Genomic DNA, 133,179 nt, shown 5'->3' with positions numbered 1-133,179 from the left:
GGAAAGACAGATATATCGAAGTGAGAGAAACACATCAATTGGTTGCCTCCTGCACATGCCCCGACTAAGGCCCAGGCCAGGGAGGAGCCTGCAACCAAGATACGTGCCCTTGTCAGGAATCAAACCTGGGACCCTTTGGTCCGGTCCTTAGTCCGACGTCCTATCCACGGAGCCAAGCCGGGTAGGGCTCATTCGTACTGTTCTAAATGAAAAATCTAAAGCTGCTTGCTGGTTAATCTTAAAACTTGAAGATCCTTTGTTTGGGAAGTAAATATTATTTAAACGTGCACTGTTGTTAACAGTTACTGGTTAGCACCTGTTTTTAAAAATAGCCCAGCCCTAGCCGGTTTGGCTCAGTGGATAGAGCCTGTGGACTGAAGGGTCCCGGGTTCGATTCCAGTCAAGGATGCGTACCTTGGTTGCAGGCTCCATCCCGGACCCCTGAGTCAGGGTGCATGTGGGAGGCAACCAACCAATGTGTTTCTCTCACATCGATGTTTCTCTCTCTCTCTCTCACCCCCTCCCTTCCACTCTCTCTAAAAAAGAAAAAAAAAGAAAGAAAGAAAGCAATGGAAAAATACCCTCCAGTGAGGATTAACTAAAAAATAAAAATAGCCCACCCTGTGTTTGGGCGAGTTGGGAGTCCTAACATACCCACAGGGAAAATGTCACCTCTGTGGCATGACATGCAGGAAAAACACTTGCCCTCTCGGATCTCTGCCAGGCTGAGCTCTCTCGGTTCCTTTTCATATTTATCTTTCCTTTCCCACCCACTTCACCCTCCAGGGCCCCAGCATCCCTGATGCTTCTCGCTCTCTCAGACCACGGGGAGGGGCGGTTAGGTTTTTTTTAGCACAATCCAGCGCAGTGTTTAAAACATCAAATTGCATCCTTGTCAACACTCTCTGGCTGTTCCATTCTGGTGACAGGATCACCTTTGGGGGGATGTTTCCAAAGGTCTGCGGTTTTGCCCCTGCGGGGGCCGGGGCACTTCCTGTGGAGGACAGAGCGCACGGCCGACCGGGGTGACTTTGACACATCAGCCCCCTCTCTGAGAAGCTTCCTGGTTTTCACGTTGCAGCACAAACCCCGACCGCAGAGGTTAGGCCTTGGCTGTGAACCCCGGGCCCGTGCAGCAAGCTCTGCCCACTTCCTGCTCACGTGTGCAGCCCCAGAGGACTCTCACTCCAGGAAGTGAAGTCAAAGGCACCCCTTGAACAATAGCGAGGCCACCAGCCCCGACTCCCTATTCAGGACGCCCTGCCTTCAGGACTGTCCCGACTTGTGTAGCAAGCCCTTGCCGACCTCACCCACGCCAGGCCTCTGGGATTCGACGTGGGTTAACTCTCCATTTATGCAAGAAGTGGGGATGGTGATCTGTGGGTTAACTCAGTGGTGGGCAAACTCATTCGTCAACAGAGCCAAATATCAACAGTACAACGATTGAAATTTCTTTTGAGAGCCAAATGTTTTAAACTTAAACTATACAGGTAGGTACATTGTTATTAACTTAATGAGGGTACTCCTAAGCTGGCCTTTGCTAAAAACGTCCTCAATCTGAGGGGTCGACCTCAGCGAACGTACCCCCACTTCTTCTAACGCCACTTCTTCAAAATAGACTCGCCCAGGCTGAAAACCGACTTCTGCGCATGGGCCACGAAGTTTCAATCGCACTGTACATGCGTGCCTGCACGTGGTATTTTGTGGAAGAGCCACACTCAAGGGGCCAAAGAGCCGCATGTGGCTCGAGAGCTGCAGTTTGCCGACCACTGTCCTAGAGCACAGCTAGGCCAACGGTTCATCAGGCCGCAGTCCACGGACTGGGTGTGCTGAGCCCACCTGCGTGCAGCCCCGGTGGCCCTGTGGGGGACATAGAGAGGGATCACATGACAAGACCTGGCACCCACTGGGAATTTAATAACTGGTCCTGAAGGGAGGGAGCGGACTCTTCCCACCACAGAGACATCAGTGGGTCCCTCCCCAACTCTTTGCGAACCAGCTGGGGTTTCAGCTGTGCTCACCTGCTCCAGGGGACCAGCTGGGCTCAGGTGGCGGAAAGAGCAGCCACTCTGGAATCCTCAGACCCGGCTTGGGTTTTCTGTGCCAGCACTTGTTTGCTGGGTGTGACCTGGTGCAAGTATGTTGACCTCTCTGAGTCTCAGGGCATTTCCGTGGGGAGAGCCAACCTGTCTGTCTATGTCTGTGGGTCTGCCTGGTCTCGAAAACCTGTTGGGCAGTCAGGGAATCTCACTGATGATGGTTGAGAATTGCTGCCTGCATCAGGGCCAACAAAAACTCTTCTAGAGCGTGCTACTGCCAGGTTGGCCAGGAAAATGTTTCTTACCAGAAAACTGCTTGAGATGCGAGGCCAGAGTCTGAGTTGGGCTTTGCCAGTCAAGGATAGAAATTCTGAGCCGGTGAAACGGAGAACCTGATGGAACCACAAGGAGATGAACCCTCTGACAGCCACCGGGGAAGGCGTCCTGGGCAGAGGCAGGGGAATCAATCTCACTGGCAGCTCTGCCACCTGTTCCAGCTTCTCCAGCTTCTCCTGCTGCTCCAGCTTCTCCAGCTTCTCCACCTGCTCCAGCTGCTCCTCCACCTGCTCAGCAGGTAAATCTGCCTGGAAAGGCAAGACTGGGAGTGACCTGCACACTCATCTCAGGAAGTGTCTGAGTGTTACCTGTGGACATGTCCTCATCCTCCTTGGAGATTAGACACCATTCGCTATGCTTCCAAGCACACTCCCCAGGTGGACTATTATGATAATGGTTCCCTGGGAACCCCTGGGGGGAGGGGGAAGGGCTGGCAAAGGTTGTGCTACAGGACCTGGTGCCTTTGATCTCCATCGGGTTTTGGGTATTGAAATAAACACCAGGCTCTCGGAGCAGGAAGGTCGCCTTGGAAAGTCCCGGGAGGCTGGGGCCGGGCCGGGCTGGCCAGGGTCACAGCTCACCTCTGCCAGCCACTCCAGATGCTTCCCGCAAGCCCCCTCCGGCCTTGGCAGGCCTGGCTGTGTTTGGTTTCTGAGAACAAAGAGAAAACCTGGGGGGGGGGGGGGGGGGGAAGGGGGCGGAGCCTGAGACACATGGGAAAGCCATCGCTGTTGAATATAAACGGCTGGTGCTGAAGTTCCCAGAGGAGCCCATGGCGTGTTGCATGGGGTGGAGGGAATATTTCCACAGGAGGGGAGGGTAATCGGTCTGCAGAGGCCCAGAAGTCACCACCCAGGGCCATGGCAGAAGGGACACGGGTGGCGGGGGGGGGGGAGCTCTGGGTGCTGGAGAGCTGGTGAGGGTGTCCCCAGGCAGCCCCAAGAGGCACGGTTCCGCGGTAGGCCCCTGCTCTTCTCCTCGGACCCAGAGCGCCCCCTGGCCAGATTTTAAAGTTTCACTATCTGACTACAAAACAGTATGTACATAATCCAGTTTTTTGAAGCTGTGAAAAACCTGTGTGTATTTTATCCAGAAAAAAAAAAGGTGTCATTAAGTGAAAAGAAGGTTTAAAAGACCTTATTCAAGTCTTTTTACTTAAAAATCGTTTCTATTTGGTCTTCTATCTAAAATATCCAGTGTGGAGCCCTAGATGGTTTGGCTCAGTGGATAGAGCGTCGGCCTGCGGACTGAAGGGTCCCGGGTTCGATTCTGGTCAAGGGCACATGCCAGGGTTGTGGGCTCAATTCCCAGTGGGGGATGTGCAGGAGGCAGCAGATCCATGATTCTCTTTCATCACTGATGTTTCTATCTCTCTCTCTCCCTCTCCCTTCCTCTCTGAAATCAATAAAAACATATTTAAAAATAAATAAATACAAATAAATAACATATTCACCGTGGAGGTCCCAGGGCTGTGCACAGGTGTCCGATGGCGGCGTGTGATGCCAGGGGTCCCTGCATCTTTGAGGAAAGGCCCTTCCTAGGGGCGGTGTTTGCCCTGTGATTAAAAGGTTGCATTTCAAAGACACTTTTAATGATCCAAATGCTGTTGCCAGGAAGAAAATAATATCGTTGGCATCTGTTGCGGGGGGGGGGGAGCTTCCCCAAGCCCCCTGCATGGTGGGTGCCTGAGTGGTGGCCACAGTCATGGTGGTACCCCAACTTGGGACGCTGAGAAGGGATAGTGGACAGACGGTCCCTCACCCTAGACAACAGCAGCTACGTGGACAGGCGCTGTGCTGGGGCCTGGCCTCAGCCCAGGGGGAGACAGCGTGGCCCTGCTCTGATGTAAGCGAGGGGCCCAAGCAGGGGCCCCAAATCTAACCCAGTGGTCGGCAAACTGCGGCTCGCGAGCCACGTGCGGCTCTTTGGCCCCTTGAGTGTGGCTCTTCCACAAAATACCGACTTCTGCGCATGGGCCACGAAGTTTCAATCGCACTGTCCGTGCGCGCCCGCACGTGGTATTTTGTGGAAGAGCCACACTCAAGGGGCCAAAGAGCCGCGTGTGGCCCGCGAGCCGCAGTTTGCCGACCACTGATGTAACCTAATGTAAAAGCAGCAGGCCCGGCCACAGCAGTGAGTCAGCCTCCACTGGGGGACCCCCCCAACTTGTCCTTAACTTCTTCCAGCTCCATCCCTCCCAGCCACTCCACACACCCCAAATTCCATGCTGCCCAACCTGCAGGCCCTGGTGTGTACCCTCCTCTAGATAAGGATTTGCTGCCTGAAAGGATGGATGGAAGAATGAATGACCCACCAACCTGTGCGCAGCGCTCTCACGTGGAAATGAAGGCTCAAGCACCCCACCTCACCTCCCCCTCTTCTCACTGTGACCCCAACACGGACCCTGCCCAGGGTTTAGTTCAAAAGCACAACCTACCAGCACCGCATTGTTAACCCAAACCTACTGGGAGGAAGTGGCAGAAAGGATACGTCTCCCCAAATTTCTTCTTTGCTAAAAGATGCTTAAAAATTAAAAAAAAAAAAAACTCCTCTAGGGCAGTGGTTCTCAACCTTCCTAATGCCTCGACCCTTTAATACAGTTCCACATGTTGTGGGGACCCCCAACCATAAAATTGTTTTCGTGGCTACTTCATCACTGTAATGTTGCTACTGTTATGAATCATCATGTAAATATCTGATATGCAGGATGGTCTTAGGCGACCCACAGGTTGAGAACCGCTGCTCTAGGGCTTTGCTCACATCTGGAACCTCTGACTAATTCCCTCTTTCCTCCCTCTGCATGGCAGGCCGTGGGGGGCAGTCTGGGCACTGACAGGACCGGGGTTCCCTCGGGGGAGCCCACACTGGCTCCTGGAGGAGGAAACGATCAGAGGTGGGGGGCTGGGGGGACCTGGGCCACAGACCCCAGGAGCCACTCTGGGCTTTGACCAGCAGAGGCCCTGGAGCTGGCAGAGGCCAGGACGTGGGCAACAGGGAAGGCAGGCCTGGCCTGGTGCATCAGCCGGGCACCTGCCCAGCACTCCAGTCACCCGAGAGCGATGGGGGAGGCGAGAAGGTGATGCAGGTGGCGGGGTGGGGGGTGTTCAGGGAGCACAGGGGCCTGGGTGGGGGCGGCCCTCAGGGACAGGAGGGGCTGCAGGGACCCCAGGACTATGGCCAGGCCTCCTCCTGGTCCCTGCTCCCCGGGAGCCTCAGGGCCTGGGTGGGACAGGAAGTGGGATCTGAGAACCCGGCTGGGTCAGCCCAGGCCCGGGGAGGGAACTGCGAAGCCTCATTTGGTTCTGGGGGAGCAGAGCCGGCAGGGCGGGGCCTCCTCCGACCCTGGGTCAGCGCAGAGGGGCGGGCGGGGCTTGTGGTCTGGCCCGACCCAGAGTCCCGTATCACTTCCCTTGGCCATGCCGTCCCCTTTGAGACACGTCGGCTGGAGTGTGCAGGTGGCTGTGAGTTTAACATCTGCACTGGAGGGGATGTCCCCGCCCCCGGCCCAGGACAGTCAGGCCTTTGTGTTCCCAGCCAGGCTCTCGGAGGAGGAAGGGGGAGGGGGGGAAGGGGAGAGGAGGGAGTAAGGGGGAGAGATGGGGTGGGATGTGCACTGACCGGGCCCAGCACGGTGGGGTGGGGGGAGCAGGCCTGGGGCTCCCCCAGTGGGAAAGGCCAGACCGCCCAGGAGACGTGGCCTGGCCCTTGGCTGAGTCCACAGGCTCCCCAGCCTCAGAGCAGTGTGAGGGGACCCCCTGTGTGTGCTGGGGCCCCCCAGGAAGACTGTGAGGACATCCGGAGCCCCCGGAGGTGGGGGCAGTGCTCAGGGACCCCAGGACTAGGGTCCAGGCCTCCTCCCTGTCCCTGCTCCCCGAGAGCCTCAGGATCCCCCATGAGCCCTTGGGGGGGGGGTCCCCAGAATCTGAAAGTGGACGATGCCCCCAGCCAGATCAATTACCTTTGGGAAATGTGGTGGTTTCTCTTTGGCTTTTAGATTCTAGTGTCATGGAACGGTCACGAGCTTACCTGAGCCACAGAGACCCTAACTGGCAATTCGCTGGAGAGAGGACGAGGCGCAGATGCGGGGCAAGTGCGGGACCCCTTGCCCGGCATCCACCCTCCCCTCCCCCCCAGTCTCTGCTTTGTCCCCCCAGGCGAGGGCTGGCGTCAGAGCTGCCTGCGCCCTTTAACCCTCATGGCAACCCCTGAGGTAGGTATTCTTCTCACTCCCACTTCGGCACAGAGAGGCGCAGTAACTTGCTGAAGGTCACACAGCCAATACACGAGGGAGAGCCAGGATTCTCTCTCCCCCTCTCTGCTGTGCTGCCTCCAGAGAAACGGTGGGTCACCATAAGCTGGGCAGATACCCCAAATGTGCCTTGGACCCTTGGCAAGTCCCCTGCCAATAACCTGACAAGTCCCCGGGGAGGACAGACGGCGGGGAGAAGGCAGGTGGGTTGCTACGCTATGCGACTGCGTGGCTTCCAGTTTGCATAACGAGTTCACACACGTGTCAACCTCCCCACAACCCCTAGAGGAAACAGACCCAGCCAGTGGCCTGTGGCCTGGAGCCATTGTGGCTGCTGAGAGCTGGCGGCCCAGGGGCTTGGGGCTGTCTCTCCCGACTTGGCGTTGACCTTGGCCGGTGCAGGGGAGCTGCTGGCCCCGTTGGTGCAGCAAAGACCGTGGGTGCCTGCAGCCGCCCCCGGCCGTGGCTGCACCAATGCCAGATCAGCAGTGCCTCCATGCGAGGCTTGCTGACCGAGGCCTGGGTTCCAGTTCCCCAAGTCCTGACACCGTGGAAGCTTCTGGAAGGGGAGCGTGGAGCTGGGAGCGAGGCCTCCTGCTGTGGGACTCAGACCCACCTGCAGAACCTGGGGGAGCCGCCCTCTCTCTGCGGGCGAGGCCACTGCGCTCACTTCCTGTCTCAGTTCTCTGGGTGGCGGCACACCCATCCCTCAGGAGACAAAGGGCTGGGCCGGCGGGCAGGAGAGCAGTGCGGGCAGCTGGGCACCTCCCGTCCACCCTGTGGGAGGCCCAGGCACCGCTGGGGCTGGAGAGCGAGGCTCCTGGGGCGGTAAGAGGAGGCAGAAGTAGGATGGACTGTCCCCCTTGGAGATGAAAGACAAGGAGCCTACAGGCCGTAGCTCCAAAGGCTGCTCTATTCTTTCAAAAAAGGAGAAACGAACTTGAGTTCTAGCCAGGGACTCGGGTTAGCTCAGGGGGCTGAGAGCTAGAAGGTGGAGATACCTGGTGGGCCCCGGGCCCCGACATGGCCGAGCGGGGAGTCCGGGGGGCGTGGGAGGGGAGCTCTCCAAAGCCACACACCTGCTGTCAGGCTCCTCCCAGAAACACACTAGAGCCGAGACCCCGGGACTGTGGAGGGTCGGCACGTTCGCGTAGAAAACAGTACAATCTCTCTATATAAAAGCCTAAGCAACTGTTATGGCCTGTCGACCGGTCGCTATGACACGCACTGACCCCCAGGGGGCAGACATTCAATGCAGGAGTTGCTTCCTAGGGGTCAGTGCGCTCCCACAGCCAACCTCCTGCCACTGGCCAACCTCCCGCAGTCCCTCTCCCCCCCCTCCCCGGCCAGCTGGCCCCAATCAGGCCTCGATCGATCGCCTGCCAGGCCAAGGAACCCCACCGGTGCATGAATTCGTGCACCGGGCCTCTAGTCATTAATAAGTACTGATACAAGAATGAACTCTGTATTTCACATACACATGACTGTAGACCTACTTTCATCCACCCTCTCTTTCTACCAGGTAAGCCCCAGGTGTGAGGACTAGGTTACTGCTGCCCCCACAGGGCGCCGGCCTCAGCCCAGGGCTGCCCGCCCGCAGGGCATCTCCACGAGGACACGTTAGTGATGAAGCCACAGGCCACCCTGGGCCTCTCGGAACCCTTTCCTCTCGTCTGAGCGACGGGCGTGGCTCAGGAGAGCTGCTCGGTGCCACCCAGGCCGGGGCCCCGCTCTGGTGGCCAAGGTGGACTGTACCCCAGCCTCGCTGGGGAAATGTGGGCACTGCCTACAGAAAGCTCGCGGGAGCCAAACACGAACATGGTCCGGTCTTGTCGCTGGAGGAAAGAAATTCAGACCAGCCAGGTTCGAGACGGGCTCGTGGGCGCATAAATAAAACAACACGGAGATCGCCTTTCCTGTTCCCAGACCTGCCCTCGGACAACCCCGGTGAGCCGGTGCGTTCGCCAGTGGCAAAGACGGCATCTTATTCCTCTTTGTGTTCCAGCACCCGCACAGCATCTGGCACACAGTAGGTGCTTAGTAAGCGCTAAGTGCCTCCTAAAATAAGACAAAAGCACCCTTCTCCATGCGGCAGAGAAAGAGATGAAAGGCCAACCAGGAAACAGTCCGAGTGGAGGTGGGGGATTGGAGCTGCTGTTCGAAACACCCAGCCTGGTCAGCCTGCGGACTGAAGGGTCCCGGGTTCGATTCCGGCCAAGGGCACATGCCTGGGTTTCAGGCTCCATCCCCAATAGGGGACGTGCAGGAGGCAGCTGATCCATGATTCTCTCGCATCATTGATGTATCTCTCTCTCTCTCCCTCTCCCTTCCTCTCTGAAATCAATAATATATATATATATTTTAAAAGAAACACCTAGGCGGGTGTCAGGGACTCCTGATTCCTGAGCAGTCGCTGCTGGAGGACCTTAGACAGCTCTCACCCTCATGCCCTGGGTTCCCCTAAAATGGAAGAGCCCATCCCTGGAGGGGCAGCCTCCAGCCCCAGGCATCCTTCCTGGCTACGGGGGAGGTGCATGCTGCCTGCTCCTGAGGGACTGCTCTGGGAAGGACACCAGGCTGCACTCACCCACCCAGGGCCCCCCATCCCAGCACCCCAAAGCCAGGCGGTCACTTTCTAGCAGTCTGGGTTGCTCCAAAGGCCGACCCTCAGAGGTCACAGCTTTCAGAGGCTGAAGGATCAGAAGACACCCCCTCATACCAACAACCTTGTCAGTGTTTTTGGGGGGGACTCTAGGGAGCTGCTAAGATTGAATATTTGTGACCCCCCCAAAATTCAGAAGCTGAAACCTAACCCCCAATGTGATGGTATTAGGAGGTGGGGCCTTTGGGAGGTAATTGGGTCAGGAGGGTGGGGCCCTCGTGAGGGGATTAGTGCCCTTATAGAAGAGACCCCAGAAAGATCCTTCACCCCTTCCAGTTGTCTATGAACCAAGAAACGGGTTCTCGCCAGAATCTGCCTGGGCCTTGATCTAACTTCCAGCCTCCAGAACTGCGAGGAGGAAATATCTGTTGTTCGAGCCCCTCAGTCCGTGGCATTTTGCTGTAATGGCCTGTATGGGGCAAGGCAGGAGCAGGTGTGACTTATATTGTTAGTGTCGTAGGAAGACGAATGCCAGTTTGAGTGACTGTCGCCTTGCACCTGCCTCAGGACCCCTGGGCCGGAGGAAATGGGGGTGAGAGCAGAGGGGGTGGGGTCTGGAGCTTCATACCTGGGGGGAGGGGCTGGGCATCCTGAGGGGAGGTCCCAGTGCCCCGAGCCTGTGTGATTGGCCGTTACTGCTGGGGTAACAGGAAAGAGTGGGCAGACACCAGCTGTGGCCTGTCCCCCAACTCAGAGATGGCTCTCAGAGGAAGGCTCGCTTCCCAGCGGAGAGGAGGGAGGCCGGCTGATGGCTAACCCAAGGACAGGGTCTGCCATTCTGGCCACTCAGTCTGGACATCTTGCGATTTGCTGATGATCTTCCAGAAGTGGGGGACCCGGGGCTCCAGGCACCGTGGAGAGGTCGGATCAGCCCCACCCGGGGAAGGCTCCGCGGACACATTTTTGTTGTCATAACTGGAGGTCACATTCGCTCTCTTGGGCTGAATGCATCGTGTGCAGTCAAAATGCCCGGATTCAGATCTCTCCTCAGCCAGGCTCACCTGGGATAAGGGACACCCTTTCTGTGCCTTAGGTTTCTTGAAAAATAAGGATCAGAACAGCACCCCCAATTCAAAACCCCAATTCCAAGCCAAGACACTGGGGAAAAGAAGCGAACGGCCATCGACCACCAGAGGGCAGTATACACCCGCGTTGGATGGAGTGCGCTGCCGAGTGTGACCACCAGAGGTCGCCCGAGCTCCGTGGCCCCAGAGACACCCCCATCTACCCAAATTAGAGCATTTGGGGAATGACAAGTGGGGTGCAGTAGCCCCCCTTATACCCAGGGGACAGGTTCCAAGACCACCCAGTCAGTGCCTGAAACCACAGACAGTGCCAAACCCTGAATATGCTATATTTTTCCTACACATAATACCTATGCTACATTTAATTTATAAATCAGTAAGAGTAACAATAACACAATAAAATAGAACAATTTCAGCAATATACTGTAATAAGTTATGAGAACACAGTCTCTTTCTCAGAACATCTTACCGTCCTGTACTCACCTTCTTCTTCTTCTTCTTGTGATGATGAGAGACGATAGAAGGACCCTGTGAGGAGATGGAGTGAGGCAGATACGCTGGACAAAGGGACGATTCTTCCCGGGGGGGATGGAGCTGGACAGCACAGACCAGGAGAGAGCTCATGGGCCTACACTCAGAAGGGCATGCAATTTCAAAGCTATGAATTGTTTACTTTTTTAAAAATATAATTTTATTGATTTCAGAAAGGAAGAGAGAGAGAGAGATAGAAACATCAATGATGAGTGAGACTCATTGATCGGCTTCTTCCTGCACGCCCCCTACTTGGGATCAAGCCCGCAACCCGGGCATGTGCCCTTGGCCGGAATCGAACCCGGGTCCCTTCAGTCCGCAGGCTGATGCTCTATCCACTGAGCCAAACCGGCTAGGGCCGTTTACTTTTTCATGTCATATATCTTTGGTAAGTTAAGAGCAATGGGTAAAATAAAAACGAGTCTCCTTGAAGTTTTTTCATCTTTTTTATTTCAAAAGAAGGAAGGATACCAAGTAGCAGAAGAGGGAAGCAGTTAAACCCAGCAAAGCTGCCAAGTAGGAAAGAAACAGGAAGGGAGCAGTGGATCAGATGTCAATGATATGGTAGCTTCACGCAAACACAGGGCCCGATGCTACAAGCCTCCGTCCCCTTAAGGCCAAGGACTCCAGCGAGCTCGCCGATCCGTCCACGCGAGGGAGGCCCTTTTCCTAGGGAACCTTAACACCACACATCCTAGACAGGCCGTGCGCACACGGGTTACACTTCATGGGTATGTGAGATTGCACGCGATTCACACAGACAATCATTTTGAAGGCACTGTATTGGGCAGCCCCGGCTGCTACTTCCTGGTAAGTCCTTCCTACGTGGTCTTGCGTGTGGTCCTCTATTTATTCCTCTTTGAAACTTGGGGTGCAAAACCCAGGTTGCCTCTCACCCGACCCACCCTGCCAAGCATTCCGGGTCCACGCCTCACCCTCTCTGCCATGTCCCCTTCTTCCAGGTGGATGCCGAGCCTGGAAGATAAGGCTTCCTGACAATAAGGATCCATTTCCCTTTGGGCGGACAGAGGGTCTGAGTCAAGCCGCAGTTTACAATGTGTGGCTTTAAAACAAGTTGCAGAGTCGACAAGAAAGAGAGAGGGCTCGACGGGTCAGACCTCAGGGATCCCATAAGGTACGCGAGGCTCTGTGTGCACATGACATCATTCCTGGCGACCCCAGGGCCTTGGGTACGTCTCCAGCAACCTTAACCTTAACTCTGAAAGCGTGACGTCGGTCCACGTTGCTTCAAAAGGCTCACTCCCAGGTTTGAAGGCCTTGGACTCCCAGGCTGCACACATTTGCAACTTTTTATTTTTTTATTGATTAAGCTCCTTATCCCCACATTACTCCCCCATCCCCCCCCTCATGCCCTCACCCCCCTGTTGTCTGTGTCCATTGGTTAGGCCTATATGCTTGCATATGAGTCCTTTGGTTGATCTCTCCCCTCACATTTGCATCTTTGGCAAAGAAAAGATGCGTCATCTTTTAAGCACATGAACGCACACTCCCAATCTGCAGCAAAGGAAGGTGACATTTGGACCATAAGTTCACCTGGCATTTGCATCTCTCGTGCTGGTCTATGCATGCTTTGGGCCTAGCCACGGGGTAGGTCTGTGAAGGAAAACATATTTCGCATTCTCATCTCATCGTGGAAACCGGGCATGTTGTTCTCTAACCAGAAACGTTCGTCGCTGACTCCCTCGCCCCCCAAAACAAAAACAAACATCGCCAAAGCCTTCCAGTCCTCACTCATTCCCAGGCTCGCGCCGACTCCCCAGAGGGTCAGCAGAGAGCGCAACGGACTGGGTTTCTGCTCAGGTCAAGTCAGAGGTCTGGAAAACTCACCCCAGAGCCAAGGTAACAGAAAGCTCAGACTTGGACTTGCCAGGGGCCCCCCTCCGCTCACAGCACAGACAGGGCCGGCCCGACGCGCCCCCCCCCCTCCCTTGCCCTCCCCGCCCCGTCTTAGCAAGCAACCCGAACAGAGAATTTCTATGAAAATATGTCAATGCTGTCATCAAAGAGCATAGACCAGCGGTTCTCAACCTGTGGGTTGCGACCCCTTTGGGGGTCGAACGACCCTTTCACAGGGGTCGCCTAGGACCATTGGAAAACACATCTATAATGACATATTGTTTTTGTGATGAATCACTATGCTTTCATGATGTTCAATTTGTAACAATGAAATCGGGGGTCACAACACGAGGAACTGTGTTAAAGGGCCTCGGTGTGAGGAAGGCTGAGAACCACTGTCACAGACTATTTTTGCATCGACTACCGACGTCCCAAGATGGAATTCGTTGTAGCTCACTCGCTTTTGTTTTTAGAATCAGGTCGTTTTCCCCCCAAAAAGAAAAGTCACACACACACACACACACACACACACACACACGAAAGGCATGTCTCGGCGCTAACAGCAGCAGCAGATCATACACGCGCCCCTAAGGGGGAGGGCAGAGAGCGGCGGGTCCTCGGCCCTTTTTCCTCTCGGGATGGAGGGGTCAGGCTGAGGGCCTGGGGACACGCACCTCCCTTCCTGCCCAGGACAGACTCGCTTCCCTCCATCCCGCTGGCGGGGGGGGGGGGGGGTGTCTCTGTCTGCTGGGACCAGAGAGAGTCTGAAGGACTTCCTGCCGAAGCCCGGGAGGAGGGGGAGGAGCACCGGCCTCATGTCCCAGCTGAGCTTTCTGAATGGCTCCAGGTGAGGACCACAGACCCACGGGGGGGGGGGGGGGGGGGGGGGCGGTGATACCATGGACCCCACCACCCCATCTGGGAGAGCCCACGGGATGCAGGGGAGATGGGCCTACCGGCACCGCACCCCGCGCACCCCTTCTCCGGTCATTCGTGGCTTGTTCCTTTGACGTTCACATACATTTTTTTTTTCAGCAAATGGGGTTCCAAGATGCCAAAAGCATTAAGATCAGAGAGCAAAACTCGGGCCTTTTCTTCCTCCTCCCGGATCCAAAAAGAATAAACCAACCGGTAGTCGCGCTGAAGGAAGGGCCCAGAGCCAAGTGTTAGAGGCAGAAGGAACCTTCGAGACCAGGCCGGGAGGACAGCCGCCTAGCCCTGCAGCCTGACACCTGGGCAGCCTTTGGGGCCCAGGCCAACAGCCGGCCCACAACCCCGCACACACCAATGGGGACAGCGAAGCAGGAGAAAGGACAGGGTGGCCGAGGCTTAGAAAGGGCAAAGGGCACATCACACAGGCCTCGTTGAACAATGTCTGTTTCCAGAAACAGGCTCTTCTGGGCGAAACCAAACACGGCCCCCCGAAACTCAATTTCCGCAATGGACACCCAAAATGAGGAGGTGTCCATGGAGGCCAAACTGCAAATCCCTGGCTCAGGCCTGCAACGCCCACCCCCTCGCTAAGGAATGAAAAAAGAATCTAGACTTTCGTATGGATTTCTTCTGAGGATCCAAACCCACCCCCACCCCCACCCCCCAGCTCCCCGGTAGGAACTAGCCGAGGTCTGCGTTGCTTGTACCTGCCCGCCTCCAGCGGCCACTGATCGGCTGTCAGATGGGGTTTGCGGCGAATGACATGCGGAGTTAGTCCACCAGCAAGAAAGGGCGGGCGAACCTCACACGAGTTCAGTCCGAGGGGCCAGGGGAACTCGGAAACACTCAGCACACCCAATGGCCCGGCAGCAGGCAGAGCCAACCCCGTTCCGACCCAAGTTCAACCTGGTGGTGACAATGAACAGCCCAAGTTGATGTTTCTCACCTGAAATTTTAATTAAGCCAATTCAAAAACATTTTTTAAAAATGCCTTTAATCTTTTAAAAAAAAAAAACGGGGGTGGGGGGGCGATGACTCTGAGGTCCCATGGATGGAAGGACATGGGACATCTGACGCTGTAAGAACCACATTTTTGCCGAAACCGGTTTGGCTCAGTGGATAGAGCGTCGGCCTGCGGACTGAAAGGTCCCAGGTGAGACTCCGGTCAAGGGCATGTACCTGGGTTGCGGGCACATCCCCAGTGGGAGGTGTGCAGGAGGCAGCTGATCGACGTTTCTCTCTCATCGATGTTTCTAACTCTCTATATCTCTCCCTTCCTCTCTGTAAAAAATCAATAAAATATATTAAAAAAGAAAAAAGAACCACATTTTTTGAAAGCCTGCGGCACGTTTTTTTGGTGTGGCTACAACAGTGTGTATTTAAAATGTTTGTGCAGACTTGAACGGAAGCTTTTGGGCCTGATGGAGTAAATGAATAACTATATTTAGATGCTTAAATGAGACGGTCATTCTTTTAACACCCGAATCATTATGAACAAGTCATGTATTGACCTTCTCACAAGGATTCCTACTTTATAGAGAAAAACTGCCTAGGAAGAGATAAAGGACAGACTTTATACTCAGGCAGTCCTCAAATGTTATCTTCTTACTCAAAAGACTCGATTTGCCTCTTTGGTGAATTCACCACTGGCGTTCTGCAAAGGAGTTATCCTAAATGCCACGAATGTCCAAGCTGATTGGCCCTAAACACCCTAAATTTACTGTTAATATTTTTTATTGATTTCAGAGAGGAAGGGAGAGCGAGAGACAGAAACATCCATGATGAGAGAGAATCATGGATCGGCTGCCTCCTGCATGCCCCACACTGGGGATGGAGCCCGCAACCTGGGCACGTGCCCTGACCGGGAATCGAACTGGGACCTCCTGGTTCCTAGGTCGATAGCTCAACCACAGAGCTGCACAGGCCTGGCAATATTTTTTTTTTTTTCTAATCCATTTTAGACTTTTAAATGTGAAGGTCTCCTGTTCCCAGTATTATTAACATACTAGAGGCCTGGTGCATGGATTCGTGCACCGGGTGGGGGGTCCCTCAGCCAGGCCTGCGGGGATCAGTGGACCTCCACGCTGCCACAGCCTGGCCTTACCTGCCAGCTCAACGGGCTCTGGCCCGCTTGCCCGTGTTGATCCTACACAGCACGGAGTAGTGTGTGAAGCGGCAGGCGGCCAGGGAGGAGCCCGAGCCCGGGCCTGGGTGCTGTGCTGCTCCCGCTCAGGGGGAGTGTCCGCAGGAGAGGCTCAATCCGCTGCAGCTGTGCTCTTGCCAGCTGTGAGCCCAACATCTGGCGCCCATCTGTCAGCTGAGCAGCGCTCCTGCCGTGGAAGCACACTGACCACCAGGGAGCAGCTCCTGCATTGAGCATCTGCCCCCTGGTGGTCAGTGCGCGTCATAGCTACCGGCCGGTCACCTGGCCGCTTAGGCTTTTATATATAGAGATATAAGAATCTCGATTCTTGCCCTGGCCAGTTTGGCTCAGTGGACAGAGCGTCGGCCTGCAGACTGAAGGGTCCTGGGTTCAGTTCCGGTCATGGGCACATGCCCGGGTTGCAGGCTCGATCCCCAGTGTGGGGCTGCAGCCGATCCATGATTCTCTCTCATCATTGATGCTTCTCTCTCTCCCTTCCCCTTCCTCTCTGATATCAATAAAAATCTATTTTTTTTTAAAAAAAGGAATCTCAATTCTTAAAATTATCTGGAGTCAACATGGGGAGAACCAAATCGCAGCCTGGTGGGTGCTGGGAACACCGAGACTGGCCCAGGCGACCTCAGTGTACCTGCCCCCCAGAAATGGCCTTTCCCGAGGGATCCCCAGCTCTAGGTTCTTCGTCAAATGTGCTCGCACTCAAGAGAAAAACGACTCTTCAAAGTTCTCCGCTGGATCGTTATGCAGCCAACAGATCTACCACAATTCTGTTCACTGATTCACCCAGGTCCCTTACACACCCTTCACGCTGTGACTTCAAACGCATCTAAAGAGGATGATTCAACGGCTTTTCAGCGAAAAGCCGGAGGTATTGAACATCACTAACCTTGGGATACCTGTTGCACTCCTTAGCGCAGTGGTTCTCAACCTTCTGGCCCTTTACACACAGTTCCTCATGTTGTGACCCAACCATCAAATTGTTTTCGTTGCTACTTCATCACTGTCATGTTGCTACTGTGATGAATCGTCACGTAAATATCTGATCTGCAGGATGGTCTGAGGCGACCCCTGTGAAAGGGTCGTTCGACCGCCAAAGGGGTCGCGACCCACAGGTTGAGAACCGCCGCCTTAGCACTTTCAAGAGATGTCCAGACACCACCTTCATCGACTAAAAACAAGGACGGTAGGCCAGGATCCCGTCTGACGCTTTGAAGTGGACGTTAGAGAAATGTCCTCGGGAAAGTGGATTTTATCACGGCCCCATAGAGGAATGGGCGCGCCCGGCGAGTTCCTGCACGCAGCATGCCCCGTAGGATGTCATTCTTCACGCTTTCCATCGACGGGAGGTCAAGGCTAAGTTATGACGGCTACAAGGAGCAACTACAGGTCCTGCAGCACATCTGTGTAAGCTGTGCTGCCCAGGTAACGCTGCTTGGAATTCAAAGGCCAAGGCCTCACAACGGAGCCGGAAATATATACACAGTTAGCAGACACAGAAGTTGTTGGGAGGCAAATGGAAAAGGTTACCATTTGTTACTTAATTCATTCTTCTTTTTTACTTATTTATTTTTTTAAAATATATTTTATTGATTTTTCACAGAGAGGAAGGGAGAGAGAGAGTTAGAAACATCGATGAGAGAGAAACATCAATCAGCTGCCTCCTGCACACCTCCTACTGGGGATGTGCCCGCAACCAAGGTACATGCCCTTGACCGGAATCGAACCCGGGACCTTTCAGTCCGCAGGCCGACGCTCTATCCACTGAGCCAAACCGGTTTCAGCCATTCTTCTTTTTTTTTAAAAAAAATACATTTTTATTGATTTTTTACAGAGAGAAAGGGAGAGGGAGAGAGAGAAACATCAGTGTTGAGAAACACCAACCAGCTGCCTCCTGCACACCTCCTACTGGGGATGTGCCCGCAACCAAGGTACATGCCCTTGACCGGAATCGAACCTGGGACCCTTCAGTCCTCGGGCCAATGCTCTATCCACCGAGCCAAACCGGCTAGGGCACTGAATTCATTCCTGAATCGAAGTGACTTTCCGCCTGCAGACAAACATTCTGATTTGTTTATATAGGAAGGGAGCAAGAACCTGGGAGGGGATAGAAAAAACCCTCGGTTGCTATTTCTAGAACTGTGGACTGGGTCGCCGCGGCAACGGCCCGGAAGGATGGGGACGCGGGAAGGACGGCGAGGGGCAACGGGTCTGCCGCAGGAAGAAGGCTGTACTTCTAAGGAAGACGATGGGGTTTAAAATGGAGCTCAAAACGCAGACTTTGTAGGAGTCAGACAAAAAGTACTGCCGCTTCGGGGCTTCAAGAAGCTGGCATCAGGTATAATCACACACTACACATACACAGATCCCACTGTATTTAAAAAATATATATATATTTCTATTGATTTCAGAGAGGAAGGGAGAGGGAGAGAGAATAGAAACATCCATGATGAGAGACATTCGTGGATCAGCTGCCTCCTGGACACCCCTCACCACCCCCCCTCCCTGGGGACCGAGCCCACAACCCGCCCAAGTGCCCTTGACCGGAATCAAACCCGGGACCCTTCAGTCTGCAGGCTGACACTCTATCCACTGAGTCAAACCGGCCAGGGCGATCCCACGGTATTTAACTCAGTCCTTGGTGAAGGCCCTTGACCACACCATGCCCTCTGCCCTGCAAACTATGTGGGGAACAACTTGAACCGCCTAAGTGAGTTTAAGTATCTGACTATTGTGGTCGGACAACAACGGAGTAAAATTACACATAGTCATTCTCTTGACGGGAAGAGGAATAAGGACACTGTTCAGCGGGGCCGTGAGAAAATAAGAACAAACAGGGAACAGCCAACCGTTAATCATTCTAAACAAAAAGGAGATACACGACCCACATTCCCTCCGCACACATTCCTTCGTATCGGTGACTTTTACGAACTCTTTCAAGAACAGGGACGCGACGTGTAAAACCTTACGTGGCCCGGGACTTTAAAAAAAAAAAGCGATTTTCCACATTCGAGGAGACGTGTTTGAGAACCAACCGCTCCCCCTTCCCTTCGGTGATCTAAGGGCCACACACGGAGCAACACGTACAGACTGCAACTTTATTTCAATCGCACAATCGAAGTTAGCGTGTAGGAAAACGTAAATGGAAACAGCAACGATCAAAAAGACGGCGGAGAACCGGACGGGCGGCAGGAAGGACGCCGGAAAGCGGGGGGACGTCGACATCCGTCCGCGTGTCGCCTTCCGTTCCGACGGACGCGGGAGGCTGGCGAAATTTTTCAAAACGCACTTGGAAACCAGGATGATGGTTCTGCGGAGAGTTCAGCACCAGCGCTAAGGGGTGTACATTCAGTGGGTGTGCAGCTGACGTGGCCGCCGTCCACGGGGTGTGGAGTACACGTGTGCACAGATCGGGTCACAGTGTTGAGGAGAGGAGGCGCCCTCCTGCCGTGAGAAAGGAACCCCCTAAACTGCTTAAGACATCCAACGTACGGGAGCACGGAGAGCCTTCGGGGTAGCGTGGTTCCCACGGCGTGCGGGGCCGGCGCAGAACCCCAGCTGCTGCTTCCCCCATCATCGCTGACAGCTGCTGCTTCCCCCGTCATCGCTGACATCCCTCGCACACGTGCTCACACGCGTGACAGCAGACGGGGCCAGGGATGCCACCGCGCTCCTTGGAGAGGACACGCGTAGCCGCCTGGGAGGAGGCGGCGCGACGGGAAGCAGAACGTGGTGGTTGGACACTGGCTCTTTCTGTCGCCTGACACGGACATCGTGTTAACGTGAGACCAAGGCACAAAACGTTTAGTGCGTCAACCAGTTCCCTTGTCGGATCTAGCATTTTATTGTCGTCTTTCATCTTCCTCTGGGACCACACTCGTACCCCACAGTCCTCTACCCTCGCGTCGGCTATGTAACTTCAACCAACAAAACCCAAAGTTACTTGCGACCAGGTTTCCAGGGGACATAAACGTTCAGATCACGGGTGTTTACATAACCGAAAAGTACAATAATAAAGATGAAAAAGCCTCCTATTCCTTTAAGAAAACAGTACTGGGTGAGCTTGTGGCATCCTGAATGTTTTTACTACGAACGCATGACAACGAAGGGCGGACAGAGTAAGAGAACTGTGCGCGTGACCTATGGTAGCTCGTCTAACACAGATCCACCTACGAAGGAAGTTTGTACAGAAACAGAACTACTTTAATAAGGAAAAAAAAAAAAAAATCCCTCATTCAAGCCGTGACAGCGCTGCAAGCCGGCAGCATCCAGCCAGCTACGCTACGGACACGCCCCGTCTTACGGACTGAGATGCACGAAGTCTAGAAAGCGGGTGGGTCATTCCTTCAACATTTTAGTGATCACCAAAGACGTCAAAGCAAATATGGCACATAACAACTCAAGCATGAATCAAGGTGGAGAGCCTAGAGGATTTTTGATTTCCTAAATGTAAAAAAAAAAAAATAATAATCTATCATTGCAACAGATAGGATTTCTGCCCTATTTTAATCTTACAAAATGTCAAAAAAAAAAAAAGGGGGGGGGGAGTGGGTTACATCCACACGCGTGTGCCCGCACTCACACACACGCGCACGCACAGTTGGGAGGCAGAGGAACGAATTCCTCGTTCCCGCCACCCGAGTCTCACTTGATGTATTAAAAGAAAATTATGCCCAACTCCTAGGGGGCTGCCCCTCACCCAACGCTTTCCTCGACCTTAACTGCTGCCGCCATCATCAGCGCTCGTCATTCAACATCACACAATCCCCACAGCAGCTCTGCGGTCGGGAGCGTGTGGTACCTGCAGAATCGTGTGTCAGACCCTGGAAACGCCCGGAGCCCAGAGACAAATCGCTGAAGACGTGACGGAGAGGATTGCGTACTTGGCTCTGGTACATATTAACCAAGGAAAGTCATGAGAGAGTCCTCACCGTTTTTTTGTGTTTTTTTTTTTCATGCAGGTAATCGAGAAAAAAAAGATAGCGCAGAGATGGAACTTGAAATAAAAAAATTATTCCTTCCCTCCCTCCCACTCCCCTCGATGCTACAAAATGTTTTTTTTTTTTTTCTCTCCCTGGGACCAGGCCTTGAAAAGGCCTCTACGTAGGTAACGGTGACATGCATGACTGTCTGGCGATTTTAAAAAAGCGCGCTTTGTGGTGGTTGTGTAATTACATTATAAAAATGTCCACATGCAATAAGTCTACAAAAGGTCGAAAACCTACAGGAAAATCTACAATATTATCGTCTTACATTTGACCACTGCTTTGTGTGATGCCGGAGTCATCGATTTGGTAAAGCATTGTAACAATTTAGGAAGGCATGTAAATCTCTTAAATTCTGGACGGATCTTACGTTTTAAATCTCAAAATTGCGTGAAGGCTAACTCGAGAGACTGACTTCCCATCATCCTGAAACTCCTCCAGCCGGACACAGTCGCTTTTTGGGGACGCTTTCTTGAGAAATATCACCCTTCGAAAGCACACAGCCATTCCGTTCTGTCCCACCTTGGACGATGGAAACCTACGAGGGGCTCACCTCGATATTCATGGACTAAGTATGATAGGAAGACGAACCTGAGAGAAACATGTACAATACAATAGCATGACCTGCTGAAGTCTTCATCAGCGCTCTCTGCAAAAAAAAACCCTCTGTAAGCCTCGCTCCTCTTTATTTTTAAGCCATGGGTTGTGGAAATGTGAGATCCGATCTTGACCGGAAAAATATTTCGATGCGCGGCGGGCGATCTTGCCTGGCGGGCTTAATTTAGCGTTTTCTGGAACGTTCCACGGCTCTTCCATCCCGTTGAAAAGGTCAGAGTAAAGCAGCAAACTGGGAGAGAAATAGCTGGCCACCGGAGTAACGGTGTCTGGAGGCTTTCAAAGTAGGTTGGTGCCCCCCTCGCCGCCCCCCCGCCTTCCGACCGTCTCCATCACCTTCTCACGGCTCACAAACGGAGGAGGGTCCGCTGTTCGCCGTTGCTGTTGGCCGGCGTGTCTTTCCTCCTCCGGGTTTAAGTCCTCTCTCCCCGCAGTTTGCTTCTCTACGCGGTGTTGGCCTTGCTCAGTTCCTGCCTGATTGCTGAGTGGGAACAGGGAAAGGATTCAAAATAAATGAAACAGTCAGGTACAAACAGACGAGTGCCTCGGTCTTAAGAAGTGTTAACGGTTGTAATGAAATAAACACACGGACCTTGCATGCTTCATTGAATAGGTCTTTTCGCCTTCTCGTCACAAAGACGATACCCATTTCCACATGCATATATTTATTTATTCTCTCCCTTTCGGAGGCCAGGTGAAGGCACGTATTCTGAGGGCTCAAAACCAAGGGGGCAGGATGGGTGAGTAGGGGAACCCAGAGAAAGACTCATTACCCCGTTTCCCAGCCATTACTTCTCAACCCCTGAAACATGGGGATCTTGCTTATCCTTATTTTTTTTACCTCCGTTATAAGAAGGAGAGAGCATCGCCCACAAGCCAAGCGGAAGGGCAGGATACGATGGAAAAGGAATCGTGTTACGCCCTCAAGTAACGAACAGCCCGTTTCTTTATTTGCATTTCCTTAAAACTCGCTATTCTTATTAAACAGGACTCGGTGTCGCCTACCAACGAAGGACTTGTATGCATGCATATAAGCATAACTAATGGACATAAGACACTGGGGGGTAAGGGAGGCCAGGGGACTGTCAAGGGCGGGGGGGGGGGGGACGACGACACATATGTAATACCCTTTGTAATACTTTTAGCAATAAAAAATAAATAAAATAAAAATAAAATAAATAAATTTAAGTACCAAACTTGTTTACACACTCACCATCAATGAGCTCCTCTTTTAGCTTGGTTAACTCTTTTCTCATTTCATCTAAGATGTCCTGAAACAGCAGAGAAACACACCAGGGAGACAGAGAGTAAGTTACTGCCGAAACGATTCTTGCTATTATATAAAGTCTGGAGAACATACGGCACGGGACGCCTGGTTCGTGTCTCTAGGGTCACGGTGTCTGTGCTGGGAGACTAGCCTCGGTGCGTTTCATTTCAACGGTCTCCCTTTCCCAACCTCTTGGCTTCCCCGCAAGGTACGAAAACAGAATGCTTTCTAGAACCGAAATAATCCATCCCTCTGTCTTCCCGAGACGGGTCTGACTCAGATCGTCTCCACAAAGGACAGGAGCTTTCAGTCTAGCCTCCGGGGAGGGTGTGCGGGGCGGGGTACCCCGGGGTGCGGAGGAGGAGACACGTGAAGGGGACAGCCAGCTCCTAGCACACCTGTCACCAGGTCTGACGTATGGGGCTGGCTTAGGACTCAGCACAGCTGCCAACTGCATGGCCAGGACCCCCGGGGGCCCCCCCGGAGGGCCCCCAGGGGCTGCCCTCACAGGAGACACAGGTGGACGGGGCCCTGCTGGCCCTGCCCGGTCCAAGACCGAAGGTACCAGCCACACGGAGCTATTGAGCCCCTGGAAGGGGCTGGGCTGAAACGAGATGCTTTCTCGATGTAAAACAGACACTCGGCTTCAGAAATGTAGTGGGAAGAAAATCATGTCCAGTAAACTCAGTAGTAGTTTTATTTTATTTGTTTTAAATATTATTGTTATTGATTTCAGAGAGGAAGGGGGAGAGACGAAGAGAGGGAGAGAGGGAGAGAGAAACGGAGGGAGAGAGAGAGAAACATCAATGATGAGAGAGAATCATTGATTGGCTGCCTCCTGCACGCCCCCCTGGGGATCAAACCCACAACCCAGGCATGTGCCCTTGACCAGAATCGAACCCGGGACCCTCCAGGCCACAGACCGACGTTCTATCCACTGAACCAAACCGGCGAGGGCAGTAATTTTAAAATACTGATCACACACTGAAATGTGACTTTGAAATGTCCTCTGTTTCTCTGTACTGATTTAACGTGGCTACTACACACGTGAAGGTGTGTATGTGGCCCCCGTTCCCTTTCCATCTCATAGCGGAGGGGTGCCCACCCCCCGACCGCTGCGGCCACTTTACGCAAACCCCCGGCACCAACACACAAGGATCCGAGAAGCGCAAAGCGTGCCAAGGCCGCTGCTTCATGTGCAGAAAACACCTGAGCTCCGCCTGCTTTTTGGGCACAATCACCGTTGTCACACGCACGCACACTAGGAGTTTTAAAAAGCAGCGAGCGCCATGAGACGCCGGCTGCCGGGCCCCACCTGCTTCAGCCGGTCGTAGTCTAGTCCCTCGGCCTGGACTCCGTTGGCACTGGGCTGCGATGAGGGCGCGGATTTGGGTCTGTACAAACAAGAGTTCAGGGCAGGTCAGCAGCGCGTCGGCGAGCCCCCGAGCTCACACATCCCTGCACAGGGCCCGGCCCGACACCGGAGCTCAGGGCACGTCTTAAAACGCATCGTGTTAAGAAGAAGTTAATGGTCAAAGCCGTAGGGCTGATCAGGACAGAAAACAGAACATCTTTTGCAACTTTTCTCCGCATTCTCGGTTATTTGTCAAGAAGTTGGGGGAAGGTGCTAAGACAGTGATGGCCAACCTTTTGAGCCCGGCGTGTCAGCATTTTGAAAAACCCTAACTTCACTCTGGTGCCGTGTCACATATAGAAATTTTTTGATCTTTACAACCATAGTAAAACAAAGGCTTATATTTTTGATATTTATTTTATATATTTAAATGCCATTTAACAAAGAAAAATCAACCAAAAAAATGAGTTCCTGTGTCACCTCTGACAGGCGTGTCATAGGTTCGCCATCACTGGGCTAAGATGAGGCGACTGCAGTGAAGAGGAGGGGGGACCAAGGTTCTCTGGGCACCAGGCAGGTCACCCGGTGACATGTGACGTGTCCATCAAGACAGAGACAAGGGCCTGGCGGCCCCACCGGGGCCCATGTGACGCCACCCTGCCCGCTCCTTCTCTTGAAAGTGTACGGGACCTCCCAGAGGGCTGACGAGCCAGTGGGAGGGAAAGCATAAAAACAAATGATTTACTCTCGTGTGAATCAATTAAACAAATTCTACACCTTGGTTTGGGGGCAAAAACATTTGACTGAGCATGATTTCTTTGTCTGTTTTTTTTTTTTTTAATTCCATTTCAAGCACCAAAATAAATAAAAAATATTGGGGAAGTGATTACGTTAAAATGATTGTTACGTATAGTCATAGCCAATGACTATTTCCGATAAAGTGTTTATGGAGATGGCGTCCGAATGGTGGTGTTGTGGCTAACTACTTCCGTACAGTTATTTTATGGTGTGTGTGTGTGTGTGTGTGTGTTTTAAGGAAATGCCACACAAAAAGCTGACGGTCAATTGCTGCACTTTCAGAAGTTTAGCTTCTATTAAAATTTTCACACGAAGAAATAAAGTCTTTGGGATGAGGCATAGTGTATGCAAAGGTTTCAAAGTCACATTAAGTCAGCCACAGCTTCCTCTCCAATTCTGGCCATCAGCCAAAATCCTGCGTGGAAAAGCCAGCCAGGTAACTGGCCCCTCCTCTATTTTCTGGGTTCGTGTCGTAGGCGGCCACTCTCTAAGGGCCGCAAATCAATGCAGAGTAAAACCGTCAGGCAAGTCATGTATTTCCAACTTTGCGGAGTACCAATGTTAAGCAATCTGAACCAAGACTCAACAGACATAATGACTTTTATAAGGGCGTCCCAAAACTCACGAAGATTTGAATTTTGCGTGAGCATTAACAACAATAAAAAGTAAAAGCCTAATTTTACTTGGTTTACTGAATCAGATGCTAATATCTGTTGCCCTTGGATTTCAATCCCTTCCATTTGTTAAGCATGACCAAGTACCAGTGATGGCCCAGGAGCAGGGACAGTGAAGACCAATGAAGACCACGGCTTTGCCTATGTGCCAGCAAAGCCGTGGAGGCCATTGACCCGATGTGCTATTATTCCACACATAACCCTATACTGTATACTTTATGGATCAATAAAAAAATTACAATTTTTAATTATAAACCTGTGTTTTCTATCAAAATTACTTCTTGCGTGAATTTTGGGACACCCTCTACAAGGTAATAACTGTATAGCTCTTACAAGGCACATTCTACCGGCTTGCGAAGATGCAAGACCGAGTTAATTTGCTTTGACATCAAACATATGACTGTTTAAAAGGGTGCTGTGAGCAAGTCAACCCATTTTATTTTACTAGATCTCTTCCTACATGTGTCTGAACAAGGGACGTAACGTTCAGAAAACGTCACCATGAGCACCGAGACGGGCACTGTGGGGGGAAGGAGGTTTCTATGACCTGTTCTCCTTCCTCTTGTGAGAAGACACTTTTTGACTTGGCTGAGCAGACCACTTTAGTGGCATAGTCACCTGCGATGCATGAGGTCCACCGTATGCAAGTCCCAGCGCTCCACGTAGCGTCCGGCCCAGTGACACACTCTTGAAGGTTGACCCTGAACATGTCACTTACCCACGTCCATTGATTCCTGCCCTCCAGCGTTAAATCCTTAACGGCCCTGCTTCTCTCTTACTTTCCACAGTTCATGGGACAACTGCCCAAACACTCTGTCCCAAGTTATACCACGCATACCTTTCAGGGCACGTGACTGACCGCAGTCTGCTACTGAACCGAGCGGTATGCTATCAATATCCTCAACGGTGCAATCAATGATTGTTATGTAATAAACACTCGTGGGAACATGCAATTTTTAAAAAAAACGGAGTTCATGCTAACATGCAACCCTCCACCATCACCATCACCACCACCACCACCACCACCACCACCACCACCACCACCACCACCACCGTAATAATGAACTAAGGGAGGGAACTTTTCATACAGAAGGAATGAAGTAATCACCACTTTTTAAAAAACAGGTTTATCAACAACAGTGTCCCAGCAGGCACTCCGTGGAAAAGCAACAAGTTCACTGAGACGCCTGATGACAACAGAACACCTCGTTGTTATGTGCTATTTTTCTATCTACCAGCAAATTTCCGGAATGAATCTTTTGGTCTCAAAAACTAAATGACCTCAAAAAAAAAAAAAAAAAAAAAAAAAAAGAAGCAGAAAAAACCATTTTACTATGGTCATATAAACATTTTAGGCCAATGTCACTGGCTGGCAAAATAAACTTGTCGAATAGTTGAATCGCCAATGGCATGGGAATAATTTTAACTGGTTCACAAGGTGGCCAAATAGGGTCTGGTTACAGAACTCCTCACTCATGCTATGAACACGCCTCCTTATCCTACTCAGCTCATGTTCCCAGGCAGCTGGACATGCACTTTTAAACATAGATGCATATCGTAACATGGGTAGATCTCTGTTATTTCTAGTCTATGAGTTTTCACCAGAACTGATAACAAAAACATGAGGGTTTCTAAGCGGTTTTTGTTACTTTATAATGAGGGTGCTGCCTCTACAATATTTCAGTCCCTGCTCTGCCAAATTAAGTCTCAATATAGCTTATGCATTTGAGGATTTTTTCAAACTGCCTGTTTTGTGTTTTTTTTTAATGAAGAAAGAAATACACGAATCACATCTTAAATTTTCTTCATTTAAAAAAAGGGATCCTAGGACTCATCCTGGAAAACAAACAATCCGTTCAGGATGCGAGACGGTAGGTTGTTAAAGATACTCAATTCCCCACCATGTACCTAGAGATCTTCCTCCAAGAATAACTTATCCACAATTGTGGTTCGACGACTGTCCTGGGTCCCAGTATCAAACTTTCTAAAAGCCCTCGTCCCGTATTTAAAAAGAGAAAAATCTTTGAAAGAAAACAAAAAAGCTACAAACAGCCTGGATATACTGTGCGGCCTCAGATTCCCATTCTAGTGTTTCTGATAGGTTTACCCTTTATACTGATACTGATATAACAATAAAGTGATGGCAAAGAAATGAACACGATTAATTTTACTAATTGAAATTCTCTTCGATTTTTTTTTTTTTTAAAAAGTGTTCTATACATTAAGCTAAACCTGAAAGATGCGATCATCCGAAACATCTCCCTCGTGGTGATTACCGATCCATGTAGAAAAAGCTCGGCCCTGCCCTGAACACGTCATTTCAAAGTCTCAAATCACAGCCAACATCAGGGCGATACCTGTGTAATGAGTCACAGGACCTGCTGTCAAAAACAATCTGATTTTTCCTTGAAGAATCCCGTCTATGGAGGGGAAAAACCATGTAAAGGGGTAGGTAGACAATAGAACTTTAAAAAAGTAATTCTCATCATGCTATTTTATAGCTTTTTTTAGTCTTAGCAAACTCCAAGAACTAAAATAAGAACTTAGCAAAATAAGAACTAAAGGAGCCCACTGACCTTAAAATGAGGTTTCCAAACCAAAAAAGTAGATCTTTGGAAACTAATTCTAATTATGTGAGGCTACTGTTTACTTAATCAGAAATTAAAAAAAAAAAAAAATCATTCTGTTTACAGACGGCAGACACGGGAAAATCTGCAACACAGAGATTCAGCAAGTATCAAAACACAGAAGGCATCTCTATTGGAGTGGACATAAAGCTATCCAGCCTCAAATAAAATCGCAGTCAAAACCACTGTGGCTTGAAGGGTACGGAACAAACTCTTATCGGGAGGCAGGCCAAGGCCATTTTCCCCGTCCTGAATACAAGATCTGTAAGCTCCTGATGAAAGCCTGTAAGCTCTTAAAGAAAACACACACTTTCCAACATTATATTCCTGGCAGAGTCCAGAGCATTTTGACGACGACATTTTTGCTTTTAACGCCGCTACCTGACATCTTAACAAACACAGCATCATGCAGTATTCCATCAACCCTATAAATGAATGGCTAATATAGGATATTCACCCACGTTACCACGCACGTAATGACAACATGGATATCCACCAGAGAAAGGGGTATCTTCACTACCGTGCGAGGATCAGGCGCACGTCAACAAAAACCTAAAGCAGCTGATGGACGTGCTTTTCAGAAGGAACAGGGGAGACCACTTAGGGAGAAAAGCAATACCGTTCTTCGTCTCTCTCTCTTTTTTTTTTAAATATACTTTATTGATTTTTTACAGACAGGAAGGGAGAGGGATGGAGAGTTAGAAACATCGATCAGCTGCCTCCTGCATACCCCCCACTGGGGATGTGCCCGCAACCAAGGTACATGCCCTTGACCGGAATCGAACCCGGGACCCTTGAGTCTGCAGGCCGACGCTCTATCCACTGAGCCAAACCGGCCAGGGCATACCGTTCTTCGTCTCAGGCTGGACCGACTCTATGGAAAGGTGTACAACTGGGCAGGGAGTAACCGGGCCTTTCGGAATTCCTAGTTCAGAACAGGAACGGAACACCACCTCCCGGGGTCCTGGATAGTAAGAGCCAATATTCCACTAATCCAGTGGTTCTCAACCTTCCTCATGCCGCGACCCTTTAATCCAGTTCCTCATGTTGTGCTGACCCCCAACCATAAAATTATTTTCGCTGCTACTTCATAAAACTGTCATTTTGCCACTGTTATGAATCATCATGTAAATATCTGATATGCAGGATGTATTTAGGCGACCCCAGTGAAAGGACAGTTCGACCCCCAAAGGGGTCGCGACCCACAGGTTGAGAACCGCTGCACTCATCTATGGGAAGATGCTTTTTCAATGGTGGCCTTCAGGACACATTAAAATGCCTTTAGAAGTCTCAAAAAATCTTTCCAGAAGTAATTTTTCGTTCACTAAATCAGGGGTGGGGAACCTTTTCTTTCTGCCAAGGTCCACTGGGATATCGATCACATCATCCACGGCGGCCACACAGAATGATCAACTTGAGAATCAGTCCGCTCCATCCGGTCAGACGTCTCATGAACTCACCCACCCCTCAGGCCTGGGCAGGGCCAGACCACATGACTTTGCGGCCTCGTGCGGCCTGCGGGCCGGACGGACCCCACTCCTGCGCTCAACGAACCCAACCACATCGAGAAACACATTCCCTGGGGAGACCCTCTTCTGTGACCCCTCTGAGATACTTCTGCGTGAATTCAGGGGTAGCTGTAGGCAAGCCCGCCATGGGATTCCTATCGACGAGAGAGGGATGAAGAGGGAGGGGCAGAGGAGAAAGAATGGCTCCCCGCCCCAAGCATGTCAAACTCGCAGCCGGCGGGCCACATACCTGGTTTACTTACCGGCCGCGAGTTTGACACGCGTGATCTACACCCTCTGAGGACAAAGGGCACATCACGGTTCTGTTCTCTGATGTGTACGTGACACAGCAGGCTTCCTACCGCGCTACTGAAGCAAGGCGGTAACAGCTACCGGACATGCATTCAGAGACTCCATCACTAGGCATCTGGGAACTTAACCGGGCCATTTCTCCACTCTCCTGAGAAAACAGGCCCACCCAGAGCAAGTTCCACATCTTCCTCTAAAATCAAATCGATTCCTCTCTCAGTCCCTTCAGAAACACAAAGCATCTTTCTGTTCAAAAGGGCCCGGTTCCTTTGCGGTGCTTAAAGCATCGTGTCCCCGGCAAACCTGCTCTGTCATCGGAAGGGCCACTGGGAAAACAGATGGAAATTCAGATTCAGGCTCACACAGAACGGACCTGTGACACTCTGAGGTCCACCCTGTGTGTTTTTCTTTATTAGATTCCCGTGAGTAGAGTCAATTTTGCTTTTTCTGAGGCAGAAACAAGGCAACTAGCTCAAAAAGAAAAGGCAAAAATAAAACCACACACAAATCCAAAACTCTTTAGTCTCTAGGAAAATAGCTTTTGTTCCTGGGAGTCCTTTAAATTGTCTCATAAACAAACAAAAAAGTTTCGTTTCTGTTCGAGACCTGAGATATGAATTCAGTTATGATGATAAAGCACGCCTCGCTAAGAAACGGCGACTTTCCTTGAACACACACACACACACACACACACACACACACACACGGCCACTTGTAGGAACATGCATTAATTCACCTTGTTTCTGGGCACTCTCTTTTCTAACTTGACTATAATTAGAAGTTTCAACAGAGAGAACCCTAAGTCTTCCTACTTTGCAAATTCAAAATTTTAGGCTTCATTTCGCTCTCTCCTAAACATCATGGTCTTTTCCCTCCAGCCACTTTTCAGTGTTAAAACATAAGCTTCGTTCAAAAACTTCATTTACAAAATACAGGATGCCACTGAGGCTAGCGGGAAGAGGCGAATGTATTCTGTAAATTATGGTTCAGTGCTAAATTTCTTGAGAGCGAGAACAGTATCGGGGCTCACAGAAGAATGTTCCGGTGCTCAGGAAAAATGCAGAAGTATTCAGGGGAAAGCAGCCAATGTTTGCAAACTGCCTCCTAACTATTCAGAGGGAAAATTGTGTGGATGGGCGGGCAGATACGAGCTCAAGCACATGTGGCAACATGTTGATAATTATAATTGGCATATTGAGGCGATGGGAAGATGGGGGTTCACGGTACTGTTCTTTCAGCTTTTCTGTCATTTTGAATCTTTCAAAATAAAAAATTTAAAAAAACTGGGAGAAATAAAAGCTCTCTTATAGTTCAGGCAGCCTGGCCGGGAACAAGCAGCGGGCAGAATTTAGACAATTTAAATCACCGGTGACATACAAAGGGGCACGGTGCCTGTCCGACAGCCACAGGAACACGGGTGTTTCACGGGCTCCGCCGTACAGTGTCAAACCCACCATCCCATTTTCTCTCTGCGGTCAAGATGCAGACGACAATTTCTTCTCAGATAAAAATGCACCAGAAACACGCTCATACCTGGATATCACAGGAGACTTGCTGCCGTTCATGGTGTTCGTTCTTTCCCACGGTTTTCTTGTTGGTTCTTTAAAAATAAAGAAGAGAAATTATTCAATACCCGACATGCTCCCAGAGTTATTGTAAAGCAAGTCATAAAACACTAAATACCATTACACAGGGGAGGGCAGTAATCGAGGTAAGTAAGAAACTTTTTCAATTTCAGTTCTGAACTGCAGGTAAAATCTGTAAGGGTTCCGACTGGAACAGTTTCAGACCTTAAAATGAGGAGAATGAGCAAGGATGACACGTTTCTCGGGGATATGCTTAGATGGTTACATCTAAAATACTATTCATTCTATGCACCGGATGGGAAGAAGTTTCTCTGATGAAGACAGGATCATCAGAGTAAGAGCAGGATATTTTTAAGTAAGTTAGAAAGAAGTAGTATAAAGTATTTTAAATTAAGAAAGAGTGTAAGGCCCTAGCTGGTTTGGCTCAGTGGACAGAGCGTCAGCCTGCAGACTGAAAGGTCCCGGGTTCGATTTCAGTCAAGGGCACATGCCCGGGTTGCGGGCTCGATCCCTTGTGGGGGGCCTGCAGGAGGCGGCCGATCCATGATTCTCTCTCATCATTGATGTTTCTCTCTCTCTCCCCCTCTTCCTTCCTCTCTGAAATCAATAAAAATATTTTTTTTAAAAAAAGAACCAATGATTAAAAAACACTTCCCTTTCATCTACGAATGCATTTTCTTTGTGTTAGTGAATAACCCTGAGTCGTTACCAAGGAAACCCACAAAATGTGTAAACATCATGATTTTCCAAAGAAAGAACCATCCGAGGAAAACCTGGGGTCTCAACAGGTCCCCCCAACAGCAAAAAGAAATGAACAGCTGCTTCTGGCATCATCGCAGAGGGCGGAGGGAAAAAACAGGCCGTGATCTCAAGGGTGAACAGAAATTCTCACATGTTTATGTGACCCCACCCTGGGGAAATGGAGCGTGTGACCAGAGAGAGGACGCTGGGATAGGGTGAGCCAGGTCTCGGGCCCTTACCAGGGGTACTTGTGGAAGAGGCCTTAGAAACGACAGGCTCCGGGTCCTCCTAAACACACAGAAATACGTGTTAATAGCATCCACACCGGCCGGACAGAGTCGGTGCTAGCCCTTCCGTTCCCAGTACCCTTCCCGCCACTTCCCACTTCTCCCTTCGCCCATCTTCTCCCTTCTCCTGTCTCTCACTCTCCTCGCAGTGTGCCCTCCGGTGCCCCCGGAACTCCTTCCCTCGCGCTCTCACTGAGAACTGCACTAGCCAACGCCATCCCGCCAGACGGGGGGTGGCAGCCCAGAAGGCCCAGTGTATCGGGAAAAACCATTCTATCGTGTGTTCAACATCCATCCACGGAACAGATAAAGCAGAGTTTGCCCGCTGAACAGGCAGGGGAGCCCAGCTAATAACCAGCTGCAGGCTCCCAGGGGAAACATCTATATAAACGCTGCTGCTGTAGTCGTATTCCTTCATTTTAAATGCAAGGAAACGGGCACCCTAAGAGGAAAAAGCAAAACCAAAACCAAACCACCACCACCACCACCATCTAGTACAGTGGTTCTCAACCTCCTGGCCCTTTACACACAGTTCCTCATGTGGTGACCCAACCATAACATTATTTTCATTGCTACTTCATCACTGTCATGTTGCTACTGTGATGAATCGTCATGTAGATATCTGATATGCAGGATGGTCTTAGGCGACCCCTGTGAAAGGGTCGTTCCGACTGCCAAAGGCATCTCGACCCACAGGTTGAGAACCGCTGATCTAGTAGAAGATCATTCGCTCATCCTATATAATAAAAGCCCAATATGCAAATCGACCGAATGGCGGGACAACCGGTCGCTATGATGCGCACTGACCACCAGGGGGCAGACGCTCCATGCAGGAGCTGCCCCTTGGTGGTCAGTGTGCTCCCACAGGGGGAGTCCTGCTCAGCCAGACGCGGGGCTCACAGCTGGCGAGCGCAGCGGAGGTGGCGGGAGAGGCTCCGTAAGGTTATCTGACTGAGCCCACTCCCGCTCCTTTAATGATAAACTTAGGTACAGAATTAAATTCTACAGACTTGAACCTCGGGCTTCCCCCTCCACCCCAGGTAGTCAACCCATCTTACTAGGAATGTCATTAAAAATGCATAAGCACCGCTCAGCACGAGCTATCTTACTGCCTGAAGACTCAAAAAAGAAGCAATCTGAAGTTTACGTGAAGTTCGCACCCATCGTTGCCAGGATTTCCTGAATGAGCTGTGCCCCAGCCTCACACTCCCAGGTCTTTAGTAACTTACACTTTTGTCCTCTTTTTGTTCCGCTTCTGTTGTTGACCCCTTTTCGGCAATTCTCCTCCTAAAACGGAAGGTAAATTGGATTCTTTTTAAAAAAAAAAAAAAATCATCTCTTAGTATAAAAACGACTCCAAGAGGGAAGAACTGCATCCAGATAAATTATATTTGAGAGGAGATGAAGAAAACACTCCCGATTCTGGACACGCCCACACGATTGCTCACTTACCTCCTGGCCAGCAGGGCACTCATTTCTTCCATTAAACCACTGCCCCCGAGAGGAAGGGGTCCGTTTCCACGACCCGTGTCTGCTTTGGACGAGGCCGAATTCACACCAACGGTACCGCCCCCGCCTGGGAAAGAGGCGTCCTCCATCTTAACGAAACACACAGAGATGGTAAACTCCTAGGGTAAGCAATACTAGGCTTTCCCGTTATATGACCCTCAAACCAGAATAATACAGCAGCAACCATTTCTATAAGACATCTATTTTGCAATGTCCTTAAGAACCAATGGGAGTGAATAGCATGGATCTTACAGAGCAAGGGAAGTTTTCTCCAAGTTAGCACCAGTAAACATGGGGAGAAGATATCACATGTCCCTGTGTGGGATACACTGAAAAGGACATATTGGGGGTGAAGAAATACCTGCCCCCAAACACATCACCTGAATCTCGTCTTGAGAAAACATCAGATGAACCCAACTGCAGGATGAGCTACAAAATAATGGTTTTCTAGCTGTCAAAATGCCAGTATCGCCCGGCCGGCGTGGCTCAGTGGTTGAGGGTTGACCTATGAACCAGGAGGTCACGGTTCGATTCCCGGTCAGGGCACAGGCCTGGGTTGCGGGCTCGGTCCCCAGTGTGGGGGGCGTGCAGGAGGCAGCCGATCCATGATTCTCATCATTGATGTTTCTATCTCTCTCTCCCTCTCCCTTCCTCTCTGAAATCAATAAAAATATATTTTAAAAGAAATATATACTTTTTTTTTTTAAAGTCAATATCATGAAAGTTTGAGGAAGTGCTACAGATTAAAGCAAAATAAAGAGACACAACAACTACAAAGAATGGGTGGTGGTCTTGGGCTAGAAAAAAACTGTCGTAGAAGACATTACTGGACAATAGATAATGGATCTGTAGGTGATAGCATTCCAGCGACAACAGGCCCTGATTTAGATAATTACACTGTGGTCATGCAGGTGAATGTCCTTGCTCAGTGAGGCGTTTAGGGAAAGATGGGCCTGGTATCCCTGACTTCCTCGCAATTCAGACAAAAAAAAGTGCGCGTGCGTGTGTGCATGTGTATGTAAAAGAAACATACTCAGAGAGAAAAAGAATAAACGAAATAAGAGTCAGATTTTAACTGGCAAGTATGGGTAGTGGGTTTTCAGAAGCTGTATTATTCTTGCAACTTTCCCGTAAACTTAAATTCTTTCCATTTTTTTTTAAATGAATGAAGTCATTAACCTAAGATTCATAAAATTAGAGAACAAGCAAGTCAGTCTTTCAAACACTGAGAAACAATGAGACAGACATTGAGAAAGAAGATAGACATTGAGAAAGAACAAGATAGACATTGAGAGAGAACGAGATAGACATTGAGAGAGAACGAGATAGACATTGAGAAAGAACGAGATAGACACTGAGAATGAGATAGACATTGAGAGAGAACGAGACAGACATTGAGAAAGAACGAGATGTTAGATATTGAGGAAGAACGAGATAGACACTGAGAAAGAACGAGACAGACATTGAGGAAGAACGAGACAGACATAAAAAACACACAATAATTTGGAATCGCACTTACCCGTGACACCTTCCTAAGTTTTGCTCCAGCAATTGCGGCCGCCAGTCCAGTTAGCGGGCGATTGTCTTCGGACCCGGATCCCATAGAAAATCCAGAGGCAGGGAGAGGAGGAGCGGGGGGCGGGGGGAGGCGGGGGCACCTGGTTCGGAAGAGGGGGCGGAGGAGGGGGAGGCGGAGGCCCTGAGGCTGGAAGTGGAGGAGGAGGGGGCGGTCCTGGGGGAGGAGGGAGCGCCCCTGGAGCCTGGGCAGGACCTGGTGGGAGCGGAGGAGGGGGTGGAGGTGCAGGTGGTCCCAAGACAATGCCTGAGAGAAAGAAACGCACAATGAGACCGGCAACAGTAGACGACCAATGACAGTACCTACGTGGGCCCGTAGGCAGAACGTCATGCCAAACCGAACGGGCGCCTCAGCCTGTTGCTACATTATTAACGAGTTCCATTTACCATCATGTTGTATTAAAAACGATACTAACATGTGAAGCCACAGTGCGTAACTACTGGCTGCAGTATTAGAGCTTTACTGATAGATCTATGCCACAGATCACCTAATTGGAATTTCTTTTTTTGTTCGTGGGGATTTAGTAAACAAAACAAATGCTTATAAAATTTGGAAGGGAGGCAGCACCCCGGGGGAGTGGGGGTGAGGGGGCGGGGAGGGGGCAATGTATATGATGGCAGTCGGTACTATTTGAAATAACAGACCCCCAAAAATCTGTGTAAATTGTAAATTCAATCAATTCTACAAGAGCAAAGACATATATGGACTTGTATATAGACAGCCAGAGTGGCTAGCCTGAGAACAGAAAGGTCAGTGGGTCCCAGGCATCAACATTTCCAATTATTCCCCATCGAATTCCAATGTGTAGCGAGAATACGGAGAATCACTGAAGTTAAGGACTGGACTAGGACATAGTAAAACCGCCAAATAACTATCAGAAATCATTCAGTGACACGGACAAAGTACAGATGGTTTTTTTAGCCTAGAAGATGGGGGGGGGGGGGGGGGGGTGATATGAGAAAAATGTCCAGCTCTCCTCAAATCACAAAGAGAGCGGACAAGATCTTAATATCAGAAAACGGCACTAGTGGGTACCCCCTTCCCTTCAGGCTTCAAAGGGGTGTTTTGGGGCAAATAAAATGCTATTTGCACACTGGGAGGTACATCTTCTGAAACTGCTGCCTTTGGGCAGTTACACAAGCTGAAAACATAAAGTGTTTCAAGGAGAGCCCATTGGGCTGTCACTCTCCCAGGGGCTGTCAATCTCCCAGGAGCTGTCAATCTCCCAGGAGCTGTCAATCTCCCAGGGGTTACTGCTAAGGCTGCTGCAGGTAGGCTGTCTGATCCATCGAGCTATAATTGTGCCTCTCTGTCCGGCATTACTGTCACAGTGATACTAAACTAGAATTCTGGCTCAACATGTTTATGCAAATCCAAGAAGTCCACAAGAAAAAATATATATGCAGCAATAATGAGACTTATTACTTCATCTTGAGAACGAAGATTTTAAAAAAACACACAACAAAAATGGTGTGTTTAAATCCAGACTTATAACACTGTTGGTAAGCACCAATTTGTCGCCCTACTCCTTTCTGTAATTCTTGCTAAATCCTATTTTTAAAGGGGCAGGAGGTTTGCGAAACCCCTTCTTATTTACTTACAGAGCCAGGTCCTCCTCTAGATAGAAATAATCCATACTTAGCCCTGGCTGGTGCTGCTCGGTGGTTAGAGCATCGGTCGGAGGTTCGATTCCTAGTCAAGGGCACGTACCCGGGTTACAGGTTCGCTCCCCACCCCGGGTTGGGGTACATGTGGAAGGCAACCAGCAGGCAACCAATTGATGTGTCTCTCTCACATCGATGTTTCTCTCTCTCTCTTTCTCTTCTCTCCCTCCCTCCCACTCTCTCTGAAAAGCAATGGGAAAAATATCCATGGGAGAGGATTAACGAGAGAGAGAGAGAGAGAGAGAGAGAGAGAGAGAGAACCCATACTTTGAAGATTACATCCTCCCTTCCCTGTTACCATGACAGCAATGGTCAGGCATGGGGTGGGATGGGTGAGGGATAACGGTGGCAGATGCTAATCTCTCTCAACTACCCCTGTAGCCGGCCGCTTCTTGTAATTCGGGACCATGGAACTCTCCGGGGCAGACAGCTAACCTGCCATGCTCTCTTCCCCTCCTGCAAAGCCAGGCTGCTCGGCGGGGGTGAGGGGAGCACCGCCCCTGGAAGTCCAGTACGGGAACCCCAACTCAGGAAAGGAAGACTGAGGTGAAACAGGGTCCAAGGCCGGAACTGCTGCAGAGGAGACCCTAGGCCGGTGATGGCAAACCTGTGGCACGCGTGTCAGAGGGGACACGCGAACTCATTTTCTTGGTTGATTTTTCTTTGTTCAATGCCATTTAAGTATATAAAATAAATATCAAAAATAGAAGTCTTTGTTTTACCATGGTTGCAAAGATCAAAAAATTTCTCTATGTGACACGGCACCAGAGTTCAGTTAGGGTTTTTCAAAATGCTGACATGCCGAGCTCAAAAGGTTCGCCGTCACTGCCCTAGGATGGCATATGTAATAACTACAGCCGGGCACTAAACATTAAACATCTCTCTCTAAATTTTCCAGACACGAAAGGAGGACCACGCTGATCACATAGTTACTATGCGCCTCGAGTGTGGCCTGTACCGCTTTCTCGGTGAAAATTGAGAAGGAATGCATCCAGGAGGCCCTTAAGCACTGGTCAATTCCGATCCTGCTAAAGATGCCAACATCTAGCTCAGTGATTCCCAAAGTGGGCGCTACCGCCCCCTGGTGGGCGCTGCAGCCATCCAGGGGGGCGGTGATGGCCACAGGTGCATTTGTTTTAACTTTTTTTGTCTTACCTTTCTATTCTGAGTTCAATAAACAGTTTCATAATTTCAAACTTCAATGTTTCTAATGTACACCTTTCTTTACTATATTTTACGAAAAAGGTAGAAACATTAATACATATATCTTTCTGTTTAATTGCTATTAAAATTTTTTTTAAAAAAATTAATTTCCAGGGGGCGCTGAGTAATATTTTTTCTGGAAAGGGGGGCGGTAGGCCAAGTAAGTTTGGGAACCACTGATCTAGCTCCACGTGGCCATTCCTCACCTGGACCCTCCACGTGCAGTTCACCCAGCAGAAAACAAAGCCCCTATCACGTTTCCTTCGTTAGGAAGGAGATGGTGCTCTGGCCTATAGGGTCCACACCGCCCTCCCCGCTCTGCTGGGCGGGTGCCAGCTGTTGGCAGCGATCGCGGGGGGCCTTACCCGGTGGGGCTGGCGTCTCGGCCGGCTGAGGGGCTGCCTGCAAGCCTGGCTCAGAAGCAGAGGAGTCTCCCAGCACAGAGTTTAGAGGAGTCTCCACAGAGGCAGGGGCAGCTGCAGAGGGAGAAGGGAGAACACTAGGCTTGGAGGAGGGAGTTGAGGCAACAGGGGTGCCTGGAGGCGGCGAAGCTGGCGGGCCACAGTGTGACAGGGGTGCGAGGGGGGGCGGCGCTGGCCCTGAGGTAGGCGGTGGAGACACGGGGCAGGGGACCGCGTCCAGCAGCCTGCTGGGTGCTGCCGGCGAGGGAGGCCTCGGGGGCAGAGGAGAGGACACGCAAGCAGCAGGGAGGACAGGCCGGGGCCCCGTCGCTTTGCCGGGGGGGCTGCTGATCATGATCGGAGGGGATGGGGGCAGGGGCGAGAAGTGGGAAGCGGACCAGGCACCGGGCTTCGCAGCGGGAGGCTGAGAAGGGGGGGCGGCGTTCACGGGGGAAGAAGGCCGAGAGTTTTTGCTGGGGGGCCGAGGCGCGGTGGCATGATGGGGGAGGACCGGGTGGAAGGCGGACCCCAGGGAGGTGGCGAAACGGGTGGCGGGGTGCCGCAGAGGGGGGGTCGGGGGGGTGGGGGCAGGTGGCAGGGCGGTCACTCCAGCGTAATCAGGAGTGGCCTCTGGCACTGGAGCTGAGATGCCTGTGGCGTGGGATGGAGGCGGTGCCGGAGGAGGCTGGCCACTGGCCCCGGCGGGAGGTGGCGCTGGACAGAGGTGGAAAGCAGCGGCGAAAGACAGGATAAAAAAAGGAGAGAGAAAAAGGGAGGTAGTAAAGCCACAACACCAGCACTCAGACACAGCGTATCAAAGTCGACTACAGTTAGTACAGAGCATCGGGGGGCCGCGTGCGACTCCCGCCCCATAATGCTTGCGCTCGTGGGCGCATCCTGACACCCAGAAGAGGTTGAATCACGTGTCCTTTCCATCGAATGAGTAGACCGATGAACGGGCTAGCCCACCCTTTACAAGGGAAAACACAGCACCTGCCTTCTTCATTTTCCTTCCTTGGTCCCCCAAAAGCACATTAAGATTATACGATGAAGGACCACAAACAGATCAATAAGTTCAACTGTGTTTTTTTGGTTTTGTTTCTTTTTAAACACCAAACAGCCAAACTGGCCAATGTTTATTGTAAAGGGCTGGGAACCCCCCTGATCAATGCTGATTTGTGGGAAAGTTTTGTTCCATCGGCTATCGCCCCGGAAAATAATTTGGGCAGGTGAAGGCAGATAATGAACTCAAACAACAAACCCATATTTTATCCAACCCACCCCGAGACTTCCCCTAGGGGCCATGCGGAATAAAAGCGATTTATTAAATCCCACAATAAATGTTCGTTTTCATGAATGGAACCAGGCCTCGACCTTTCAGTCCTATCCTCACCGGTGGGTCTTACAATGAATGCCATCCTTTAGTCATTTCCACAGCATTAAAAAAAAAAATATTCTGAAATAACTAGCCCATTTGAGAGAGGACCGTTTTTCGCCTACCGCTTTTAAATTCCTCTTCCAGAGCCCTCAGGAATCCAATCTTGCCGAACGGCACTATCGTCCTAAGGCCATTTAAAGCAACCTCGAGAGGGAACCCCCACTATCAAAAAAAGTTCATAAAAAACACTTCTACTTTAGAGCCAACGTAGAGGGCGTTGGAAGAAGAAGAAAGCCAGAGTACAAACTCCCAAGAGCTTTCTTTACGGCTCCAAGCAAAAAAGCAACAGAGAGGAATAACAAGAAAATGTGCAAGTAGCAACTCTGCGTGTTTCCTCATTCCCCGTCATACGGCTTCATCCCGGGCATCTCAAGTGTCAAATACTCCAACATCTGACTGCCCCAAAGATCGCCCATCGTCCCAGCTCGGGTACCAAGAGCACGGAGCGGCGTGTCCGCGTCTTACCAGTGGATGGTATTCTCCGCTCGCGCTCCCATTCCAGCTGTTCCCTTTCCAGCTGCTCCTGGCGCTCCCGCTCCTGCTCCCGCTCTTGTCTCTCGCGCTCCTGCCTCTCCCGCTCCAGGCGGTCCTGTCTCTCTCTCTCCAGCTGCTCCTGCTCCTGGCGCTCTCTCTCCAGCCTCTCCCTCTCGGACCTCTCCCTCTCCAGCCGCTCCCTCTCCATCCTTTCTCTCTCCAGCCTCTCCCGCTCCAGCTCCTTCTGCCGCTGCTGCTCTTGAAGTTGCCTGAAATGAAAAAAAAAAAAAAAAAAAGAAGAAGAAGTTTATAACAGGCAGCAACGGCGACGACTCATGAAAAACCTGTTTCTTGCCCTGACCGGTTTGGCTCAGCGGATAGAGCGCCGGCCTGCGGACTGAAAGGTCCCGGGTTCGATTCCGGTCAAGGGCATGTACCTTGGTTGCGGGCACAGCCCCAGTAGGGGGTGTGCAGGAAGCAGCTGATCGATGTTTCTCTCTCATCGATGTTTCTAACTCTCTATCCCTCTCCCTTCCTCTCTGTAAAAAAAAAAAATCAACAAAATATATTTTTAAAAAAACACACAAAACCTGTTTCTTTTGCAATGAACCTGTGTGCACCTCATTTCTGATTCAAATATAAAGTGATGGATTGCGTGTAATCAACATTTCCCCCCCCCACCTGATAAGGGCCCCTTTGGATAGAGGTGACCTATCAGTCTCATATAAATGAAAACAATTTCTCTTGGTAGGGTCACTTCTGGCTGACCGCTTCAGCACGTCGCACCAATATCTCACTTTGTTCTGTACTTGTCATGAACAAAGTGTTGGAGATCAATGGATTTTCCAAATAACGCACCCACTTTCATCACCAAGGAGTTATTTTAATCCCTCAAAGAGAAAAAAAAATTTCTGGATTTTAATTTCCTTCCCTAAAGCATGACACAAAATCTTCACTGCACAAGTAAAACAAAATTTCAGAAAATGCAATGGCCGGTCTTAAGGATAGCTCGATGAAAGTTTCCTCAGTGAAAAAAAAAAAAAAAAGAAGGGGGAAGCCCCATAGTTGAGTAAGAAGAAAAAAAGTTTAAGTTATCTAAAGTCTCAGATCCAGAGGGCACTATAATTAGCATTTTGGCATTCATCCTTCCAGGGACAAGGGACCATACTCACAAGAGCAGGCGGTCAACTTTCGGTCCATCCTGCCTCTGGAGGCTGAACTGGGACCTGTACACTTTCATGGCTCCGACTCCCTGCATGTGTGTGAGTTACTGCTCCCCCTTTTATAACGTTCAGGTAGTCGGGGTGACTGGGGAGCTATTTATAGGCATGAACTCAATGAAGTTCTACGTGGAGACAGACATAGGACTGACTCACGTTTCTCAGAATACGACTTTTCATCACACTCAGCCGAGGACGCCAAATATTAATGAGTAGGAATCAAAAACGGATATTCAAAATCAGGGGTGGGCAACCCCTGGCACGCCAGTGACTTTTGCTGGCACGCGAAACCCTCTCTTATAATCTTCCATTTACAATGGTGAATCTTTGTTCTCAGTGATGAATTTTGTTAAGTCTCGTCATAGGAGTAGCCTGACGGATGAAAGGAGTAGCTCGTGCATATCTCTGAAGGTCACGAAATAGAAACCTGATGGAAAATCTCTGTCATCAGTGATGCGGCAGCAAAAGTCCCACTGATAATATCAAACGGAGTCATCAAATTTTCTGTCGGACCATCAGTGGACATGTATACATTAAAAAATAAATGTATTTTTCATCATCATATACTGTGTTTTTGTTGCTCGAATGGATTTTATTACTTCTTCAAGGTTCTTCACATACGTACACCTTAAGAGATATCAAGTAGGCGTAACATGTTCTCAAAAAATCAGGGTTGGCACGCAGAAGAATTCTGAGTCAGAGATTTCGCTGGTTTTGGCACGCACTCACAAAAAGGTTGCCCACCCCTGTTCGAAATCATACGCATAGGAATAGAAACTAAACTACTTGATGGTAGTGTTACGATTATAAAGGTATTTATTAGACTAGTAAGATTTACCATCCATAGTAAACATTCACTTTGTCAACTCAGTGTCACGCTTATTCAGAAAAAAAAAATTAAAGTTATAAAATGCACACACAGCTTATAAAGCCAAATCATACTATAAAACAGGAATCCTGCTCCCCACCTTCACTTTGGATTTTGCTCCCAGAAGCAATTGCTTTCAACACTTTGGTATTCATCTCGTGCTTCTAAGTACAGTAACTTGTTTAACAACTAATATTTCTTCGTTTTTCAGACTTAGGTGTTACGTACTGACTTTCTCCTGCACAAATGGTGTAATTCCTACAGCCATGAACCCCCCCTCCCCCCCCCCACCGCTCCTTCCTCACTCTCCCCATCGAATCCTAACACCACTTTGAATACATCCGCAAGATCCACTTACATGACTCCCGGCTGACCACACAGGCCTGTAGAACAACGCTTTCTTACTCTGGTGTTAAAAATTACTCATTTTTTTTTTTACATCTGCTTCTTTTACTATATCTCTATCCCGATGTCACCCCAAACCCTCCATCTGAACTGTAAATGCTCTCAGCACGGTCAACCACATCAGGTGACCTATGTTCTGTTTGCTTGTTTTATTTTTCCTTCCCGCCCCCCCCAGAAACACCCCTATCAGAAGCCTCCAGGCCTCCGGGCCCCTCTGCCCACTTCCAGGCCTCCCTCTCAGGGAAGAATGCTACCGACAGACGAGGAAACCCAAAGCAAGTAGTCACAGCATTCAAACTAACTTTTTTTTTTTAAATAAATGAACCACTGAAGATTACCAGATATTTCAGTAAAACGATAAATAATACAGCCCCATAAGGAGATAATTCAGGCAAAAGCAGACAAACAAGAGAGACGCGTCATACAATTACGAATCCAGAATAAGCTATGATGAAAAAGGGATAATTACCCCCAAAAAGGCTGTTAGAGATTAAAATTAAATTTTCAATAGATGTGCTACGGTGCTGTCCAATTCGGGAGCCATGCGTGGCGAAGACTGGCTCTTGAGCACTTGTAACAGGGCTAGCCTCAACAGAAACGTACTGTAAGTGTAAAAACGTATTAAATTTTGAAGACTCGCTATGAAAAACAGAATGTGAAAGATCTTAACAATCTGTATACTTATTTCAGGCTGAAATGACAATATTTTGTATAGGCTGGGTCAAATAAAATATGTTGTTAAAATTAACTTCACCTATTTCTTTTGACTGTGGCTAATATGACTATTGGAAAACTTTCAATTACATATGTGGCTCAGATTATATTTCTATTGGATGGTACTGCTCTAAAATATATAGTTAAAAATATCACCAAGAATACAGGCACAAAAAAAAAGGCACAAAAGAGAAAAGTATCATTGGGAAAAACACAGGAGGTCCAGCATCTGACCAGTACAAGACCCCCATCCTGCCCCCAAAAAAGACCAGAGAAATCAGAGAGAACGAAATGGTTAAAGAAATAAATTTTTTAAAAATTCAAGAAATGGACATAAGACACTGTGGGGTAGGGAAGGCCGGGGGATTGTCAAGGGCGGGGGGGAAAAGGAGACATACGTAATACTCTTTGTAAGACTTTAAGCAATAAAAAAAAAAAATTCCTAAAAAAAAAAAAAAAAAAACTAAGAGTTTTGGATAAGTCTTGGAAAAGGTTTACTAAGTACTGAGCTAAATAAAATGGGATAAAAACCCAAAACACTAAAAATCATATCCAGTCACATATCTTTATGAAAACAGACCACCGATGGTTCATACGGAGGTTTAAAAGAATTCAAGGGCAAGGGGTGAGGTCATCTACAAAGAGAAAGGCAAAGGCTGATGCCAGTTTGTAAAGTACCGCACGGGAAATATAGTCATTAATACTGTAACAGCGACGTATGGAGCCCCGTGGGAAATGGAAGTATGAGGAAGAACACTGTGTACAGTGTATGTTTGGATAATCACTATGCTATACAACGGAAATGAATAAAAAATAATACTGAGTATAAACTGTCATTTAGAATTTTTAATTAAAAAAAATTTTCAGTATAATGACCTTTCTAGAAAGACTGCAAATGCCAATGTACAACACACTGAAAATAGAGAAGCGATTCATCTGCCAAATCCAGGTGGTAGGACGGCAGAAAAGGGGGAGGAAAGTGTGCAAAACAACTGTATTCCTCTTAAAAAGTGGAGAGTTCGAGAGACTAAGGCAGATTCGATTTGAAAAAGAAACCAACAGCGGAACTAACCACTGGCAAGGGAAGGGAAGACATCTTCATTTTTTCACCGTGGAGAGTTAACAGCTACTATCTATAACAGTGATGGCGAACCTATGACACGCGAACTCATTTTTTTTTTTTTTTGGTTGATTTTTCTTTGCTAAATGGCATTTAAACATATAAAATAAATATCAAAAAAAGAAGTCTTTGTTTTACTGTGGTTGCAAGTATTCAAAAAATTTCTCTATGTGACACGGCACCAGAGTTCAGTTAGGGTTTTTCAAAATGCTGACACGCCGAGCTCCAAAGGTTCGCCATCACTGGCCTATAAGCTGATCAATAAAGAAATAGAAAAACATAAGCATATGTACTTCATGTTATTAGGAAATCACGAAAAGTAAAAATGCTTCAAAGGGACTCATTCATCCTGGGGATTAACATGAGGGAAGGAGCCCAGCCCCGTAGCAGAGTACCCGTCCCTGTTTTAGACCCTCCTGGACTGGGCGAGATTTTCTTTGCTGTGTGAAAAAAAAAAAAAAATTTTTTTAAAATTAACCTCCCAGTAGTAAAGTAGGACTAACAGAAAGGAATCTTGGTGCAAGACAGAAAAATCACCTAGAAACTATACCAGTACAGAAGAGAATAAATACTGGAGACAGCTATGAGTAATGAGAATCCCAATGGCTATTCAGGGGAAAAAATAATAAGCTATAGAGAGAGACTGTGAATGAGGATACTAACAGACTTTCTAAGCTGAAACATGAAAGAGGAGAAATCTGCATGAAGAATGAAATCATGCCCTGACCGGTTTGGCTCAGTGGATAGAGCGTCGGCCTGCGGACTGAAGGGTCCCAGGTTTGATTCCGGTCAAGGGCATGTACCTGGGTTGCGGGCACATCCCCAGTAGGAGATGTGCAGGAGGCAGCTGATCGATGTTTCTCGCTCATCAATGTTTCTAACTCTCTATCCCTCTCCCTTCCTCTCTGTAAAAAATCAATAAAGTATTTAAAAAAAAAAAAAAAAGGACGAAATCATAAGGGTTAAACGGAGGTGTCAGTAGGACACCCAAATGTAGGAATTCTCGCTGTTGGAAGTCAGGGGGTCTGTGACCGTCTGAAACCGTATGCAGGTTTGCATGTAAATGCACACACACACACACACACAGACACAGACACACACACACAGACACACAGACACACACACAGACAGACACAGACACACGCGCACACAGACACAGACACAGACACACACAGACACAGACACACACACACACACACACACACACACACGGGAAGGGTTGGGGTCCGGACAGAAGAGGGCAGTAGTCTACTGGCTTTCACCAAATTCTCAAAAGGATCCACGACTATTGACCGCATTTAGCTGGAAGCCTGGGTCTGGACCTCACGCGCACTGGACCACAGTGGGAGCTAGCTACAGCTCTGGAAGCCATCAGCCTCAAGGAGTTACGAGAAGACTACAACATCCACCCAAATCATTAATTTTTCAAAGGGTATACTGTGTACAGAAAGAAAAGGGAGAGCCGAGTGCAATGCCTCATATCTACCTATAAAAAAAGAGGTAAAAAAATTAAATAAAATAACAATCTTGTACAAGTTAAAAAAAAAAAAAGAGGCTCAGAAAAAAATAGAAAGGGAGAAGAATTAGCAAAAGAGAAGAGACACCGTCGTATTATTGAAAGGAAGGTAGGAAATTTAACCTGGAAGTGAGGCAGCATGTGCAGTAGGTTTGTGGGAGACACGAAGCAAATTTCGTTGAGATTAAAAAGGAAATGGGTGGAGAGTGAAGGCATCGAGAAGAAATTAATATGGAGAGGGAAAGAAATTGGTTCCGAAGGGTTACCTAAAAGGAGGAAGCGTCTGTGCATGGCTGTGGACAGGAAATAACTTAAAAAAAAAAAACCACCTCATACCATTTTTTCAGAAATGGGGATTTCACCCTTCAAAAATGACCACGCTACAGTCTTCAACGCAACAAGCAGGCAACATAAACCACAGCTCCCATGTTCAAACCCTCAGGGATCCACTTACACACAGACAGAAAAACCCCAAGTCCAGATGAGCACTGCTAGGGCTGGCCCTGGGTCTGGAGAAAAGACATCGAAGAGGCACGGAGTTTGCATAACAACTAAAAATCCACCGATGCTCACTGCCAGTTACACTCGCACGCCGCAGGTTCCTGGCAGCCCTCTGTGCCCGGGATCACCCACCTGTGACCCGCAGAGCAGCCGTCGCCTGGACGGTGTCTGTTTCTATCCCTCAGTGCCCTGGCCCGCAGCCACGGTCTCGGATTACTTGCTTGCCCACTGCGTATTCACCGAAATTATGGATTTGATGTTTTGGGTTTTCTCCCGGCTCTTCCTAGTTCTACACATGGTTAAGTCCCAATAAGACTATAATCATTTTTTATTCATTACTTTCCTGGTGTGTGTGTGTGTGTGTGTGTGTGTGTGTGTGGTTATGTATCTGTGTGTTTCTAACTCTTTTTTTAAAATATATTTTATTGATTTTTTTACAGAGAGGAAGGGAGAGAGAGAGTTAGAGAGAGAGACATCGATCAGCTGCCTCCTGCACACACCCCACTGGGGATGTGCCCGCAACCCAGGCACATGCCCTTGACCGGAATCGAACCCGGGACCCTTCAGTCCGCAGGCCGGCGCTCTATCCACTGAGCCAAACCGGTTTCGGCTGTTTCTAACTCTTGGAATTATTCAGGCATGTTTAAAACTCTCAATATGGGCCCTAGCCGGTTTGGCTCAGTGGATAGAGCATCAGCCTGCAGACTGAAGGGACTTGGGTTTGATTCTGATCAAGGACACATGCCCTGGTTGCAGGCTCGATCCCCAGTAACAGTCGTGCAGGAGGCAGCCAATTCATGATTCTCTCTCATCATTCATGTTTCTAACTCTCCCTCTCCCTTCCTCTCTGAAATAAAAAAAAAATATTTTTTCAAAAAAAAAAATCTTTAAAACTCTCAATACGGAACTGAAATGATTATATCTTTTGAGCTTTCCTATTTCTATAGAAACTTAATTCTATTTATAAAATCTGTTCATTGCAGCATCACTCCAAAGAGTTAGATAAGATTTTCACCAAATTTGGAGGCTATTTCAGGAGTAATTTACCTGAATAATTAGGCTTTGGCAAAAAAAAAATCATTCTGGGAGAGCCTAGAGAGCCTTCCTCAGAGATAAGTAGGTTTACACCAACGCAGCGGACACGTAACATGGCAAGAGATTCCTTGGTTTGTCAGGGAAACATGTATGAAGACAACACAGAGAATACGAGGAATGTTTCACATCTAAGAGCCAAATCGAAGGTCATGAGAAGAAATGCTCGCTTGTCCTGGAGCAAATGCTTTCCAGTTGGAAAAACCCATCCACACAACGATTCTCAACTCCCCAGAACAGGGTGACTGACCCCCCAGTGACCGGCCTCATCCAACTCCGTTTTCATTTGTTTAAAATGAGATATGGCTTGACTAGCTCAATTTTAGTTACCGACCATACCTGAATTCTAGAAAACTATTTGGTTACAAAGCAGCTTACCGTTCCGAGGTTCTGCTCATGATTCCTAGCATCTTTATAAACTGCATTGAAATAATGAAGATATGCCGAAACTGGTTTGGCTCAGTGGATAGAGCATCGGCCTGCGGACTGAAAGGTCCCAGGTTCGATTCCGGTCAAGGGCATGTACCTGGGTTGTGGGCACATCCCCAGTAGGGGGTGTGCAGGAGGCAGCTGATCGGTGTTTCTCTCTCATCGATGTTCTGACTCTCTATCTCTCTCCCTTCCTCTCTGTAAAAAATCAATAAAATATATATATAAAAAAAAGAAATAATGAAGATAGTGTTATTGACCTCACTCCACCAGCCGTCTCGTCATCAACAGAACGGTACTGTCTTCCACTGCTACACCCAATGGTAGCCTCTCAAGTTCAATGCCTTCTACACATGGCCAGCACTAGTTCAACTTTCTAGTTAAGTTAGTCCCGTGAAAGCCTCAAGGATCACAGATTAATTTATGACTCCTTTAAAAATAAGACTCTCGGAGGTACAAAGACATGTCCATGCTGTTTAAAAGATTTAAACCTACACGAATACGATTTTTACAATTAAGCAGATAGGAAATTATCATTCTCTTAACATCTGTTGTGCAGGATAGCAGGGATCTTCTCGTTGATTATTGGTGATTACAGCACTTAATGGTGTAACAATAACATTTTTGACTTTCCAGTGACTAATGAGATATCATCTGTTTTCAATATGAGGATGTTTGGAGTTTGACCTCCCACAGCAGAATGAAAAAGTATAAACAAGAACTGATAACTTTACCTCCGCTGAATTTCCAATTCTTCTTGTGATGGGCCATTCTGAACTTGGGCAGGAAGTTGTGAATTTTGTCTAGGCAATGTTGGCCCTAAAAAAGGGAGGGAGAACATTATAGGTAAACATGATCTGGATAGTTAGCTGGCTAGAGAGAAGACCATGAGAATAACATAAAAACCATCACACAGCTACAAATGTGTCTTCTTTTTGCTTAGCAAAATAAAACGTAAGCTTTCCGTGACAACAGCAAATGAGAGACTGCAACCGTCGTACTGGCATCATATCCAAAGGCTTACTTGAAACAAATGGGAAACGTCCACAATGAAGGGGAAATGAACATTTATATATGAAGAGCTGGAGGCAAACAAGTATTCAACGAGCAGCTGGGGAGGCACCTAAGCTGGACATTTCTAAGACAATGAGACATTCTCCCGGGAGGACTGGCTCATGAAGTGGAGAACTTAAAAAAAAAAAAATGATAAAAAAAATCGGAATTCAAAACTCACCTAAATAGAACACTGGAAATGAAAAACAGGAGAGAGAGAGAGCATGAGAACCTTCTTATTAGATTGGTAGATGCTAGTGCAGCGGTTCTCAACCTGTGGGTCCGCGACCCCTTTGGCGGTCGAACGACCCTTTCACAGGGGTCGCCTCAGACCATCCTGCCTATCAGATATTTACATGACGATTCATAACGGTAGCAACATGACAGTCATGAAGTAGCAACGAAAATAATTTGATGGTTGGTCACCACAGGAGGAACTGTATTGAAAGGGCCAGAAGGTTGAGAACCACTGTGCTAGTACATTTGTCCAATTTGCTCAATTAAAGCTTCCCTTCTCATGTTAATGGCCTGGCATTGAGCACTGGTAAAATAAATAAATAAATAAAATAAAAACAAAACATTGGCTAAGCTTAATATATAATTAACCTATTTGTCTGAATTTTTAAGATAACAGAGGTAATGTTACTTTTCATCTGGGGTATTAAAAAAAAAAAAAAAAGACAGACCCTGCACTCAAATTTGCATGGTTCCGCCATGAGAAACCTTAATGACCATCCATCCTGTCGTGTATAAGGCAGACCTATTTTTAGCATCTGGTGAAGAATGCCACTAAATTATGGGACATTTTAATGTCTCTGGATAGAAAAACTAAATGTGTCATAAAATGAAGTAAATGCTGGACCTAACAGACCGACGGTTACAAAAGACCAGTTTTGAAATATAATCCATTAAACAAGGGAATAAAGAAATAGCCATCTTCCCCTCTTGGAGAGAAATATATGAGTAATGACATGCTATACATGTCTATGAATTCCAGTGTGCCAGCAAGTGCCTCTTAGCAGATATTTTAAAAGTGTTTCGTAAACCACTAGTATAAAAAAAAAAAACAACAGTTAACAAACGCTTCTAAAGTAAATCCTTATCATCTACGAAGTCACAGCACAAAGTATTTTATACTAGTGGAGTGAACGTCATCACCAGAAGAATAAGGCTCATTCAAATGTCATACAGAACTGTTTTATCCCGTGTAAAAAAAAAAAAAAATACAATAATTCGATCTGAACTTACCTACTAATTTTTTCCTCATCTCTTTACACATATTTTTTACGTTCATCATTTAATTTGTCCTCTAAAGACAAACTAGATGGCAACTTATAGTGATATATTTCATTAGGTTTCCTAAGACTCTGCTATTTTGATTAACCACATGAAGGAAATATAAAAATATATTAATCCCATGTCATCAGTAACAACAACAACAAAATTTAAAAAAGCATTTTAAGTTAAAATAGACACTTAACTGTTTGCATAAATGAGAATATAGAACTTGGCTGGCGAACAGCTTGGAATTCTTTCCTTCTTTAGGAAAATTAACATAATAACGTAAAAATCCTGCCATAGTAAGCCATACGCTAATGTTTAACACTTTACAGGGCAAAGACTTCTCGTCTTTTTTGGGGCAGAAGAAGGTGGGAGGGCAACTTTGAGAAAATATAAGTAATTTGGGGGAAGAATTTTATAGATCTGAAGTTATATTTATCCAAAAATGCTACATGGGCAACGCACAAAGCTACTGTGGTTTAACTAGTTTTATAAAATACTGTTTGTGTATTTAAGTGAAAACCTCAGGCTGCTCGAATAATTAAACAGCTGGACATCAGAAGGTTACACTTCCTTGGCTTCCATCTCAAAGAAGAATGCAATGATTACTACATCTAGGGCAGGCGTATGTCGCAACGATAACACTAATAATATATTAAAATCTATCCATGTAAATTTTAACTCAAATATATAAATTCAAGAAGATACGTGAAACCTTCAACTCAATTCCATTGGTTTCATTAAACAGGTTTTTTAAAAAAAACAACAAAAAATCAACAGCCCTGGCTGGTTGCTCAGTGGTTAGAGCGTCGGCCCATGGACTGAAGGGTCGAAGGTTGGACTCTGATCAAGGGCACGCGCCTCCTCTGCAGGCTCAAAGCTCGGCCCCAGATGGGAGCAACCAGTTGATGCGTCTCTCTCACATCAAAGTTTCTCTCTCTCTGTCTCTCACCCCCTCCTACTCTCGCTAAAAATCAATGAAAAATATCCTCAGGCCCTAAGCTGTTTGGCTCAGTGGATAGAGCGTCGGCCTGTGGACTGAAGGGTCCCAGGTTCGATTCCAGTCAAGGGCATGTACCTCGGTTTCGGGCACATCCCCAGTGCGGGGTGTACAGGAGGCAGCTGATTGATGTTTCTCTCTCATCAACGTTTCTAGCTCTCTATCCCTCTCCCTTCCTCTCTGTAAAAAAAAAAAAAATCAATAAAATATATATTTTTTTTAAAAAAAGAGGGCCACAATAACATGCCAGACAGGTGGGCCTCTGACATCTCCTCTTAAAAAAAAAAAAATCCCCAAGTGAGTAAATAAATAAATAAACTAACAAACTAACAAAAGCTGACATAACTCACAAAAGACTCTGAAGGACAAAAAGTTTTTTGTTTTTTTTGTTTTTTTAGCAATTCACAGACTTGGACTCTGCTTTGAGTTAAAAGTTTATGCAGCAAATTCGTTTCAAAAGAAGTTCCTCTTCTGGCTGATATCACTCATGATAAGAACATTTTACTACAGTTTATTCGTGCAGCTGAGGAGCAAGGGGAAAACTTCATGGAAGATCCTTTTTAGGTGGAGTTCGATCCAAGAACAAGTGAAAATTCTCCCTACGTGGCTCTTTGTGGTGATGGGATCTGTGTCTTTCCATAGACAGTCTTTAACTGGGGGGCGGGGGAGGGGGAGGGTTCTATATTGAACCGGGGGTTGTGTTTGCTTCTTCTTCATCAATATTGTCAAGTCACAATCGCAAGCACAGTGAAAGTCATGTGCATGTAAAAAGGATATCAATATATCATCAGCATTAAATAAGAGTTCCAGGTAAATTACCAACTTCAGGTGCACGATTACATTTCGCCTTCTTGTCAAGCCTTCTGCTGGTTTAGACAATTCCTAAGTTCTACCAAAGGCACCAACACTCAACAGGAAGCAGCGACTAGGTCCAGATCAGGCAAGGCTTGTCTGCTGGCACTGTATTTTCTGGAACATAACTATCGCTTACTTCACAATATTCCTACAGGAGTGCCTGTGTCCCCACAGACTGCAGATAAGGTCCTTCCCTAACCAGTGGGCAAATGACAATATTTTATAAGCATCATGTGCGGCTTAACAGTTCTCTTTTGGAAAAAAAAAAAAAAAGAAACAGGTCATTGCTTGTCCCTACTATATTATCATAAAAGAATAGCTATTTGAGGGTTAGTTTTCTCTCTCTTATTACCACCGTCAAAACCAATGGTTGATCTTCATTTTTTCCTGGCTAGAATTCATATAGCAAAGTGTGTGAATTATAATTTCTAATAAAGGAAATGTGTCCATGTCGCCGAAATGGTATTCTATGATTGATGGAAGTCAGAGTAGAATTTCTCTCTGAGCCAGGAATGAATGGCTAAAACACATTTCATTACGACAACATTTTAATTTTCACAAATATAATTTCACACTTAGCCACAGATTACTTAAAAACATAGGACCAGAAGACAAATAGGTGTTATTATACACAATACAATCAAGTTTAAGCTTAGCCATGTGGTAATTATATTGTTCGTACAATTCAAGATGCTAATGGGGGAAATCTGCCTTTTAACACATAATTTTACAACTTAAAGAATTCACGTCTATTAAGGCTCGATCAATCCTTTCTCTGCAATTGGGTAAACTGTGTAATTGTTCTGCAGGTGGAACTCAAGATATTCAGTAGCACATATAGAACATCAAGTAGGTTTTCAAAAAAGACTAGAGTCCTAAGAACACAAATACGAATCATCATCCATGGCTAGTTCAAAAGAGGGCCTGGAAGAAACCCCAAGAGGAGGCAGAAAATTCAGAATTAAAAGTTACTGATGAAACGCTTAATCTGCAATAACTGTGGGATTCTGGGGAGAAGTGGGGGGATTTATAAAGAGCCAAACAAGAGGCTCACTCGGTAGCTGTGTCACCTGGAGCAGTCACTAAATATAACAAGAAACACACTAGAATTTTCATTCGTGGAAATGTATAACACACGTTTCTCTGCCTACACCAGCAAATACGTAAATTTTAAAATAATTCTCTTCATAGGTAAAAGAAACAATGCCAGGAATACTGAAGAATCACAGCAAAAGCTTTGAGTGACATGCATCAAGTACATTATGTACACAGTGAAACTGTTTATATAAAATTCTAGCAGTGTATCATTTTATAATTTTATCTCTCATTTAAAAATCTGGCCAGGTATATGGGAGTCAAAAAAAAAAAAAAGTATACATGAGTTTAAAAAAAAAAAAAAAAAAGCTCTGATTTGAAAGTTACCTTCTGAACTTGGTTTTTCAAAACAGAAAGTTTTAGAATCAAATGAAGATAAAAAGAAATCAGGTGTGTGTGTGTGTAGATACAGCCTGTGTAAGGATAAGGCTATGCGTATATCTGATTAACTGGAATTTGGGGTGACTAAGTGACATATCTGGTTTGTCTATACAAACAATACATATATGTACACACTTGTGAATAGGAGAGTGAGAGAAAACACTCCATAAAGCCTAAATTCACGCCTGAGCCACAAATACCTACACTACTGAACAAAAGGAGGCCGTTGGGTCAGAAATCAACCTACGAAAGCAAGGAAGAGCTTCCATCTGCCTGGTGACGCGCACACCTACAAACCCAAGTTCAGCAAAAGCTCCCTCCCCATAGGGCACATCCCCCAAATCAGAGGAACATGGACCTAATTTCCCCCCTAAATTCCAAATTAAAAGATCGCTCTCAAACAAAATAGTTAAAAATGAAAATGAACAAACAAACAAACAAAAAAAACACCCCACTCTCGTTTGTAGTGAAAGAAGGGAACCAGGAGGCAAGTTTTAAGATCCTAATTCTAAATAAATCCTCGCTCAAGGACGCCAAACTCAAAAACTCAAATCGCCTACGTGAACCACAACGAATATCACAACATAAAAAAAATAATCAATCAGGAGCTAGCTGCGTTATCCCAAATACCACAAAACCAGACCATGGCCCTGAGGGAACGAAAGGGATTGGCAATGCGAGATTAGTATGTAGCACAGCTTGAAAACGGAAGGTAAACGTAAGTAACGTTGCTTACCACAGAAAATACATCGCAAATTAGCGCTGTCCTGGGTAGCAGCAACCTTGCTCTGGGCTGCAACAGACACCTGGGTGTTAGAAGCTCCAACGGACCACGGGGCCATCTGAAGAACTTGACATACACTAGAAGGCGCTTGGAAAGGTTCAACATATTTTTCATAGCATACTTCCTATCTAGACCCTCCTCCTGGAAGCACCATCATTTCATCAACGTAACCTCTCGAACATCCGCTTTCTAAAAAAGTGGTGGGTAATCTTATTTGGGGAGAAAGCCTGCGAGCCACAGTTGGAATGAGGCACTTACAGCTTCATTATTTCCCGAGTTATACAATCAGAGAGTGCTATCGATTTATGCAGGACAATTATGTTTTTAAAAGTAAATACAGCTGCGCTACCGGAAGTCCAGATCTCTGGCCATTAGAGGGAATGGCATGATATCTACCCTCTCTTTTAGTCTTGCTCATGTAGGAGAATTGGCAGCTGAAAAAAAATTTTTTTTTTTAAGGGGAAATGCTTCAACTTAACACAAGAAATACTCATGTCTGTCTACTAGTGGAAAAAGACCAAAGCCATTTTTAAACAGCCTACAGCAAGTAAAGTGTTCTCTCTTCATGGATATAAAATAAGAATATCTTCGTCTGCTTTCCACTTTGGAAAACATCAAAACTATTCATTGTTTTGCCAAACAATGTTTTATTGTTCCTTTTTTTTTCCTCAATAGTATATATGTACACATATTTGACAATGTATCATTAAAATGAGTGGCCACAGCAAATAGCCTTTTACTATTTAGGCTAATCTACATTAAAATTTTCCTTAAGCATTAATGAAGTAAATCCTCTTTATGAGACAAAACTCAATGAGAAGAGGTGATAATTTATGAAAAGGGGAAGAAGGGCTTATATAAAATCAAGGTGACATTCAAAATTGAGGTGGAAAAAAACAAGATCAGATTTTCTTTTTTTTAGTATTATAATTAGCGACATTCGATAAAATCCTATAGAAATTCTTTTCGGCATGGGAAAGACTTTTTTCCATTATTATTAACCAGAAACAATAAACCGGGTAGAAATATACCGACTTTAAAAAGTCTACATAAAGGCAAACAAGACAAGTATTTTAGATTTCCTCTAAAACTGTATTCTTCAAATAATATAATTTATACTAACTAAAGTCTGCAGAGAATCAGAATCAAACCAGTTTATATTTAAAGAATGCACATCTGACAATGGTAATAAATCTTAAAATTCAAGATGCTTTAATCACATTTAAAAATTAGATTTAATATAGTCCAATTAAGTATAAATCTTGTCTTAAAACTATTTTTCGGCAGATGTTCTCAAACACAAAGATTCAGAAATGTCCCCTTTGCTAAGTCGTTTCAACCACCCAATCTATTATTTAAGCCTCATGCACAATATTTACAGTAATGACCCAAAAAGACCACAGGCATACATATAAAACAGCTACCAAGCTAATTCGATCATCCCAAAGGAGATGAACAATTTAGACATTTTTCAATAATTACATTTTAAATGTAAACCTTGAAAAACTTCTGCCTTACCCATGTTTGTAAGTGGCTACCCCTACAGAGCCTTTATGAAATAAACGTGCCTAGTCTTCAAGGATTACCCCTCCGGTCCCTTGAATTCACATTTAATGGGGAGCGGGGAACAGAAGGCAAATAGAAAAACTTACAAGAAAAACCCGAGACATTATCTCGTCTCTGACAGCAGAGAAATGACCACGGTCCATCACCGATCATTCTGGCAAAAAAGTCATCTGCCACGTGTGCAGGGAAACCATTGTTATGGCGCGAGACAAAACATTTTAAACCCAAGAACTCCCAGTCTGGTCACCGATTAAACTCTTATGCACCATCTCTAAGCGCCATCTTCCCACCGACTTTCACTTCCTACCATCGCGTCAGAAAAATACTGATCTCATCTCTGAGTCGGCTGCTTGAATTCGACTGCAGCCTGCATTTCCCAAAGATACTAAATTATTCATTGCATCATATGCGTGCCGCTCGCAGCATTTCCTGCTTCATATGGATGCTACTAGCTCTCCTCTGGCCCAGCCAGGGAGGAGGGCGGACTGTGGGAAAGAACATTCCCTGCCCAGACAAGTAAATTCAGCAACGTGAAGATACAGCAGAATTCGTCTCAGCATCGATATTCCATCGATCTCACATTTCGCCTAGAAAGGGCATTTTTCCCCTTGAAGTGAGCCCTATTAAAATAGGCTTCGGGCCAAGATAAATTAGGATGGGCCCTCAAGAAAAACACGAACTGAGGATCGTGTATCCAAAAAGCAACGTTTGCTATGTATTTAGATTTAAGGAGAAGAAAAATCGCCATCAGCTCCGCTCCCCTTACAACAGTCGTGTGCTGGTGGTTCACTTATTTCTTTTCTTTTTTAATATATTTTAGTGATTTTTTACAGAGAGGAAGGGAGAGGGATAGAGAGTTAGAAACATTGATGAGAGAGAAACATCGATCAGCTGCCTCCTGCACACCCCCTACTGGGGATGTGCCCGCAACCAAGGTACCTGCCCTTGACGGGAATCGAACCCGGGACCCTTCAGTCCACAGGCCGACGCTCTATCCACTGAGCCAAACCGGTTACGGCTCCCCCTGCCTTTTAACATTCTTTACCATCATGTGTTTTGCATGAGCAGGGAAATGCAGAAACTTGGGTGACATACGAGTAGCAGGAAGTGACAGGCTGTTGTGCCGTGACCAGCATCACTCTCTTCTATCGCTACCTACCATCACCACACTAGCCCCTCAGCATTCATGTTTCAAACCACCAGAGGTTCCCACTGTGAGCGGTCAGTCCCCAGGCAATTCGTGGCTGGGAGAGGAGCCATCTCAGCGTCTTTTCTGAGGATTAAGTGAGGCGGCGTTGGCTCAAAGCTGGCTCTCATCCCATCTGCGCTCGGGAAAGCTGGCCTGCTCTGTGCACAAAAGCAGCATCCAAATTAGCAACGTCCGCACTTCTGACTGCCAGGAAGGCCCCCGGGTATGACCTTCATGGTTGCAAAGTCCTACGAGATGCACTTTTGAGCCGGAACGGAAGCAAAAGTGTGGGTGTTGGTTCTAAGCAGCGGTTCTCAACCTGTGGGTCGAGACCCCTTTGGGGGTTGAACGACCCTTTCACAGGGGTCGCCTAAGACCATCGGAAAACACATATATAATTGTTCAATTTGTAACAATGTTCAATTTGTAACAATGAAATTGGGGGTCACCACACCATGAGGCACTGTATTAAAGGGTCGCGGCCTTAGGAAGGTTGAGAACCACTGTTCTAAGGTGTCTAGAGTCACCTGGAGGGAGACACTGCACTGCCATGGTATGGTTGCCTCCATTAAAAAAAAAAAAAGTCAGGGACTATCAGCATGGAAACTGGCACAGTCGCTGAGAAAAAACAGACTGAGGATCCTCAAAAATATGAAGAGTAAACGACCATATGATCTAGCCGTCTTACTCCTGGCTGCATATCCAAAGGAAAGAAAAACAGAATCTCAGCGATATCAGCGCTCCTGTCTTATTCACAATAGTCAAGATACGGAAACACCCTAAGTGTCCATCAACAGATGGATAAAGAAGATATACATACCAGACACATATGTGTGTGTGCGTGCGTATGTATGTGTATATATACACACACACATATATATATATATATATAGACTGAGAATATATAGTGTGCCCCCCCAAAAAGGTGTGAACACATTTTGAATCATTATAAAGGCCATGTTTATTAAAACGCATTTCATTTTTAAAATGGGGCTATCTGGCCTACCTGGTGTGGCTCAGAGGTTGAGTGTCAACCCATTCACCAGGAGGTCAGGGTTTGATTCCTGGTCAGGGCACATGCCCAGGTTGTGGGCTCCATCCCCCGTGGGGGACATGCAGGAGGCAGCTAATCAATGATTCTCTCTCATCATTGATGTTTCTATCTCTCTCTCTTTCTCTCTGAAATCAATAATTTTTTTTAAAAAAATTGAGTTATCAGCTGTTAAAGTGTGTAAGCATTTTTTTTGGGGGGGGATACCATGTATACTGCATCATATATAAATATACCATATATATTATATATCTATTTATATTTACATACATATATGTGTGTGTGTATATATGGGCATACACACACACACACACACACACACACATATATATTTATGTATGTATGTATATCCTCAGTCCTTATATAAACTCTCTGGCAGAGACAGAAAGTAAATGAGTGGTGGCCAGGAGCTGAGAAGTATGGAGGAATTGGGAGAGGGTAAGGGTGTGGGGTGGTGATAATGGCTTAAGGGCACAGGCATGATGAAAACGTTCATAAAGTGATGGCAGCTAACCGCGCACCCCTGTGAGATACTGAAAACCACTGAACTGTACCCTGAATGGGTGAACTGCATGGCACGTGAAGAAAAGCTCAATTAAAAAAAAAAATGTTGTGTTCTTCCTCTGAGAAGTGATTCTTACAACACCAAGTTGAAAAGGATCCCCATGCCCTTCACTGTCCCATTCCAGAGAATCTTAAAAGGAACGGCCTCTGGTGGTGGGACTTTAGGCGGTGTTACTATTCCTTTCTGCCTTTCTGCACTGCTCCCATTTTTAGAATAAGCACCACCAGGAAAACCAAGCTTCCTTTTCCTCCGAGAAGAAAACGCTGCGCTGGGAACCGGAGTTGTGGTCAGGCGGGGCTCTGACGGGCTCCAGTTTCCGAGGAGAGAACTGAATGTGAACAACGAAGGAAGCGACTCCGCTGATCACACCAACGTGACCGTGACCGAGCGCCCGAGAGGACGGCAGAGCCGGGACCTGGAGCCCTTCCAAAGGCCGGAGCGGAGCTGGGAAGGCGCGTTTCAGCAGGAATGAGAACCAGAGGCGCTGCGGAGGCCAGGGCTCTGAATGCCCGGCCATTCAGGACGGTTCAGGGAAAACCAGCGCTGCCCCGGTTAAACCAGGACAGCGGCCGCCTCTCCATGGGAACCCTGGCGCCTGGCCCTTCTCCCTCTCACTGCACGGGAGGTCGTGCACTTCATCGGCCAAACCCAGAAGCAGCTGCTGTCTGAAACGACGACGCCCAAATTTACTTTGTGAAATTAAAAATATATAACATTTTATAATGAAATAGTTTTTTTAAAGAAATTAATTCTTCTGCCCTTGCTCAGTGGATAGAACGTAGGCTTGGGGACTGAAGGGTTCCGGGTTCGACTCCGGTCAAGGGCACATGCCCGGGTTGCGGGCTTGATCCCCAGTAGGGGGCGTGCAGAAGGCAGCCGATCAATGATTCTCTCTCATCATTGATGTTTCTATCTCTCCCTCTCCCTTCCTCTCTGAAATCAATAAAAATATTTTTTTTAAGTTATCTGAAATTTTAATTGTTTAACATCCAGCAAATGCTTCTCTAATTTATGGACAACAAATATGATTAAGATTCAGGGATACAAGTAGTTATATATAAATTATTGTTATCATGAAGAAAAACATGGAAGTCATCATGGGTGACACCCTCAGATCAACGCAGTACCCTTAATTCAATTGCAAGCTTGCTGTGATATAAGCCTGAAGAGAACTGAAGTCACCAGGCAAGACTATCAGACAATCCTATATAATAAAAAGGTAATATGCAAATTGACCGAACTGCAGAACGACCGGTCGCTATGATGTGCAATGACCAACAGGGGGCAGACGCTCAACGCAGGAACTGCCCCCAGCCTGCAGGCCCTGATTGCCCGATGGGGGCCTGCCTGCCAACCTCTCGGTTCCTTCCCCTGTCCAGCGAGCTCCGATCGCCCGATGGCGAATGGGGAATTTGGGTGGGTGGCGGCGGGTGGGAGGGGCCAGCTGCCAGCAGCTGGGGAAAATGGCCCTGATCGCAGGTCAGGCCTAGGGACTGTACCCGTGCACGAATTCCGTGTGCTGAGCCCCTAGTACATTATAAGATGCTCAACTGCCAGAGAAGCAGAGAAACAAGAATTAGAGTCAGAAACCCTTTTATTCGATTCTCTTAACTAACCCCCTTGGACTCAATAGTAAGAGTGAGCCGGTCCAAAGAAACTATACTTATCATTCAGAGCTGTTCTTTCACAAATAATCAAGGACATCTAAATACTCATGTTCATGTCAGGTACGGGGACTACTTCAACTTTCTTATCAGTATCTTGGCACAATCACAAGATCCAAAATTCCCTAAAATGTCAGCACAGTTAATTAGAACTTCTGAATGACTTTCGATGAGTTTCTCTCTACCAAGAGCTTGTAAGTTTTCGTCCCAAACACAGAAGCTTAATATTTGCATTAGTAAGTACAACCCTATCCCTGGAATTTATAAATGAGGAAGGCTCTGGAAGAGGCAAGTCTGAGAGTGAAGCACCCACAAAAAAAAACTGTCCCACATCCCCCAAAAATCTGTTTCAAAAATGTTACTTTCCCAGTAAGATTTGTTGATTTAGGAAAGCTCAAAGTGAAAGACACCATCCAAGGTTATCTTTGGGATCTTTCTGGGATCCAATGTCACATGATTTTATTATTAGACTAGAGGCCCGGTGCACGAAATTCATGCACTCAGTGGGGGAGGGTTCCCTGAGCCTGGCCTGCGCCCTCTCACAGTCCGGGAGCCCCGCGAATGGATCGCCCGAAAGAGGTAGACCCTGCCCACCCAGCCAGGGCTCCGCAATCGATTGCACCCTGCAGAGGGAGGCCCCGCCCACCTGCCACAGCCTGTCGGTTGGTGGCCTGGGCCTCCCTCTGCAGGGCGATCATGGGGCAATGGCCAGGCCCTCGACCAATCACAGTGCACCCGCCTTAGCTGGCTTGGCGCCAGTGGGTGTCATAGCGTGGTCGTCCAGACAGTCATTCTGCTGTTCGGTCGTTCGGTCAATTTGCATATTATGCTTTTATTATTATAGATATGATTTCTGTATAAAAAGTATTAATGAAGTACCCAAATGTGCTCTGTCTAGAACAGTGATGGCGAACCTTTTGAGCTCGGCATGTCAGCATTTTGAAAAACCCTAACTTAACTCTGGTGCCGTGTCACATATAGAAACTTTTTGATCTTTGCAACCATAGTAAAATGAAGACTTATATTTTTGATATTTATTTTATATATTTAAATGCCATTTAACAAAGAAAAATCAACCAAAAAAAATGAGTTCGAGTGTCACCTCTCTTGACACACGTGTCATGGGTTCGCCATCACTGGTCTAGAATCAAATCTGTCATGTCTTCCCAGGAGTCCCCTCCTCTTCCTCTCCATCTCTGGCCAGCAGACGCATTTCTCCCCTTCCTGGCCTGTCCATTACACCTCACTGAAATATGGAGAGAGGATGAATGGTCAAACCAAACCTGGGCACACATGCCAGTTATGCCCCTGTCTAGCGGTGGGCCTTGGGGCAAGCCCGGTCCTTCCGTAAGCCCTGAATCACATCTCTAAGACAAAGACACCACCACCAACCTTGTATTAAAGATGATCAGTCATCTAGGTGCCCAATCAGGATCTGGCACACACACAGCGGGGACCCGGAAACAGGCCATTCCTGCCTCACAGCTGCTTTCATGACTAACGGAGGACACAGGTCGAAGGCCCAGAACTCTGGCTGGGCAGGCAGAGAGGCACTAAATCAAAGGCTGTCATGCCCTCTTCTCTCGGTTCCTCTCCTCTTCGGACGGCGTCACTTCAGGCCTCACCTTTTCTCACCGAGATCACCACCCCGGCGTCCTAATCTGGTCTCCGTGCTTGTAACCACATACCAACCCGTCACATCTGGTCTGAAGCACCAGCCGGATGAATCACATCACATGATGGTCCCACCAACCATGTAACACGCGCGCTTCTCAGCAAGAACACAAGGTCCTTCCCAAACTTTCCAGCTTGCCTCTTAGGGTCCCCCGCCGCCCCCCCGGCCCGCCCATCCATATTCTCATGCCCACACCCTACACAGTCCATCTGCTGCTTCCCAGCTGCTCCTCGCTCCCAGGCCGCCAAGCCTACCCAGAATGTTCTGGGGGCCTACTCATTCTTCAAGACGCAGCTCAAGCATCATCTCCTCTTCTGAGATCTCCTTAACCCTCTCACTTTCTTCAGTCCCAAAGGCCTCGCTGCCCCCTTCCCAGCATCTCACAAAACGTAGTCTAATGTTGCTCCCGCCCAACTGTGAAATCCTGGAAGGGAGGGAGTAGGCCTTAGCATGTCAGTATGACTCCCAGCGCCACGGGCGGTCTCTATGCTCAAAACGTGTGCGATGGTTTTTGTGCTATAACCTTCATACGGCTCTCATGACCCATGGCAAGCTGGAAAACAGAAGTGTCACTACCAACATAGTGGAATCTCCGTATTTATGTGTATTTATAAAACCTAAAGAAAACTTCGAACACGCGGATATCTGTGAGTATGTTCTCATTTTCGGTAGATTTGTGGAGTTTTTTAAAAAATCTAGCAGAAGCAGTGTTACCACGGGCAAAATATTAAGATGCCCTTCTTACAAAGGTATGCTTAAGCTTAGTTGGGTAGAACACAGCAGAATAATCGTACTGGCTAGGCATGATTTTTCTTTTAAAAAATGAATTAAAAAAAAATCATTTTCTGTTTTCAAATGACTTCCACCTTTTCCAAAATGCAACATTGTGCAAACTGACCTCTCCCAACCATCGCAAGGACTGGCTTTATAATCTATATAACCCATAACTGTTACCTGCGAAACTGCTATACATGTACTTGCTAAATAATAGAGAAATCCCAAATATAAGTCTGAATACAGCGTTTTGAACGCACTTGTTTAAAATCTAGCCCATCTCCCCGTTAGGCAACGGAAACAGATAAACTGTAGCATTTGGTATAAAAGAAAGAACACGACTTCAACTCTTTAAAAAAAAAAAAAAAGGGCACAACATGTGATTTTTGTTTCTTAAATCCCAAATATAACTCACTGTATTGAGTACCTCCTGTACTTTCCCGTATATTAAATAATTGCACACCAAGTTAAAAAAACAAAAGTCAAGGAAAGCATGCCTGCCACCCACCCCTTTCCTGAGAAACAGACGTAGTAAACACGTGTAGAACACCATGCAAAGGTCAGCGTGACGAGCCCCAAAGGAAGCTACTTTTTCTAATTAATTTAAAGAATGTGTTTGCGGATTTAGAGAATTTAGGGAGGAAGGAGCGAGGAAGAGAGAATTGCGTAATTATTGGTTTTGGTAAAAAAAAAAAAAAAGATAGGTTAGTGGCGTTCAAATCCTTCTCTAGAGACCCACACGTGTCTCAGCGGCTATGGACTCCCAACCCCCCACATTAACTAGAGAAGCTCCCCCTTTTTGTTTTTTGTCTGTTTATGCACCGAACTTCTGAAAACATTATTTGAACAAGAGTGTCCGTGACTTTAAAAAAAAGTCTGAACTTCACTAAGAAAGACTAACCAACATTCAGGGGGTGATAGGGACATTAACACCCAATAAAACAATAAACAGAAGCATTCACTATGAAAAAAAAAATGGTTTTAGAAAGTGGTAAACCATTAAGAAGCAGGAAAGACTCATATCTGTAGTCGCTTGACCGTGATGCATAAATGTTTTTTTTTTTGCTTCTGATCACGGACTTACTGGGTCTAGTATTTGTTTAGGGAGTAGGCACGGAGGTTAACCTTTTTCAACTTGGTTTTGGCAGAAAGACAATGGGTGGCTTTAGCAAGGAACTGGCTGCCAACCCAGAGCAAGCAGCTGTGGAAGGGAAAGATGGTCAAGATGAGAGGCGACAGGACTGGTATTTTGCAGGGAGGGGGCCTGCAAAATACACCTGGGGTAGGGAACAGACCTATCCTACTTTTACGGAGATTTACAGAAAAAAGTTAAGTCCTTTCCCACGGATATTTCTGATTCTTCGCATCTATCTCCTTCCACGCCTCCACTTCCAAACCAATTAATGGTATCAAAAATCAGAAATTAGCCCTAGCTCGTTTGGCTCAGTGGACAGAGCATCAGCCTGCAGACTGAAGGGTCCCGGGTTCGATTCCGGTCAAGGGCCCATGCCAGGGCTGCGGGCTCGATCCCCTGTAGGGGGCTTGGAAGAGGCAGCCGATCAATGATTCTCTCTCATCATTGATGTTTCTCTCTCTCTCCCTCTCCCTTCCTCACTGAAATCAATACAAATATTTTTTTTAAAAAATCAGAAATGAGTGTTTAACCACAGTAATTTATGAAACGTCATTTCCTAAAGAGATCAGAGTATGACAAACACCCACTATATGCTTTGTTTTCTCTGATGAAAAAGCTATGAATCCAAAAGCCTCTTTGCCAATGACTTGTGCCATGATGAAAGGAGATGACAGGATGGACCAGCTTCTTCTACCTTTTCCTCTCTCTTTCCTCAGCCCACAGTATGACAGGCTGAGGTGGTGACAGAGCAGAGAACAGCGGCTCAAAATAATCTAAGAAGAACCCAGTACATTTTTTGCCTTTTCAAAATGCTTGTGTAGCCAGTAACATGATGGGTGATTTTCCCATTTGCCAAACGCTCTATAATGCGGAAATTACAGAGAATGTAATTGAGTCTCTCCCCGTGAAGACTCATTAATTTCAAAATATCAAGAGCAGAAGAAAAAAAACATTAATTAGCGCTTGCATTTTGAAAGCAAACTGTATTACTACATACTGATAAAAACAATTCTTCCCATTTGGTTCAAAAAAAAAAAATCCAAACCTGATGACTAAACAACAATTTTAACTACTTTAAATTAGCAACGTTTAGCTCCTAAGAGTAGTAAATACTCTTTCTGAAGGTTTAGTAATTAAAATCAGAGTTTGTTCCGAACATGGGGAAGCCAATATGACTGTCATCCATACACTGCCTAAAATTTCATCCTTTAGTTATTTTACTATGCAGTTACGATGTTAAGAACCACAATTCTAGTTTCTCTCCTTTGATAAAACTATGGTGACAGAAAAGCAATTCTACAACAGAAGGCTGATACAATATTGATGCCTGCAAGGTAAGTACAGTGACTTCCAATCATCTACACGCAAGACTGCACACATGCAGACTTTTCTATGCTATTTTCTCAACTTACAGACAAACCAGGAGAAGTTCCAATCATTTCTTTTCTCAAAATAGGTAACATGAGAGCTGTGTACAACTTATTTATAGAGATATTAATTTCCTCAAAGGAGATCTAAAATAAATCATCTATAGGCATTAATGCGTGACTTCCAGCAAGATTCCAAAAATGTCTTCTTGCACCGAAATTCACATTGGAAATAAACAAGTGGGCTAGAAGTTTCGATCCTTTTTACAATGAGGGAAGGAATAAGTCAAATTTAATGTGTCTGTAATAGGTTTCAAAATTCTCTACCTTTTCAACAAAATATCACATCTTAATCTGACTATCGAAGTCATTCCTTTAAAACACATAAATTTGGTTCATAGAATATTTATGTCATATGAGTCACTAGGAATACACAGTGCAGGCAAGAGTAATCACATTCGTATTGTTCTATGTATAGCATTTGTTTGCTGATCATAAAAGCTATCTCCCCAAAGAGAACAAATACACCGGTGAATTTCGTTTTCTGTTCTTTAAACAAAAATAGAGCTCATCTCTGACACATATACAGTATTAAATCCTAGAGGGTTTGTGTGTGTGTGTGTGTGTGTGTGTGTTTAAGTTAATTATTTCAACAAATACATTGGTGTATTTCTTTTCCTGTTCTTTAAACAAAAATAGAGCTCATCTCTGACACATATACAGTATTAAATCCTAGAGTTGTTGTGTGTGTGTTTAAGTTAATTATTTCTACATAGCTATCTAACCACCATGCAGTCAGAGGAGATGCAGTTCACAGCTAAAACCACCTGAGGGCACTCCTAAAACTGTGAAACAACTTTTAGAATCAAACGTTTAATGACTAGGATGCAGGAGACCTCGTCCTACTTGAGGTTCAAGGCCTCAGGAGTGGCTTAAAAAACATGCTTCAGAAACCACGTGTGTCTTCATAAAGTCTGAGATGAAGATTGTGATCTACTGCATATTCTCTGGGCCTCCTGTCCTTGCAAGGAAAGCTGAGGTTCTACAGCAGGAGAAACAGAACTAGGTAGCTTCCAATGAAAACATTTAAAAATGACTAATGAACCAATCTCATAGGACTATCCTTCCAGAACCCATATTCACATCAGCCAATGAAAAGTTCACATTCCTACAAAGAGTAATAGAAATTCAAGAATAACTTCACATACATTGATGATTTAAAAGTTGGTCAGAAAAGGTCTGTTTAAACTGATAGCACTTCAGTTCAAGAAAACAAGCCAACCGCAGGCTCCTTACCTGTTTCCTGTGAATTCAACACTTCTAAGGCATGCATCATGGCACTTGCAAAGACATTGGCATCTTCTTTGCTGCCAAAGTTGAGACCATACACCTGTCTAGCGTCTCGCCATTGGTGGAAGGTCTGTGTAGCTTGATTGTACTTCAACCCTTTGGGAATGGCACAATTTATCACCACCTAAAAGACAGTAATTCTAAAGTCAAGCTAAAAAATGGCAAAATCGACAAAGTCAACAAATCCTGATTGAAAAGGTATCACTTCATTCATCCGTAGCCCTCCCGCCACCGCCACTGCACTCGCCAGCCATGAGGCAGGCTTCTGGCTGAGTGGCGCTCCCCCTATGGGAGCACACTGACCACCAGGGGGCAGCTCCTGCATTGAGCGTCTGCCCCCTGGTGGTCAGGGCGCATCATAGCAACCAGTCGTTCTGCCATTCGGTCGATTTGCATATTAGCCTTTTATTATATAGGATTTTCATTCTCCATATATTTCAAACCCCATAAAGCACTATTTTTAGTTTTATACAATGATCGACTAAGATCAACCCTTAGGCTTTTTAGTCCTCTGCCCTCTTCAAGCTTCTGTTGGGACCATTTTTGATCTTGAAGAATGTCTTCCCATGTAGATCTGGCGAGGAAGCCTCTCCATTTTTGTCTGCCAGAAAATATCTTTATTTCACCTTCATTTTTTGAAGAATATTTGTATTAGGTACGGAATGTTACGTGGTCACTCACTTCCCTACAGTCATTTGAAGTTCACGGCCACCCAGCTCTTGATTCTATTGAGAAGTCAGCTGACAGCTTATTGTTGCTACTTTAACGGTATCTGATTTTCAAGGACTGCTCAAGGGTTTCACCTTGTATTTAGTTTACAGTGATTTCAACACAATGGGTTTCTATAGGGTTTTCTTGGTGCTGATTTCATCCCTTTAGAAAATTCTTGTTTACTCTCTCTTCAGTTATTTTTCTGCCCCAGTCTCCCCTGTGATTACACACACTCTGCACTTTTCTCACTGTATTCCCTTATGTCTCCCCTAAGCGCTTTGTGTATTACCTCTTTCTCTCTGATTATCTTAGCTTCAGTCTGAATTTTTTTTTCTTACCTCTATTTCAGTTTACTAATTCTTTTTAGCTATTCTAATTGGTTGTAAAGAAAAACAAACCAAAACCATCTGAGTTGTTAACAGCAGTTATTTTCTTTTTTGATTCTTTAAAAAAAAAATCTTTATTGTTGAAAGTATTACATATCCCCTTCGTTCCCCCTGCACTCCTCCCCCCGCTTCGTCCCCACCCCCACCCCCCCCACCCCCGGTCCCAGGCCTTAAATTTCCATTTTGTTCTTTTTTTAAGTATCCAGTTCTCTGTTGAAATTCTCAACCTGTCTATATTTCCTTGAATGTATTAAGCATAGTTATTTTAAAGTCACTTCCTGATAGTTCCATTAACTGGATTCCCAGGGGTCTGTCCTATTGCTGTTTCTTTCCCCTGTCTCCTCGTATGCCTGGGTATTCTGATTGAGTGCCAGACATCGCATATGGACAATTTTAAGGAAATGTTGATGCCTACGATGATGTTATATATTTTTTCCCCCAGGAAAAATGTACATTGACTTCTGGCAAACAGCTAGGGAAACTAACAGTCTTAAGTCACCTTTAATCCAAAAGTAACTGAAATGATTGAGGCTGAGCTATGAGGGCCAGTCTAATTCTGAGTCAAACTTCTTCTTCCCAACATATGGGAGAGACTTCTGGGTCCCAAACCAGGGCCTGCAAGACTACCAACCCTCCCTCATTCGCAGGGCCTGACTTCTCATGTTTGCTATACTCGTCCCATGACTCGGCCCCAAATCTGCTTAGGTTCTCAGTTTCCTCTTGCAAAATTGACACAGGCCTCTAGTGAACAGGTCCAAAGCTGGGTTCACTTCTATGCTTCTTTCTTTTAGATCATAACTTACTATGTGTCTTTCCCCATTCTTTACTGCATCTTTCTTTCAAGGTTGGGAACCTTATCACGCTTGTGAAACCTAATCACAGTGCCTAGAACATAACCACCACTGAATAAATGTAGAAAAATGGAATATTTTAATATATCTATATATATAAAAGCCTAAGCAACTGAACGACCAAACAACCGGTTGACCGGTCGCTAGGACACGGACTGGCCACTAGGGGGCAGACGCTCGCTCAACACAGGAGCTGCCCCTGGTGGTCAGTGTGTTCCCATAGCCAACCTCCCGTGGTCCCTCCCTCTGCAGCCCCAATTGCCCCATCACCAGCCAAGGCAAGGGACACCACCCATGCACAAATTCGTGCACCGGGCCTCTAGTGTGTATATAATTTGTACACGCTCCATTCTACAGATAAATGATGAGTGATTTCTTTTTAAATGGATCTTACTACAGGAAATTTAGGTATTGTTTAATAAATTATAATAACATGTTTCCACTTTAAGAAAGGCCGATAACCATTGAAAAATGTAACAAAGGTACCCTGGAATGAGAGAAAACCAATTTTATTTGATATATTCATAGGTACGTATCATTTTGTTACTTTAAATATTTTTATAAAATTTTATTCTCTTTTATATATTGATCTTGTATCTTAATAAAAGGGGCAACCTTGCTGAACAGTCTTATTAGTTGTTAATATTTTATCTCTGTAGATACTCAGGATTTTTTTATGTAGAGAATTATATCATTAGTGAATAAAATCAGCTCTACTACTACCTTTACACTACTTCTAGCTTCGATTTCTTCACCTTTATATCACCAGGTTACCTCCTCTGCAAGGCTAAATGAATGAAAGCGATGAAAGTTGAAATCCTCAACTTATTCCTGACTTTAGTGGAAATCCTAAAACTGTATTGTCCCATGAGATGTTTGCTGTATGTTTACATTAGTCATCCTCATCAGCTTAAGAAAATTCATTTTATGCCAAACATGCTGAGAATTATTACCTTCGGGTTTTAATTTTATCACATGCTTTTTTCTGAATCTCTTTTCTAATAGGTGTTCTCCCGGTATGTTACATTAGTTATCGAATGTTAAGCTATCCTTACATTACTGCTGAATTTGGTCTGCTAATATCTTACTGAGGACTTTTTATAACATTTTAGGTAAATTATTAACTATTGATTTATTTTATGATTGCAGATCTATTAAATTTTCCTACTTTTCTGCCAGTTTTGGTCAGTAATATTTTCCTACAAAATGGCCCACTTACCGGCATAAAGCTGTTCAAAATATCTTACAGTAACTTATTTTCGTAGGATAACTATAGCTACATCTCTCTTCCAATCCTAATATAACTTTTTTTTTCTGCTTGATGCTGCCAATTTTTCTATTCAGTAGGGCAGCTTTTGTGTTAACAAGTTCTATTTATTTTTAGTATTTCCTTCAGCTTCCTTCTTAAGCTCATTATATGTCATTAAGAGTTGCCCATCTAAGGGCAGCTTAGATGTCCCACAGGTTTCTATATATAATCTCTTGTCACTCAGGTCTAAGCAATTTCTTTCTAAACATTTTCTAATCTTCATAACACTTTCATATCAGTGTCATGAATTATTTAGAAGTGTATTTAAATTTCCAAACGTTTTAAAAACACTCTATTTGTCAAAAACTATAAAGTCACCGGATAGCTTACTTCTCTTATGGATAAAAAAATCTCAATGTTTTCATTTGGAAAGTGCCTGACTTGTGCAGACGTCTTTAGAATTATTTTTAAACTAGAAGCCCAGCGCGCGAAATCACGCAGCCCCGCCCACCCGTGCCTGGTCGTTATGGCGTTACGGCCACAGGCCTTTTATAATAGAGATATGCATTTCCTTTGTGGGCCGACATTGAGATACTTTTAGGGCTGTTCTTCAGGACGACCTAGGCTTTCCCCATCGGACTATTTTGACTACGGTTTCAAACCCTGCTTTATTTTAATGAAACAGCAAGTCCTTCCGTAACACAGGACGGCTTGAAGAACTGAATCAGACCCGTACCTGATGGTCCTGAATCTTCCTGCCCACCACTCTGAAGGTGTTGTTGCCGGTGTGGTGATAGATGTGGACTCTGCTAAACCCAGTCGAGCCACCAGCTGGAACCCACTTCTTGTTGGCATCATCATAAACCATCACAGCAGCTCTTGCCTGACAGATACTCTGTTCACTGTGAGAACAAGCAGAAAAGGAAAAAGCAAAAAAAAAGCCAACATGAGACATTTAAAATATGCTCAGTTGCCCACACAGCCATATAAATCAGAGTCAGCCGACTCAGCAGTCACTCAACAATCAGTGCTTTACTGGGTGCCAGAAACAACAGTGAACAAGACGAAAGCTTCCTGCCCTTGTGGGTACAGTCTGGTGGATTAGAAAGTAAAGGGTAATGAGGGACATGAGGAGGGGATCAGGATCCACGAACACACACGTAACACAAAAATGTTTTCTTCTAAATCTGAGTATCGACACACTCATTAAACTGAACACAACTCTAAGTATTAATTACCCATTATGTGTTTAATCATATATCCTATATAATAAAAGGCTAATATGCAAATCGACAGAACAGCAGAACGACCGGTCACTATGACATGCACTGACCACCAGGGGGAAGATGCTCAATGCAGGAGCTGTCCCCTGGTGGTCAGTGTGCTCCCACAGGGGGAGAGCCACTCAGCCAGAAGCCGGGTTCATGGCTGGCTAGCCTCTCCCGCCTCCGCAACAGCGCTAAGGATGTCCAAATGATGGTCCCTATGGGGAGCGGGCCTAAGCCATCAGTTGTACATCCCCTGAGGGCTCCCAGACTAAGAGAGGGTGCGTCCGGGCTGAGGGACAGCCCCCCCACAGGTGCACGAATTTTGTGCACTAGGCCTCTAGTATGTTTATAATATCGGTGACCTGTTTGTGAATCCCTCTGTACTGAAAACCTGTTGGTCATCCGACTTGCTTCATGGTCTATATAGCAAATTCTCAGAAGCTCTAGCTGCCCCTTACAATCAGTGATGGCAATGTGACTCACTCTCTGACACCCCTTGGCCAAGAGAACACCCTATGTTTCAAATTTCTTCATTTAAAAAATGAAGAAGTAAAATAAGATGCTAAGGACCCTTTAGATTTTAATTCTAACCATGACAGATAAATATGAAAAAAGGACAACCCCAAAATAATGTCTTTAAATCTCAGCTTCTTCGCAATTATTTGTTACCAGGTGACACCGAGATACATGAATAAATAAAATGAGGGGAGATGATCTGAATTTCACATTAAGCACTAGTTTCATCTTTCAAAAATCCTCTAATGCCACCCTGGGGGGAAATGGTTGATTAGAATTTTAGTTTATTTCGTTTTTGTTTTTTAAATCAAATATGGAAAGTGAAGCACAGAAGAAAACAGGTACAGTAACTCTATGCTTTAACCCAAGCGCCCCACATACTATAGAAGACTTAGCTGATGTTTAAGCCATAACTGATGCGGAAGCCCCCAAGTAACTCACCCAACCCCATCTTTAACGAAAAGCTTTGCTCATTCAGCCCACTTTAGCCTCAAAGACTTAAGAAAGTCAATTATGTGGGTGCCTCCCCAATGACCTCAGGAGCAAAAAGTCACTTTCGCGACCTCTTCTCTCACCCCCACGTCTGCCCCATCTCTCAACACTGTATGTGTGTGTTTCACTCAACTTGCCAGGCAATCTGATGACAGAGGATCGTGGAGACCTAAGAGGCCGCAGCACTGCTTCAGAACAATGGGTTCCAATTGTTTATATTTTCCCACTAGAGAAATTTTACAAAAATTTGTAACAATATTTGTGCGGCACAAACACTGAAATAAATCCAGTGATAGTCTAATACTGTATGCTGCCCTGAAAATGTTTCTAAGCGTAACTGTAATTGAGCTCTCTGTATTCTCTTTTAATTTTTTTTATTGATTTTATAGAGAGGAAGGGAAAGGGGGAGAGAGATAGAAACACCAGTGATGAGAAAGAATCACTGATCAGCTGCCTCCTATATGCCCCCCACTTGGGATCAAGCCCACAACCTGGGCACATGACCTGAATCAAACTGGTTTATGGGCCAACGCTCAACCACTGAACCACACCGGCTGGGCTGTACTGAAATTTTGGGGGTAAAAAGTTCTGGGAATAAAAATAAGCCGATGACTAGAGCTTGAGTTATTATTATTTTAATATATTTTATATTGATTTTTTTTTTACAGAGAGGAAGGGAGAGGGATAGAGTTAGAAACATCGATGAGAGAGAGACATCAATCAGCTGCCTCCTGCACCCCCCCTACTGGGGATGTGCCCGCAACCAAGGTACATGCCCTTGACCGGGATCAAACCTGGGACCCTTGAGTCTGCAGGCCGACGCTCTATCCACTGAGCCAAACCGGTTAGGGTGAGCTTGAATTTATTTTTTAAGCTGTGATTCAAGAGCACTTGTCAGCACAACAGTGGAAATCTTGTCCTCACTCACAAGAGAAACACTTCAGCGACAACATTTACATAACCCTATCGCAAGACGACATGAACCAAGGTAAAGCAAAGTGCGCAATCCAAGAAGCAAATCTGAAAATTAACAAAGTAACACTATTTCCCAGTTTTCACAAATTACTATTTTGGGACACACAATGTGATTCCCATGGTTCAAGAAATACGGCTCCTCAAGACAGTCCCAGTGGAATCGATCACAAACATTAGGCCACACTGAACCCCTATTTTGTAAATTAGGTCGTTTCATGCTCAAAAAAAAAAAAAGAAGACAAAAGGTTTTCCAAAAAAATATATTAAAAAAAAAAATCAAAAAACCCAAAAGCAGAATGTCCCCACTTCTTCCTCAACCTTTCCTTCCCCCACTGCTCTACAGCGGGTATCTGGAGACATTCCATGGATTGAAGTACACGGCTCATCGAACAGCTTTTAATTGGCGCTTATGATACAAACCACTTCATCAACCATCCACTGTCTGGTCACTTCAACTTCCCTGGAAAAGCTACAACCACTGAAACAAAGACCTCTGCAAGCGAACGTATCCACGTGGCCAGCAAAGGCCAAAAATGCAACAACAACAACAACAAAAAGTTCGTTGATTCATTTTCTATTGAAAATGAAATGTTCAACATGAGAGGTTAAGGATACAAATCTAACGCTAAGCAAAGCCAAGGAGCAGCGGGAGGGAGGAGCCAGGGTTAACGAGAAGAAGAACGGAGCTGTGGGTAAGAGCTGAGGGGCTCTGGGAAAAGGAGGAACAGACAGGAGAGGATGTGGAAGGTGCGAAGGGACGGGTCCGGCCCAGATAACTCCGCGGTCCTGGAGGACATCTGTTACTCGGAGAACCCATATCAAAGCCGGGCCACAAAGGGACCAGCCCGGCCCACGGGGGTTCTTAGCGACAAATTCAAATCAAGTCCTCCCATTCCTTTCCACAACATCTGAGGATCTTTCCTGGCTGGAGACAGACATTCTGTGGTATATAAAAAAAATCGTTGGTCTTTGTCCCGGTCCCTGGCACAGAGCTCCTAAAACCCTTGGCATCTCCTTAACAGGAAGAGAGCCTCTGGCATGCTAATGAGCTGACTTGTAGGCTTGAGGAAGCGAGCTGTTTTCAGAAATACTGGGCCATGATCAGAGGGTTGCGATTTTCAGTCCCACTACCCCCACTCCCACCCCCGGGAGGGTAGAAGGGTCAGAAACCGAGTTCACAATCATGCCTATGTAACGAAACCTCCATAAACACACCCAAACAAGCTCGCGTGGCGGTGCTGGGTGGGTGGCATGCCCAGTGTGGGCATGGAACCTCTGCACCCACCCTATCCTTTGCCCTATGCATCTCTTCCATCTGGCTGTTCCGGAGTTGCATCTCTCTATATAAAAGCCTAAGCGACTGTTCAACCGGTAGCTATGACGTGCACTGACCACCAGGGGGCAGATGCTCAATGCACAGACATGGAAACATGGAACAGACTGATGAATGTCAGAGGGAAGGGGGAAGGGCGGAAATAGATTAACCAAAGATCTTATATGTATACTAGAGGCCCGGTGCATCCATTCATGCACCGGACTGGGCTGAAACTGGCTCTCCAACATCCCCCGAGGGGTTTTGGATTGCAAGAGGGCGCAAGCCAGGCTGAGGGACCCTATTGGTGCACAAATCCGTGCACCGGGCCTCTAGTCCTTTATATTAAACCAGCAATAACAAGCAAAGTACTTTCCTAAGTTCAGGGAGTCCTTCTCGTGAATTATCAAAACTGACTCTGTAGTCAGCAGGGCGTAAGTGGGTAAGCCTTCGTACCCGCACTGGCAGCCAGCATCTGAAATGGGGTCAGTCTTGTGGGACTGAGCCATGAGCCTGTGGGGTCTGGGATAACTCCAGACAGTGTCACAACGGAACTGAACGGCTGGACACCCAGCTGGTGTGGAAAACAGGAGAATGGGCTGTTCATGTGCGGAGAAAACCACTCCAGAGACCAACTCCAATTACAGGTGGGCACCAAATAAGCCAGTGAGGCACCCTATTTTAGATCTCACGGATTCACAAACCTCCAATACAGATCAGATGAATCCATATAGAAGGTTGACAAAACCGTATTTTGGCCTACTTGCCAGATAGGAAACTGGGGACTGGGGAGGGATCCCCATAACCTAATAAAAGGAGGTATTTTAGAACTTAAAATATCTCAAAATAAAGGCAACATACAGTATTATAGTAATATACTGTAAATGTCATAACTAGCTTTCTATACAATTCTCCATATTTTTTAAAAATATTTTTTTATTGATTTCAGAGAGGAAGGGAGAGAGAGAAACATCAATGATGAAAGAGAATCATTGATCGGCTGCCTCCTGCATGCCCCCTACTGGGGACCGAGCCCACAACTCAGGCATGTGCCCTTGACTGGAATCGAACCCAGGACCCTTCAGTCTGCAGGCCGATACTCTATGCACTGAGCCAAACCAGCGAGGGCTACAATTCTCCATATTGTCTGGGGTTTGCTTTTTTTTCCTTCTCATTTCTCTCTCATCCGGTAAAATATTTAAGAGTTTGCTTTAAAGTATGACTAGCCTTGGTCACAACAGAACTGCCTGTACATCAGTGTAAATACAGACAATAGCGGAATGACAGGGACAGCTCAGAGGGTCTTCTGACAGGCGTTAGGGTCGCCGAAGGAAGAACACACGAGGCCAAAGGGGGTAAAGAATGATGAATTCATTAGGTCACCTAGAAAACCAGATGGGCTGAGCCCCAAAACGGTGCCAGCCCCCAAAGACAGGGAGTCGGAGGTTTTTAAAGGACTCTAGGCCGGCTTTCTCTGCGCAGGTCCGGATTCTGGGACACTCCGGAGGGGAGAGCTCATGGTCTAAGCAAGTGGCATGTCCACTGTGAAGTGGCCTCAAACTCGGTTCCCAGGAGAATGGGTAGCGATTCGATTATTTGATCAGACTGAACGAGAGGGATTTGCAGCTTTCTCCGGGAGGATTTTTAGCTGAAGAAGTCAACAAGAGGACTTCCGAAATGCTGAGATTGTACACCTATGTGCAGCTTTTCAGGGACACGTAACAGGAAGGGAGGCAAGATTTAAGAACCACAGCTACTGAAGAGGCAGAGAGGAATAAAAGAAATGCAGATCGAAACAAGTACCACAAGCCCGGCCGGCGTGGCTCAGTGATTGAGCGTCGACCTAGGAACCAGGAGGTCACAGTTCGATTCCCGGTCAAGGGCACATGCCTGGGTTGCAGGCTCGGTCCCCCAGGGCGGGGGGGGGGGGGGGGGGGGGGGGGCGGGGGCGGGGGCGGTGCAGGAGACAGCCGATACATGATTCTCTCTCATCATTGATGTTTCTATCTCTCTCTCCCTTCCTCTCTGAAATAAAAACATACATAAAAATTTTTAAAAAAAAGAAACAAGCCCAGCAAAAAAGATAAACATTTCATTCTCATTATATGACTATTCTCTCATTATAGCAAGCCTCAAAATGAGCACCTACTCAAAGGCTTCAGCATCCTGAGTCAGTAAGGGAACTACTATCAAAGATTAAACCAGTAAATTATAGCTTGTGAAGAGCAGGCCCTTACATTCGTTATAAACAAAAATTTCATTTTATGATCAAATGCACTGGGTATATAGAGCCAATACAGTTTTTCTTCCTGGTGTTAACTTGGGTATTTTAAAATAAAATATGGCATCAGAAGGCTGGAGACAGCTGATTTTTTAAAAATATAAAGACCATAACACGGCATTAGAATTCTTTGACTCTGTCAAGTAACTTATTCCTGAATATAGTCAAATTTCCTGAACAGGTATATATGACGGCAGAGGACGGTTGCCAAATTCTCTTCCCCCAGGTACTAGTGAATGAAAAGCGTCCTGGTATTCAAGCTCCTTAAGGATGGCTTGGCTATTCTGGTCTATGCTATTTATTGAGGTTGCAATAAAGCCAAGTCTTTGAAAATAGCAACTTCCTTTCAAAGCCGTCACTCATTAATCGCTACTTGTTAAAGCAGCATGACAATGGCAGGGCCTAGCCCACAGCAGACACTCTGTAAGTACCTGTTCAGTACCTGATTCCGTCGATTGCAATCCTACTTATCAAGACCTGGGTCCAATACCATTTCTCTGCGAAGTCTTTCTGGGGTCTCCAAAGCCAGAATGAATGCACCCTCCCTCCCACAGTCCTCATTCCTCTTTCCACCAGGGAGGCTCTCTGAGGAGGTCCTACCTGAGCCATAGGAGGGCTGAGGGTACGTTCTTTACGCCAAGGGCACTGGGAAGCCACTCGAAGGCTTTAAGCCAGTGGTTCTCAACCTTCCTAATGCCGTGACCCTTTGATACAGATCCTCATGTTGTGGTGACCCCCAATCTCATGGTTACAAATGGAACATCATTAAAGCATAGTAATGAATCACAAAAACAATATGTCATTATAGATGCTTTTTCCGATGGTCTTAGGCGACCCCTGTGAAAGGGTCGTTCGATCCCCCAAAGGGGTCGCGACCCACAGGTTGAGAACCGCTGCTTTAAGCAGAACGGGAGGTACATTTTTAAAAGATGGCTCTACCAGGGGTGGGCAAACTTTTTGACTCGAGGGCCACAGTGGGTTCTTAAACTGGACCGGAGGGCCGGAAGAAAAGCATGGATGGAGTGTTTGTGTGAACTAATATAAATTCAAAGTAAACATCATTACATAAAAGGGTACAGTTTTTTGTTTTGTTTTTTTTTTTTAGTTTTATTCATTTCAAACGGGCCGGATCCGGCCCTCGGGCCGTAGTTTGCCCACGGCTGCTCTAGCTGCTCCACAGACAGAGAAGGGGTTCAGGAAAGTGGCATGGAAATCAAGAACAGAAGCATGAAGACCACGGTGAGGGGCACATATGGTGACACTGGAGCCTGACGAGAAACATGGGAGGGAAGTGCATGGGAGTGTATGTCGCAGGTATATCGGGCCCCGGCTGGTTTGGCTCAGTGGATAGAGCATCGGCCTGCAGACTGAAGGGTCCCGGGTTCAATTCTGGTCAAGGGCACATGCCTGGGTTGTGGGCTCGATCCCCGCTAGGGGGCGTGCAGGAGGCAGCCGATCCATGATTCTCTCTCATCATTGACGTTTCTCTCTCTCTCCCTCTCCCTTCCTCTTTGAAATCCATTAAAAATATATTTTTAAAAAAAGAAAGTGTATCGGACAGGATGTGCTAGTACACAGATAAGAGGGGAGAGGAAAAGGGGTGGTGGGGACAACGGAAGGCAGGAGAAAATTTTGGACGTCACCTAGCACTTTACGGACACTCCCAAAGTGTGTGACATGCTGAAAAGTGTATCCCTGTTGAAAGCCATAGTCCCAAGTCATCTATTTTTACACGCGTATTAGCACATCCTCACCATCTTTAAAGAAGCAGAGTGCCCATCAGCCTCAAATCCTCAGTTTCCGTTATGTCAAGGTCTGTACAATAACCCCTCCTATGCTACCAACCACTTAAGGGGGTTCGCTCTGAAAAGGAGAATTAGCACCTTGGCTGTTACGACGCTGAGTCATTCTCAGAACTAACATGTCAGCTGCTCAGAAGATAAAATATTAAGGCAGAAATTACACACAAAAAAAATGGGGGAATTTTTAAAAAGTAGGATTTCCATCTCACGCTCCAAGGTCAAATGTTTTTGGTCAAGCCTGCAATTTTATCACACCTCAAGCATTAAAGAGAGGTAGAGTAAACACAACGTTCGATTTCAATTCCACAAATATTGCTCCCACCTATATCCCACAGCTGCCAGAGTACAGCGACACTGAGTTGGGGCCACCTCATTGATAAAAGATTACGCGTTCAGATCGGAATAAACGTGCATTTTCCTCAAACAGGAAAGCCAACAATACATACCAGGCCCTATATCAGTGATGGCGAACCTTTTGAGCTCGGCGTGTCAGCATTTTGAAAAACCCTAACTTAACTCTGGTGCTGTGTCACACATAGACATTTTTTGATCTTTGCAACCATAGTAAAACAAAGGCTTATATTTTTGATATCTATTTTATATATTTAAAATGCCGTTTAACAAAGAAAAATCAACCCCAAAAAAATGAGCTCGCGTGTCACCTCTGACACACGTGTCGTAGGTTCGCCATCACTGCCCTATATTGTGTTAGGCACTAGCAGAGTCGCAAATCGAGTGCTTTTTCTCTCAGATCGCTACTCAGGACTCGTCACCCTGCGAACCTCGGGCTCAAGCCCAGAATCCTCCCGTCCCATCCCCCCTCCATGGTCTGTCCATCCTACTCCTGCAGCCCCAACCCACGAGTTCCCTTTGCTCACGCTACTAAAAGCTTTAACCTGGGCCCCGTAGTTTCTCGGTTGCATGATTTCAACAGTCTCCTAACTGGCACTGAGGATGCAATTTTACTCCCAACCCCGATGCATGTTTTCCAAATCAAATCTAATCGTGTCGCCCTCCCGGCCAGCACACCCCAAAGACTCATTTCGGGGTGCCCTCTGGCTGCGTGGCATGGCACCCCAGGTCCGCCGTGGTGTGGCCTCTGTCTTTTGACGTTCATTCTTTCTCTCGGACACTGAGAGCATTAAAAGCACGCCTCTCACCATCCCAACATCCTCCTGCTGGGGGCACACGCATGCAAAACGGTTCAAAACTCCAGCCGAACCGGTGTGGCTCAGTGGATAGAGCGTCGGCCTGCGGACTCAAGGGTCCCAGGTTCGATTCCTGTCAAGGGCATGTACCTTGGTTGTGGGCACATCCCCAGTAGTGGGCGTGCAGGAGGCAGCTGATCGATGTTTCTCTCTCATCGATGTTTCTAACTTTCTGTCCCTCTTCCTTCTTCTCTGTAAAAAATCAATAAAATATATTTAAAAAACAAAAAAACGGTTCAAAACTCCAACACAACAGAAATGCCAGGCTTGTCCACAGCTCTGATCGTGCCTCTCCCTCTACCTGAACTCACCGCACATTCCCTCTTCCCAAATACAGTACCTTCCGCCTTAAATGCTAGCTGTCCTCCCAAATGCAGGCCCAAGTGTCACACCCTCCCGAAAGCTTAAAAGCTCTTCCTCTCTCCCGCCCCAAACGGGGGGAGAGGCCCATTCTGTGTCATCACGATACACTATGCGTACAATCTCTCCACCATCAGGTGGTAAGCCCCAAAAGGATGAGTATTGTCTTTTTCATTTCTCCTAATTAAGATTTCTTCAAGTGGTGACTTGAAAGGCAGTGAGATGAACTGTAAAATAATAAAAATCTGCCGCCTGTCGGAGCCCTAAAATACGCCAGTGAAAGCTCCCGTTTCTGACTGCTAATGCCCAGATGGACAATCTATCAAATCCTCTCTCTTCTGTCTATAAAAACACACCATTTAGCCCTGAAAACACCCAGCGCTGGGAAGCCATGGGGTCACCCGGCCCCCTTCTAAGGGCTGTGTCCTTCGCTGTGCTGGTGGCCACATGTATGCTTCCAGACTGTACTTGTAATTACGCAATTTAAATATTCCATAAACGGATACCCTGCGAGCATACAGAACTTCTATGGAAGGAAGTGAAATGTTCCGGCAAGTTTCTACAAAGGCGGGTCTCTAGAAAACTGAGAGACATATATAAAAGGGGGAGATGACACAAGTCCGGCAGAACGCTATATCCAGAACGCTTTCTGCAGGTCTAAGTTCTCTCTCCGCTTTCAAGAAACCAAAGCTGAATCTTTGGAGATGAAAGATGGGCGTGACTTTAGGGAAGAAAAAAAATAATGTGGATTTCTCATCCCCTCGGCCAGTGGTCAGCAAACCGCGGCTCGCGGGCCGCATGCGGCTCTTTGGCCCCCTGAGTGTGGCTCTTCCACAAAATACCACGTGCGGGTGCGCACGGACGGTGCGATGGAAACTTCGTGGCCCAAGCGCAGAAGTCGGTTTTCGGCCTGGGCGAGTCTATTTTGAAGAAGCGGCGTTAGAAGAAGTGGGGGTACGTTCGCTGAGGTCGACCCCTCAGATTGAGGACGTTTTTAGCAAAGGCCAGCTTAGGAGGACCCTGATTAAGTTAATAACAACGTACCTACCTATATAGTTTCAGTTTAAAAAGTCTGGCTCTCAAAAGAAATTTCCATCGTTGTACTGTTGATATTTGGCTCTCTTGACTAAAGAGTTTGGCGACCACTGCCCTAGGCTAACACGAAAAGCTTTAGAATGAACACGTATGTTATAAAATTGGCTAACATAGGTGAAGGTATATGTCATTTCTAAGGGCACCAGACTTTAACTAGTTCAATTAGCCAACCACTATGACCAGTACAGGTCACAGTAGATACCAGGGCTTCTACTATAGGGTACATTTATGAAATACTAAATAGCGTGTCTCCTTTTATATTTCATTAAAAAAAAAAACCACTTGTTAATAAGAAGGAAGGGGAAAGCTGCTTGCTGGTAACAATGAGGTGCTGTCAGGCTCACGGATTGAGGGATACAGGAAAAACACTGTGAATGTCACCGATAAACAGCAGACACAAATAAAGGCAACATACACACTTGTTGACCTCAAGGCAAGGAAACCATCTGGGAGGCAGCAGCTCCAAATATGTAGGAAGGCAAAATTTCCCACCGAGGCCACACAGTTATATATCACTCAAGTGTCTATGAAATACTAAATGGCTTAAAAAAAAAAAAAAGAGATAGAAAGATCTCTCACTACTAAACTCTTCATCCCACAACATCGATATTCATGTGCCAGGTACAAATGCAATCTCGTATAGTCACTGATCACAGTCACCAAAGAAAATACTAATAAGTACATCCTAAGAAGGATAGCATGTTTTCAGAAAACAGCTCTGCTGGGTTATCCTGTAGAATGAAAAAAAAAAAAAAAAAAAATCGCTGATAGTGTCAGGCTAAGGAATAAGTCGAAAAAGTTCCCTAAAGAGGTGCTGACTACATGCAGTCATGTGTTTAGAAGTAAGGAGAGGAATCTTTTTTTAAAATATGTTTTTATTCATTTGAGAGAGGAAGGGAGAGAGAGAAACATCCATGATGAGAGAGAATCATGGATCGGCTGCCTCCTGCATGCCCCACACCGGGGATCGAGCCCACAACCTGGGCTTAGGACCCCCAACTAGGACCCTTCAGTCCGCAGGCCAATGCTCTATCGGCTGAGCCAAACCAGCGAGGGCAAAGAGGAATCTTTTTTTATACAGCTTTGCAGTACTGTTTGGCTTGCATTATGAATACCTCTTGCTTGAATAAGCATAAAATATGCAGATTCGATAAAGATCAACTGGCCCAACAACAAGGACCTGGGGCTGCCAACAATATTCCTGGAGAAATAAAGAACATGAAAACGCACCATTTCAATGTTCACAGAACCACAAGAGAGAAGAGACGACGAGGGTGGAATGGATAAGACTTGGTGGAGGCAAAAGAAAATGAAAGCATACTGGGCAGGAAGTAAAAAGAGATATTAAGAAACTGGAAACGCCAAACACAGTTTGGCTCAGTGGACAGAGCGTCGGCCTGCGGACTGAAAGGTCCCAGATTCGATTCCGGTCAAGGGCATGTACCTGGGTTGCGGGCACATCCCCAGTAGGGGGTGTGCAGGAGGCAGCTGATCGATGGTTCTCTCTCATCGATGTTTCCAGCTCTCTGTCCCTCTCCCTTCCTCTCTGTAAAAAAATCAATAAAATATATTTTTTTAAAAAAATAAACTGGAAAGAATGAAAATATCTTGGGTTGGGGACCTGCCTCACCTGGGCACATACTGAAGGGATGCTTGCCGCTAACGAGCAGATAGATTCAAGCCCGCCTGCCTTTCCTGGGACACAGAAGACTAGTTAACAAAAATCAAGCAAATGTCCTTTTTTTTTTTTTTAAAAGAATTAAAATCAACTGGTTCAGGAAACTACACTCGATAACTACCCACAAATAAGTATTTTCAGAGCCTGTGTTTCAGAGTATCACTTAACTATATGCACAAAAGTGACTTTAAAGTGCTAAAATACCAAACTATCAGTCTAGAATTCTATATTCAAGGAAAATATTCTTTTTAAAATTTACTTCAGAGAGGAAGGGAGAGGGGGAGAGAGAGAAACATCAATGATGAGAGAGAATCGTGGGTCGGCTGCCTCCTGCACGCCCTACACTGGGGATGGAGCCCACAACCCAGGCATGTGCCCTGACCTGGAATTGAACCCTGACTTCCTGGTTCATAGATCGACACTCAACCACTTGAGCACATCGGCCGGGTGGGAAATATTCTTTAAAAATGAAGGTAAATAAAGACATTTCCCGATTTTTACAAAAAGTTCTCTTTTTTTAAGACAAGGTCATCCTGAAAGCTGGAAAGAAATGGTACTAGACGGAAAGTCAAATACTCAGTATGACATAAAAAGCATTGAAAATGGTTAAGTATAGGGTAATTATAAATTAGATTATGACCGTGCAAAGAAAAAAACGGTAACATTACTTTATGGCATTTCAAACTATGTCAACAATATATATATGACAACTATAGCAAACAGAATGGAAGGAAGGCTAATACATGCCAGCACATACGTGAACAGCAAAAACATTAGGAAGCAATACAAGAGTATGTATCTGACGACTCCTAGATGAAGTTGGGAAACAGGAAATGCTAATCAATAGTGGAAATCAATCGCAGCGATTTGCAGATGGGGGAGGGGGTTGAAAGCGAGCTGACATTGCTCCAGGGGACTTTGCCATCACCCCGGAATGTTCTGTCAAACCGATATATGCATCTGTCAAAACCCACCCAGTGGTCTGTGCATGTCACTGTGTATCTTTTACCGCAAAAGGAATAAAAATGGTACTCTGAGCCCTAGTTAACGATACACATACTGAAGTACTTAGGACATCATGTGCTGGTGACTATACTTATTTTTTTAAATGCATCAAAATAAATTATATGTGTGTTTAGATATGTGATAAAGCAAGAATCATAAAATGTTTATAGAATCAAGATTGCGGCCAAGACCAGTATTGCTCAGTGGATACAGCGTCGGCCTGCGGACTCAAGGGTCCCAGGTTCGATTCCGGTCAAGGGCATGTACCTTGGTTGCGGGCACATCCCCAGTAGGTGATGTGCAGGAGGCAGCTGATCGCTGTTTCTCTCTCATCGATGTTTCTAACTCTCTATCTCTCTCCCTTCCTCTCTGTAAAAAATCAATAAAATATATTTTTAAAAAAAGATTGTGGATATACAGATTTTTAATGAATAAATCTTTCCACTGTTCTTTAGTTTTAAATTTTTCGTAATAAACTGTTGGGAGTAGGATCGGGAGGTAAACTCCCGCGCAGCCTTCTCTCTACAAAGGAGCTAATTATTCGCTGACTTCATACCCGTAATATAAATTATGTAACATAATACATTTTCATAGCCTCATTAATAAAAAGACAAAAGACGGGCATGTCTTATTTCTCCGCATTCATTCCCATCAGAACTCCACAAATCTTCAATGGAACGGGTTGAGAAACAACGTGTAGCTGAAAATAACCCGCTTGTAAGTGGCGTAGTGACGGATCCCTTCCCCCAACCGCTCAAAAACACACCCACCCACCACCACAACAGCTGAGATTAACAGTCCAACTCACAGTTTGCAACTAAAACCTGTTAAAAAAAAAAAGTTCCAAAAATTTCTTTAAAGGCCATACTTGTCTCCTACGCTCCAAACCCACCTAGACAGCTGCCTAGTACGCATTTCTAACCCAAGATCACAAACCGTCCTCAAAATGCAACCTTTCACCCCCTCCGCTCCTCCCTCCCTAATTTCCCATCCACTCTACAGACAGCTCCTCTGCAGTCACCCCAATCAGTCCCCGAGCCCTGACAATTCCACCCCCACGTCTTCCCAACAGGGGTGGGGAACCTTTTTTCTTTCTGCCGAGGGCCACCTGGATACGTAGAAGACCATCCGTGGGCCATACAACATGATCAACTTCAAAGCTGGCCTGCTATCGTTGGTCAAACATTTCATTAACTCACCCCTAACGCCTTGGCAGGGCCAGACCAAAGGATTTCTCGGGCCTTATGTGGCCCGCGGGCCGGGCGTTCCCCACCCCTGTTCTATAACTACCCCCCCCCCTCCATTCTGTCCCACTGTCACTGCATAAACGCATCATTTCCTTCCTGGATTACTACTATAGGGATCCCTAAAGTAGCCCTATCTTCAGCATTTCCTGACCAAGGATGTCAGCTTAATATTACCTAGAAAATGTAACGTCCCACTGGCTCTGCATAGGAGACTCTAAGAGTATTTTAATCAGGACCTGGTACAAAACAGACTTACATTTCTGCTGGCTTTACTGATACCATTTTCATGTAAACTGATAAAGACCAGTTTGCTCACATTACCACATCACGTCTGTCATTAAGACCCCAGGAGAATGATGGTCTGAGATTTCACTGCAGAACTGTTGGTGTTATCAAAATCACTGATACGTGGGCTGTATTTCCCCCCGACACACACACACAGCCTGGACTTCGACAAGGCTTCCCATTTCTGAGATCTTTTTTGTTATTTTTAAATGTATTTTATTGATTTTTTACAGAGAGGAAGGGAGAGGGATAGTTAGAAACATCGATGAGAGAGGAACATTGATCAGCTGCCTCCTGCACACTCCCCACTGGGGATGTGCCCGCAATCAAGGTACATGCCTTTGACTGGAATCGAACCTGGGACCCCTCAGTCCGCAGGCCGACGCTCTATCCACTGAGCCAAACCAGCTAGGGCCTGAGATCTTAATTAACATCAGTACCAGATTCTGGGAGCATGGGCGTTCCGAGCAGAGAATCCGGAGTTAGGACTGGAATGGACTGCGACGTCAGTTCTGTGGTTTTCTCACATCCATCCCCATGTGACCTTAAACAAGTTGCTCTCCGGTCTCCTTAAGCCTCCGCTTCCTCACTTCTAAGCAGAATAATAATAGTACCTGCCGCTCACAGAACTGCCGTGAGAATAAAACCACAGGCGTCAAGCACTTCAAGTATCAGGCGCGCAATAGGCACTGAATGGTGTCAGCCATCACCAGTATCGGCAGCAACGGCGTGTGGGTACATGGGGGCGAGCAAATACACGGGGTCCCAGAGTCACAGGTGCACCCTTCGCGTCCGACGTGTTCACCAACCCACCTACAGAGCCATGGCCTGCGCGGAGTCACCCTCTGACCAGCCCAAGAATCAGAACTTCCCATCCCACCAGCCTGGCGCGTGAGAGCGAGCTTGGTCCCCATCCTCTCACCTGCAATGGGCCAATGGGTAGGACACCCATCACGGGCCATACAACATGATCAACTTCAAGGCTGGCCTGCTACCGTTGGTCAAACATTTCCTTAAAGAATTTTTTGGGTGCCAAAGCCGGTTTGGCTCGGTGGATAGAGCGTCGGCCTGCGGACTGAAGGGTCCCAGGTTCGATTCCGGTCAAGGGCATGTACCTGGGTTGCGGGCACATCCCCAGTAGGAGATGTGCAGGAGGCAGCTGATCGATGTTTCTCTCTCATCGATGTTTCTGACTCTCTATCTCTCTCCCTTCCTCTCTGTAAAAAATCAATAAAACATATTTAAAAAAAAAAAAAAAAAAGAATTTTTTGGGTGTTCAAGGCCAATGGGCTTCCTTCATTTGCCCTCATCCCTGCTTCCTCCTCTTATCTGGCGGCTACGACAGGCTACGCGGCTATTTATGGCTCTGGGGACGCATCATAACCTCGCAATGCCATAAGGTCACTGCTGCACACGGCTGTTGTGTGGCTTCTAACTCCCTGTCCCTTAGCTTCTCACTTCTCGGCTCAAGGTAACTGCTACCGCAGGTGACTTGATTTGGGTTCAATTTGCTCCTTCTTGATATTTGAGTTGAATGGTCGATTTAAAGTTAAGACACATACGAATGTGACAGTCGGGTACATTGGGTACCGAGTCGGACTAAGTTTCTTACCAACTGCTGCCGCAACTCAGGCTTAAAAATAACCACTTGAGGGAGAGCCTGGTTTTCCTATTACCCTAAGGAAACCCTTAATTTTCCGAGAGTATTTCTTGGACATCCACGGTTCCTGACCAGCTTATTTATATCGTTTGGCAGCTACAGTCAACATCTGACAGCTGCCAACTCCTGCTCCAGACAACTTTATAAAGTTGTGAAATTCTGTCCCTGCAAAACAGGCTGTCCATGACCACTGGGACAGCATAGCTCTCTGCTCTTTTTTCCATATATAGTTCTTCCAACCAGACCAGGAATCCGGCCCCTAAATATGACATACCAGACCCCCCCTCGGCACAAACCAGCAAATTCAAGTAAGGTCCATCTACTTCAAGTTGAGGCCTAGGCCGTGATGACGACCATAAAACACAAGTTCCCGGGAAAGTACCTGAAGATTCTAGGAAAGGCACAGAGCAGACCGTGAACACACAAACCCTAAAGTCGTCAGGGTGCCCTGATGAGCCGACAACAAATACATTTCTTAAAAGTTACAGGTTTTTTTTTTTAACATATTTTATTGATTTTTTACAGAGAGGAGGGGAGAGGGATAGAGAGTTAGAAACATCGATGAGAGAGAAACATTGATCAGGGGATGTGCCGGCAACTAAGGTACATGCCCTTGACCAGAATCGAACCTGGGACCCCTCAGTCCGCAGACCGACGCTCTATCCACTGAACCAAACCGGTTAGGGCTACAGGTTTTACATTAAAATTTAATGAGGCCCTAACCGGTTTGGCTCAGTGGATAGAATGTCAACCTGCGGACCAAAGGGTCCCGGGTTCTCATCCCAGTCAAGACACATGCCTGGGTTGCAGGCTCGATTCCCAGTAGGGGGCGTGCAGGAGGCAGCCGATCAATGGTTCTCTCTCATCATTGATGTTTCCATCTCTCCCTCCCTCCCCCTTCCTCTCTGAAGTCAATAAAAATATACTTTTTAAAAATGTTAATGGCCAAAACCGGTTTGGCTCAGTGGATAGAGCGTCGGCCTGCGGACTGAAAGGTCCCAGGTTCGATTCCGGTCAAGGGCATGTACCTTGGTTGCAGGCACATCCCCAGTGGGAGATGTGCAGGAGGCAGCTGATCGATGTTTCTCTCTCATCGATGTTTCTAACTCTCTATCTCTCTCCCTTCCTCTCTGTAAAAAATCAATAAAATATATTAAAAAAATAAAAATAAAAATAAAAAAAAATAAAAATGTTAATGAATACTGGCAATGTACTCCATCATGTAGCCTGTTTTAATATGATGGTCTCCCTCCCACCCCAAAAAAATTGTCAGGAACATGGATACTCCAGGTAGAATATGCCATGTTCGTCTCATGGTCTCCATACAAGCACACGTGTATGCAGCATGTCCCTGAGGGGGTCAGCGGGTACCCCAGAAGTATGAGAAGAGGAAAGAACCAAAGAGCGCTATGAAGCTACAAGGGAACCCTGCATTGCAAAGGGGACACCCAAACCTTAGCCAGACACCGGGAGGTGGAAGAATTCGTATGCACAGCGGGAAGTCGGTAGTCATGAGACTGTCCCTGACAAGGGAATAAACAGGATGAGAGCTAAGAGTGGTTTAGGAATCACGACCATACGATGTTTTGCTCACACGCTCTGGCAGTGTGTTGAGAAAGTAATTATAGCACCGCGTAATCAGGGAGAATTACTGGCCGTCGTCTGAAAAAAAATAAAAAACAGCGGCCCGCTTTTATTATTTGTCCTCAGCCAAATACAAACCTCCACGTATTCACGAAATTTTGGGAGTGCTTGTACTTCTACCGAATGTTCAGACAAGGTATAAAGGTAATTATTACCTTTTTTCTTTTTTTCTTTTTTAAAGCTGCTTGACTAGAGGGACTTCGTGCTGTGATTTTTTAAATATTATCAGCAAAGTGGAGTCATTAGCCATCAATGGCTGCTTGCAGAGAGGACTGGTTTGCTGGGACCTGCTTTAGAAGAAAAACCAGACGCACGGGCCCTCAGAGTACACTTATTGTTCGCACATGGCATCGGCTGTAAAAATTTTCTTTTCAACCAGCCTTAAGAAGAAGCTGATGAAACAGCTGAAAATAAAATAAAATAAATAAAATAAAATGTCAAACTTGGGGAGGGGGAAGAGAGAAGCTGAAATGAGTGTGCATGCAATAAAAGTAGAGGTGAGCCCTGGTTTGTGTTGCTCAATGGGTAGAGCGCTGGCCCTGGAATCGAGGGTTCCATTCTGGTCAAGGGCACGTACCTGGGTTGCACACTCATTCCCCGCCCTCACCTCCCGCAGGGGCATGTGTGAGAGGCAACCAATTGATACCAATATCTGTCTGCCTCTCCGTCCATCTGTCTGTCTGTCTGTCTGTCTCTCTCTCTCCCTCCCTCCCTCCCTCCCTTCCTTCCACTCTCTCTCCCTTAAATGCAATGGGAAAAAAATATCCTTGGGTGAGAATTAACCAGAAAACGTTGAGGTGAGGCTAGAAATGCAGAAATGTTACACTGCTTCTCTGGCCCCCTCGCCAGATTCAAAGTTTAAGGGCAGTAGTTCTTAAATGGTTGTAAAAAGTGATAAGCCCATGCGATTCTTTTGTTTTTTGTTTTTATTTGAATGAGGACATCTTCAAGCAGTGCGTGAAGTCTCCATTTCTGGGGCGGCTTCAATGGCATTTATATCATTAACATCTACTTGAACTTGTCGTTCCTACGGGCCAACAGCCCGCCTTCACACCACCTCTTTAACCATGCTACTTCTGAATATCTGCACGCCCCACAGAACTCCTGGTGTGCCCCTAGGCCAGGGGTCGGCAAACTCATTAGTCAACAGCCAAATATCAACAGTACAACGGTTGAAATTTCTTCTGAGAGCCAAATTTTTTAAACTGAAACTATATAGGTAGGTACACTGTTATTAACTTCATTAGGGTCCTCCTAAGGCTTAGGAAGAGCCACACTCAAGGGGCCAAAGAGTCGCATGTGGCTCTCGAGCCGCAGTTTGCCGACCACGGCCCTAGGCCAGTGGTTCTCAACCTTCCTAATGCCGCGACCCTTTAACACAGTTCCTCAGTTGTGGTGACCCCCAACCATAAAATTATTTTCGTCGCTACCTCATCACTGTCATTTTGCTACTGTTACGAATCGTCATGTAAATATCTGATATGCAGGATGTATTTTCATTGTTACAAATTGAACATAATTTAAGCATAGTGATGAATCACAAAAACAATATGTAATTATAGATGTGTTTTCCAATGGTCTTAGGCGACCCCTGTGAAAGGGTCGTTCAACCCACAGGTTGACGACCCACAGGTTGAGAACCGCTGCCCCAGGCCAGGGTGGTTCTCCCTGTATAACAAGGTGTTTCCTAGCAGAGCACACACTAGCGTAGACAGCGGTATCACCTCGCGTGTTAATACCTGAGGCGGACTCAAGCATTTGCTGAACGTCAAGTGAGCAAATGGATTACAATGCCCGGCATGAACTGTGGACAACCACAATTTGATCTTTTTTAAATTTTTTTTTTTAACTGATCACCTCCCACCCTGGCCGGGTGGGCTCAATTGATGGGAGCATCATCCCGTACACTGAAAAGGTTGCAGGTTCGATTCCTGGACAGGCCACATACCTAGGTTCCTGGAGGCAACCAATCAGTGTTTCTCGCATTGATGTCTCTCTCTCTCTCTCTCTTTCTCTCTCTCTCTTCCTCTCTCCCTCCCTCCTTCTCTCCTCGCTTGCTGTCCCTCTAAAGTCAATAAAAGCATATCCTTGGATGAGAATTGAGAAAGACAGAGAGAGATCACCTCCCACAGAAATAATATGCAATTTTGCATTTGAAATCAATGGAGAAATTGCTCTTACTTTATAGATATCTTTGCTAAAAGCATAAAATACTGTAATAGACAGCTTCGCTAAAAGCATAATCAGTGAGGGTTAGGAATTATGTATGTACAGATCTGACATAACTGAGGGAAAAGGGGCATGTACAAAACTCAACACATACAGTGTCAGGTCTACTTAACCGAAGGCTGGGAACAATTCAGTCTTAAAACGATGAAATTAATCGTGGCACAAAGGCTCAAACTAAATATTTCTATTAGTCAATTAATTTTAATCAGATGAAGTCCAAAATTAAAGCCGATTTAATGAAATGTATCTTGACACAAGGAGGTGGTCACACTCACCCTAATTCCTAACCAAATGAGGGGGAAATACTACCTGCTTTCCAACAGAAAACTTAAAGCCAGTCTCCTAGTCATGAAATGTACTTGTCATAACCAAGAAATACCTGCCCTGGCCGGTGTGGCTCAGTGGATAGAGCGTCGGCCTGCGGACTGAAGGGTCCCCGGTTCGATTCCGGTCAAGGGCACATGCCCAGGTTGCCGGCTCGATCCCCAGTGTGGGGCGTGCAGGAGGCAGCCGATCCATGATTCTCTCTCATCATGGATGTTTCTATCTCTCTCTCCACCCTTCCTCTCTGAAATCAATAAAAACATATTTTAAAAGAAAAGAAATACCTAAAATAAGGCAGGACTACAGAACATTCTCAAGTATGATGTGTATACCCATATGCTCATGTGTTGGCTTAAATCTCTTCTTTTCATGGCAGCTGGCTATCAGCTGGCATAGGACCTCAATCATGATCCTATTTCTCAAAGCAATTCACATACATTTCCCAGCAACAGCTGTGTAATTTTAATAGCACATCTAAAAATATAGGGTTCAACACATTAAGTGAATTCCATCTACCAGTGAAAAGGAATATGACTGAACAAAATACACTCAATTCATGCTAAAGAAGCAATTTAGCAGAAGGCAACATTCAAAACGATGAGTAACGCAATTCATAAAAAATAACCATGTTTATGGGCGGCATTATAATTTTAGGAGGGTCCTTTCTTTTCCTCGAGATATGTAATGCCTGCAACTGTACGTAAAGTATTCTTTTTATTATCATTTCCCTACTGCTAACGAGGATATTCTTTTTGGCTAAAAATTTAGAAGGTATGGTTTTCTCAAGGCCGTGACATATAGCTCTACGTCCTCCCACCGCTTTAATTAAAAAAAGATTTTTCTGCCCTAACTGGTTTGGTTCAGTGGATAGAACGTCGGCCTGCGAACTGAAAGGTCCCAGGTTCGATTCCGGTCAAGGGCATGTGCCTTGGTTTCGGGCACATCCCCAGTGGGGGTTGTGCAGGAGGCAGCTGATCGATGTTTCTCTCTCATCGATGTTTCTGACTCTCTATCTCTCTCCCTTCCTCTCTGTAAAAAATCAATAAAATATATTCAAAAAAAAAAAAAAAAAGAAAGATTTTTCTGAAGGGGCTGACTCGTAGCTATCTTTCCTTGACTGACCTCATAAGCCACTTCGCTGCAAAAGGCTTCTGCTACACTGTCCCAGAAACCAATGGATGTGTTTCTCTCACAGCGATATGTTTCTCTCTGTCTTTCCTTCTCTCTTCCACTCTCCCTGAAAATCAATGGAAAAAATATACTTGGGTGAGGATTAACAAAAAAAAAAAAAAAAGAAAGAAAAACCCAGTTTCCAGACACCATTCTCCCTTTGGCGACAATCACAATACGGGTTTATATATTCTACTTAGATGAAGTCCACCAGCAGACCCAGCTGGCTGATCCATCAGTAAAACTTGGCACTTGACCAGTAAAAGAATCTGGAGAATTGAAGTTGAGCCTGGCCCTTCTGGGTCTTCAATTTCCTAATTGCTCACATAACAGGGCTCCTGAAATTACCTAAACCACAGTCATACAAAACTAGACGGGCTAGAGCAGTGGTTCTCAACCTTCTGGCCCTTTAAATACAGTCCCTCATGTTGTGAGCCCCAACCATAACATTATTTTTGCTGCTACTTCATCACTGTGATGAATCGTCATGTAAATATCTGATATGCAGGATGGTCTTAGGCGACCCCTGTGAAAGGGTCGTTCGACCGCCAAAGGGATCGCGACCCACAGGTTGAGAGCCGCTAGGCTAGAGGAAGCTACACAGCTTCAGATTAATAAGGCAGGGTGAAGGGTGGGAACCAGCTTTAAAAAGTCCTCCTTCAGCCGTAGCTGGTTTGGCTCAGTGGATAGACCGTTGGCCTGTGGACTGAAGGGTCCCGGGTTCGATTCCGGTCAAGGGCATGTACCTGGGTTGTGGGCACATCCACAGTGGGGGGTGTGCAGGAGGCAGCTGATCGGTGTTTCTCTCTCATCGATGTTTCTAACTCTCTACCCTCTTCCTTCCTCTCTGTAAAAAAAATCAATAAAAGGTATTTTTTTTAAAAGTCCTCCTTCAAAAACTTTCCACTATTTCTACTCATCAAACGGCACTTATGCTACACACCAAAAAGACACAGTTATTTAGCTTACGCAGACTGCTGCGCATCCGTTGTAGAAGTTTCTAGGAACGTGTGCTTATTTGAGCGAGGCATACACCGTTGAAAACTGGGTCGCCCAGGTTCGCCATTTCATTTCAAAAGCCACGAAATAACAGCAACATAATCGGGGGATAGAGATGCGACTTGGGTAGCCAAGGGTCAAAAAGGGCTGCGTGTCTTGCCTTTGGACAGGCTAGTCTTCGCCCAGCTGCCGCCTTAAGCCCTCCTTCCACCTTCCTCCACTCGTTCAAAGGAAAAGGAAAATGAAATATCTGACCAGTGAGATAAAAACGGTGGACAAACTCAACAAGTGGCCACAGCTGTTAGCGGCATTATTTCCGCCGTTCTGATCAGAGGTCTAGGCCCGGGACCGGATTGAGTCCCCTTGTCTCTCCCCTCTTTCCCCCCACACGCTGGAAAAGGACAATATCGGCTCCCCAGCCACGCACGGGGCATCACTCCCACGTGTGGGGCCTGTACTCACGGCTCTTGATCGTCCCAAATGAGGACCCCACCAGAGAAGTCATTTTCCCCAAGTAAAACATAACGAAGCAATTTAGCCAACATTTAAAATTACATGGGGACAATGCCTTAATCAATAAAGGGGAAAAAAATAAAAATAAGTAGAAAATATAAACCCCTAAAAAATAAATAAAATAAAATTATATGGGGAACAGGTTGAAACCTAAACTGTATGTGTAGTTAAACATGTTTGTTTGCTTTTTGTTTTGTGTGTTGTTGTTTTTTTAATATATTTTATTGATTTTTTACAGGGAGGAAGGGAGAGAGATAGAAACATCGATGAGAGAGAAACATCGATCAGCTGCCTCCTGCACATCTCCTACTGGGGATGTGCCCGCAACCCAGGTACATGCCCTTGACCGGAATCGAACCTGGGACCTTTCAGTCCGCAAGCCGACGCTCTATCCACTGAGCCAAACCGGTTTCGGCTGTGTGTGTTTTTTTTAAGAGAGAAGGAAAGACAGAGAGAAACATCGATGTGAGAGAAACACATCAATTGGTTGCCTCCTGCACGAGCCCTGACCTGGGCCCAGGCTGGGGAGGAGCCTGCAACCGAGGTACATGCCCTTGACCGGAATCAAACCTGGGACCCTTCGGTCCCCAGGAGGACACAGCCAACCGGCTAGGGCATTTTTTTTTAAACTACACATATAGTTCTTTATTACTGTTCAAGGTACATGTTCGAAAGCTAGCTTATATACTATGAAAAGAATAACCCCTGAAACTATTTAAGAGATGTTAATTTGCAACTTCCATAAAATTATTTTTAGTGATATATGAATACTCTCAATTAGAGAAAATTCAGAAAAGCATACCTTTCCAATACCACCTTGCTTTTCTTTCTCCAAAACTGCAGCTTAACTCTAACTCTAGTATCAAGCTTCCGTTTCAAAAAGGAAAGGAATTGCTATGTTTATTCTTCCACGTTCATGACAGACACGCGCTGGCTACCTAAGTTCCATGAGTCACGTTTATTTTCAAAGACAACACATGGGGAGTTCCACGCAGTTTTAAGGGGTCTTTCTTATTCTACGTAAACTGTATTTATTCAACTACAAAACGATGTAAAGCTTTTTACGAGGACTGTTTATTCCTGCTAGAAACTTCTAATAAGCACATACTTGTGTGGATGCCAAAACAGCTCTAGGAACAATGCACGTTGAGTGCAACCATAACACTGTTATTCGACTAAATAAACTGAGAAACTTAAAAACAGGTCACTTGTCGGGGGAGGTATGAAAACAGGAATTCCTTATCTCTTTCCTTTTGGGAAAAAACAACAGCAATCTCTTAGGGGTATTCCATCCAGGAACTTTTACCCTTTGGGCCAATGAACATTATTACTGTTTCTCTTTTCTTTGGATAATGCCACTCATTTACGAGAGAATGGACAAACAGAGCTAAAGGGGGAAATAAGGACTTAAATCTAAAAGGGGTAAGTGGGAAAACTATGCATTAAATGACTCTTACACAAAGGAGGGGTACATACTGAGGGACTTATCCACTAGAAATAAATATCAATATTTTAAAGTTATGTGTTAACATGAAACAATGGGATAGATTAATAACAGTATTTAAAAGACCAAACAGTAGAAAGCCACGGTGTTTTGTTTTATTTTTAATTCAGCTACATAAGACACACAAAAAGCAACAAATATTTGTAAATGGGGAGAAAAACAAGACCGGAAAATAAGCATAATTCCAATTGGTTAAGCCCTAAAAGATGACAAGACGGCTGCAAGCATCCTTCAGTCAACACAAATCAGACATCCCAGCGGGGTTACGACGAGTTAAACCGTTTACGGACAACAGGAATGATGTCAGCATACGGCGTGGATTTCTCACGGGGCTTATGAAAGGAAATCGGCACAACAAAACAGAAAACAATTCCACAAGCATCACCCAGGGCAAGCACGCTGCTGGTTCATCTCGGAAATGCAAACAGGAACGTCCAAATCGAAATACAAGAAACCACGACTTGTAAAGAGCATAACATTGTTTAGTTGTTTTTAAATATACTTTATTGGTTTTTTACAGAGAGGAAGGGAGAGGGATAGAGAGTTAGAAACATCGATGAGAGAGAAACATCGATCAGCTGCCTCCTGCACACCCTCTACTGGGGATGTGCCCGCAACCAAGGTACATGCCCTTGACCGGAATCGAACCTGGGACCCTTGAGTCCGCAGGCCGGCGCTCTATCCACAGAGCCAAATCAGTTAGGGCTGAATTCTTGTAATAATCCTATGAAATAGGCACCACTGTTATATTTTGCAGGTGAAGAAACTGAGAATTTAAAGAGCTTGCCTAAGGTTATAAAGGTACTAAGCCATAAAACTATAGGGTTCAGACTTGAGCAACTGAGCCCAGAATCCTACCAGGTGGGAACAGCCACACAACATGGCGAATGAACTTCATGTCACTGAATTGTGCACTTTAAAATACATATGTTATATGTATTTTACCCACAATAAATTTGTTTTTTCCAGAAAAGATACTGTAATACTTAAATGCAGGTCAGGATACAAGCAGCACTCTCCAAACACTGGTCATTGGAAAATAAAATAAAAACAAATCCATTATGCAAAGTACTTTGGTAATAGTTAATAAATAATTCATATCTTTGCCCCAGTTCATATTTCTCCTTCTGAGAACCAAACGCTAAGAAACAAAAAAAGCTTTAGATCCAAAAGTGCTCACTGCCACATTCATAAAAGGAAGGAAGGGCGGAAGGAATCTAAATGCCAAACTACCAGAGAATGGGTTTGAGTAAACACGACACATTTACAAAATAAATTACGCTGACACTAAACATGTTTACTGAAGGCGTTCGTGATGAAATGGAGAAATGGCTGTATTATGAAGCAAATGTGATAGGAGCAGAATATCAATTCTGCACACAGAAACCAAACCAGGCAACAAAAAGGACTCAAATTAGGTTTATTAGGGGTTTATGATAGACACTCTCTTTTCTCTCTGCTTCCTGGCCCTTGAACAAATCCAGCTCCTTCGCGTCCCAGGCCCCTGGACCCGCTGCATCTTCTGTTTGGAATGTTTTCTCCTGATGCCACCATGACCGTCGCCTCATCTTTCAGGCCAACTCAACGTCACCCTCCCAGAAGGACCTTCCTTAACCACTCAAATCAAGTCAGGCCTTGGGGACCTCCTCCCCCCCTTTCCCACCACACATCTGATCATCTTCTTGGCACCTAGCGCCACCTGAGAATAAGTGACTGAGTCATTAACTGGTCCGTCTCTCTCCTCTACCCTGAGTAGAGGACCCCTTACCTTGCTTCTCTACATATCTCCAAGCCAGAGAACTGCGCCTGGCAGTAATAAATATTTTGAAGGTAATCAATAAATGGGAGTGGACTGATTCACTTGTTCCTTCTACTTCCCCATACTTTGTCAATGTTCTACAGTAAGCACATGCTGTTTTTATATTTTGAATAAACATAAAACAACTTCAACGGACAAATTATCACTTATCAAGCCAAAGCTAGAGCACCGGCCTGCAGACGGAAGGGTCCCAGGTTCAATTCCGGTCAAGGGCACGTGCCCGGGTTGTGGGTTTGATCCCCAGTGTGGGGCATGCAGGAGGCAACCGATCAATGAGTCTCTCTCATCATTGTTGTTTCTATCTCTCTCTCCCTCTCCCTTCCTCTCCGAAATCAATAAATATATTTTAGAAAAATAAATAAAAAAGAGAAAGACTCCCAAAGGAGTCTGCCCTTGTGCTAAACTATATCTCATTACAGAGCTGGTAAATGGGAAAAAATGAGTCGGCGTGGAGGAGCCTGGTGGACCAGTGAAAGGAGAGAAGGCCTATGAGTTAGCCCTGCCCTCGGGAGAAAGATAGAAGCTTAGGGAAGCCCCACGATCCCCACAATGGCACACCTTAAATCTCTAAGATGCCCAGCAGCAATTCATCTCCCAAAACGGCCCTTGTCCAATTGCTGAGGCGGTGATAACCATACTGAACATCCTACAACACAGTACTCAGCTAGTCACCTACACGGAGAACGGAAACAGTTTCCTGGAATAACACTTGCTATTACCATGTGCAATGCATGCTGGTACGTCCCATTCTCTCCTTCCGATTTTAAAAAATTGCTAACAAAAACCCACGGTTTGAACAGTATCACTCTCAAAACACTCCCCTTTGCCCTCTCCCCCGCCCACTCCCTGGTCTTATTTTGGGGCCAGAGGGAGAGAGGACGGACGCCCACTAGAAAGAAGACCCATCACAACCTCCACACTACGGAGAATTCCTGTCCCAAGCGGACGAGGGAGCATCATCCAGGGGAATCTTCCATCTTGGGTGCCCTACTTGGAAACTCTCAACAGATGCCCCCCCAAAAAAATGTTCTTAAGACACATCTATCAGATCAATTTGGTAGTTCCAGTGTTTGTCAGGGAAACAGATAAACGAGAGGCATCAAACAGGTCTAGTGATAACTGAATGTACTGAGTTGAACCCTACTAAATTGCCACTATCTGATGGGTTTTTGTTTGGGTTTTTTGCCTAAAAATAACAGCATATTTCACATAGTTTAACTTAATAGGGCAATACATACTTCAAGGACACAGATCTATGAAATGGCCTCAGCCCTCATGAGAACACAGTTCCCACACAAAAGACATGTGCTGAACTCCCACCAAGCAACTGGGGACCATCTGAACTTAAGCTCTGACATGTTCTGGAATCTCTGGGTGCTTTTTTCAGCGTGAGCATCACTGGTGCCTCCTCGCCACCACCGGGAAAGTCCCAGGCTCTATCAAAAGCCTACTTCCTTACCATGCGACTCGGGGTACGGGGTTCATTCTCGTTTCCACAGAAACCATCAAATCTGGAGCCTCGACCTCTGCCCACTGCTTCTATCAGCCCTAATTTTCTAAAGGCATATTCAGTTCAAACCAACAGATCACGAGCGCCTTAATGGTGGAGACAATCCTTTTTAATCTTCTAAAATCCACTGCTTTGCAAAGTCTTGTACTATCAGACAATAAAATGTGTCCTTAAATTAAAACAAATCTGCCCAGCCGGTGTGGCTCAGCGGTTGAGCATCAACCCATGAGCCAGGAGGTCATGGTTCGATTCCCGGTCAAGGGCACATGCCCAGGTTGCTGGCTCGATCCCTAGTAGGGGGCAGGTAGGAGGCAGCAGATCCACGATTCTCTCTCATCACTGATGTGTGTGTCTCTCTCTCTCTCCTTCTCCCTCTCTGAAATCAATAAAAAATATTTTTAAAAAATAATAATAAAATAAATCTTCTCCAGTAAATCCTTGCCCCATTTCAAGGCTGCCTGAAATCTTCTTTTGAAGAGTGACAGAGCTATCATCCTATTCCCAGATCCCAGAACACTGGGCAGCCTTTCCCACCTCATGGTCTTTCATCTGACTGGGCTGGAGTCATTACTGTACCAGCACTGCTTTACCCGCACAAAGAATCTTCCCAAACATTCCTTCGTATTCCTACCAATAACTGGAACTCGTCCCAGCAACCATTCTCATTACACTTATCACTCTCCTGACCCACTTACTGTGGCCTGGAGAGCCCTCCCTCAACTTACCTCCCGGCATCACGCTAAGTGAAATAAGTCAGACAGAGAATGACAAGTATTACAGAATCTGAAACAAAACCACACTCAGAGAAACAGAGAACAGGATGGTGGTTGCCCGGAGCTGGAGAGAGGGGGGAATGGGGAGATGTTTATCAAAGGGTACGAAGTTCAGTTAAGATGAATGAGTTCTGGGAATCTGACGTTCAGCATGGTGACTAGAATGAACAGCATTGTCTCACCTACTTGAAAGCAGTTAACAGGGTAGATCTTAAATATTCTCACCACCCACGCAAAATGGGAGTGGAGGTGTTAACTAACCTTATATGGTCCTCTCACAATAGAGCCACCTATCAGATCATCACACTACAAACTTCCATGTCAACAATCTCAATGAAGGTAGAAAAAAATCAACAATCTCAAGGCAGCTTTAAAAAAAAAGCACTGTGCGCATGTAAAAATAAAAATAAGTGAACCTACCTCTTAAGGAACCGTGGAGGTTATTTTAAATATAGACCATCAGGACATTCCAAAAATCCGAACTTTCCTCCTGTGCTACATGGGCCTTTACCGACTGAATGTGTCCCACCCAGGCCCCCTCATGGACCATATACCTCAGCCCATAGCTCCAGCTTCGCTGAAAGCGTACGTGCTACCTCCACGCCATATGCCTGTCCTCCCTCTGAGCTCTACCCTCACAGCCCTTGGAGCCTGGAGTATTCTGGAGTCTGAAGTATTTGCTGTGGGAGACAGGGGACCCTTCAAAACCACTTAAGCTTGGTTTGTCTCCCTCTTCAAATCTCTTGCTTCAAAAGCAACTGGAAATCAGTTTCTACCTCCAACGTGAAACCGTTCTGTGCGCTATCATGTTAGGTGTGTAAAGAGGGCGTGTTAACAGGTCATTGGTCAACTCCTGAAAAAGTCCGGCCTGTGATTAAGTCCATGGAGCAACGCGGAAAAGTGTTCATGATTCCGTGTTAAATGAAAAAGGACGGGGAAGGTTATATGCAGATTACGTGTTAGGGTTTATGGGTGACTACCTTGCCCCCCCCCCCATATTGCAAATTTTGTTAACATGCTTTTAATTTTAAGTTGGGGGGGGGGGGGGAGTATGTTCACTAATTTGATTATGGTGATGACTTCGCCTATAATAATAAAAGCGCAATACGCTAATTAGACCGGACAGCTGAACGACCTTCCGGATGAAGCCAAGCCCCTTACATGAATTTCATGCATCGGGCCTCTAGTAGGTCAAAACTTAATCCAACTATCCCCTTTAAATATGTGATTTAGTATATGTCAATTATACCTCAATGAAGCTGTTAAAATGTCCAAGTTGTATTAAATGTGTGCGAAACGATGCAGAACGACATAAGAACAGAGTAAGGAGAGCTAACAGTTAAAGGCTGGAGGGTGAGGGGCAGTAATCTGCTCCTTAAGATCACTCAAAGGGGGACCCTCAAAAGGAAGACATCACAATGGGGGGGGGGGGGGGAAGAAAAGTAGAAAGAAAAAGATAGCAACTCTAAAGAGAAATCGCCAATACACATATCCAGTTTACAGAAGTCTTCTCTACTCATAGCAAATAAACTGGCAGTCCAGGTTTTTAGAAGGAATCGAACTTTTGCATTGCAAGAAAGACCCTGGATTACACCGAAACTCCCCAAAGAAAAGCAGCCAAGAACTTTCAAGACACCGGAGTCCTTAAGGTGGATTTAAGAGATCGCTTTTAAAAAAAAAAAAAAAAAAAAAAAAAAGGAGGCTTAGGGAAAGGAACAGGGTAAAACTAAGACTTCTGTTCTGTTTTTTAGAGAGAGATGCTTCTTGTGCTGCGTTTTTATATATTCTGTCCTGTTTTTGTATTTTATCTATAATTAGCAACATAAATTAGTCCCTTCCACTTGTTTTCTAAATGATTTTCCCCAACTTTTCTTTCTTTGATTTTGCTTAATATGAGTAAAATAATTCCCCCAAGGCTCTCAGGTTAACCCTTTTGTGTTGGTTAGCTATTCTAAAAAAAAAACATATATTAACCTGGGGGGGGGGGGGGGGACAAGTCTTTTTAAGAGCAGTCAAAAACCTGCAATTCCACCTGTAAATCCAAAAGACAACGATACTTCCATTAACAAATGTCTTGGAAAATAGAGAAACTTTAAATGTTAAAAGCTTCACAATTTGGTGGAGGTTAGACAACCTACCCTGGACAATGAATGAACGTTCTGTTTTCCTCAATATTTCTCAGCATCTTAACTATCCGGGGACAAAGAAGCCAAGATGAAGGTTCCTCTGAAGGGGAAATACCCAGGATCCTGATATTTGTGATTCTTCCCAGACCAGACCTACTTGGTCTGAACATCCCTGCTTCCCCCAGTTAAGGGGGAAAGCCAAGCAGTTAAGTGCCCTCTGACCCGGTGGGATGGGAAGGGGCTCCTCCCTGAGTCTGAATCTGATGGCGGAGTGCTACGGTCAACAATGTGGGCATGGGACACTCTGACATGGAACCCCCAATCTCCCTGCTCTCACACATGACCCGTTCCTGAAAAGCATGTGAGAACAGACTGGGTAAGAGCTGGCGGAGCAGTAACAGTCAGAATATAAAAACGAGTTTTCATTCCAAGACTCAGATAAAAAAAAAAAAATCCCTGGTTAGGAGATGAATGTGTAGTTTTAAAGACTAAGATCTATGCGATCGCTTTAAACGAGATCAAAAATGTAAAACAGAAGTAAAATTAATTTTCTAAATATTATCTCAAATTCTAGTTTTCTTGGCTTACCTACAGCAATAGTTAGTAGACAGAAGTGACTTTTTTTTTTTCACTGCTTAGAGGCTTCGCAAGGAAATGAGATGTTGCCATACCCATTTTGTTTAGAAATTATCTTAGGGTAAAAACAAACTCCAGGCTATCATTGTAAAGGAAAGGGGTGTTACAAAGCTACATTCCTCAGCCAGCTATATAATCCTATAAATCTAACAGATCAATAAAATATGAATCTTCCATTTCTTCCATCAGAAGACTTCACCTTTAAGACACATTTTTTTTTTAATGTTTTTATTGATTTCAGAAAGGAAGGGAGAGGGAGAGAGATAGAAACATCAATGGTAAGAGGCATTGATCAGCTGCCTCCTGCACGCCCCCTACTGGGGACCGAGCCCGCAACCCGGGCATGTGCCCTTGACCAGAATCGAACATGGGACCCTTCAGTCCGCAGGCCAACGCTCTATCCACGGAGCCAAACCAGCTAGGGCATGTTCTCTGGTTTTATATATAACATAATTTTGCTATTGTCCTTCGCAATCGACTACCATAATGAAGATCTGTTGCCAGAATTCCTTTCCTCACGTTAGAGAAGTGTTCATTACCCACTGCCCACTGGTGCTCATCAAAGAACCCCAACCCCACTGAAGAAGAAGGGACAATGACCCCAGCAGGGCTTGTCACCTTAACCCAGGATTTTTCTACCTGAAGATCCCGGGAAACTTTCTTTGACGGCAATTCACCAAAGTGAGAACAATGAGAATCTGGAGAAAACATGAAGAAAGACTGTAGTAACAAAGAAGAAAGCCAAAGATAAGAGAGAGGAGCTCCTGGTCAACCTGTACGAGAGTCCTTCTTAAGCTAACTTCAGTTCCCCTCAGTGTCCACAAATTTATCTTGTCTGAAATACAGAGACAACCGGCTAAAGTACAGCGAGGGTCCAGTTCCATGGGGATTGGAGCATTGCCACTTTCGGAATACCTAGTGACTTGTCCATTTATCTCAATTGCTATTAACATCTCGTTCCTTCTACTTTCCCCTTATTTTTATAAAGGCAAAAATACAGTAACATGCCAAAACCGGTTTGGCTCAGTGGATAGAGCGTCGGCCTGCGGACTGAAGGGTCCCAGGTTCGATTCCGGTCAAGGGCATGTGCCTGGGTTGCGGGCACATCCCCAGTAGGAGATGTGCAGGAGGCAGCTGATCGATGTTTCTAACTCTCAATAGCTCTCCCTTCCTCTCTGTAAAAAATCAATAAAATATATTTTAAAAAAAAAAATACAGTAACAGGCCAGTGAGTTCATACAACGCTCTGCAGAAGGCAACGCTATTGACAAAATTGCACTGTTGAATAGGAAGCTGTACCATCATGCAATAGTTCAAATTATTGTTTGTCAGATGACATACGAAATAACGACACTGAGAGAAAGCAATGGCATTTAACGGTATCGGTATATAGCACATGAAAGCCCACACAGTGCCATCCTTTAATGAGAGTTTCCGTACTCAGAAGGAAAAAGGTAAACTTTCTTGTGGCCTACCAGAGGGAAAATGATGGGATCTAAAGCTTACAGAATGAGGGCAGAGGACATTCGTTGCAATATTACAAGTCTTGTATTTATGCTATTTACTAGAGGCCTGGTGCACGAAATTCATGCATGGGGAAGCGTCCCTCAGCCCAGCCTGCACCCTCTCGCAACCTGGGACCGCTGTCTCCTAACCACTCACCTGCCTGCCTGCCTGATCACCCCTAACTGCTCTCCCCTGCCAGCCTGGTCGTCCCTAACTGCTGTCCCCTGTTGGCCTGATCACCTCTAACCGCCTCTGCTTCGGCCCCCACCACCATGGCCTTGTCTGGAAGGATGTACAGAAGACCTCTGGTCTAATTAGCATATTACCCTTTTATTAGTATAGATAATTTAGCCCCTTATGTTATTTTTATGGGTGAAAATCTGAGGAAGCATTCTCGCTGAAATTCCTATTTGTATCGGTAAGTATAAATTTGTATGAACATATTACACACCCTGGTTTGGAAACATATTTAAGGTGTCTATTCGCTATACCAAGTCAATTAAGTTGTCAGCTCATTCTCTGGCGCTCACAAGAGAAAGCTAGCCAGAAATTTAAATCTGGGAGTCGGCAGCACACAGCGGCATGGTAAACCCAGGGCTGAATACGGTCGGGGAGGAGAAAAGGGTCAACAGATGCAGCCGATGAGATAAGAAGGAGAGAACCATGAGAACTTCATGTCAAAGTGGTTCAAGGCCAGGATGGTCTAGGAAGGCTAGTATGAGGCCAGAGGCAACCAAGTAAGACTTCCCAATTGCCAGCTTTCAGGAAGCTTTCCCTGGACCTGTCTTCCATTGGGGGGGAAGGGGGGGTTCAGAATTCTATCAGAACGTTGACACTTCTGAATTCTATAACCAGCTTTTAGGGAAAAGTCGCTTCATCTCCAGAGTTGCTGATGATTTCCTAAGCAAAGACGTAACGGTGACTGAGGCCACATGGAGGCAGCAGCCCCCGGACGGACGAGGCAGCTATGGAACCTGATTTCCGTGGCCTCCACCCACCACAGAGCCCAGGAGCAGGGGGAAGGAGAGAGCCACGCCTATTCCCGCCCTGGCGGTCAAGGGGAAGGGCACTTAACACACACAGTACTTTGTCCCCTACAGCAGCATGCATCCAAAATACGTTAAATGAAACCTTACCTGGGCAGCGACTGCATCAACACGGAACTTAAGAAGCAGTTTAAGAAGGAGAAAAGCGGGTAGTCAGGCCTTCCTTCTCTCACACCCTACCCCAACCACAACCCTCATTCTAGGTCAGCGGTTCTCAACCTGTGGGCCCTTTGGGGGTCGAACGACCCTTTCACAGGGGTCGCCTAAGACCACCGGGAAACACATATATAATGACATATTGTTTTTGTGATGAATCACTATGCTTTCATGGTGTTCAATTTGTAACAATGAAATCGGGGGTCACCACAACATAAGGAACTGTATTAAAGGGTCGTGGCATTAGGAAGGTTGAGAACCACTGCCCTAGGTGCAATTCAGGCTACAAGTCCAGCAGGACCGTAAGTCACTTCTTCTCAGATGGGAAGGTCAACATCAAGGCATTCTCTGCTGCTACTGGTTGTGGTGAAATAGACACTCCGTGTATTTGCTAGCTGGCATGAAAGCCGGTACCACACTTTTGGAAAGCATTTGGCAATATGACTCAAGAGCTTTTATTTATTTATTTTTAATTTTTTTTTTTTTTTATTCATTTCAGAGAGGAAGGAAGAGGGAGAGAGAGACAGAAACATCAATGATGAGAGACAATCATTGATGGGCTGCCTCCTGCACGCCCCCCAACTGGGGATCGAGCCTGCAACCCGGGCATGTGCCCTTGACTGGAATCGAACCTGGGACCCTTCAGCCCGCAGGCCGACGCTTTACCCACCGAGCCAAACCGGCTAGGGCGATTTAAGAGCTTTAAAAATTGTTTCTGTTTCTTCAGAGATCTAATACTATTTCTGGAAATCTAAAGGAATTAGTCTGCAATTAGGAGGAAAAGAAAAAAAAACCCTTTGGGTTCATGAAAGCATTACTCATTATACAAAATCACTTTAAACCATGTAAATAGCCATTTAAAAGAAAATAGGTAAATTACAGTGAAATATGCAACTAATAAAATTCTGAGCCGTTTTTTAAAAGCACAGAAAATGCAAAATATATCATGCGAACACGGCAAAAAATGCACAGAGTATCATCAAATGCATATATAAATACATGAAAATAAAAGGAAACATTTCTTTAAAGACGATGCAAACTGTGAAGAGAAATGAAAAGCAAACTGACTATAGAGTTAGTCTGACTGAGCAAGATGGGAAGGTATAAGTTCAGGAAAGATCAAGGTTCAAGGTTCTCAAGGTAGAAGATCTACTAGAATGCTGTGGGCTGGGGGAAGTTCTTTAGTTAAAAATGGGGATAGAGCCCTAACCGGTTTGGCTCAGTGGATAGAGCGCCGGCCTGCGGACTGAAGGGTCCCAGGTTCGATTCTGGTCAAGGGCATGTACCTTGGTTGCAGGCACATCCCCAGTAGGGGGTGTGCAGGAGGCACTGATGTTTCTCTCTCATCGATGTTTCTAACTCTCTATCCCTCTCCCTTCCTCTCTGTAAAAAATCAATAAAATATATTTTTAAAAAATCATTGTAATCCATTAAGGGGTACTGGGTCCGCACTTTTCCAAATAAATTTCAAAATAATTTGTGGTTGCTACGGTCAAGCTCTGATGTTCAGATGAACTTGAATTTCCAAACAAAACTTTCCTTGTTGGAAGTTGGCAATAGCACCCTTCTTCCGATAACAAAATAAAATTAGGGCTCTAAACCTGAAACAACTTGGAAACAGATCTATAAAACCCTTTCTTTGAACACAAGCATTTTAGTGTACCTTCTACAACAGAACAGAAAGGCTTCCAGCCCTTCAAAGTGTAACCAATTACAAAAAGCAACACACACAAAAAAAATCTTTAAATGCCTATTTTAAAATAAAACCTTGCAAAATAGCTCGAAACCACTTCTCTCGGATTACAAAATGGGCATGTGGTGAAAAGGGCCGGAGAATACCAATTTACTATACCCTATACTGACTGACAATGTTGGTTGCCTAGCAACAAGAGTCTGCAGTCTGAAACAGCACAGAACTCCTTTTCTTGATGTGCCAGGCCACAATTAACCCCATCAAGGCTGGAAAAGTATGCAGAAACACATTTGCATAGACAACTCCCAACCTCAGAAGCCTAAATGATATAAATTCTAAAACTATGAAACCTAAAGCACAAACTCCAGCCGATTTACACCTTGAATTATCCATTATGCCTTCCCTCTCAATGTTCCTTTTATGTACTAGCAAAAAAAAAAAACCCAAACTGCTATGCGATTTTTGGACACATTTCTTTCAAAAGCATCATCTGCAAGAGTTGTGTGTGGTTTTTTTAAACAATCCTACGTCATAGCATAACACATCTTTCACTTCCTAATTTCAAAAAGAAGTCATCTGATCCTTTCTGAAAATCAAGCACTATAATTTCCTAACAATTAGAATTTTCTCCCACTTAAAATTTATTTGAACTATTTTTACGGGCTGCCTATAGAGGTAACTAGTAACATTTCACAAAACTTTTTTTTTTCTTTAATAAACATCTACTTCATCTAAAGAACAATACCAACAACACATTTGCAGTGATTCTTGAATAGCTTTGAATACTTTTATTGTTTGAGGGTTTCCTCCTTCCTTTTGAGAAAGTGAAACGGCTGCCCAGCCCCACCTACGTAATAGATTAACTACAGAGAAAATCCATTTACAATGGTGGTTCTCAACCCTTTTAGAAGGCGAGAAGGCCCTTTTAAATTCATTCATTTCTCCGTTTAACATATGTTGTCGGAGAAAATGTGATTTAAGTGCACTTCGAATTTACTGGCTTTTAAATTAATCTGTACATCACCATAACAGCAGCTCCCAATATACTTGACGTATAAAACATAGGAAGGCTGGCGTCTCTGGATTAAAGACAAAGGGTGGTGAACATCAGGGTTCAAGTACTCGTGAATAAGCCAGTCCCACAGCTGACCCCAGAGCCCACACATGGGAAGTGAGTCCACCAGGAAAGTTCACATCACGGAAAGACACAGGGGGGAAAGCACTTACAGGTATGCAAGTGAGACCATGCTGGGGTCAGGTCCTCGTTCCATCACTCACTAGCCTCGTATTCTCTCCAGCAGCAAGGGCATTCATTAATGAGGATACCTACCCTGCAGAGTAGCTGTAAGGGTTAGAAGAATAATGTGTAGAAGTATGTAGCACATTAGGTCTCATGCATGCACCTGTCATTCCAAGCCCTATACCAGGGGTGGGCAACCCCTGGCACGCGTGCCAAACATGGCACGCCAGTGACTTTTGCTGGCACGCGAAACCCTCTCTTATAATCTCCCATTTACAATGGTGAATCTTTGTCCTCAGAGATGAATTTTGTTAAGTCTCGTCATAGGAGTAGCCTGACGGATGAAAGGAGTAGCTCGTGCATATCTCTGAAGGTCACGAAATAGAAACCTGATGGAAAATCTCTGTCATCAGTGATGCGGCAGCAAAAGTCCCACTGATAATATCAAACGGAGTCATAAGGTTTTCTGTCGGACCATCAGTGTACATGTATACATTAAAAAATAAATGTATTTTTCACCATCATATACCGTGTTTTTGTCACTCAAATGAATTTTATTATTTCTTCGAGGTTCTTCACATACGTACACCTTAAGAGATATCAAGTAGGCGTAACATGTTCTCAAAAAATTAGGGTTGGCACGCAGAAGAATTTTGAGCCAGAGATTTCGCTGGTTTTGGCACGCACTCACAAAAAGGTTGCCCACCCCTGCCCTATACAATCCAGCCCAAATCTGCATTTCCCATTACTTCCTGTACCAACTCCGAGGGGAGACCTGAGACAGTACTGAATATCATCTCAAGGGCGGAAAATGAAATTTGAGAAGCGGGAATTGAAAGGTAGAACAATTAGAGGCCAAATGAAGTCATCAGAGCAAGGTCTCCGGGGTGACACAGGGCTTGATTTGAACCTCAGCTGTCATTTACCAACCGTGGGGTTAGCATTCTAAGCCCACTCGGTATGTACCCAGTGTGAGCAAAGGTAAGCATTCTAAGCCTCGCCTTCCCCCACTGTAACATAGCAATGGTGGCACCAACCCTCACGGCTTGTTCTAATTCACGAAATGAAACGACTCACATGAAGCCCTTAGCAATTTGCCTGGCCTGTCTTTACATGAGCAACAAGCAATGGCTATCGTTTATCAAACTATCTACTTATTTTATTTACCTAAGTAGAGAATATTAAAAGTTGTCCTAGCCCTAGCCGGTTTGGCTCAGTGGGTAGAGCGTCGGCCTGCGGACTCAAGGGTCCCAGGTTCGATTCCAGTCAAGGGCATGTACCTTGGTTGCGGGCACATCCCCAGTAGGGGGTGTGCAGGAGGCAGCTGATCAATGTTTCTCTCTCATCGATGTTTCTAACTCTCTATCCCTCTCCCTTCCTCTCTTTAAAAAAATCAGTAAAATATATATATATATAAAAAAAAGTTGTCCTATGTAATTGGCTAGCCCACTCGGTATGTACCCAGTGTGAGCAAAGGTTAGTTACTCAAAGATTAGTCTCAGAGATGCTGCAATCTATAGCCAGGGACTCGTGCCCTGTGCCAGGCATATGTTGGATCTTCACGAGGACTGGGCCCTTCGGATCAGTGAGAAAAATTGATCAGCTCTTTGGGACACAAAAATTCATCATGAAAATATCTTTAAAAACAATGAAATACAATTTCTTCTAAAGTTATTTTTTTTTTCATTTCACTTATGTTAAAATTCACAAATTGTGGTTTTTTTTTTATCTTCAAGTAACTTAACACTGAGCTTTTTATCAACTGACTTTTCAGGGTACATTTTCTTTTCTGAAAACACTGTTTATAAACTGCAGCGGGGTTACCAGGTTAACATCTAAGTAAACAAACAGGTATAAGTTTTTTGTAATAAAAGCAAGAAATAGCACCATTTTTTTTTTCATTTAAACATAAAACATTTAAATGTTTTAAATACACTGACCATGCATCCTAGTAGTCACTGTTAGGGGAAAAGGCGAAGGGTGAGCTTCTAGCATCTAGTGTTCAGAGGCCAGAGATACTAAACATCCCACAAGGCACAGGACCAACCCCCCAACATAGAATTATCTGGCCCCAAGTTTCAACAGTGCCAAGGTTGAGAAACCCAGATGTAGAGGTAGGCATTCATATCCCAGGAAAAAAATACACTACTGTAAACTCTCTTTCAAAAGAACTAGGGATACCCAGCTCTCCCAGCACTGTGTGTTGACAATATGATCCTTTCCCTTATTGAATGAATGGTCCTGGTACCCTTCTCAAAAATCAAGCGGCCTGCCCTAGCCAGGCGGGTCCCAGGTTCGATTCCGGTCAAGGGCACATGCCCAGGTTGCAGGCTCGATCCCCAGTAGGGGGGCGCGCAGGAGGCAGCCGATCAGTGATTCTCTGTCATCATTGATGTTTCCCTCTCTCTCTCCCTCTGAAATCAATAAAAATATATTTTAAAGTATATATATATATATATATATATATATATATATATATATCTCTAAAAAAAAAAAAATGTTCTCGCCCTGGCAAGTATGGCTCAGTTGGTTGGAGCGTCGTCCCATACACCAGAAGGTGGCAGGTTCGATTCCTGGTCAGGACACATACCCAGGATATGGGTTCCCTCCCTGATTGAGGAGCGTGCAGGAGGCAAATGATCAATCTTCCTCACATCGATGTTTCTCTCTCTCTCTCTCTCTATCTCTCTCTCTCCCTCAAAATCAGTAAAATGCAAGAGAAAATGTGCGTGTGTTCACACACAAGTCTGATACTTGCAGCTGAAAAACATCCTAACACATAACAACCAGTTAATACTTGGAGAAGGTAACAAAGATGAGATAACAGGAGGTCAAAAGGAAATAATCTTAATTATCTACGCAAAGGCCCTGGGCTGTACTAACGAAACCCTGACCCTTTGGGCAAAAAAAATGCCTTTTTATGGGATCATACTGGAACAGTCCATCGCACCAGGAAAGACAGAGTCTCATGACATCTTGCAATTTTTTAAGAAAAATTGTGGGGGGAAAAAAAACGCAACCAACACTTGACTCATTCTTCTGCCATTCTAAGAATTGAACACATAGTTGCAACCCTCACATGAATGTTTTCATAATTTTGTTTCTTTTTTCAAGATTAAACCATTTTTTCCCCCCAAATAAAGCCTTTTTGTCCGTGCCCCTGCTATCTTTGAAATGTTGCTCCTATTTCTAGGTCAGTGCATTCTACACAGGCTTTGTTCTTGAAACTAATTATTTTAAGAAAATAAAGAAACTTTCTAGGGTGAAATCATAAAGAAAAATAAATTATTTGCTCATACATCAACATTTAGAAAATTCAAATACACACCTCAGTTCATAGCAGTTAACCATTAGAGAGGCCCTGGAGCCTAACTGGTTAAAAGCATGGGCCCAGGGCCCTGGCCGGTGTGGCTCAGTGGATAGAGCATCGGGCTGCGGACTGAAGGGCCCCAGGTTCGATTCCGGTCAAGGGCATGTACCTTGGTTGCAGGCACATCCCCAGTAGGAGGTGTGCAGGAGGCAGCTGATCGATGTTTTTCTCTCATCCATGTTTCTAATTCTCTATCCTTCTCCCTTCCTCTCTGTAAAAAGTCAATAAAATATATATTTTTTAAAAAAAGGCCCTGACCAGTTTGGCTCAGTGGATAGAGCGTCAGCCTGTGGACTGAAAGGTCTCAGGTTTGATTCCGGTCAAGGGCATGTACCTTGGTTGCAGGCATATCCCCAGCAGGCGGTGTGCAGGAGGCAGCTGATCAATGTTTCTCTCTCATCCATATTTCTGACTCTCTATTCCTCTCTGTAAAAAAATCAATAAAATATATTTTTTAAAAAAGATATACTAAATGAAACAGCAAATAAAGTTCTGAGAAAAAAAGTTACCAACAGTCATTTCCCTTACTAGATGTTTAAAAAATTATAAAGTTAGAGTAATTAAAAGAGTGAGGTACTAGCATAGAATTAGATAACCATGAGTCCAGTAGCAGAACTAAGTGAGGGAATTCAGTAGACAGTGAATGTTGCATTTCCAGTCAATGGAAAGGGATGGATTACTGAACAAATGATGCCGACACATGACCATTTGACATTTAAATACTAACCTCCCATCTTATATTAAAACTAGAGGCCCGGTGCACAAAATTCATGCAAGGAGCTCGGCCCTCGCAGCCCCGGCTTCATACAGAAGGTCGACCAGAAGGATGTCCGGAAGGTCGTTCAGCTGTCCGGTCTTATTAGCATATTATGCTTTTTTTATTATTATAGATAAATGTCAAATGGCTTAAGTTTAAATAAACATAAATGAAACCATAGAAGTAACAGAAGAAAACGTAAGTGAACACATATATCATTTTAGGTTGGAAAAAGCATGACAAAGACAGAGCTGTGAAGATACAGACGGACAGATCTGATACGAAATTTTAAAATTTCTATGCCAAAACAAACAACCCAAATACAAGTGACAAGTTTAGAAGGGAAGGTGGCAGACTTTGCATCATGCCCCCAATGAATCATGCCTCTTGATACGTCCTTGTGTGGTCTCCTCCCCACACTGACCGTGTGACTTGCTTTAAAGGGACAGGGCGCAGACAGAGGTTGGATAGAGCTTGTGCGGTGGGACATGATCTCATCATGGTAGGCGGCTATCACTACGTGACAGACAGACAGACAGACAAACATACCACATGTACCCACCCAAGGTGAGCCCAGCAGAAGAACTGCCCGACCAACCCATTCATGTGCTAACTAGGCTTTGAGGTGGTTTGTTAGACCACCATGGATAACTGAGACAGCAGATCTGCATTCCCTTCGTAAATAGATTAAAAATCATGACGAGAAAAACCTACATCCCAGAGTGAGAAAACAGGCCAAACACGTGAACAGGTGATGGACACGCCAACAGCGATGGCCAATAACCACATGAAGAACCGTTCGACTCTACTCGTAATCAAAGAAATGCCAATTAAAGCAATGAGATAACACCTTGGGGCTATCAGATTGGCAGAGATTAAAAAGGCTGATGATCATGCCGTGGGCTGGCCAGAATGTGGGGGCACTGGCGCCCTCTCACCTCTTGCTGCTAATTCGGTAATGTGTATGAAAAACAGATAAAATTCGCTTCGGTCTGGTCCTTTCCCTTATTATTCACTCAGCTACTTATTATGGACTCACCGGGGCCTGTGCTGGGAACTAGGAATTCAGCCCGAGCAGGCAGGACCTCAAGCATTTTGGTTTGATGATGAATTAGGGCTTTATGCAAAGAGCGCCTCAATGCCATGACGGCTTTAGCAAGGGAGTAACCATATCGGATTTCCGCCTGAAGATCATCCTAGCTCAGCGGTTCTCAACCTGTGGGTCGCGACCCCTTTGGGGGTCGAACGACCCTTTCACAGGGGTCGCCTAAGACCATCAGAAAACACATCTATAATGACATCTTGTTTTGGTGATGAATCACTGTGCTTTAATGATGATCAATTTGTAACCATGAAATTGGGGGTCACCACAACATGAGGAGCTGTATTCAAGGGTCGCAGCATGAGGAAGGTTGAGAACCACTGTCCTAGGTGACGCATGGCAAATGGAGGACCAGAATGGAAAAGAGGAGAGACATTGACTGACTATTCAGGTGAGAGGAACGGCGGCCTGGACTTGAGGAGCGGCGGTGAGAGAGCGAGAAGCAAATGGAGGCTGTCCTGCCTGAACCTGCTGATGAGTACGAGAAAGGAAAACAGAAATACTACTTGATTTTTCCTCCTGGGAATTGGTCCTAAAACGTACGTGCATGTGCAGATGTAAAATATCCGATATGTGCGCAAAGACATGTATCCAAAGATGTTCATCGCAGTGTTTTTTAATAACAAAAATATTGGGGGGAAATCTCAGTCTATGGCTACAATATCCAAAGCATGGTGAAAATACTGTGCAGTTACTTACAGTAAATACTCTGCAGATCTGTATTTAGTGGTAAGATTTCCAAGGAAAGGGGCCAGTGACAAAATAATACAGTAAAATTTCACCTTTACATAGTATGATCTCGGTTTTTTTTTTTAATATATTTTATTGATTTTTTACAGAGAGGAAGGGAGAGGGACAGAGAGTTAGAAACATCGATGAGATAGAAACATCGATCAGCTGCCTTCTGCACACCTCCTACCGGGGATGTGCCCGCAACCAAGGTACATGCCCTTGACCGGAATCGAACCCGGGACCCTTGAGTCCGCAGGCCGACGCTCTATCCACTGAGCCAAACCGGTTTGGCTGATCTCAGTTTTATTGAAAACACACTCATACACACATACAAGCACATTTATGGCTGCACAGATGCATTATAAAAACGTAGAAAGCTACACATCAAAATATCAAAATCCTAGATGTTTTGATTTAAGATCTTTATACTGGTACGTCCCATACTTTCTAAAAGCTATGCAAAACCTGTGCTGCTTTATAGTGGAAGGGGAAAAAGTAATAAAAAAATAAATAAAAAATAGAAAACACCGATCAGACATTTGGACAACAGTAACTGGTTTTCTTAAAACACTGCAAATACAACGGTTAAAAGAGACCACACAGAAATACACATAACTTCAAGTGTTATGTGTGACAACCTGGAATTCACAGATCTTCAATTACTGAAAACAGAACAGTGCTTGCCATTCTGGTCCCACAGGAGGTGAGAATTTGGGAGTGGAGAGAAAGGGACAGTTCAGGATTGCAGAATAAAGGAGACGCTCAAAGGTAACCCATAGTTAATCATTATTTAAAAACCTGCTCCGAAAGATCCCTCCACCGTAAAACAAGCAAGCTGGACTCCGTGGAGATCTGACCTAAAGAGCCATTCATTTTATGTCCCTTGTGTTCTGGGCTGCTTTATGAAGCCGCTTCCCTACCAGGTTGACACAAAAAAATGCAGATACCAAAAACAGGCAGGAGGAGGCTGAGGGCCTGGGAAGCGAAGTGAGAGGTTGCCTTCATCTCCTCAGATGTGCTATTGGCCAAGACGGAGCGTTCCAGAAGGCCGTGAACCACTGAGCACGTGGCTCGGTCCATTTGCAAATGGCCTACTTCCCTCCCCCTAGGCGACTTCACCCAAAGACAAAACTTCCTTGGTGTTTGAGATGACCGATTCTCACCGCCCAGACTCAAGTTTTCTGAAGATTCTGCAGGATGCGCCTCGTGGATGTTTATCCGTGAGTTTAGGCATCTTTTACTCAGAACGGGGCCTCCCAGAGAGAGGCGTCTGCCACCTTCACGTGAAGATAAGGCTCCCAATGTTGTTCAGGCCTCTCAAGGGCAGCAAGACCAAGGTCTCCACTCCACGCTCACTGCCCCCTGCCTGGCTCCCCCCACAGAAAACCCCAGTGCTTCTGCCTTCAATCTCTCTTCTTTAGGAAACATGAAGATGTTCATTTCAAATGTGAATCCAAAGTGAGAAAAATGCCAGAAACCATGCAAAGCATATGACACCCTCTTCTGATCCTCTACAGCAGTGGTTCTCAACCTTCTTAATGCCGAGACCCTTTCATACAGTTCCTGGTGTTGTGGTGACCCCCAATTTCATGGTTACAAATTGATCATCATTAAAGCATAGCGATGAATCACAAAAAACAAGATGTAATTATAGATGTGTTTTCCGATGGTCTTAGGCGACCCCTGTGAAAGGGCCGTTCGACCCCCAAAGGGGTTGCAACCCAGAGGTTGAGAACCGCTAGTCTACAGTCTAGTTTGTAAGTGAAAATAATAGTCCAAGGATAGGGGAGTGGGCACTGAGATATAATCCTCAGGCCATAAAATTCACTCTTGCAACGTATAAAATTCAGTGGTTTTTAGTATATTCAAAAGGTTGGGCAACCATCACCACTGTGAAATTCCAGAACATTTTCATCATCCCAGAAAGAAACCCCATACGTATCCCTAACATTCACTCCCCATCCCTCCTTCACTCTCCCCAGCCCCTGGCAGCCACTAAGCCACTGGCTGTCTTTACAGATTTGCCTATTCTGGGCATTTCCTATCAACGGAATCGTACAACACGGGGCCTTTTGTGTCTGACTTCCTCCGCTTAGCATGTTTCCACTCGTGCTGTGTACTTGATTCCCTTGATGGTCCAACAAGTATTCCACTCGGAAGAGACCACAATCTGATTCTCCACGGATCGGTCAACAGACATTGGGGTCACCGCCACTTTGGGGCTATTCTGAGTAATGCTGCCACCACATCTGTGAACAAATGATTGTGTGGACATGTATTTGCATTTGTCCTGGATCCATACCTGGGACAGGGATTGCTGAGTCATGTAGTAAGTCTATGTTTAGGTTTCTGTGTGTGTGTGTGTGTGTGTGTGTGTGTATTTTTATTGATGTCAGAGAGAAAGGGAGAGGGAGAGAGAGATAGAAACATCAACGATGAGAGAGAATCATTGACTGGCTGCCTCCTGCACGCCCCACACTGGGGATAGAGGCCACAACCTGGGCATGTGCCCTTGGCAGGAATCGAACCTGGGACCCTTCAGTCCGCAGGCCTGACACTTTATCCACTGAGCCAAACCGGCCAGGGCTATATAGGCTTACGTTTCTGAGGAACTGCCAAGCTGTTTCTAAAGCAGCTGTATCATTTACAAAAGTTCTTTACATTCTTACCATAAACTTAAGAGATGTCAGACTTTCATAGAAATAGGGGATTATTCTTATCAATCCCATTTTTATGTGCCAAGTGTTATGCCAGGGTTGAATATAATTTCTGATTTAATTTTCCCAACAACTCCGTATCGCAAGAGTTATAACCATTTTTAGAGAAGAAATTCCAATCTCAAAAACTATAGCCTACTCAAAACATCAATTCGCTAGGAGATGTCAGAATAGGGTTCAAACTCAGGTTGCCTTCAAAGCCTGAACTCTTTCCCCTCCATCATGCAGCCTCTACTACACCGAGCTCTCCACGCACCGCTTCCCGCTGACAACATCCTCTTGGAAAAGCGACACGCTAATGAAACTTATTGGGACCGTTCTAAAATAGAAGCTTCCCAACGTACAGCTCTTTCTAGAAAATACAGGAGAGCTCTAGCGTAATCCGCCCCCTCGTTTATCTACAGATCCCCTAAGCGTTATCCAGATTAGCTTCTTCCAGCGAAGCTGTCTGCCCTGACACACACACACACAAAAATCTGGGGATCTTCCGCTATGGACTGAAATGTGCCCCCCAGCCTCGTTCATATGTTAAAGCCCTATTCCCCCAAATGCCCCAAATGACTTCATCTGGAGATAGAGCTTTTAGGAGGTAATTAAGGTTAAATGAGGTCATTAGGGTGGGATGTTAATCTGGTAGGATTGCTGACCTTGTAAGAAGAGGAAGTCTGTGTCTGTTTCTTTTCTCTCTCTCTCTCTCTCTCTCTCTCTCTTCCCCCCTCCCCCACCAAACATTCTGGCACTGTCACCTCAGACTTCCAGCCCCCATACCTCTGAAAACCTAAGTTTCTGTGGTGTAAGCCTCCCAGTCTATCCTATTTTGCTATGGCGCCCCAAGCTAACTCATTCATACAGCTCCCTTCCTGAGTATCACACACCAATCAATTTAACAATCATAGCAGCTTTATTTAGAATTGCAAAAAATAAAAAATGGGGGGTTGGGGGGAAGAATTGGTATTTGCAGGACTTGATAAGATTCCAAAGGCAGGCATGACATGAAGTAGAAATAAGCTAAACCAACAGACACGCCTAACACTTCCTGCTCAAAAATAGTTGCAAGTCCCAGGATTCAAAAGACCAGAAAACACGGAGCGATGGCCCTCCTATTCCTTCGGGGTTTCATGAGAAAAGTCCAGGAAACATGGAACCCCCTCTAGGGGGGGTTTGGAGTGACACGAACCCGACTGGCAGTCTTTCTGGCCACTCCTGAGCTTGTTGGAGCGAGAAACAAACTCTCTATCTATTCCCTGTGGCCAGGGTGCTGTTCTGTGCGTCTGCTGGAACTAAGTCACTTGGACACGTACTAAATGCCCAACACGATCTTACACCCCGGATACAGCACCGGGAAGAGCTGCAGGACACTGCAGGCGCCCCCGAAATGGTGGTGACTATCGTCAGGGGACCGATTCTGGAAAAGAACAAGCCAGTCAGCGTCAAAAGTTCACATGAGCACCCGACTACGTGCCAAGTATTTTGTTGGGACGGTGAATATAAAAATGCAGTCCCCACCCTCCAAGAGCTTACGAAGAAGAGGGACAGATAGGTGCAGGGAATTATAAAACGATGTAATAGCCCTAACCGGTTTGGCTCAGTGGATAGAGCGTCGGCCTGCGGACTGAAGGGTCCTGGGTTCGATTCCGGTCAAGGGCATGTGCCTGGGTTGCGGGCACATCCCCAGTGGGGAGCGTGCAGGAGGCAGCTGGTCGATGTTTCTCTCTCATCGATGTTTCTAACTCTCTATCCCTCTTCCTTCCTCTCTGTAAAAAATCAATAAAATATATTTTTTTAAAAAAACCACAATGTAATAAATATGATACAGAGCATAGAGGAACGAACACTCAGCCACAGCTGGGAGGGAGATGAACCAGGGGTGTCTTCCCAAGTCTGACAAGGGCTTCCCTTCTTGCTTTCTATTCTTCTTAAACGCTTTTCTGGGGAAGCACCCACTGAGTGTACAGCCTCAGCTCCGATTCTCTCTCCTTAACTTTCCCTTCCACTCCATTCCATCTGTCGATTTCAAAGATAGGGAAGTGGGGGGGGGGGGGGGGAGCAGCTTTAAGTTGGCAAGGGAAGAGTTTAAGTACCATTTCTCTCCCCACAACCACATAAAAACTGAGATCACATTTTTTCCAAATACTTCCTACGCTCATGAAAAATACTGGGTGTCCTAGGAGTTCTACAATCCCCTCAGATTTAAGCTGGGTATAGGGTAAGGACCCAAAACCACCAGCCACACCAGCCCAATGGGGCCTGTCTGGGTATTTTGCTAATTCCAAACAGACTAAGGGGGTCTCCAAAGCCTTGAATAATGAATGAATGGCCTTGGGTCCATTTTCTCCACTAATCCACACGCGTTCGAGATGTACTCACTTACTAAAAGCCTACAATGCGAAACAATGCCTACCTACAAGGCAATGAGGGTCTCCATTTTAATACCCATTTGGCTCCAGTCCCTAAAATAAACCTGCGTGGGCAAGTCACACACCCAGCAGCTACAAGGACAGATGAAGACCCACGGGAAGACAGGCATCCTTTCACGGCCAGCTCACTTGATGCAACTATCCCGCAAAATAATAGAATCATCTCCATTTCTACCCGTTGGCTCAAGCAACGAGTCAGCATAGGAAACCTGGGTCTTCCAAGCCTGGCTTGTACCAACCACTGTGAAGTGTTTACGACATTCGTCACCACCGTAAACGAAGGTAACAAAATCCCAAGAAGAATCTCAAAGACTAAAAATACCCAAGGAAGGAAACGGTAATGATCTATTTCCTCGACTATAAAATAAGAAGGCTGAGCCGGGCCGGCCTGGCTCCGTGGTTGAGCGTCGACCTGTGAACCAGGAGGTCACGGTTCGATTCCCGGTCAGGGCACATGCCCAGAGTTGTGGGCTCGATCCCCAGTAGGGGGCGTGCAGGAGGCAGCCGATCTATGATTCTCTCTCATCATTGATGTTTCTCTCTTTCTCTCTCCCTTCCTCTCTGAAATCAATCAATAAATATATACATATATAATAAAATAAAATAAGAAAGCTGGACTAGATGACAGATAATTAAGCAGCATTCCAGGGAACAGTCCCCAGTGCCCCCTGGGACCCACGTCCCACCAAACATTACTCACCAATCATGGCCCGAGCTTCCCCACCAAGCCCAGAAATGCATCTACCAGGATGTCTGCGCCAACGAGGCAGCCACTACCAACTGGAGTCAGGAAGCAAAATGTCACCTACCGCCCGTTCTTGAACTACATGAAGGCCAGAAAGGCGAAGCCAACTACCCACAAGTTTTAGATAATTCAGCCTCAAAATAAGAAGAGTAACATAATGGTATAACACAAGAATCCAAAGCACCTTCTCTTCTAATATGACCATTTGACTCTCGCTACCCAGTAAAGAATTATCCCCGTTTTCACATATTTTAAACGATGAAGCAGTGAAATGATGTGATGAGCTCAAGGTCATGCGGAGAGCAAGTGGCCTGGATGAATCCTCACAACCCTACGCCTTTGGACGTGAGACCGTCACCGAGCAGGGAGTGAAATACTAGGCCAGTGGTCGGCAAACTCATTAGTCAACAGAGCCAAATACCAACAGTACGACGATTGAAATTTCTTTTGAGAGCCAATTTTTTTTAAAATATATTTTATTGATTTTTTTACAGAGAGGAAGGGAGAGGGATAGAGAGTTAGAAACATCGATGAGAGAGAAACATCGATCAGCTGCCTCCTGCACATCCCCCACCGGGAATGTGCCCGCAACCCAGGTACATGCCCTTGGCCGGAATCGAACCTGGGACCTTTCAGTCCGCAGGCTGACGCTCTATCCGCTGAGCCAAACCGGTTTCGGCATGAGAGCCAAATTTTTTAAACTTAAACTATATAGGTAGGTACATTGTTATTAACTTAATGAGGGCACTCCTAAGGCTTAGGAAGAGCCACACTCAAGGGGCCAAAGAGCCGCATGTGGCTCGAGAGCCGCAGTTTGCCGACCACGGTACTAGACTATTTAATATGGACCCAAGAATAATGTCAAACCAAAATCACCTGAGCTCCTCTTAGCCACACACAACTACGTTAGATCAGACAAGCTGCTCTTTCTATTTAAAAAAAACACAAGCAAACAAAAAAACTGAACTAACCACTTCGTAAAAAAAAAAAAAAGCAATTATTTAAAAGGCATACACCAAAAAGTGGGATGTTACCCTAAAAATACCAGTTTGGAGGATCTCAACCCTTTCACTGTCTTGCATACAAAATGCACTGTCTCATTTCTTCAAATTCTCATCTATCTTTAAGCAAAGCATCGAGAAGTAACTCTACGCGCTGCTTTTAACGCGTGTAGAATGCCTTGAAGACTGGTTCAGGAACGTAGAGTGTTTGCTATTCACTTCCCTTCTGTACAGGGATGAATCAATGACATTGCATCGCAGCAGGCATGCTATTCCTAACATTAAAATCGTCTCAGAGATCTGATCCCAAATACTTAAACAGTAACATAGTCCTCACCTCCTCTCTTCCGAATCCTGACCAGCCCGAGTGGAAATTCCTGCCTAGGCATTCCTATTTCTGGGTGGCCTTTAAAACATCAGAACGACTCCTTAATATAACTAAAATAGACCCGATTGAATCGTATAGCAGTTATGTTCCTACGGCATCCTGGAGACTAAGTCAAATATTAATATCACCCGAAAAGCCCACGGCCCCAAAATATCCCAAAGCTTTCTGGCAACCAGCACAAGAGCCTATTAACCCCCGAATCAGACCAGCCTACCTTCCCAGATACCGGAGAAAAGATGTGCACGGGTCACACAGCCACCTACCGAATAATCCAATGCCTTCCAGAGTGAACAGCTGACCCCCCCTCCTGCTTGTAAATTATTCAGAATTAGCCTACAAAGAATTACTGTGGGCTGCGTGAGCCAACTTGTCAGGCCTGTGGACCGTGTTCTAGCTACATGTATGCTACTGGAAAGCATCAGGGTGAACCCGCCCTCTCTACATTCAATCAGGAAAAGAGCAGAAAAAGAGCTTTAAAAAAGTACAAGTTACTTTTTTATGAGAAAAGGCACTTTTAAGTGAAGACATCATTGACCTGTGACGGATTGACAAGGATCTATGATAGAGATCGTACACTTCACGGACGACTCTAAACAGTGACTTTTTTTTTTTTGAATCAGAAAACTTGACAATCATTTTCTTTACAAATATCCCTGTCACTGTTTTATGTTGCTCAGTGTTGAGATAAGTTTACCCAAAATTTGGAAAAAAAAAACAGTGGCTTCTGATCTACAAGACCCAGAGAGCATTACATTTTTAAAGGAGAAATGAGCAATGTGGAGTAAGGCATAACATTGCATCTATTTTACTGTCGTTTGAGTTTTCAATGACATTAGTAACTTGATTTAAAAAAAAAACAACTAATGGCTCAAGTTTTCCAAGCTGTATTTTACAAAGATTATTATTTTTTTTTTTTTTTTGGTTTGTATGTCATAATCCCATTTTAAGCTGATCCATTACATGTGAAAATAACTCGTGTGGAATCCCGGAGGAGAAAGAAGTCACTTAGAGACACACAGAATTTAACAATTTTTAACGCCACGCATCAAGACCTATAACTTGGAACCAGAGAAAAACATTAATTCAAATTGACAGGAAACTGAAATACACGGCTATAATCACACACACAAAAAAATGTATTTAAAAAAAAAATGGGACAGTGTTCAACCGTGATAAAAAAAAACAAAACAACAAAAAACAACAACAAAAAACTAAAGTTAACGGGGAAACTACTTAATTGGAGAAAGAATTCCAAAGACATGACATTTTCTCGCCCGAGCACAGGAACGGGTAGGGTCTATCATTCAAATTTCCTTGCATTACATTCTAAAGCTCTTGGCAACTGTTGGCCATGAATCTTTAACACAAAGGAGACTCAAATCCAAATGAAACTGGTAAGACTATCTCTCCCAGGACACAGAAATGGAGGAACTGACCTGATCCCACAATTGTTGAGCCCAAAGGGAGGGCCTACAGGGCAGGATGATAACGCAGAATGGATCGGCCTCCAGGCTACCCACCCAGTCCCGTTGCTCACCAAGCCGAGCACCAATCCGATAAGAGAAGGTTATGGGCACACAACAGGCTTAGGAATGGCTGGGGGGGGGGGGGGGGGGGTCCCCTCCAATGAATGACACCCCACCCCACGGTTTATTCCCTAAGAAACAATTGGAGAAACAAAAAAAAGAAAAATGTCGCACCATATGTTTCCTCGTAGCCATTAAACAGGTCGATTACGAGGGTGCGTTCAGCCCTGGTCTTTGGGGATGAGCACGTTTAGCCTGTTGTATTGATTACGGGGGGGGGGGGGGGGGGGGAGCGCAGCTGCTGCATTGCAACAAGGGCTGCCACGGAGGCCGGAGAGGAGAGGGCTTTTGCAAACCAACCCCTCCCCGCCCCCACTCACCCCCCCCCCAACCAACTAACTTCTCCCGGTCTTCCACGGTCCCCCCCCTTATAAACCTCAGACGTTCTCCCCCTCCCCTCCCCTCCCCATCGGGAGATGCCCCCTCTCAGCCCGCCTTCCCCTCCCGCTCTCGGAGCGCTTCCTACCCGCAGCGATTTCAGGTCCCTGCAACTTTTCCTCGTTTTTCCATTCAACCCCGGAGTCGCGTCCTGAGAGCGCGCGGGGAGGGGGCAGCTCCGAGGGGAACCCCTGCGCCCGCGCCGCGCGCCCCGCTCCCCGGACCCTCCCCGGCGCCCAGGTGGGGCTGGCCCGGGAGGGGGGGGGAGCGGGGCGCAAACTGAACGCAGGCTGGGGAGCCCTGGCGCCTGGGGAGCACTGAGGGGGAATGGGAGGGCCCTCGAGGGAACTGGGGGACCCCGCACAGAGATCCTCCCGTCCGTCCGCCTCCCCACACCCCCCAACCCCCCATGAGGGGCTGGGGAGGGTTAGGAGGGAGAAAGAGAAACGAGAAGGGACAAAGGAGGAGGGAGCGCAGCCCGGAGAGCCGGGAGCCGCGCGGGGAGGGGAGGGAAGGCGGGTCCGAGGACGGCGGCTCCGCTGCACAATGGCCCCCCCGCCCGCGCCCCGCGCCCCTCACCTCATGGTGCCGGCGCCCGGGCTTCCCCAGCCGCCGGGAGACGCGGGAGGCGCCGAGCCCGGGGTCCGGCCTCCAGGGGCGGGACGCAGAGGAGAGACGGGGCCGAGCGGCCGCGGGGCTACACCATCTCCGCGCACAAAGCGCGGCGCCGGCCGGAGCGCAGGGAGGCGCGGGCGAGGGACGCGGCGAGGGGGCGGGAGGCCGAGCGCCCCGCGGTCCCGCGGCCGCCGCAGCGCCCCCTCCTCCTCCTCCTCCTCCTCCGCGTCCGGGAGCTTCCTCGGCCGCCCTCGCAGGGGTGCCCGCCGGGGCCGCCGCTCCCCAGGCCCGCGCCCGCCGCCCAGGCCGTGAGCACCGGCAGCTGCGGCCGCCGCGGGGGGAGAGTCGGGATCGCCGTCGCCGGGAGCCCGGGGAGGCGGGGCGCGCGGAGGAGCACGCAGGCGCCGCCCTCCCCCTCCTTCCCGGGGCGAGGGGGGCGGTGCGGGGGGCGGGGAGGGGGGCCGGGCGCTCCCCACCCGCCGGCGGCCGGGGCCCCCGCGGGCTGCGGAGGGCGGGAGGGGCGGGAGCGGGCCGGGCCCCGTCGGGTGGTCAGGCTCTTTGTTGCTGCCCCACCTCGCCCCCTCCGGCCCCCCGGGATTGGGGCTGTCCCCCCCTCCCTCCGCCGAGGGTTCCTCGCCCGGGGTTGTCCTTGGCCGTGGGCCCCCTCCCCGCCGCCTCGCGCTCCCCTGCAGCTGGGGGAGCTCCCGGGCCCCTCTCCCGGTGGCCGGGGCGCAGAGATCGGGGCGCCAGGACCCCTGGGCACCCGCGTGGGGAGCCGGGATGCGTGACTGGGCGCCCGGCCGGGGACTCCGGGGCTGGGGCGGCCGGGGCCCTCGCGCGGGGCCCGGTGCTCAGCTCGCCCTGGCGCCAGCTCCGGGGGCTGGGGCGTCCCGGCCAGCCCCGCCGCGCCGCGGTTCCCCGCCATGCCTCCGGGGTGGGGAGGGGGTGCACATGGAAACTGGGGTCATCATTGTTCGCTCCGCTGCGGTTCTGCCCGAGGAATCCCTGCGCTCGCCGCGGGGACGAGCCGGGAGGCGCGCTATGGAGAGGGATGACTTCATCCCCGCACCGGCGCGGGGGAGACGCAGCCCGCGAAACCCCCTTCCCTCGTCATGAGCGAAAAGGGAATTCCTGCCGGGGGGCGGGGAGGGAGGTGAGCCTACGACAGCGTTCCCTTCCCCGCCATTCACATTCTCTCTTGAAATCACCTCCTTGAGAAGCTATAAGGAGACGGCAAATGCTGGCCGAGCCAATTCATCTCAGGTCCAATGGCGCGGGCGGAGGGGGTCGTCCAGGAAGCCAGGAGGCACCGTTGTGGGTGGTTTCCAATGTCCAAAAGCAAATCCAATCATCAAATAAAAATGCCCGCCGGACGGACGGACGGACGGACTGCAGGCCTCTCTGGTGATCCTGATAAAGGAAAAGACTGCGTTTTCTATAAAAAAAAGATGACTTAGAATGGAAAAGGGCTGGGTTCCTGTTCCTGGAGGATCTCATCCAAAATGGAGGAGCTACCAGGACTCCCAGAGATCCATGCACAAGTTTCCGTGCTTTATTTATTTATTTTAATCTATTTTATTGATTTTTACAGAGAGGAAGGGAGAGGGATAGAGAGTTAGAAACATCGATGAGAGAGAAACATCGATCAGCTGCCTCCTGCATACCCCCTACTGGGGAGGAGCCCGCAACCAAGGTACATGCCCTTGACTGGAATCCAACCTGGGACCCTTCAGTCCACAGGCCGACGCTCTATCCACTGAGCCAAACCGGTCAGGGCTCGGTGCTTTATTTTAAGATGGAGGTAGGTACAGGTCAAATTATAGTTATGACAGACGAGACCATGAATATACTTGCAAAAGGAGAATGAGCAAGTGACAGAGTCATACGTGGTCAATGCCTGACTTGTCTATAATAGAACGGTGTGGCCCAGTTTTAACTATAAAAAGCTTTTCCTGCTTTTTCAGACTCAATGGTGAGTTATTCTCTTTTTGGAACCAACCCGCAGCCTCCAACCTACAGCCCCATAGAAGCCGTGACCTGGAGCCATGGCACGGAACCAGGGTGGCCTCTGCTTACACAGGGTGTACTTGAAGAACGCTAATTTCTGCCCACACAGCTAATTACCGCTCACCATCACCAAGTGTTTTTTATTCCAGGAGCTCCAAGCACTGGGGAGAAAACACCCTTGCCAAGCAAATGCCCTTGTTGCCACCTTACAAGTAGAGGCAGGGAAATAGAGTCAAGAACTGGGTGAGTTAGTGCAAGGCATGATGAAACATCATCTATAACAGCGGTTCTCAGCCTGTGGGTCGCGACCCCTTTGGGGCTCGAACGACCCTTTCACAGGGGTCGCCTAAGACCATCGGAAAACACATCTATAATGACATATTGTTTTTGTGATTCATCACTATGCTTTAATGATGTTCAATTTATAACAATGAAATTGGGGGTCACCACAACATGAGGAACTGTATTAAAGGGTCGTGGCATTAGGAAGGTTGAGAACCACTGGTCTATAATAATAAAAGCGTAATATGCTCATTAGACCGGATGTCCTTCCAGAGGACCTTCCAGACTAAGCCGGGGCAGGGAAGCCTGGGTCCCGGGTGCCAGTAGCTGGAGGGAAGCCCGGGTCCCGGGTCCCAGTGGGAAGCCAGTGCCAGCAGCTTGGGGAAGGAAGGCCTACCCTTGCATGCATTTCGTGCACCAGGCCTCTAGTGACTAGTGTAAGGTTCATTATCTAATTGTTTAATTAGAACACATGCACCCAAAATCTTCTTTTCCACATGAACCAAAGAATATTTGCTGCGGAGGGTTTTTTTTTTCTTGGAAAAGTAATAATAAGACATATGGAACCATCTTGGAAAAGTATTCCGAAGACATAGCCGACCACAAAGAATTCTCACCCATTTGCCTTAGTCCATTCATAGCAATACAGTGAATCCAGCAAAGCTTATGTTTCAGGGAAAAGTCTTAGAAAGTGCCAAAAGGGGTGGAGATTTTGCTGTAATGACTCCAGCGATCTCCAGCCAGAGACAAGAGGATAAAAATTCCTAACAGATGACTCCATAACCTACTTCTCATTTGTGAAAGCTAATCCATCCTGCGCTAAATAAGTGATCTATCACATCATCTTTACCCTAACAGCACATGTTCCAGCGGTACGGGTACCAAATTAAGCAATCCACGTGGAAAAGGCTGTTCTTCTCTTCTATGTTTATTAAAAAAGGTACCGGCCAAGAATTTTGGCTGCCTCCGGCCATTTCCATCCTTCTGCATGGCCGCCCGCCAGCTCACAAGTTGGTCATACCATTGCCCTTGGATTTAGATATTGCCACGGGTGGCCTGACCTCCAACGGTGCCTTCTGTAAGAAGGGCAGTGTGTGCGCCTGTGACAAAATGTTACCCGCTCCTCGTTCATACTTGGTTTAACAATCAATGCGGTCAAGAGGGGAGCTGGGGCGAAAGGAATCACAGACTTATTCCGGTCCCAAAGGAAACGTTGTGGAATGTGTTACCCATCTAGAATAAAAGAATTTTAGAGATGGAAGGAATCTGAAGCCCAGCCCACTCATTGTTCAGGAAAGTGAGACCCAGGGAGGTTAAGAAAATTACCCACAGTCACGCAGCGCCTCTGTGGCAGAAGTGGAACTTGAACCAGAATTTCCAATTATTGGTCCATTGCTCTTTCTGCCACCTCATCCTACCTTCCTGTGGCATAAGTGAGCGTGGATGAAGGCAGTAAAAAATGGAAGCAGATTCTCTTCTCATAAACCCTGTTTCATAATGAGCTGGGATTGGGTTGGCTTGGTGAAAACCATTTGAATTTTCGTCTCATAAGAGTGGCCCCGTCTGAAGCCCTCCTGTAGGCACCCGGGTGTTTGAAAGGAGGAGAAATGAATAAATACATGAGTGAATGAATGACCGCTCTAATCTAAGATGAACAGGAAACTATTCATGAGAAGAAATAGACTCTCACCCAGGTTAGCGTGGCTTAGTAGTTGAGTATTGACCTATGAACCAGGAGGTCACAGTTTGATTCCCGGTCAGGGCACATGCTCGGGTTGTGGGCTCGATCCCCAGTGTGGGGCTTGCAGGAGGCAGTGGATCCATGATTCTCTCTCATCATTGATGTTTCTATCTCTCCCTCTCCCTTCCTCTCTGAAATCAACTTTAAAAAAATACATTTTTTTAAAAAAAGGAAATAAACTCTCTTCTTAACACTTAAGTATATGGGCCTCAATTTTCCCCCATAGAACAACACCCAACTTAACATCCTGGTAGGAGGACTGCATCATGCCCTAGATCAGTGGTCTGCAAACTGCGGCTCTCGAGCCACATGCGGCTCTTTGATCCCTTGAGTGTGGCTCTTCCACAAAATATCGACTTCTGCACATGGGCCACGAAGTTTCAATCACACCGTGTATGCGCGCCCACACGTGGTATTTTGTGGAAGAGCCACACTCAAGGAGCCGAAGAGCCACATGTGGCTCGCGAGCCGCAGTTTGCCGACCACTGCCCTAGATCAGTGGTTCTCAACCTTCTGGCCCTTTACATACAGTTCCTCATGTGGTGACCCAACCATAAAATTATTTTCGTTGCTACTTCATCACTGTCATGTTGCTACTGTGATGAATCGTCATGTCAATATCTGAGATGCAGGATGGTCTTAGGCGACCCCCGTGAAAGGGGGCGCGACCCAGAGGTTGAGAACCGCTGCCCTAGATGTACACAGCCATTGCAAGTCGGTCTACACGTCCTTTAGCAGCGTGCACCCCGGCGTAGGATGAAACAAAACATGCCTGTGTTGAAGCGGGTTTTGCTTCAGGAGTGTTGTCAGTCTGGCTCTGAGGGTTCTCTCAGAACATGCCTTGTTTAAATTCGTCTGAGAGCCTCGGCGTTGGCTTGGCCTCCATTTATGGGCATGAGGAGGATGGATGACTAATGGTGTTCAGCAGCCAGAACATCATTGCAAAGGATTGTAGATGTAGACACAGTCTCCCATCACCCAGAAAAAGGGTTCCCCCTTGAAAAAGCAGGCGTTACCTAAGGATGGGGGAGGGAGAGAGAAGACAGTTTGGAGTGAATGTGATTGTACATGTCCTACATATATGTGACCGTATTCTGTTTTCTTTGTTGGCCATGAGTATCATTTTGTCTCTCAAGAATGGGGAAAAAAGCCCTAACCGGTTTGGCTCAGTGGATAGAGCATCAGCCTGCGGACTCAAGGGTCCCAGGTTCGATTCTGGTCAAGAGCATGTACCTTGGTTGCAGGCACATCCCCAGTGGGGGGTATGCAGGAGGCAGCTGATCGATGTTTCTCTCTCATCGATGTTTCTAACTCTCTATCCCTTTCTCTTCCTCTCTGTAAAAAAATCAATAAAATATATTTAAAAAAAAAAAAGAATGGGAAAAAAAATAATGCAAACGTGATATTCCAGTAGGATTCAAGATATTTTTATTCTTCATCGCCCAGCGTTAGCTGCCCGTCTACAATCTCCGTTCTAGAATATTCTCAGGAGACAGGGACAATAGCGGAAACGATCTGCTTCTCTGCCATTTCCTTTTTCTTTCCTTTGTCATTTTTCTCCCTTCCACATTAGGATTTATCCAGTTAATTTCATTTCCTCTTCCCCAGGGACCCTTGTCTTCGAGCTACTCTGCTTAGATATTGCAGAAGATCCCTAAGGCCCGCACAGGATTGGAGTAACATGAATTGATAGAGGCTATATATTCTCTAAAATGCAAAGCACTGTTTCCACAAGATTCAGCTAGCGCTGCCAGAAAAAGGATATGAAGAATAAGGCAGGTGGGCTTCGTTTCGAGATAACAATCAAATCCTGCTGCTTGAGAAATTAGATTGAAAAGAAGAATTGCCATAATCTGATGCTGAACTCTTATCCCTTATACAATCTAGCTGGGAGCCTGGGAAGCGTAATTGGTGGTTGCCCTCTTTCTTGCATTGAATTTATATATTTGTCCCATTTACTGAGAATACCAGTCAATTACCTTATGGATGTTCTGATTCAGGTGACAGCTGACCTTGGAGTATTTCCTCAAGGGAGGTCAGGAGAAAAGTTAATTTGTAGTTAAAGATAATTTTTTCGCCCAGCCTGTGTGGCTCAGTGGTTGAGTGTCGACCTATGAACCAGAAGGTCATGGTTCAATTCCTGGTCAGGGCATAGGCCCTAGTTGTGGGCTTGATCCCCAGTGTGGGGTCTGCAGGAGGCAGCCAATCAATGATTCTCTTTCATCATTGATGTTTCTCTCTCTCTCTCTCTCTCTCTCTCTCTCTCTCCCCCTTCCCCTCTGAAATCAATAAAAATATTTTTAAAAGTAATTTTTTCCAGGTAATCACAGTAGAGAAGAAAGATTTATCACTAGGATGTATCCTGAACAAGCTGTCTGAAATTAATTCATACTGCTCAGCACTGTACCTTTTGTAGCTTTTACCCCACCTTTCAGGTAAATTTCAAAGCTCATTAAAAATCCCAATTATCTTTCTCTTTGAAACTCTTGCTAAGTGTGCTGACATGACCAACTTCTCGTTTGAACAAGTACCTTTGAATCTACATTCTCTGGGTTTAGTGTCAAAATTCAATCTCTAGTCAAGTCTTAGTAAAGTTGAAGGGAAAGTAGCAGTTACCAGAAAAATTAATCTCCTTGTGTGTCAACACTTTCATTCGGCCTCCATTGCAATAACCTTGACTCATTTATCATTCATACCAATTTATGGCGAAGTAAAAATGATGATATTGAGTGGCTAGATATGCTAATTAGTCGTAAATGAATTGAAATGAAAATCGAAAGTTAAGGCAATTAAGGGCAAATTTAATCTAATTCCCAACTCCTCTCTGTACAATACTCATACCTCCTTCGATGGAAACCAGCATACACAGGCTTGGCATTTGAGAAAATTCTGTCCTTTGAGTTACAGGGATGTAAGAGACGAATGTAGCTGACCAGCTAGCCAATACTGATCTCTGCTAACCTGCTAAGCACGTACATACATTAACTCTGTTAATCCTCACCACCATCCTAGAAGTGGGTACCATCGTGGTCAGTCATCCTTACTGTCCATGGAGCTCATGAAGGTCACGCACAGAAAGGTTAAGACACTTGCTCAGAGCCACACAGCTAGTAAACAAGAAAGGCAGCAAGACCAGTTCCACAAGTCACACTCAACCTCCGCACCAGGTGGCCTCTTTTATTTCACTTTACTTCCTCTGATTAAAAAAAAAAGAGAGAGAGAGAAAGAAAAGCCCTGGCCGACGTGGCTCGCTCGGTTAGTTGGAACATCACCAAAATGGTGGTGGGTCCCATTCCCAGCTTCCCAGTCAGGGAGGTTGATCTCTCTCTCTCTCTCTCTCTCTCTCTCTCTCTCTCTTTCTTTCTTTCCTTTCTTTATAAAAGCTTTTTAAAAATTGATTTTAGAGAGAGGAAGGGAGGGAAAGAAGGAGGGAGGGAGGGGGAGAAAGGGAGAAAGGGAGAGAAAGGGAGAGAGAGAGAGAGAGAGAGAGAGAGAGAGAGAAAGGAAGGAAGCAAAAGTAAAAAAGACTCAAGGTCCACTTGGGAAATGGAACGAGCATAGTTAGAAACAAAATAAACAGAAAGTTCTCAAGTCACTTAACCCCAGAGTCTGCACAGGTGGCCCAGGAGGGCTGTATAAATACGCCCTCCCTCAGGCAGAGATGTCTATCTCCAGGGCCAAAGTCCCTCCTGCCCTGTAGGGACTCAATAAATAACCTCCAGTCTGTTTTTAACTGGTGTTCTAGAGATGTGTGACATTCCTTTCTTAACATTCTAGTGAGTGTCAGAGAGACTAGATAATGTCCTACCCCCCAGGTGACTCCATTGTTATCTTGAGCTTTGGTTGTTTGCAAAACCACGGAGCATAAAAGTCTTAGTCTAAGGCCCTGGCCAGGCGGCTCAGTTTGGTAGGGCGTTGACCTGCTACCAATAGGATTGCTGCTTTGATCTCCTGCAGCGGTTCTCAACCTTCCTGATGCCGCGACCCTTCAATACAGGTCCTCATGTTGTGGTGACCCCCAATTTCATTGTTACAAATTGAACGTCATCAAAGCATAGTGATGACTCACAAAAACAAGATGTCATTATAGATGTGTTTTCTGATGGTCTTAGGCGACCCCTGTGAAAGGGTCGTTGGACCCCCAAAGGGGTCGCAACCCACAGGTTGAGAACCGCTGTGTTAGGGCATATGTAAGACTCAACCAATGAAAGCATAAGTGGAACAATAAGTCGATGTTCCTCTCTCTCTCTCTCTCTCTCTCTCTTTCTTTCTCTCTCTTGCATTTTCCCCCTCCCTCCCTCCCTCTCTCTCTAAAATCAATAAATAGATTTAAAAAATATTTTTAATTAAGTCTTAGTCTAGGATGAAACTTACCAAAGTCTTTGGAAAAGAGTCATCTACTTTTTGATTTATGGTATCGTGAAAGATTATTTTAGGATTTAAGTACTCATTGAAATTTTTCTCACCGATGCATATAACTATAATATTTCAGGGAAAGACCTGAATAAAACCATCTTATCTTAGCTTCTCATCCAGACTTTCTTGTATAACTCAGGTGGCATTTTATATCTGTCAAGTATCTGATCATTAATTTTTCTTTAAATACTTCCTGTTGT

The 133,179-nt window shown here is 46.2% G+C and overlaps 1 protein-coding gene across 1 annotated transcript; it reads right to left on the bottom strand.

The window, feature by feature from the left end:
• Positions 1-18,874: 18,874 nt before the first annotated feature.
• On the bottom strand, positions 18,875-124,876 carry ENAH (ENAH actin regulator). The gene is given in 16 exon segments (XM_070401340.1): positions 18,875-21,871; positions 22,604-22,661; positions 23,973-24,051; positions 27,841-27,903; positions 31,461-31,527; positions 32,494-32,542; positions 33,771-33,828; positions 33,994-34,139; positions 35,570-35,696; positions 35,698-35,872; positions 38,859-38,969; positions 40,798-41,075; positions 49,406-49,490; positions 67,403-67,580; positions 71,390-71,555; positions 124,498-124,876. Coding segments are annotated over 16 exon segments (1,683 nt in total). The 5' UTR covers positions 124,503-124,876; the 3' UTR covers positions 18,875-21,833.
• Between the last annotated feature and the right edge of the window lie 8,303 nt (positions 124,877-133,179).

This window comes from Myotis yumanensis, unplaced genomic scaffold, assembly GCF_028538775.1.
Source record: "Myotis yumanensis isolate MYYU_CA2020_CCGP unplaced genomic scaffold, mMyoYum1.0.hap1 SCAF_22, whole genome shotgun sequence".
Lineage (NCBI taxonomy): Eukaryota > Metazoa > Chordata > Mammalia > Chiroptera > Vespertilionidae > Myotis > Myotis yumanensis.
This window is presented reverse-complemented; position numbering and strand designations above follow the sequence as displayed.